This window comes from Culex quinquefasciatus, chromosome 2 (genome assembly GCF_015732765.1).
Source record: "Culex quinquefasciatus strain JHB chromosome 2, VPISU_Cqui_1.0_pri_paternal, whole genome shotgun sequence".
In the NCBI taxonomy this organism is placed as follows: domain Eukaryota; kingdom Metazoa; phylum Arthropoda; class Insecta; order Diptera; family Culicidae; genus Culex; species Culex quinquefasciatus.
Window position 1 is genome coordinate 99,948,679 of NC_051862.1, and position 120,397 is coordinate 100,069,075.

The 120,397-nt window shown below is 39.7% G+C and overlaps 3 protein-coding genes and 1 long non-coding RNA gene across 6 annotated transcripts; 1 reads left to right on the forward strand and 3 right to left on the reverse strand.

Moving 5' to 3' along the window:
• Positions 1–40,105: 40,105 nt before the first annotated feature.
• LOC119767628 lies at positions 40,106–40,810 on the reverse strand. Its single transcript, XR_005277624.1, has 2 exons — positions 40,672–40,810; positions 40,106–40,603 (listed from the first exon to the last, which is right to left on the reverse strand). It is a non-coding gene; the product is annotated as an uncharacterized LOC119767628 (long non-coding RNA).
• Positions 40,811–54,100: 13,290 nt separating this feature from the next.
• Positions 54,101–57,662, reverse strand: LOC6039963. Its single transcript, XM_038257183.1, has 3 exons — positions 57,012–57,662; positions 55,571–55,602; positions 54,101–55,141 (listed from the first exon to the last, which is right to left on the reverse strand). Exons 1-3 carry the CDS (start codon positions 57,135–57,137, stop codon positions 54,514–54,516), a joined length of 786 nt encoding a protein of 261 aa, XP_038113111.1. The 5' UTR covers positions 57,138–57,662; the 3' UTR covers positions 54,101–54,513.
• A 12,581-nt stretch (positions 57,663–70,243) lies between these two features.
• On the forward strand, positions 70,244–85,696 carry LOC6039962 (NACHT and WD repeat domain-containing protein 2). The gene is made up of 17 exons (XM_038255758.1): positions 70,244–70,484; positions 74,571–74,659; positions 75,794–75,984; positions 76,041–76,170; positions 76,233–76,377; positions 76,438–77,105; positions 77,168–77,368; positions 77,438–78,283; positions 78,596–78,988; positions 79,072–79,256; positions 79,332–79,561; positions 80,214–80,401; positions 80,466–80,788; positions 80,850–80,947; positions 84,150–85,354; positions 85,413–85,468; positions 85,527–85,696. The coding sequence occupies exons 1-17, from the start codon at positions 70,382–70,384 to the stop codon at positions 85,603–85,605; spliced, it is 5,130 nt and encodes a 1,709-aa protein (XP_038111686.1). The 5' UTR covers positions 70,244–70,381; the 3' UTR covers positions 85,606–85,696.
• A 1,588-nt stretch (positions 85,697–87,284) lies between these two features.
• LOC6039961 (protein mini spindles) lies at positions 87,285–119,745 on the reverse strand. Of its 3 annotated transcripts, XM_038256436.1 has the most exons (14): positions 119,512–119,745; positions 106,138–107,266; positions 104,653–106,061; positions 103,053–104,583; positions 102,648–102,982; positions 102,384–102,533; positions 97,022–97,357; positions 96,710–96,899; positions 96,388–96,644; positions 96,227–96,320; positions 94,501–94,956; positions 94,316–94,445; positions 94,179–94,252; positions 87,285–89,009 (listed from the first exon to the last, which is right to left on the reverse strand). In XM_038256436.1, exons 2-14 carry the CDS (start codon positions 107,218–107,220, stop codon positions 88,734–88,736), a joined length of 6,321 nt encoding a protein of 2,106 aa, XP_038112364.1. In that variant the 5' UTR covers positions 107,221–107,266; positions 119,512–119,745; the 3' UTR covers positions 87,285–88,733. The 3 variants fall into 3 exon arrangements, with proteins under 3 accessions (XP_038112364.1, XP_038112365.1, XP_038112366.1); XM_038256437.1 differs by lacking the exon at positions 102,384–102,533; XM_038256438.1 differs by lacking the exons at positions 97,022–97,357; positions 102,384–102,533.
• Between the last annotated feature and the right edge of the window lie 652 nt (positions 119,746–120,397).

The window sequence follows — 120,397 nt, forward strand, 5'->3', positions numbered from 1 at the left end:
GGAACTCAAGCTTAAATTAAATCTGCATGGAACTTAAAACCCACAAGAGGTAGGGTATATGGCCCTATTTTGGACCTACTATGCAAAGCGTCAACATATGTCGCATAGTTCTCAGGAACGGTCTAACTAATTTGGCTCGTTTCAGGATTATTTTGTGCCTTAATTTATGCTTAACAAAGTGTACTATTGAAAATTTAAAATAATTTAACCATTCCATTGTAATAAGCATTTCAAGTAAAACATTTTTTGGATGCTTTTGGACTTATTGAATGTATTTTGGAGACATCGCTGAACCTATTTTGGACCCACACTCTGATTGGTTGAAATTTGGACAACTCGAATTGCGGCGTGCGGCGGCAACACACTTACAAAAACTCGGTTTGATAAACCAAAGGGCCTATCCACGATTATAATTTGGAAAATATTTATTTCAGAAATTAAACAATTATGATGAAACAATGGATTTAAATTTGAAAACGTGTTTTAATCATATTGAATGGAAACTCACGCTTCTTTAGCAGGTCTCTGTCCTATTTACAATTTGCATATTCTTACGACCTAATTGTTCAAGCATTAGAACATAAAAGACAACCCGTTATTACTCGCAATAAAAACACCTTATCTTAAAATTAAATGAATGACACAGATACATAATAAGTTACAATGAAAAATGGTTCTAAATTTTACGCAGAGCTTATATGTTCAAATATTATTAAACAATCAAGAAATTTTAAATGGAGATTATAGCTTGTAACTTGGTGTGAAACTTTCTCATCTGTCATGTTAAACTTAACAGTTGCTTTACAGTTGCTTGACAAAAAGTTTAACTACATGTTGCACTTAAAAACAATGCAATATTTGAAAAAAAAATCTTTGTTTGAATACCAGGATGCCTTTGATAGTCATAGTTTGTCTTGTTAAAAGCAGATTTGAGGTTTTCAAACATTATTTTTACTTCGAACTTACCATCACTTAGGTTGCTGATATAATTTTTAAGAAAATCATTAATGTCAATACTTAGTTAATTATGTTTATAAGCTTTTTAACAGTCTGGACCCGAAGCCTGATTTTTCTGTTACATTCTTATTGGAATTCCATATAACTGTAACGGGGATTGCAGGCACCGGGTCCTGACTATTAATATAATACATATAAATTTTGGGTAATATTGTTAAAAATTCAGAACTTTGCCTGAAATTCGTTGAAACTAGTTTTGTTTATTAAATTATGGATTTATATCACATGTATAACTGAATTTAAAGAATGAATCAAAAGTTTTCACATTTTATGTGAAATTTGTTTTACTGGAAATGCCTTTAAATTATGAGATTTTTTTAAATTATGTTTCAAAAAAAATAATAATATTTTATAATATTTATATTACTTATTTTACCTTTTCCTAGTAGAAGATTGTCCGAAGAATCCGAAAATGCATTCCGTTTTAAGATTCAAAATCATGTTCATTGAAAAAATCATGACACGTTGAGAAGATGAAAATAATGCTATTTATCAACATTTTCTTAGTTATAGTTAACCTTTTAAACTTTTCAAAATTTCATAAAAAGTTTTCATGAGGTACTTTGAGCACTTCTTTACCACGGTCAGTATGATTCCATACCATTCCGTACGTATTCAATTTTTACTCTTCATTTTGCGGAAAAATATCAAACCTATCAAAGTCACCCCGGCTATATATCTCAAATCATAATATTCATAATGTTAACATCGCATTAACCTATTATGCTTATTTTTTTCGAAGATTTTTATTTTTCTAGCTGATTTAATTGTGTTTCTAACATGATTGACATGGTAAAATTTAAAAGTGTAATGTATTATAAACCAACGATGCCAATTGTGAAAAAATTGTAACCTATGGTATTTGCATCCCAAGATTAGTGCGATCGTTTGTTCCGCGGCAAGTTACGGAGGGAGCACTTGAGAAGGCTTGCGGGCAGAACGACCTACTAGCGTAGCTGTCCAGCCCCTACGGACGCTACCAACGCTGCACCGCTAGTTGCGCTAGTCACCGCTAGGAGCGCACGAGATCATCGCAAACGCCCGCCTTGGGTAGCGGCGATGACCAGGACGATGGGACGAAGGAGTCCAGAAGGGGGAGGTTGAGGATCGCTGGGAAAACCCCGCCATTGCAACGGTCACTTTGCCTGGTATCTTGAAGAGAACGGTCGATATCCGTGAAAATCACCGTCACGAAAGAGTGAAGTTTAGAAGTGAAGTGGAAGATCCGGTAGACGCCATCCCGGAGAAAAGCCGTCCGACGATCTGGAGATCCGGACGCAAGCAGGAGGAGCCTGCGTTGATTTGTGGACATCCAGGTAAATACCGTTGCTTCCCCGATCTATCGCCGTCCAACCTCCCTCCGCCATCGCTAATTTCCGTCCCATTGTGCCCACAGAACCCCTCGGTGTTCGTACGCTTCGCGTACAGGCCGGCACAGACGCATTCGTCCGCCGTAAGCCACCCGACACCCGCGGTATTCCCCGCGCGGTACATCATACCGCCGAGCACGATCGCTCACGCACGAGGATCGCCCGCGACACCGTTCCGGTGTGGGAACCGCCCTCGCGACGCCGCCATTTTGGTCTGCGGACCAACCGTCGCGAGATAAGACGCCAGCCTCGCCAGCCGTTACACCAACCGACGCCGGAAACCAGGCAGACCGGTGGATTCGTCCGCCGTAGTCCCAGAGTCCGTCAACATACTCGGGAGCGTCGAGGCAGGTGGCGCAGAAGAGGTCGAGTACGAGAGCAGCAGCTGACCGCCCATAGTGGTCGCACAACAAGAGAGGAAGACGTGTCCCCCCGGTAGACCGAGTCCCGGAGGTCGGTGGAGGCGTGTAGCCGTTGTTCGAGGAACGCGAGCTGAAAGTGAGCGGAAGCAGCAGTTCCGGAAAGGGGCCCCGACGAAGAAGAAGGAAGAAGGACGTGTGAGGTAGGATTAGCTAGTAAGGAAGTGGGAGAACTAGGAAGTGAGGTACTTACGCAGCTTGAGTCTACCAATAAACCGCTAGTAACCTGAATAAAGTGGGTTTGTTTTGTCTAATAGTCTAATTAAGTGTTTCCCTACCGATTCCGGATTAACATGCCGACCCTGAGGCAAAGAGGGGGGTCTCATTAATGCTGGAGTAGCCCACCATTAGTTACAAAATCGTTATACCTGTTTTTTTTAAATTATATATAGATAAATATGCAAAAATCAGATAAAACTTACAAAAATATATTTTCCATATGTATATTTCTCTGATTAGTTTGCAATACGTCTTAAAAGCCATCACGATCTCCGACACATATTTGATTTTTTTCTGAACCAAACCAAATTTTGTTTGTTTTCCAGTAAAGAGCATTTAAAAGACGTGCAGATGATAATTCAAAGCATTTTTTTATTTATGATTCGTAAATTGGTCGAGAACTAATCGAAAAATTGATTTGTTTTAAACTAGCGCTTAGGATCTTTTTAAAACTAACTCAAGATTTTTTTAAATTTTATTCATACGACTTTTTCAAAAATCACTCGTAAGCGATGTTGACAACTCCTGTCACGGTGACAGCTGACGATTTACTGACTAGACCCTTTAGGTTTTTCAATCGTTTCCCCTTCAATTCCAACAGGGTAGCCAGTTTGCATTTTTTGAAGCAAAAATTAAAAATATATGCGGCTAAATTGGTGATAATGATGTTAATACAAAAATAAATCAACATCAGTTTAAATTTTGGGATACTTTGCAATCGGTCGTAACAATCATCTGAATCTCTAGCATCAATTTGCATTTTTATCGTTTAAAAAACATATTTTCATTGTTTCTGTTAATCATTTGCTTTTTAAAGCTTAGATTTCATTCAAATATTTACAGTAAAGAAATTCAATTCAAAATATTAAATTAAAAAAATTCAATCAATCAATCAAATTTCATTGAAATATCGAAATAAATTGATAAACAAAACTGACAACACTTTGTTATGCATGTGTTAGTGATATCCTTGAACCGACGGCAAAGTAGCTCCAAAAACTGATCCAACGCGGCTGATTTGAAAAAATATTTTGAAATGAGTTTTTTTCGATAATAGAATAGTTATTTCAATGGTTTAGTGACGGAAAACAAGAAAGAATTAAATAAACAACAGTTACATTGCTCGGAAACCGGACGAAATTGCTTGGTGTCAGTGCAAAACAGAAAAAATCATCAAGGTGTCGCGAGCCAAATCTGATAAGCAACGAGGCCGGAATTTTTGGGCCTAATCGATGTGCTAGGAAAATGAAAGGAAGTTCGAATGGCGTTGGCAAAAGTGGCTGAAAAAGCGGAAATAATCCAAAATGTTAACATTTTTGGAAGAGGTAAGATACAAAACGATCCTGCCTACACTTTCTGTTGGTTGGATTCAGTGAATTCGTATTTTAAAAGCCTGAACTACCTCGATTGATGAAAATAGGTCCAAAATAGGTACTAGGTCCAAAATAGGGTCATATACCCTATCAACAGTTAAGCAATTTTATGATGATTATAAACATTTCATGATTTTTCTCAGCTTTCCTTGCCAAAATTTCGCTTCGGATAAGGCTAGTACCAATTTTATTTAAGATTTTTGTCCCTCGACTCAAATTTCAAGCCGAACCGGTTCACAAAAATTTGCGTTTTTAATTCCATGAAAAAAAAATCCGACCTATTCCGATCTAGTTCGGTTCACACAGGTTCAAAACAGTGTAATGTGTATTGTACAGTGGTATTCTATTCAAAGCTATTAGGTTCTAAAAATGACCTTCGCTATTCAGATTGTGGTCTTGAATGACCCAAATTGAAGTAAAAAATCAAGCAGTTGAACGTTGAAATTCCTTTAATAATATCGAATGGTAAAAGATTTTGCTGTTTCACTACATTTCATGTCATAATTCAATAGTTGTACAAGTTATTACCACCTTTGTTCCACGTAAATAATGCTTCCCGGTTCCATTCGATTCAATACTTTTATTAAACGATAAATAACAGTAATATCATAAAAAAGACGAACAGCCGAATGGTCATCCACCGAGTACGCAAAGAAAAAAACGAACTCCAAAAGTAGCCGAATATTATCATTTTCACAGTTGAAATAAATTGAGGGTAAATTTATAGCTCTCCTTTAGCCGTCCCCTATCAGGTTACGTATGACCGGACTCGCTGTACACTTCCCTTTCGTTTTTTTATCAAGATGTTTGGCCCAAAATGTGCGAAACCATGTGCTCCTTCATCCTTCCTGGACACCCTGGATGGCCATTTGTACGCCCGAGTGTACGTGTGGAAAAACAACGGAGAAATTTCGGCAGATGCATGTGTCTGAGATTAATACCCTAAATTTAATAATGTCCACACTTTGGCTAAATACACTAATGTCTTTCAATCTCTGTCGAAAAATCGTCTGGTCAGCAGCATATAAATTCCATCCCTTGCACGACAAAACACGACCGACCGAGTCGTTTCTGGAGGAGAGTCCGTCCACAAAAAAACTGTTTACACATTTATTTTTATCCACTTTCCCCGGTTACATGCGGGTAGTGCCGGAAGCACCAAGATACCAGAACTCGTGATTTCCCTCTTTCTCCTTTCATCATGGATGCTGGGGTAGTTTAGTGCTTTTGGAGAGGAGAGTCTCCCTCCCATAAAAAGGGCGCCCATAACGAGCCAGTTTGTCTTTTTCACATTCACAATCGGATCCCATATTCGCACTCGGGGGCAGTTTCTTCCCCACACGTTTCACAGGGCTTAGGCAAGACTTAGACTCTATCTAGGGGGCGACGCCACACCTCATCATTTCTGTTTAAATTTTGCGGAGAGTCTTAGAGAACGATATGGTCCGAAACCATAGTTTGAGGAAGGGCTTATGATGTTTTAATCACTATTTATGAAAAACTGGGAGTGTGTGGATTAGTTTTGTGGGTTGTTCAGACATTTCAGTATCCACTACTTCGCAACCAGCAATCCACGCACAGTAACTCTGAAAAATATGATCAATAATTGAAGTTTTGACCAAAAAATATACGAAATTGTTGAAAAATTTTAATTTTTAGTATTTATTTATTTTTTAATTAAAAACGTTACATAATCCACCTTTAGGTGGTTGGTGCCTTCCTCTCATTTATAGAGTGATTCCAACCCGCCTAAAGTGTCCACATGGTTTATGGACCTCCCCTAACGTGATCGCAGCACCTAAGGGAGCGTTCTTTTATTACGTAACGCGAAAAATCGGACTTTTAATACGAAACAGTTTTTTTTACATAACTTTTTAAAAACATGATAAAACTGCATGAATTTAAATAGCAACTTAGGGAACGTTAAGACGGATCGATTAAAATCATTCCGGCCAAAATCGGTTGAGCCTGTGACGAGATATTCCAGTGATATTGATTTCAAACAATGAGTAATGCTACATCCATGATGGAAGCAATCCAGATTGGATTAAAATTTGCGAATGATGTTGTTCTTACCCTGAAGTTTAATCATGGATCTAAGTAATTCCATCAATATTATGAATTTTAATGCTCGCTCTTTAAAAGCGAAAGAAAATGAATTTTTCAACTTTTACGAGTTCATAACGTGCATGTTGCTGTTATAACCGAAACATTTTTAAAAACTGGCACTTATTTGAAAAGTGATCCAGATTATAAAGTTATAACTAATAACCGAATGAATCGAAATGGCGGTGGAGTTGCAATAGTTATCCACCGTAGTATGACTTATAGCACGTTACGTGACTTTAAGTTAAAAGTTATTGAAAGTTTGGGCATTGAACTTGAAACTTCTTTTGGGAAAATTATGATTGCAGCTGCATATTTGCCATTCCAATGCACTGGGGAAAATAAAAATTATTTCAAAGGGGATTTGAATAAACTTACTCGGCATAGATCTCGATTTTTGATCATCGGTGATTTTAATGCCAAACACCAATCTTGGAATAATTCAAAAGTAAATTCCAATGGTAAAATTCTGTTCAGAGATTGCACTTCTGGTCTTTATTCGGTTTTATACCCGAATGGGCCAACTTGCTTTTCTTCTGTTAGAAATCCATCAACAATTGATTTGGTGTTGACAAATCAAAGTCAGTATTGTGGTCCTTTAGTGACTCATGCTGATTTTGATTCTGATCATCTTCCAGTAACTTTTTCACTTTCTCATGAAGCAGTTACCAGACCCAATAGTTCTGTGTTTAATTACCACAAAGCTAATTGGGACAGGTATCAGCATCATATTGAGAATAATTTAAATCATGATTTTGTTTTAGAAACCAAAGCTGATATTGATTCAGCCTTGGAATCTTTAACTAATGCAATTTTGGATGCTAGGAATATTGCTATTCCTAAAGTCCAAGTCAAATTTGATTCTCCCATTATTGATGACGATCTTCAGCTTCTGATTCGTCTGAAAAATGTTCGCCGAAGACAGTATCAACGTTCTCGTGATCCTGCACTGAAGCGAATTCAAAAGATTTGCAAAAGGTTATTGACCACAGATTCACTCTCCTGCGAAATGAAAAGTTCGCAAGAGATGTCGAACAAATTAAACCTTATTCCAAACCTTTTGAAACTTTCAAAGGTTCTTAAGAAACCTCAAAACCCATCCCTTCTTTAAAAGATGGTGATAATATTCTATTAACTAATGGGGAAAAGCTCAAAAACTTGCTCAGCAGTTTGAGAGTGCTCATAATTTCAACTTGAATGTTTTGAGTCCTATTGAAAATCAAATTTCAATAGAATTTCAGAATATTGTTGAACAAGAATTTTCATCAGATGAAGTTTTTAATACGGATCTGAATGAAATAAAATCTATTATCAAAAATTTAAAAATATGAAAGCCCCTGGTGAGGATGGCATTTTTACATTTTAATTAAAAATTACCAGAAGCAACTTTAAGTTGCTTGGTCAAAATTTTCAACAAATGTTTTGATTTGGCATATTTTCCCAGTAGTTGGAAAAATGCCAAAGTAATTCCGATTTTGAAACCGGATAAAATCCTGCTGAAGCCTCAAGCTATCGGCCCATTAGTTTGCTTTCATCTATTAGTAAATTATTCGAAAGAATAATTCTTAATAGAATGATGACGCACATTAATGAAAATTCAATTTTCGCTGATGAGCAGTTTGGATTTCGCCTTGGGCATTCAACTACTCATCAGTTGTTGAGAGTTTCAAATTTAATTCGAAGCAACAAATCTGAGGGCTATTCTACTGGCGCTGCTCTTCTAGACATAGAAAAAGCATTTGACAGTGTTTGGCATAAAGGTTTGATTGCGAAATTGAAAAGGTTTAATTTTCCGATTTATATCGTGAAAATTATTCAAAATTATTTGACGGATCGTACTCTGCAGGTATGTTATCAGAATAGCAAATCTGATCAACTACCTGTACGTGCTGGCGTCCCTCAAGGAAGCATTTTGGGTCCAATTTTATACAATATTTTTACTTCTGACTTGCCTGATTTGCCCCCAGGATGTCAGAAATCACTTTTTGCTGATGACACAAGCATCTCCGCCAAAGGCAGAAGCCTTCGTGTCATCACAAGAAGATTACAAAAAAGCTTGGATATTTTCAATTCTTATTTGAAAGAATGGAAAATTACTCCAAATGCTGCAAAAACTCAACTTATTATTTCCCTCACAAACCAAGGGCTGATTTTCTTAAACCAAAAAGTCATCACATTATAAAGATGAATGAGGTAAATTTAAAGTGGGAGGATCAAGTGAAATATCTTGGACTTGGTTTTGACAAAACCTTACTTACAAGGATCACATTGAAAGTATCCAGGTTAAATGTAACAAATATATTAAATGTTTGTATCCACTTATAAACAGGAATTCTAGACTTTGTCTCAAGAATAAACTGTTAATTTATAAACAAATTTTCAGACCTGCCATGCTTTATGCTGTGCCGATCTGGACAAGCTGTTGCTTAACCAGGAAGAAAAACTTCAGAGGATTCAGAACAAAATTCTGAAAATGATTCTGAAACTTCCTCCCTGGTTCAGCACCAGTGAACTTCATCAATTAGCCGAAGTTGACACTTTGGATGTTATGTCCAATAAGATAATTGATGCATTTCGACAAAAATCATTGCAGTCTTCAGCTGCATTGATCCGCTCTTTATATAGTTTATAAGTTAGTTTTAAGGTATCCCTTTTCCCTTTTGTACATGTAGGACCTCCTACATTTGAAATCACTGAATAGCGAAAGCTACAATATTTCATGAATAAATGAAAGTTGCTAGTATTTAAAATTGAGGTGAAAAGTCATCGTTTGTGATTGGACACTCAATAATATTTTAACTGAATGAATGTACATGGAAAAGAAATTTGAATAAATATAAATTAAAAAAAAAGTGATATTGATTTGGTACACATGTCTACATACAGCCAAACACACAGACATTTTTTCAGCTGGTGATTCTGAGTCGATATGTACAAATGAAGGTAGGTCTAGGAGGTCTAATTAAAAATTTCATTTTCCGAGTGATTTTATAGCCTTTTGTCAGTAAGGTGAGGAAGGCAAAAAGGGAAAAACTGAAAAGTATGAGCAAACATTCTTTCTTATTTTAAAGCCTTTTTGCCTTCCTCACCTTACTGAGGAAAGGTTATAAAATCACTCGAAAACTGAACTTCTCATTTAGACCTCCTAGACCCACCTTCATGTATACCTATCGACTCAGAATCAAATTCTGAGCAAATGTCTGTGTGTGTGGTGGGATGTTGATCAAAAAATTGTCACTCGATTATCTCGACATTGGCTGAACCGATTTCGTCCGTTTTGGCGGCATTCGATCCGTCTTGGGGTCCCATGAGTCGCCATTAAAAATTATGCAGTTTAGTGAAGTATTTCAAAAGTCATGCTAAAAAAACGATTTTAACAAAAGTCCGGAAGATTGTAAAAAGGGTGGTTATTTATGTTATTTATGTTATTTATGTACTTTTTGAAGCCGGATCTCAGATATCATGATGAAACCGTTGTCCGGATCTATCATGCGACCTGTCGTTGAACAGGTAATCAAAAGACCTTTCCAACGCGTTTAAAACATTAAAGATCTCCCAACCCTATCAAAAGTTATAAGCACTTAGGTGTTATCTATACACTTTTTTAGGACAGATCTCAGATATTTTGATGAAAACGATGTCCGGATCTATCATGCGACCTTTCGTTGGATAGGTAATCAAAAGACCTTTCCAACGCGTTTAAAACATTAAAGATCTCCCAACCCTATCAAAAGTTATAAGCACTTAAGTGATATTTATACACTTTTTTAGGACAGATCTCAGATATTTTGATGAAAACGTTGTTCAAATATATCATGCGACCTATCTTTGGATAGGTAATTAAAAAGCCTTTCCAACGAGCACGAATTGAATTGGAGATTTGGCTACCCTATTATAAGTTGTAAGCACATAAGTGCCCTGAAATATGAAGATCTGACTACCCAATCTGATGGTTTGAATAATGAGTCAAATTGATAGAACACTTAAAGGTCCGCCCTATTTTGGATAGCATTACCTTTTAAATGTGAGGAAGGCACCAACCACCTAAGGGTGGATTAAGTAACGTTTTTGGTAACATTTGCGAGGTTCCTTGGCCGTGAGGTTACGGGATTCGCCCTGTAAGCAGAAGGTGATGGGTTCGATTCCTGTCTGGCTCAGCAATGTTTTCGGTCGTAGAAATTACAGATTTGTTCAAATCAAGTTCTGCAAAATTTTAGGATCATCTAGACATTCTTACAAATCACTGGAAACAAGAATCGTCCCGATTGATTGAGTTATGCCCGAGAACGGGCGTGTTGAAGTTACCGTTCCAACTTTTTTGGGAGGCTTGGGCGTCCGTGTAAGTTGGACATGAGTTGGGCGTTCCAGTGTTAAAAGAGTAAATCTGCTCACTGGGAATACTGACCGATAGAGTATGGATTTCGACTAGCGGCGTGCTGGGTTTCCAATCCAGAGGTCGTGACTTCGATTCTCGTACTGGGATGATGAAGTTTTAGACTGTTACACGTTTATAACGTTATACAGTTATCCGTTTAAAAAGATTAGTGCGCTGACCACGGGGACACGCTGTCTTGTTTTTGCATGCTCATTTTCATTGCTTTTGTGTTGCTGTTTGTGTGCGTGGTTAATATTCATATTGCATTATTATATTTAATTGATTATATAATCACACTATTTAACACTAAACACATTACACAAAATACATATGAAACTGTGAACTGGAGCGTTTGGTACGGTATGTCCTCGCATCCTTCCTCCCCTGTAGATTCTGTGAAATGTGATCCGTTCTCAGAATCCTCTCTGCGGTAAACACAACGTAGTAGGGCTGGCCGCTTTAATTTTTGCAATACATTTTCGGTTGTTCTCGGATGCACTGCAATTATTAATAATGACAAGAAAAGTGCTTGTGGCGTAATCTAGTCACAAAACATTCCAGCATGCTTTCATCGGACTGGGTGCGTTTTTAGATTAGATTAGATTATACAGTTATCCGTTAAAAATATGGGACCATCCATAAACCAAGTGGACACCTTAGGGGGAGGAGGGGGGGGGGGGGGTTGGCTTTTATCAACGTTCCATACAAAAATACACAATATTGTATTGAAATTGTCCACGAGGGGTTGAGATTTCCAAAACAGTGTCCACGTGGTTTATGGTAGTCTCGTAATGATGATACATAAATGAGTTGTAATTGCTAGAAATTCAAATATGAAATATGAAATTCTAATATCAAATATGTCCATCTCCATATCGGCGTGATCGTGATATCATAAATAAAGTAATGATAAATGAATAATGATAAATATACCTAACGTTTATAATAAAAACAGCCTAACCCATCCTTGTTTAGTGTTCAGTAAATATTATTAAAACAGTTCCTTAAAAATCGGTCATTTAAGTTGCACGTCGAGACCCAAAAGTTGGAAACTTGAGCGAGGAAATGAGAAAATAATATTTTTCTAAGACGCGCCAGGCGGAAGCAAAAACAAACACCTCCATCCTTCACCAAAGAGGAGGTGGGTAAAGGGGGGTGGGGCTCACAGTGGGTGGCGGGAAAAGTTTCGCGTGCGTATTATTCGAAGAAGCAATTCCGCCGAGAATCCCAAATAAACAATAAACAAAAGTGAAGAGGTTAATGGGGATGAGGAAGAATGCCGTTGAGAGTGCGGCGATAAATTAATTCATGAATCAAAAACAAACCGACACGACGCTCGGGGGCTCACCGCGGACGGATGGACATCCGATTTTTCGTCGTATGTATTTGTGTGTGGACTTCGGTTATGTATTGCGGTGACAGAATTTGAGAGTGGAACCACGTCGAACAGTTGAGCAAGGGTTAAACAGGATAAAGATTTCTGCTAGGAGTGGATGCGGAGAAAGTTGGGAAAAGTTTTCAAAGAAGCGTTTCGGAAATTATGGTGGATGGCAAAATTATGCCAGCTAATGAGTGGGTGTTTCGTTTTTCTATCCAAATTAAGGCAACGCACGTCGTTTCTTATCAATTAAAGCACCTAATAAGTTCTCTGAATAGGTTGTAATTTGTAATGCTCAGCAGGTAAGTTTTTTTTACTTTTCGGGCTGATTATTTAATTCTGGAATAAATTAAGGAGTAAACCATTCTAAGGAAAAAAAAGCATTTCATTAGGAAGCCGAATTAAAACTTACTGAAGGCTTTTCAAGAAATGTTGCTTAGCCTATTATAAAGAGAAGTAGCTTTTGAAGTGTTATCATTTATATTACCTTATAAAAAAATATACAGCTTTTAAATGATTGTGGAGTGGTCCGAAACCACAGCAAAGTGCTGAGTTCAGACCTGAATATAATAAAAACATAAAATCAACAGCTCTTTCTGCTCAACTTTTAACATTACTGATTGAATTCTGATACTGAATAATGATGAAATTAAAATCAATTACAGAAATCATTGAAAAAAATAATTACAAAACTAAATAAATATCTTCAACAGATGTGATCGACTCAAGGTCTAACCATCATTCAAACGTCACAGATTTCCCAACCCGCAGGGCACTGGTAAAAGCCGTTAATCCAATTAGAAACAAACTTTTCGTCATTATCAATAAAAATTGGATTACAGCATCCTTCCACTCATTTCCGCTCAGGCTCCACAAAACCTGCATCAAACACAACAACGAGGGGAAAGGAAATTAGGAAAGGTCTGACATTGCGTTCAACCCTTTCCTGTCCTTCCTCTTATTAGTCTACCCTTTTCTGCCACCTTTAACCACTAACTGGCGGAGTTTAAGATGAAGAAAAGGGGGGTGACATTGAACGAAATTACAAAACCGTACTGTTGTAAAATTTGATTGTGCGGTGATTTTTTTTCCCTCGTTCTGAAGAATCAGCATTTTCGCTCCCAAATTGGTAAAAGTTTTTATTGTGCATTTAATTTCGGCTCGGATTTTGAATGCTCCGTTCAACTCTAGTTAGGAACCGAAATCAATGTGTCGTTTTGATTGAAGCAATTCAAGTTTGAAGGTGCCGTATTATAATAAGCAACCGCACGGATTTTTGGATTTGTTGTACGGTTGTGTAACATTACATCACCAGGGAGTATCCTATCTGCTACTGACCAGCATAACCGCTCATGTGTGTATGGGACCGATTGGCATTAAAAGATAACTCAACGGCAAATTTCAAACCCACAAAGTAGACCCTTCTCAAAGCGATGTGATGACGTTACGGTTCTACCCAACGGATTTTCCAGATCCAGAGTATATAATTTGGCATTAGAGGCGATGATTTTGTTTTATGGTTTCACCTTCCACAAATTCTCCCACTTTTGGCACAATGTTTTTTTATTTCGTTCCATCCCAACCCAATCCAGCACAACATCACACACCTTAGAATTCGAATTCATGGAAATCGTGCAATTTATTGTCCAATGATGACCAGTTGGAACTCTTTCTACCTTCTACTCTGGGGGCTATCACTGGATCTCGTGCTGAAAATCCATTTATCACAGCCGCAAATGAGGGTTCAACCGAACCGGAAAACCCCGGCTAGTCCAGCTAGGCAAAGCAGGGGAAAACCAATACAAGCAATTATAGGCAAAGAGACAGAGAGCACCCTTTCCTGTCATTATCGGCTGGAGCAAATCAGACAAAACCGGAAAACAATTTAAAATCACAGATTTCATCAGACAAGCACTTTTTTCCATGGGACCGGAAGAAAGGAGCAATCGTTTGGCTAAACTTGATACTAGGTGATTATTATCCACTAACTACCCAATGTTTCACTTAGGTAAACTTATTTTTTGGCATATTTTAATCCTTCCTTGTCAAATTTTGGTGTATAAGGTTAAGATTAACCCACTTATACTAGTGGCTAGACTTGATGACAAAAATAACTTTTTTGTACCGTTAGTAACTTTTCAGGTTCATGTACCCGAGCAGGGGTAAATAACACGGGAATACCTAATTTTGGTATTACTTGGGCAAATAACAGGACCAGCCGAGCTCCTGTGGTCTAATGGTTACAGGTTTCGCTTTACGAGCGGAAGATCGTGGTTTCAAACCCACATGGCTCGGCAAATCCTTTCCCCTGTACTCTTCACATGTATAAGGACCAACTGTTCTCTGTATAATTGCCCTACAGAGCTCCACGGCCCGATCGCAAAAAGTGCTTAGAAGGGACGAGTTTTCCAGAAACCAGAACTTAAGGGCTAGCTGGGTATAAGTAAACGTGAAATGTGCACTTCGGTTCTAGCGATACATTTGGACAGTACAGAGTGGAAAAGGCAGAGCCAAAGAGGATTGAAAAAAAACATTCAAACCTCTTCGGCGGTGAAGTTACGGCAGTGGATCGCTCGACACACTCGCTCAACAATAGCGTGTGTGCGTGTCCCATCTGCCTAATAACAGAAGAAGCCTTTGTGATTCTATAAATAGAATTGCAAGTCCGCAATAGATCTAATTCCTGGTCGCAGTGGATAGTGGCATCAAACAAAATGAGAGGGACCAAAATGTGCCCTTGGTTGCCCAGTAATAGATGGTAAAATATCATGAAATCATACCAAAGTCACAACAACACCAAACCATGTTATTCCAAGGGTAAAATAATACCTCAAAATAAAACCATTTCAATACCAAGTTGAGGTCTTCTGGATTTTTGAAAATTGCTTAAATACCAAAACTTGGTATTGCCGTGGTTTATTTTTTAGGTATTCCCGCGCCCTTGGAAAATCAGATTTTGATATTCCTGTCGTCTTCCAAATACATGATTTTGGTATGATTTCATGGTATTTTACCATCTATTACTGGGCAACCAAGAGCACATTTTGGTCGCTGGTATTTGCACAAGAAATACCAAAATTTGGTATTTTCATACCATTTTTAGTGCAACATTTGCAGTTAGTGAAAAAACGGAAATGATCCATATGCAAATCTACTCACCTGATGATTCCATGTTGTTCTTAGTGATATTCTTCACCACATTGAATGCATTTGTCATTGATGAACGGCCTGTGCTTGAAGTTCTTGAAGATTCTGAAAAATAACAAGATTGAAAAATAAGTGTTATTAAAATGAAACTGGATTGAAATTCACCAAAATTCTATAATCTGTCGATTAACTCGTTTTTCAAAGTATTTGGTTATCCCAACTTAGAGAAATTTCAACGTTTAAAAAAAAATCTTAGTGGGTATATAAAAAAAAATTGAATATCAGCTTTAACATTTTTGGGTTTCAAGTCATTTTAGCGCAAAATTAATTATCTCATCAAAATTTATTAAAAAATTCCCATAGTTTCAGAGGAATTTGATGAAACCTTTCAATACCAAAATAAAACCAAAATGTGCCATCCTGACTTAGAAAATTTTCCACAATTTCAAGTCATTTCTTTAGGGGGTATATCAAAAATGTTTAAAATCAAGTTTGAAATTTCCGGTTTTCAATGAAAGCATTCGCTTTGAGACATCATTTAAGCGCAAAATTAATTATTTTATCAAAATTGGTCAAAATTTTCCCATAGTTTCAGAGGAATTTGATAAAACACTGTAATACCAAAAGAATACCAATATGTGGTGTTCGACCATTGACAAATTCTGCAATTTTGCAATATCAAAACAATACCTTTAATTGGTATGATAGCACCTTTTGCTCTTGCACAATCCTTAAGACAAATTTTAAAGGGTCCAGGAATACCAAAATTTGGTATTGATACCAGAGAAAGGTATAAATACGCATTTCCCTTGTTATTTACCCATGCTCGGGTAGTATCGCTCCAGTCCTCCAACATTATAGTCAAATAAGCAATAATTATCCTGTTAAATTGAACTTTTGTAGATTTTAGGGTTTTACCGATGAAATCATTATTTAATTATTTCAAAAGTTACCCTACAAACTTCATTCCCAAGTATCACCAGGTAAACTAATTCAAATCAACATGCATTCAAATTAAAAACCTGAGTTCAAATACCCCGACAACGTATAAAATTTTATCCATTAGTGGGTTTCTTTCCTATAATGGGTATTTCGATGCCTCTGTGCTCTCTTATACTAACTAAATTGGAAAACCAGCCAGCTTAGTACAGTGGACTCTCTCGTTGTCGATATTGCAAATAAAAGGGCGTGATATTGAATGTTTGGCCATTTTGAAATGTTAGTCTTGACTTAAAAAAAAAACTTTAATATTTTAACATTGAAAATCGAACCATTACTTGGTGAGATATCGACATTAGAAAATTGTGTTTTTTAACATCAATTTCCCTGTTTTTAAATCATTGCAATGTGCGCTGGTAATATCTTAGCAATTAAGGGTCATATCAACAAGGTTCAAAAAATCAAAATATAGAGAATTTTTACATTTTTTACATTTTGATTTTCATAATTTTAATTTTTCACTCAATTTAAAAACTAATATCGTAGAAGTATAGTCCTGAATGTCCTCTAAAACTTTCCCGAAGAAAGTATGGCCCTATCTTGCTTCTGGTAAAAGATACAGAGTTTTAAAAAAAAGGCATTTCAGAATAAGTGCTGAAAATTATATTTCCTGCCAGCACTGCCAGTACTTCGGTATATTTTTCGAAATCTTATTTTTTAACGTAATAAGGAAGCTACCTAGCAAAATGGTGTCTTAAGAAAAGTTGTTGTTTATGAATGTGGCTTTTATTTAAAATTATTGACATGCAGGGTGACACACCTACAGGGTGTCAACCAAGCCCTAACTTCTACTGGTGACCTTTTAAAGCGTTGGTGTCTTAGGAAAAGTTGTTAAGCTACTTATTCCAAGAATTTTTGACATGGTTGGAAGACAGGGTGCACATCTACAGGGTGTCAGCCCATTTCTAGCTTCTATTAAGACCTTTTTGATCACTGTAAAAGGGTACAAATCGCAAATTAGGCATGCCACGCAAGTTTTTCACATAAAATTTCCTGGGGAATCGATTGCACATGATTGAAAATATGGTAAAAAAGCTAGGTTGCTTCCTTATTACGTTAAAAAATAAGATTTCGAAATATCTACCGAAGTGCGGCAGTGTTGTCAAGAAATATATTTCAATTTTCAATTTTCAATTCGGTTTTATTTGTGAATAATCAAGATACAATGAGTTACTTTGAAGTGCATTACAGAGTTTTGGAGTTCCTTCCAGCTGTGTCTTGCATCATAATCCATTTTGGAACAATTATTTCTTTAACTAAGGCACTAGCAAGAAAAAGAAAAAAATTAAAAAAAAAACTTACAGAAATTGCAAAGGAAAGGGGATAGAGAAAGAGAAAGCTTATATCTAGATCACAGGTTATTTATCCTTTGTAGATGTGTTTGGTCATCAGTTCCCCAAGGGCCAGGAATTGTTCCGCCTTGTTCCGGCAGCTCCGAAACCGCGTCATCATCTCCCCGCGAGAGCAAACAACTCCGGCAGGGTGAAGAGATCTTCCCCGGTGACTTCTTGCTGGGCCGTACTGCCGCTACCGGCAGCGACCACGCTGGCGAACGAACGCCCCCAACCAGGAGGGAACGCTGAGTTTTCCACTGGAACCGTAAGCTGTCCAGCTGCAGGAACGGCTGCGCTCGTACTTCGCTGAGGAGGGTGGGACGCTGCTGCTTTCTTCTTCCTTTTTTCCTGCTCCTCGAGGTAGGCCTTGCGCGCGACGCATCCGCGGTAATTACCGGTATGGTTGCCGTCACAGTTGGCGCACTTAATGCGCGCCTTGGATTGCTCTACCTTGTCCCCCAAGTCCGCCTTCTCCGAGAGGTGTGATTCACCGCACTTTACGCAGCGGGGCCGGAGTTTGCAGTTCCGCGAGCCGTGGCCAAATTTCTGGCAACGGTGGCATTGCGCTACGTCCGTCGGGTTTTTGGTGTAAAATCGCCAGTTTACCCAAAAGCCGTCCAACGTCTTAGTCCGCCGCAGGTCTTGGATCTGGACGGTGCCGGGGTCGAAGTACAACAGGTACAGTGTGTGAGTACCGGTTACCGTTGTCTAGCCCGAGAGCACTATTATCTCCCGCGGTTTTATTCCAGCGTCCGAAAGGTGCTTCTTCAAGTCGGAAACTGAAAGGTCTTGGTAACCCTGTAAGACGACCTTAACAGGGGGCTTCTCGGGGTTGAATGTGTAGAAGTTGAAGTTGCTACGCTTCAATTCTTCAAACACCAGGTCGAAATTCTTATTATTCAGTGTGATCACTTGCACTGCCGAATTACCGATTTTTAGACAATATCCGTGGCCTTCCAGCAACTCGTCAACATCGTCCGCCAACGTGTCCAAAACAAAAATTGGAGGTGGTCTACGTTCCGCTGGAGAGTTGATCTTTTTTGACGTCGACACTTTTTTGTCGGTGTTGTTGTTGTTTTCTTCGTCATCGCTCAGCATCTGGAACTCGTTCCTGATGGAGATGTTGGCGGATGTTGATGTGGCTTCTTTGGGCATACCGAAGGCACCAAAACAGTTTCAGCCGGATTAAAAAATACAAAAAAAAATCGAATGACCTAAATCTCAGCGAATTGCTCTACTTGTTACACATACTGCAGATTTTACATAAAAGTTGTTATGGACAATTAGTGCGATGCACTACTTGTATATATTGCATGCAACTTTTCAAACATTTCAAAATACATCCCAGCCAATGAGAGAAGATAATCACACCGCAAGCAACACAAATTTGTTTATAATTCTCACGTCTGTTATTTACAACTTATACCCACAGGTAGTGAACCGTACCAATCCCTCCCCGCTCTCCGTCCGCCCCATTGCCAGTAAATCAACCTAATCATATTGTTACACTCGAACGAGAGAGCGAAAACTCAATTACAAGGTTCAAAAGTTAATAGGAGAAAATTAAACCATAAAAAGCAATATAAACGTCGCTATTAGAAAAGCTTTACACCTTCAATTTTCCCAAATTACTTCGACGACGATGACGATAGGGATTTTCTTCAAGACAGGGGAGCATCTTGGCCCTTTCCGACCGTCCCAAACACCCCAAATGTATCCCTACTGTCTCAACCCTGTCTTTCGCTTGTGGTAAGTATCGGTATCGGCAATGGGGAGACACCGGCATCAAGTACCGAGAAAAGAGCGCACAAAAACGAGGACTCTTGTGAGGGAGGGGTTGAGTATGTTTCGGCTCACTTAACTTGTTTTGCTCTCACCCGACATTAACTTTTAAGTAAATAATGAGGCATAAATTTATCTTTCGGCTTCTCAACAAGCTTGTTCCTTTTGCTCTTTTCTTACGGTACGAATCTTCAGAAGGATCAGCGATGCTATTTTATTTGCCGTAAGGATTTCCCGCCAGGACGAATCTATTCGGAAGTCGACGAATTTGCCTCGTTCGGGGGCCTACCTCTACACCACAGCTGGCCTGTCCTGAGAAAGAACAGTTTCCGGAACACGGAAGAAGATCTGCAAGTGAGTGGCGGAAACGACGTCGAAAACACGGGATCGATATATTGAAATCATTGCGGTTTGTCGCTTGTCTGCCCGGGAGGGCAAAGTATTAAAGTTTAGTTTTAAACATCTCTTGACTTTTCGGCTTGGGGCACAACGACGACGACGACGACAGTTAGTCGCCAAGAAAGAAAGGTAAGGCACTGAGGAAGATTGGCGGTAAGAGGTAATGTAAACGATGCGAGCTGAAATTAAAAAGTTCCAGCACGGTCATATTTCAAGTGGCGGAGAACAATCAAGGAGAGAATTTGCATTGTTGGTTATTTGCGAGAGAAAGGCAGTCTGTGGAGTTTTTTACTGTGATAGCCAGTGACGTAGAATTTAAACTTTTATTTAAAAATAGTAGTTTATACAACAAGTTGCAAAAAGAGGATTTTTCAGCACGAGTCGTACATTTATCCAACGAGGTTCACCGAGTTCACAAGTGCTGAAAAGTTCAACTTTTCACGACGGAATTGCAAAAAAAAAAATTGCTGCACTTTATATATTAGCATGAAGGTAGGATTGAGGTAGGCTTTGCCAGAACGACGCTGTCGTGCTTTCTTGTCGCACGTCGCTTTTTGACGTTCCGAGAAAAATGCGTTTCAATGTTTGACCTTGAATGGACAAAAACGAACGAAGTTTGATTGAATTTGGTTGCCAGAGTCCCGAGTTATGATTATAAATGTTTACGGTAGTCGGTCTTGTACATGTGTCAAATGCGTTCTAACCTGAAGTCCCTTTGGCCCATTGTCGCACTTACATCAATACGGTGTAGCAAGATCGCACGACAAGATTGGAACTTATCGAGAAATTAAAAGTGAGAGTGTGTGCAACATGAAGTTTTTTTTTATGTCGGAGATGTTGGCGGCTGGTTCTTGGTCGGCAAGGCCAGGAACCGGGGCACGGGCGCTGTCAGCCGTGGGCTGGTTTCGGCACTCCCGGCCCCAGGGATGATGATCGAAAATTCGGCGGTGAGGTGACCGGGCGGGATTTAATCCCTGATCGTCTGCTTGAAAGGCAGATCGCTTAGCCATGTAGCTAAGTACCCGGACATGGACATGGAGTTAAACTTTCTGTGAATTTACTGTGCAGATTACCATGACTCTTTGAAAAGTTTAACTCCATGTTGCACGCACACACTCTCATTTTTAATTTTTCGATTCTTTCGTATAGAAAAGTGACTAATGCTCGGAGCTTTTTCGGTTTTTATTGAATATCTCAGAATTGAAATCGAATTTTGGGGATCTGTTAAGGTCAAAAGGTGAGGCATTGTGAGCTGCACAAAAGAGCGTTCTTAACTGAATTTGGGCCAAAATTCTGTAACATTATTAATAGTTGACAAATCTAAAATGCTAAAATTAAAATGACCATTGAAAAACCTTGTAAAAACTTTTAATTTTATTCAGAATGCATAGTATAATGCCTATTTAGATGCCTCTGTGCTCTCTTCTGCTAACTTATGCTAAATCCTAGCAAGTTTAGTAGAAGAGAGCACAGAGGCATCGATTTCTGTATTTTAAATTAAATGATACTTTTTATCCTGTTTCCAAAATTTGAATTTTAGGACCACACAGCTCGGTTGAATACGTAATAGTAAGGGATTTTTTGTTTTTCATATAAATTCATTGATATTTGGTTTTTTTTTATAGTAGCAGAACTGCAATAATTATGAGCATTTTGTAATTTCGCCAGGAATCAGCCATAAAATTTGAAAAAAAAATCTTCAAATTTTCACTCCTCCTCGCAAAAAAACAAAATAAGTAAAAAAAAACTTCTGGAGATTTTTTTTCAAAAAGGACCAATAAACCAAAATTCAAGTTTTTGCTTTTTGGGTGTTTTTGAAACCGCCTTGAGTCAGGGATAAAAAATCCCAAAAAGCAAAAACTGGAAATTTGGTTTATTGGACCATTTCAAAAAAAAAACTTCAGACTTTATTTGTTGCTTTACAAATTACAGCCGAGTTTTTATAGCCCTCTAACCAATAAAAATAAAACAACAAGAACATTTTCTTACTCAATGTGATTTGCTTCTTTCATTTCAACACGCCACGCAGTCAAATTCAGCCCCACGAACAAACCCATTGCCTAATGAGGTACGTTTCCGGTGTGCCCTTGTCAGTGGCATGTTTACAAGCAAAAACATATCCTCCAAAAATTCCACACCCCAGCACACAGTATAATTCTCAATTTTATAATTGTTTTAGCGTGCAAACACACTCAGCCGGCAAAAGGAGAGATGGCATGGCACATATTGTGCGGCATCCGTACCGGGAGTGGAATGTAATGAAATGTACGCCTCCCGTTTAATGTTATCTCGCACGATTCAGCGCAAGTGATTCCGGTGGATTAATGAATGCTTTCTCCGGTGGCACCAGTACGGTGCTAGCTGGCATAAAACGTGCCGGAATGGCTCCTCTTCGTTCCCGGCCACGCAATGAGTTTTTAAATATTATTTCTGTTTCTGAAATGATTTCATTTTAAAAATAATTTCCATCCCACCATGTTTACCTTTATGATTTCTGGTGTACGTAAATTGTACTTGTTTACCGCTGAGCGCTCCGCCAAAAGGGGTGAAGAAAGAATGTGTGTATGCTTTTCCAAGCCAAACAATAAAAGCTCTCGGAAACAGTCACAGTGTGTACTTTATTTAAATCAACACAGAAAGTTGCGACTCCTGCTGCCATGTTGCAACAACATTACATACGTTTAACCGTCGAAAGGGATGACGAAAGAAATTTCCGGAGGGCTACCCAAGTCTCTCAAGCAGCAAAGTTAAGGCTACCCCAAGAGCACACCGATCGATAAAAGCTATGTTAAGAAAACGGAACGTGGAAAAGCTCTAACCGCGGAAAGCTTTCGGCGACGTTGCCGCTATTGTTAGGTACAAACAGTGTGTACTTTGAGAAAAGAACTTGTTTAAAATAAATTTTGAAAAAAAATATGTCTTAGCATAAATTTTGTGATAAATTGCCAAAAATCTAAGGATCAATTAGATTTATTTTTAATTTCTGAGTTCAATCTGATATCCATTTTTTTTTTAAGATTGGTGCGCTAGAAGTGGGGACGCGAAGTCGTGATTATTCAGGTTAATTTTTTTTGTGTGTTTTATGCCGCTGTGTGTGCCTTTTGTCGTGAATTGTGTGTGTCGCTTGCGGGCGTTGGGTCTTGACAGGGTCGATCGATTTTTTTTGCTTTTGTAAACTTAATTAATTGTTTTGTGATTTTCAAAGCCTTTCCTATATCATCTTTGATCAGAAGGCACGGCGTCGGGTGGATTGTGTTTAAATTTTTCGAATATGGTTTTTTTTTGCGGTGAAAAAGCCATTTCTACATAATGATCGAAAGACGCACTGACAATTTGGATCGTCGAGTTAATAGTGGAGCAAAATAACTGTGTGTGAGTGATTTTGTGTGTTAACCAGAAAGACCTTCCCATAGCATCGTTGCTCGGAAGGCTCACCGACGGGTCTGTTATGAAAGTCCTCCACATAGCGTCGTAGCTCTGGAGGCATCGAAAAGCCAATACCTTATCCTACTAATCCAAAAAAATAATCACGTGATGCTTGAAGGAGATACTGTGGATTCAACGGTCTCAAGCGGTATCAACAAGTATATAGCGAAAAACTATGTGCTTGATGAGTCTGCAACTTCAACTATCGGACTAACATTCCTCCCTTTCGTTGAACTGCAGGCTTCTTGGGAGGGCGCCGGTATTGACTATAAAGTAGGGATCTTTAGAGGTTAAACAGTGAACGGATGGTTGGCTCCCACTGATCATTTTTGATTTATTGTTTAACTTCAGCTGATCTGTCAATAACGGAGTAGCAGCTTATTGGCAGTCAACCATGCTCATGCTCATGCTCAATCTGATATCCATTTTTTTAATGCTAAGGGTATGGGTGATAAAAGTGTAAACATTATGTGATCTACCTGATTTTTTTCAGATAATTATGATGTGGTGCGAGACAATCCTTTCTTGTCATAACCGTAATAAAATTCTTGGATTTCTTGAAAACTTCAATCACTACAAAAATAAATTTTGAACTTACTCAATAATAATCTTTAACAATTCAACTCCACAAAACCCCGTTACAGTATTGTTAATTGAACTCCCAAAAGATTGAAATTCCACAAATATACGAGATTTTTACATGAAAATGAATTTTATCAAAATTCAACAAGGATAAATATGAAAATGGTACTTATTCTCACACAATACATAAAAAACAAGTCGGCAAAACAGGCCCATAACCACATCATTGTTCAATATTATATTTTGTATTTTTTTTTTAACTCTGTATCATAAAGTTTGGAAAACCCCAGACGGAATCCACATTTTTCCTTTAAACTTCAACATAAAATGTTTATGAAAACGAATATATAAAAAAAACGTTACATAATCCACCTTTAGGTGGTTGGTGCCTTTCTCTCATTTATAGAGTGATTCCAACCCACCTAAAGTGTCCACATGGTTTATGGATCTCCCCTAACGTGATCGCAGCACCTAAGAGGTCCTAATAAAAATAACAGACTACCTACAAACTTTTTGTCAAGATTATGCAGACACCGCCTTTGAGGAAAATGGCATCCCTCTACACGGCTTTTTCGTGGCGATCAGACCCGACCAGTTGAGGTTATGTGAATTCAGACCATTTTTTAAACTGCTGTCTACATACAGCCAAACACACGTACATTTGCTCAGCTGGTGATTCTGAGTCGATATGTACAAATGAAGGTAGTTCAAGGAGGTCTAATTAAAAAGTTCATTTTCCGAGTGATTTTATAGCCTTTCCTCAGTAAGGTGAGGAAGGCAAAAAGTAAATGTTTCCCAGTTCCTGAGGGGAACACCCGTGAAGAGTATCGGGGCCGGCTTTTACAAAGCGGATTCAGTGACAGTTTATTAATCAACTAATGTCAACATGTTAAGGTTAATGTTAACATTTCATAGGTTGTCTTCCTAAGGTGTCAGAAAAAAAAACAAAAAAAGAATATGATGGAACATAAACTCATTTGTATTAAATTGCAAGTAGAAGCGGTATACGCACTTCGGAAGGAACCGGGCAAGAAAAAATCAAATGGGCAGCAGCGGCAGCGCAAGCAAGTCAGAGAGGGTGAAGAAAAGCCCCAAGAAATCGCTCCCTCTCCTTTGTTCTGCTGTTCGTAAAGCTGTTTCTTGACCCCTTTCCTTCCGATCTGCATACTAGCCTAGAATATTTACGAATTTTCGATCAATATACATTAGGGTGCTCCAAATCCGAGATTCACCAGGGTTTCTCGCGAGCTCATTTGGACGACGAGAACCCCTCCCTCTTATCGCTTTAAAAATGGGAAGAATCGTCAAAATGTATAGAAAAAAGAAACGGTTTTACTTTTTTACCTGTGGACGGTGCCATAGTTGTCAGATTATTACCAGATGTAGAACCTTCATTAATTTGGAAAAACTAACCGGAAGACACCATATTTTCAGGATAAGACGTAAGACCGTAGACAATGCAAATCTGGATTAGGATAACTTAAGAGTTGAAAGACTTTGTAAATGTGAGGAAGGTACCAAACACCTTATGGTGGATTAAGAAACGTTTCAATTCATTTTTCACAGTACTCATTTAAAAAAAATCAGTCTAAAACGAGAATTCATTCAAAACAGAAGAGTGCACATAGTTTTTACTTTTAAACAATATTACATTCAAAAATAGAATATATTCTACAGCTTTCGTACAATTTTCATTTCCACCCAACCCTCAACTCTCAAATTTTTCCTTGCCATTTCGCAGTCGTCTAAAGCGTCCAGCCAAAGCACTCGCAAACTACAACACCTTCTGGCTGGACAAACGGCCAAAAATAACAGAATCAAATAATGAAAATGAAAAAAGTGAAACAATGTCCCCATAATTAATGAAGTTATTTGCTGACGGGATTTTTTCGTTCATCTCAATCCCCGTAATCCCTCTCTATTATTTAGTCTCAAGTTTTCCTCGCTTTTTTCCAAAATCACACCTGCTGCAATGTCAAACCATGGCTATACCCTTCGGAGGGGGCGTTTGGTAAGGGTGTGCAAAAATCTGCGAAAAATAAAAGAGGGTTCCTTTCATTGCGTCTTTTTTCCCGACGCCCTCACCTTTCGGACCGTTGTTGGCTTCGTCATCGTCGTCTTGCACTTCTTGGTGCCCTACAAGAGATAAGCTTCATCTCGGCGGCACTGTTTCCACATGACATCACTTATTGTTTTGCATACCAATTTTCCACCCACTTTTGCCAGACACTGAATACAACCACCACCCCCTTTTGTCAAATTGTTCTCTTTTCTTTTCAACGCTCTCCTCTGGCGGCAGTTGTATTTTTCCTGCGACAGATAAATATTTATCCTTACTCTATGTTTTAATCGAAGCTCTTCGATTTTTCCTTGTTTATGTGAAATTGACAGAGGGGGGAACACTTGAAATTGGGGAGAAAAATAACAAAAAAAAAGTTGGGGGGAATGCTGTATTGATCCGGAATTTGCGTAATGATGTATTTATCTCGGGCTAACCAAAGTTTTGCCGGATTTTGCCTTGTTGCAGGTAGTTTAAATGCAAAGGAAAAAAAATATGGTAACATTCATCGGGAAATGGCGATAAATTGTGTGTCAAAAAAAATCAGAAAATGATGAATTTTCATCAGTTTCTGGTGAATACTCATCAGGTCCATATTTTTACTCATTTTGTAGGTAATATTCAACCTACCAAATTTTCAACATTACAAAAATCAACTTTTTTTTTGCTGTGTGGAAGAAATCTGAAAATATGTTATCCAAGATGACGGTCAATATCGCGTTAGTTGCATATTGAAAAAATAGAGGGTCCTGATTGCTCCAAAACGACTCATTCACTCGCAACCACAAATTGAAATCGACAAAAACTGCTCTGACCGTTTCCTACCGTTTGTCGCTTCCACACCAATAGTGGCGTCATCCATAAAGTATGTCACGCTAAAATCGGCAAAATTAACCCCCCTCCCCCTATATCACACTTTGTCACGCTGGTTCTGACCCCCATCGAAAAGTACGTCAAACTTTCGGACCCCCCTCCCCCCATCTTGAATTTTTGTTCAATCTTGATTAAATTTTTAAAAGTTCCTATCGGCATGAAATACCCATGACTCATAGGTTGTTTTGAAAATGGGGCTAAAAATAAAAAAGTTTAAAAAATAAATTTACGAGCCATGGTTTAAACATTTGAATGAAAAAAGTATTTTAAAATTAGTTTCCAAAATATCTAAGTATTGACAAAATTTTATTTTTCGCAAAAAACAGGTTCTGGCGGTTTGTGCATTGGAATTTCATAAAAAAAAATCAAAATATTTTTAATCAATTTTTAATGCTAAATATTATTCTCAATGCAGAAAAATGTATTTTAGATTGTTTTAAGTTTATTTAACTTCTATTTTCGTTGAAATTTTGAAATTTCTTGAAAAAATATTTTTTGTCCCTTGATTTTTCCGACACATTTTGAAGGGAGGGGGTGACATAAACTTTGGAAAATATTTGCAATGCAGAAAAATGCATTTTAGATTGTTTTAAGTTTATTTAACTTCTATTTTCGTTGAAATTTTGAAATTTTTTGAAAAAATATTTTTTTGTCCCTTGATTTTTCCGACACATTTTGAAGGGAAGGGGTGACATAAACTTTGAAAAATATTTGCAACGGCCTTATTAAAAACTCAGTTTTTATTAAAGCCTTGTATCGTGTTTAATTTATTTGTAAAGTTTATCAAACTTTTTTAAAATATATTTTAAGACTGAATTTTCAGTTTTCAACAAATAGTCTATAGCGTGACGTCACACTCTCACGGACCTCCCCCTTATCACACTTTGTCACGCTTGCGACAACCTCCCCTCCCCCCTAGAGCGTGACGTACTTTATGGATGACGCCTACAGAATACTCTCTTTTTGCTTTCCCTCTCACTTCAATCGGGTAGTACAGCGAATGGTTCAGAGAGACCGATTGCGTTTTGTCGCTCAGTAGCTGAGTTGAAATAGTTTGCGATCGGCTTTGTTTTACTCAGTTATTAAACTGCTTAAAATCTATGTTATCAAGAATGTTTTGCAATTTTGTTGATAAGGCTGGTATAAATATTTTTAAAAGTTTTGTCACCACCCCCTTCAAAATTGGCCCGAAAATCAGGGGGCAAAAAAATATTTTACAATAAACTTCAAAATTTCAATGAACATTCAAGTGCAACCAACTGAAATCAAATTAAAATACATTCTCCTGCGTTTAAAATCATTTTTAGCATGTTTGGGTTTATTAAAAATCTTAATATTTTTTGAAAATTTTCGATGCAAAATCTTTTTTGCGATACAATTTTTGTTTTTGTCAGATCATAGATTTTTTGAAACCTAATGATTGCAAAACAACTGAACTAGTGTAAAATGCATTTTAAAACACTTTTTTCATTTAAATGTGAAGACTATGGCTTGTTATTTAAATTTTTATATTTTTTTATTTTTTTGCCCCCTCCCCCTTGACCTCGGCCAGGGCCGAGGGACAAAAACTTTTTTAAATATTTGCATCGGCCTAACAGGACATCAAAGACACATTTACAAGCAATTTCCATCATGCCAAATACAAATTTACGGCAAACTGTGGGAGTGCAGACCAAAAGAGCGCCGAGCTGGATTCTCTCTAGATTCTCTCCTCTCTGATCTCTGAATTTTGGGGATCTGTGAAGGTCAAAAGATGAGGCATTGTGAGCTGCACAAAATGGCGTTCTTAACTCAATTTGACCCAAAATGCACGTACGACAAGTTAGCACGACGGAGACGAAATATCTGTGTCGCTGGGAGAAGCAATAGAGCTTTATGACGTTTCGCGTACGCATACTAGCGCACCATTTGATTTTGCTGGCCGGACAAAATGTATCCTCCCTTTTTCGTGTACGTACACACAATACATGCGCACGTAGATAACTCTATATATAGGAGAAAAGCAATTCGCGACAAAATAGGAATTTTGACAGGAATGATTTTCATAAAGTATTCGCCTCCTTTTCTCTCCCACAGAAAACCTGGGAACGAGGTAGTTGTCAAACTAGGCCAAAATGTTAAAGTCACTCACAAAATGAACTTTGAGTGATTTGAGTTCATTTCTGACGTCACGATTTTTTCCTCTATAAGAGGAGAAAATCGTGACGTCAGAAATGAACTCAGATCACTCAAAGTTCATTTTGCGAGTGACTTTAATAGTTTGGCCTAGTTTGACAGCTACATTGTCCTAAATTTTCTGTGGGAGAGAAAAGGAGGCGAATACTTTATGGAAATCATACCTGTCAAAATTACTAGCCTCAAAATTTTGTTGCGTGTTGCTTTTCCCCTCTATCCAGGTTTTTAAGCGAAGATGGCGTTCGAATGTTGAACGTCCGAAATGTCAAAATCGCGCAGTGACACCAACATTAGAAAAAAATGTGACTGTCATGCCATGGCACACTTTTTTCGTAATGTTGGTACCGCTGCGTGATTTTGACATTTCGTGCGTTCACCATACGAACTCCATTTTTGCTTAAAAAGCTGGATTGAACAAGTCGCTGGCAGCCTGAGTATAGTGTTCGCTGACGACTGGTTGCGAGCTCCAGTCGACAAAGATTGGCTCGGCGATGAGTGAGTGATTTCTGATCTTTGAACCGAAAATCAGGACCCTTGAAAAACATCATTTTGTAATTTAATCTAATCTAATCTAATCTAATCTAATCTAACACAAACGCAGCCAGTCCAATGAAAGCATGCTGGAAAGTCTTGTGATTAGATTACGCCCCAAGCACTTTTCTTGTCATTAATAATAATTGCAGTACATCCGAGAATACTCGAAAATGTAATACAAAAATCAAAGCGGCCAGCCCTACTGCGTTGTGTTTACCGCAGAGAGGATTCTGTGAACGGATCACATTTCACAGAAACTACAGGGGAGGAAGGATGCGTGGACATACCGTACCAAACGCTCCGAATCAGTTAGGTGTGGTGTGTTAGTGTAAATTTGGCAGATATTATATTTTTAGGGTGGAAGTGGAATTGGGCAAATTGGGATTGAGGAACCGGAGAGTGGGGAATGGGTAGGAGGGTTATTTATTTTATTTTATAATAATATAAGAGAAAATAATCATCTAGCAAATAGTGACGGAAAGATCTCACCAAAAATCTGCATATCTTCAAAAGACACAGCCAGATTGTTCCCCAATCGCCAGGAAATCAGGCATGATTTCCTCGGCATCTGCGTGATTGAGGCTCTTACTCAGCTAAGCGAGGTCTTCTCGGACATGAAACAGATCAGCAACAGCTCCTGGTTTTCTTAATCCACAAAAGGAATCGATACCCGGATATCTTTACCATGTTCACCTCTTCACACTCACAAGTTCATTCAAAACTAGCCGATAAGACTTTGACGGAAATCCTCAGAAGACCTGAAAAAAATCATTTTGTAATTTAACAGATAAACAATCATTGACTTGTTTCGGATCGCTGAACTCATATTAGACTAGAAAAATAGAGAAAAAATTATTTTAGTTTTGATTATTTGAAATTTCTTTTAAGACACTTTGGATAATAAAAAAAAACAATCAGGTAATGGAGGCTTTGTCTTGAAAATACATTTAGTTTGAATTATGTTTTTCCATTTTTTAACTAGAAAAATCATGGCAAATTTACGGAATCTTAAACACGAACATATTCGCCACACTTTGTTGTCTTGTCGCTGAAAATTGTTCACGTATTAGGTGAGAAACGGAAGAACGGTGAGAATTTGGAATTTAGCCTTGTGATGGGTCAATCTTTGGTTTTAGAGGGTAGCCCCGAGGAATGTACCCGAATTTGGACCACCCTAATCTCACTTTATTTCGTTTATTACATACACGCAATACATACGCACGTAGATTACTCTATAACTTTTTAAATGCCAAACTTGCCAATAACTTAGTAATTTGTATGAAACAAACCTAGTTTTCCACGCTCTTGATAATTAAACATATTAAATTGAATAAAATCTTGAAAATGCAGAAAAAATTATCAACGATATGACTTTGTTTTGTGTTTTAAAAAACAAGAGTGGAATCCATAAAAATAAAATTTTGAAAACAAGGAAAACAACTCGGAAAAGTTTCCGCAAGTTTCCTAACGTAAACAACTCACAAACAGCACCAATCAGCGGCAAATCTTTTCCAACTTCTTTAACCTCTACTCCACCACCATTGCCACAACTGATTGAGTGCGTATTTCCTTTCGCACCTCTCGATCTTTGACAGAGTACACGGACCGAAGGTTTTTTTTTTCTTTTTCTTTCACTTTCGTTTCGATTTTCCTTATTTTTTGGATGGTAGATGGGAAGAAAAATTAAATACCTCCTACTTTCGGTCGATGGAAAACACTGGAAGTATAAAGATTGCAGGGGGTGGGTACCAAAGCTGAAAAAAAACAGTCGCAGGAAATAAACTGGGACCTTGGGCGGCAAAGTGACAGTTGAAATAAATTGGCGCCTTTTTTACACAATGAAATATGCGTTCACGCTTGACTGATTCAACTTTGCAGCAGAAATTGGAATCCGTTATTGTTGTGCCAGGAAGGCTGATCTCCTCTGTTTGAAACTTTGTGGTCAGCATTAAGAAATCGATAATTTGTTTCTTTTATTTTTGTTATGATTTCATTTTAATTATTTTCTTTATTTTATTAGCACAATTTTTATAACATAATTTAGAAAAATACAGAAATTAACTGAAAATAAATAAGCCTGATGATAATCTTTTGAATTTTTAAAAAGACCCGCACACCATATTCGCAATGGAGCGGGGAAATCAGTAAAAAAAATGCAAAGAAAGACAGAAAAGAAGCGTCAAACCCCAATAATTTGCACTTTGTATTCTTGGGGCTTCTCACGTCGTCTAGAACGCGAGGAGGTGTTTTCATTTTATAGGGGGTGGCTGGCACCGACCATAAGAAGGAAGTGCACCACACGGACGAAAGTCGAGACATTTGATCTCTGTTATTTATTGCAGCAATAATGATGAATTTAAGAGCTGTTGAGAGGGTAAAATGGTAAATAAAGTGCGCAGACAAGTGGCAATCGCTTGCGTTTTTCAAGGATGCTTGCAGAATTGATTTTTTTGTGCTTTCCATAAAAATGCAAAATTCGAGTGGTTTGTCCATTTAGGAAAAGACTAAAAAACGAGGTGGAGGGCTCAAATGAGGATGATGGGTTAAAAAATCCAGCCAGCGTCGCATTTTCTACCACCCTAACAATGTTTAACATAATTGTCTGGAAACCTGAACAAATTTACCCTTTCACAGTCCATCGTATACGATAAATAAAAATAAATGTCGGATTCTGACCACTGGATAATGCACGCCAGCATCATCATCAGCATCATCCCTCCTGGCGAAACTGCTGTCCTGAACACACCAGCTTAAAAGAATTGATATTTACTTAGGATACTTTGCCGGGCACCTACCTGGAAATAATTCACATTATTATGCCACATCGTTCCGTGCTCTCCTCCGAGTCTGACTAAGGTGTGATAAAATGTGCTCTTTCCCTTTTAAAAATAAAATATGTGTGCTTATTCAAATAAGATTTTCGGCATGATGCATGACCGGTATTGAGAGTGGAAATGGTCCAGGTACGTGGCTGAATCCCATCCCTTTGCAGAGACGAGAATTTAATGTTGCTTCAACATTTTTCATGGTTTTTTCTCAGAACTCCAATTAAATTTTGTATTAAATTATATATTTTCTCGGATATTTGAAACTATGGATAATCGAGTGTGGATTGTATGGGCAATTTTTTAACGGATTTTGTTACACGAAGTTATTTTTATTCCACTCAATTTCTAATTCATACTTGGGTAATTCTCTACCAACTCACACGAAATCGGGAAAAGTTGCCACGACCCCTCTTCGATTTGCGTGAAACTTTATCCTAAGGGGTAACTTTTGTCCCTGATCACGAATCCGAGGTCCGATTTTTGATATCTCGTGACGGAGGGGCAGTACGACCCCTTTCATTTTTGAGCATGCGAAAAAAGAAGTGTTTTTCAATAATTTGCAGCCTGAAACGGTGATGAGATAGAAAATTGGTGTCAAAGAGACTTTTATATAAAATTAGACGCCCGATTTGATGGCGTACTCAGATTTTTGAAAAAACGTATTTTTCATCGAAAAAACACTAAAAAAGTTTTAAAAACTCTACCATTTTTCGTTACTTGATTGTAAATTTTTTTGGAACTTGTTATTTTAAGGGAAATTTAATGTACTTTTTGAATCTTTATTGACCCGAAAGGGTCATTTTTTCATTTAGAACAAAATTTATTATTTTAAAATTTCGTGTTTTTCTAGCTTTGCAGGGTTATTTTTTAGAGTAAAATAATGTTCTACAAAGTTGTAGAGCAGACAATTACAAAAAAATTGATATACAAACATAAGTAGTTTGTTTATAAACATCACGGGTTATCGCGATTTTATGAAAAAAAGTTTTGAAAAAGTTACTTTTTGCGTTTCTCTTTGTTTCGTTGTCCGTGTCTGTCGCGGGTGACGATGAACGGCCATGATCAACGACGATCAACTTTTTCAAAACTCTTTTTCGTTAAATCGCGATAACTTGTGATGTTTATAAACAAAATACTTATGTTTATATATCAAAGTTTTTGTAATTGTCTGCTCTACAACTTTGTAGAACATTATTACACTCTAAAAAATAACCCTGCAAAGCTAAAAAAAAATTGTTCTAAATGAAAATATGACCCTTCCGAGTCAATAAAGATTCAAAAAGTACATTAAATTTCCCTTAAAATGACATGTTCCAAAAAATTTTACCATCAAGTAACGGAAAATGGTAGAGTTTTCAAAACTTTTTTAGTGTTTTTTCGATGAAAAATAAAAAAAAAGTTACCCCTTAGGACAAAGTTGCACGCAAATTGAAGAGGGGTCGGGGCAACTGCTGTGTAGTTGGTGGAGAATTAACCACTTTTAAAAAAATTAACGAATTCAGATCAATCACATTCTTACCAGACCTGGCAGCAAACTGATTCCTCGTATATCGAGAATTGGATTCATTTAGTTGTGGATGGATATTTCCAAATTTCCATAACTACACTCAGACTAAGCGAAATCTCTACCCAAAGTAACAAACTAATGCTTCGACCATAAACAGGATTAACAGTTAAGTAACTCTCAGTCGGTAAGTTCCACACATATTGCAAATACTGTTCCCATATATCATTCACATTCCTACGAATGTTCTGTTAGGACGTGCTACACATATCCTCCTCTCCGTTTGGCACTATACAACACAACATATCCTTTGCAAGGCGAAAGGACTAAAATTAATTAAGATAATTAAGCGGAACGAGTTACAATTTGCATAACTGGCTCCCAGTGTCACCGATCGCTGTTCGCAAATCCCACACCCTATACTGCTCAACTTCGCTTAGCTTTGCTAATGAATCCTTCCGCTTCGACCGGAGCGTTTACCGCTGCTAACAACTGTGAAAATGATTCTTCCCATTCATAACTCACTGGTTGACTGGGCCAGTCCCGCTCGTCGGGCCCAGGAAGTGGTCGAGAAAAGCGAAGTGAAAACAAGGAAAACAATTTGAAAGAGTGTTGTTTCTGTTTGTTTTAACATATTTTTAAATTGATTTCTCCGGCTATCTATTGCTGCAGACAAAGCAGGACGGGGCCAATCCTACTGGCGGGTCGGTTCGGTTCAGGGGATCCAGCATTCTGCAAAATTGCCAGCGATGATGGCCAGCAAATATCAACAAACAGCAGCCGAGAGGGGCAAACGGCAATGAAAAGTTTCAAAACTAACCTCTTCCTTTCCGGCTGTTTCCGCTAAAAAAGCGAGCGAAAAATTTATGATCTCCATTAGATTTGTAAACAATGCTGCTGTTTGTGTATCTTGCTCTTCAATAACCCGAATTTTAGCGAATGGCACTGGCAGCGGCGGCAGTGAATGGGAAACGGTTTTTACATTGCAAAATGTTCCAGGACGGAACCCGGATACGTTCAATCGATGCTAACAATCTAACGTTTTGTTTGCGGAAACATCCTGACCCACACCTCTCAGCTACAGAATATGGAATTATTAAATTAAGTGTTAGTTTCAATATTTTTTTAAGCAATAAGTTTAATTCTATAATTTTACATGCAGTCTGTAGTCTATGGTCTATTCGATAATCACTAATAAAGATCTTTCAATATCTAAACGCCAATTTGATCCAATACTTAAAACGAAATATTTACTTGCAAGAATCCATACTACCTACTCTAAATTAACTGTTGTTTCGTTTTGATTCAAACGGGCTGAAATTAAGTCAATTTACTGTTTCAAATTGACAATCAGACATAGAGAATTTGGCCCCAAATTTCAGTCCCAATTTATCACGTGGCAACTCAAATTAGCGCAAAATAAGTGGAGGTGTTGAAAACTTTTGAAATATTCGACAAAGAACGCGGATCTAGCGCCACTCGCAAAATTGGTTCTTCTTCGAGTTCCAGAAAGCAAAAAAAAACACCTTTTTATTGGTCGACATGTGCCCATGGCCTACCGTTCTATCGCTCTAAAAACACTGGCCGTAACGCAGTTTAGTCGCTTACAACCTTCCGTAGTCTAGTTGGCGATGGACGTGGAAGACGGATTCCCTTGCCAATTGGACTGTAACATGTTGTTGTATCACACTTAAACATTTTTGATGAGAATTATTTGTAATTTGAATATAGTAAAACAAATTTTCATTTTCAAAATGTTTAAAAGAACATCCCAAACGATACAATTAGTAGCGAATCGGGTGTCCACATTCACTCCAGACGACGGTACATTTCGATACGCAGAAGTCCAGTACAAAAGTTCGAAAAATGCCTCGGAGAAAAGGTAAGTGAGATGGACAGAACGGCAGCGCAAAATAACAAAGGCAAATAAACAACCGATACGATGGATAAGCAAATATTTTTACTTTTTGCCCAGAACGAACAAGCGCCTGAGAGTTTCGACCGTTCCAGTGTTGGTTCTTCCCGTACTAACCAAGCCGGTCAAAGTTGGCTGTGATGTTTTCTCGGCGGAATTTCGACGGACAGCAACGAACTCCACCGTTAGACGACGACTACGACGGTCATAGATGGCCACGACTGGATGTTTTAAGATTGAAATTGATTTTCCATACGAAATTCCAAAGCCATTTTTTGTGCGCGACCAACTCGCTCTCAATTAAATCAATTTGGGAGATTGGTGGAAGGAGCTAATGGAGAAGGACAAGATGGGAAAATGTGTCGAGGATTCGATACCATGTAACTTTTTATAGGTAGGGGAGAGTGGGGAGACTTGATCCCTTTTTTTTTGTATCGCACATAACTCTGTCAATTTCTCACAAAACTATGATCTTTTTGCATGAATTGAAAGCTTAAACATTCAATTATGTTTGGCTGAGAAGGGTATTTCATCGGATAAACTCTTCGAATCATGCCAAGCGTTTTAAAAAAATATTTTAAACCGGCATTTTCAAAATGTTGGGGGTAGTTTGATCCCCCTTTCAACATTTTGAAGAAATCTTAAGCAAAATGTTTCTTATTCATCCAAACTTTTAATTTTCTACAAGTTACAGCAATTTCACATTAAACCTGTACGTTTGTGTTCAAAATATAACAAGTTTAGCATGCAAAATATTTAAAAACTTAAAATTTTCTTTTCTAGACAAAAATTGAGCATGTTTACAAAAGCTGGTAATTTTTGTTTACAAAACTTTTGAAAAACGGTTCAAACTGCAGTAAGTTATGTACAACTTTACTAAAGGAAACTATGTACGAAAACCCAGACCAATTATTTAATCTTGAGGCTGATTCCAGTGACTGTAAAAATGCAGGGATCAAGTCTCCCTAAACGCACTTTTTTAAACAATTGATTGTAAAAATAGTATGACGATAAATTTAACGTCAAATGCGTAAGGTTTTTGGAGTTGATATGTTTATCAAACAATTCATGTATAAAAAATATTTTTTTGAATAATTTTGAGTGTTTTCTATACATATCAAAACAAAGAAAAAAGATCCCTTGGAAGTTTTTTGCAGCACTTCTCAGAAAAATGTGTGTAACTCAATCTAAACATTTTTTAATTTTTTTCTTTGTTTTCTACAATGAGTTTTAGTGAATTTCGCACAACTTTCTAGAACAAAGCAAATTATTTTACCCACAATCTGACGAGATACAGGCTTGGGATCAAGTGTCCCCGGGGATCAAGTCTCCCCACTCTCCCCTATACGAAAACTGCAACAACCGAAAATTCCGATTGGATATAGTAGGATATTGGAAAATCAAAAAAAAATATTTTTTTTTATTTTTATTTTGATGAAAGGTTTTTTTAAATAAAAAAGTGATATCATATACTGGGGTGAGTAATCATTTCTAGTATAACTTTTCAAGTAGGGGTTACTGCGTTTTATTGCAGATTCTAAAAAGCGATTTCAACTCATATCAAGCAATAAATAGCTTGATGGGAAGTTAGCAAACAAGTTTCTATCCAAATATTTGCAATACAATTAGTTTAAATAGTGAGAATTTGCAATTTGGACGGAGTTAGTACCATGTCTCCAACCTGCCAAACTTACGAGAATTTGGAGTACTTCATCAATCTTTATGATATTAAATATCTATGCATGAGGAAGTTAGTTGATTTTTAAGTTATATTAGTTGTAACTAAATAAGATTTGAAAAACAAAAATTTCCTATATCGATCCATATTCAATTGGCTGCTCAAAACCAAATCAAGTCAGAAAACACGACCGTCTGTCTTGCATTATTAATTCACTTCTTGTAAATTCCGCTGTCTTGAAGCGTCACTTCCTTTAATCATGAAACAATCACTGTCCAACCCTCAGGGGGCTTGTAGTTCTGATGAGTCGCAGATTTTTTTCCCTGCTAAAAACTCTCCACCACCTCGAGCGTTGGGTTCAAAATTGGGATAATCTCTCCCCTCCGCTGCAATCAAAGAGAAAGAGGCTCCTAAATAAGTAAAAACCGCGTCGTTTCGCCGCAATACAACAAAGTGAGGTTGATTTACCTTTTGAGGATGAATTTATAATTATGCATACACAAGCAGAAAAAATTTCCTCGCGGAGAATAAATTATGAATGAGATGTGCTTGATGAAATTATGGCAAGTATAATGTAGCACGTTTGCCACATGGAGGCTGCAAAGGATCCACCCCAAACTCCCACTCTCGAACCGATCTGCTAAAGACGGCGACTCCCACTCCGTTCCGTTTAGCAACGGCTAATGTAATGCAAACGACGACACTGAAACCGTACCGGTAGTGCAGTTTTCCCGTGTTGTTTCCTTTTGTTTTCCAATTTTACCCTACGGAATTGTTGTTAATTAAGTAAATAACTCAAACAGATTGAAAGTATATAATCAAGTTTGCCAAACGTTTTGCCAACGAAAGACGGCTTCTGGTGACACTGAATGCCGTTGGCGGTGTAAATTTGTATGGAAATTTATTTCATACAAGCTGTTTTTAATAAAATGAACACCCGCTACATCAACTCTATCCTTACTTTAATTTAAAAAAAAATGCTTTTTCATATCGGTATGTTTAAAAACTAAACAACAAACATTTGAGGTTACTGTGGACAAACTTAATACCAACATTACCAAAAGTTGAGTTTTTAGATATTTTTGTAATTTTTATATGAAAAAAAAATTTATTTTAATATTACATAGGTACTACACTGAACCTGTTCGCATACATTTACTAACCTTTTTTCTCCGCTTGCTGTTTTTGCAAACGCGACATTCTTGCGAACATGGTCAGTATAAGCATAACTGATTTTTTCCTCACAGAGATGAGAGGGTGGTCGAAACATTTCGAAAAAAATATCTCTGTTCAATAAAAATAAATAAATAATTATTAAAAATAAATAACAATTATTGTTCGCTCTACAGCATTGCCTTGGCATTCTCGATGGCGAGATTCCTACTGGAAAATAGGTGTCCGAAGGCTTGATTGCTGAGGCAATCACAAACCTTTTTTACATCTAAGCTTCCATCCACCCCGGGATTCAAGCTGACGGCCTTTGTATTGTGAGTCCAACTAGGAGACTCGTCTAAGCTGGCTAAATCGCTCTGGCAACGTAAGTTTTGAGCTTGGCAACACTAATAAGTTTTGCGGGGCGTAAAGGCAAATGCTCGTTTGGATACGTCAAACTCGTGTCTGTTTGGGTACGTCAAATTCACTTCGACCAGTCTCCCTATTAAGGATCTCTAAGTCCAACTGCTTACCAGCGACTCCACCGAGAAAGGACCCAGAGAGGCGACTCTTACACGTGAACTGAGCTAACGACCTAACCTCTAGGTTAGACCGAGGCCAACATTTACTTCCCCGTCCAACGGAAGGCGTGATCAGACAAATCTCGTCTTGAAAAATTCAGCCGGGACCGTCTAGGATCAAACAAAGGCCGACTGGATGAGAAGCAACCACGCTTACCCCTACACCACGGTCACGGTCTTTGATCAATGGTTTATCTATAAATCGCATGAAAAAACTGTACATTATAAGATTATGAGAAAGTCTTACCAATTTTACTCATTGCTCAAAATCACTGTTACAGTGAGAAGATTTCAAAATTTAGTCCTATTATAGAAACACCGTTCGATTACGTTCCAGTGAAGAATAGAACTGCGCTACGCAGTTCACCCCGTTCTGACGAATTGAAGGATATTTTTTATGACAAGAAATGTAAACAGATGCACAGAGTACCTACCACCGACAACCAACACCGACCGTGTTCTGAACGACACTCAGGAAAAGGTATGTTAACTCGTTATTGTTGTGCAAACAAACTATCCCTCAAATGTCATGATGTAATTATTTTTTCTAGCTTCCAAACAATTTATTTTATTTAAAAATGTATTAATATCAGACAGTCCATTCTCGATTATCCGATGTCCGAGCCAAGTACGAGCCAAAATTTCACTTCACACCAAAAAAATTTCGTGTAATTTTCTGTCAAATAGGTGCACATAACTGGAGCGTCAAATAAGACGTAGAATTACATTAAATTTGAAAATTACACGACAGCAACGGGGACTCATAAGCATTGAATTTTACATCAAATGAAAATTACATGAATTTAAATGAGAACCTTTGTTATAACCTCAATTAATGTTTGTGCTTTTCGATTTTTTTAAAACTCATAAAAATACAACAAAGGTTTCCAAAACAACTTTATTAGGCTTATTTTTTTTCATATTCAGACTTACGATTACAATTCACAAGATTACAACGACGCACTTCCGCAATGACGCATTTCCTCGATCATAACCTCAATTACTCCACCGAGAAAATTTCACACAAATCTACGATTTCCTTTAAGCAATTTTCTTCTCATCAGGATGCCATGGCACAAAACACATTCTCGACTAGCACCTACGCGTTGCTGTTGTCCTGTCCCGACAATCCGGTACATACCAGCTTCGTGTCTTCCGGGTTTGCCCTCTTCATAGTTCTCTTCTTGCTGGCAGACCCCCGTTTGTGGCGGAAGAGGTGGTTGGTTTCTATGCTGCAATCGTTGTTCCGGGTTCAACGCGGCAGCCATGTAGGTCAGGCGTGCCTGCCGGTCAGAGTAGTGTAATCCTGGAGGTAGTCACCGACGAAGCAGGTTGGAAGCGGGAACCGATTTTGACGGGGCAACTGCATTTCAACGACCTGTAACCAAATCGAAAGAAAATTCGTCAGTCTCGACGGTTTTTAATGAAATAAACTTCCACACTTACTTCTACCTTGGTCCCGTTCAGTAATCCTGGCTAATTCCGACCGTTTTTGCTGGTTTTCGGTGACTTTTTGGCCCAAAACTGCGCGGCAGCAAAAATGTCTTGCACCTTGTTTGCAATTGTTAAGATGGCTGACGTTTCGTTTTTGTTTTTGCACTGTCAAACTGATCAACGTACAGTTGCGTTAACTTACACACAAAATTACATCTTAGAACACGCTCCAGGTATGTGCATCAAAAGAAACGTAATTTTCAGTCGTAATTAATATAATTTTAAATTATACTTGCTGTAAGGGTTTGCTGTACGATTTTTGATGACCTGCGTCATTTTAAACAGAATTCTACATCAAATTTTGGGTTACATGACTGTATTTTAAGTTTGATTCAAAATTACGTTCAATGTAATATTCATATTTTTTTAGTGTGTTCGAATAATTGAACACGGGGCCTCAAATTATTCAGAATAATCTACCAGAATTTAAAAAAAAAAAATCATCAATGTTATATTATTATTTTAATTATTATCATATTCCTTTAGAAGTATTGAAAACATATATTAGGCCGTTGCAAATATCTTTTGAAGTTTATGTCCCTCGCCTCTGACCAAAGTGGATGGGGGGGGAGGGCATGGTTTCAATATTTGAATGAAAAAAGTGTTTTTAAATGCATTATACACCTGTCCTGTTGTTTTTCCATAACTTTTATTTTTTGCGAAAAAAAGTTTTTGCGGTGCTGTGTATTGGAATTTTATAAAAAAATCAAAATATTTTTAATCCAGCCCAAACATGCTAAATATGATGATCAATGCAGAAAAATGCATTTTAAATAGTTTTCAGTTGATTTGACTTCTATTTTCATTAAAATTCATTATGTATTCTGAAAAAATATTTTTTTCCTCTGATTTTTCGGACAAATTTTGAAGGAGGGGAGGGGGCGGCATAAACTTTAAAAAATATTTGCCACGGCCTTATTATGAATTAATAATATACGTGCGTCCCTCACACACCATAAAAGTGCTAAAAAGTGCAAAAAATGCCTCACGGCAAGAAAAAGAGGCGGTCCTCACCAGCAGGATCGGCAGATTTGAAGAAGCTAAAGAATTCCGAAGCGCTACCTGCAAAGTCAGGCAATTTGAGCAAGGACGCTCAAAATTCGTCTGGAAACCAGTTCGCTACCCTCCCTGTGGACGTGAGCGAGAAAGAAGAATTTGAACGACGGGAAAAGTTGCCACCCATTTTTGTGAAAACATCGTCATCGGATTCGGTGCGAAAATTGCTGACCGGGTTTATCAAATCTGGTGCTTTACGAGCTTCCATTCGCTTGTGTGCTGATGGACTCAAAATTCTGCTACCTGGCAGATCGAATACTACAGCCATGACGATCCAGGTAAACGCCCCATGAAACAGGTCCTCCGAGGCCTGTACGACATGGATGTGAATGTGTTGAAAGAAGAGCTCAAATCTCTGAAGTTGAACGTGATCGAAGTCTTCAAGATGACGAGACACAACAAGGAAATCAAGTATCGTGATCAACTGTACCTGGTTCATCTCGAGAAAGGATCGACAACGCCGTCTGAGCTGAAAGCAGTTCGGGCAATTTTCAACATCATCGTGTCTTGGGAACGTTATCGTCCAGTGCACCGTGACGTGACACAGTGTTCGAACTGTTTGCAGTTTGGACATGGTGGAAGGAATTGTTTCATCAAGAGTCGTTGTGCAACCTGCGGAGGTGAGCACAAAACTCAAGCTTGCGAAACAATCAACGAGAACATCGAAGCGAAATGCTTCAATTGCGGTGGAGACCATTCTACCAAGAATCGTAGCTGCCCAAAACGAGCTGAGTTTGTAAAAATTCGGCAGGAAGCGACGACAAGGCACCAACCAAATCGTCGCAAAATACCACCAACTTTCACGGACGTGGATTTTCCTGCTTTGGCGTCACCTGGAGCGGGATCTGTTCGAGTGGTTCCAAATCTGCAGCCATTGCCGTTGAATCAGCGACAAAAAGTTGCAGAGATTACAACACCTCCAGGATTCAGTCAGCAACCGAGGGAAAACCAACCAACATCAACGGATGAAGGCAGTAGTGACCTGTTTTCACCACAAGAACTTCTGAACATTTTCATCGAGATGACAACAACACTGCGTGGGTGCAAAACTCGCCAGGAACAAGTGAGAACGCTTGGAGCATTCATCTTAAAATACAGTTCATAGTTTACTCGTTCTAATGATTTTGAATAATTCAAAGAATTTTCTTTCTTTTCTTTTTTTACCCAAATGTATTCGATTAAATGCAAAAATATAAAACAATTTGAAATAAATGAATGAATGTGAACAGTAATAATAAAACGAAAAATACAACAAAGATGAAGAGCATTTAGCCATACCACTTAGAATGTAAATGAAATGTAATTATTATAAGAAAGCTCAATTAAGACATTTTTAATTTAAAAAAAATGAATTTTTAATGCTAGGAAAATAAAAAAAATACAATTTATTAAAATGTTTAAAATATCAAATCAAATAGCGATTTTCATTTTTTAAATCATGCCAGTAATTTAATGCACCTCAGCACTAGAAGGTCAACCAACAACGAGAGCACCGTTCCGAACGCATCCGTACCGTCATGTGGATGAAACGGGGAAGAACTCAACGAGATTGAACGATTACCAAGTGTTTATAAAGGGTGCAAATCTAGGGTGCTTCCGCGGACGACTGCTATGCGTTTGGTTTTTATGAATGTATTTTGAATCGCTGTCGGATTGAGTGGCCACCAGTCAGTCTAACAAGCATTTAGCAACTTGTGGGTCACTTTTCTAATGCGTGTTAGCCGATAAATCAACAGAATTGACCTACTTCAGCCATCATGTTGATGCATCCGTACAAAGAAAGGTTGAAGTTTTCCTGTAGATTTTAGAAAATTTAATTCAAACAGGCTTTAAAATTTCACTCTCGTACTGAAAATATTCACCTTAACATATTTTTTCTCATACACACCAAAAAAATTTCGTGTAATTTTCTGTCAAATAGGTGCACATAACTGGAGCGTCAAATAAGACGTAGAATTACATTAAATTTGAAAATTACACGACAGCAACGGGGACTCATAAGCATTGAATTTTACATCAAATGAAAATTACATGAATTTAAATGAGAACCTTTGTTATAACCTCAATTAATGTTTGTGCTTTTCGATTTTTTTTAAAACTCATAAAAATACAACAAAGGTTTCCAAAACAACTTTATTAGGCTTATTTTTTTTTTCATATTCAGACTTACGATTACAATTCACAAGATTACAACGACGCACTTCCGCAATGACGCATTTCCTCGATCATAACCTCAATTACTCCACCGAGAAAATTTCACACAAATCTACGATTTCCTTTAAGCAATTTTCTTCTCATCAGGATGCCATGGCACAAAACACATTCTCGACTAGCACCTACGCGTTGCTGTTGTCCTGTCCCGACAATCCGGTACATACCAGCTTCGTGTCTTCCGGGTTTGCCCTCTTCATAGTTCTCTTCTTGCTGGCAGACCCCCGTTTGTGGCGGAAGAGGTGGTTGGTTTCTATGCTGCAATCGTTGTTCCGGGTTCAACGCGGCAGCCATGTAGGTCAGGCGTGCCTGCCGGTCAGAGTAGTGTAATCCTGGAGGTAGTCACCGACGAAGCAGGTTGGAAGCGGGAACCGATTTTGACGGGGCAACTGCATTTCAACGACCTGTAACCAAATCGAAAGAAAATTCGTCAGTCTCGACGGTTTTTAATGAAATAAACTTCCACACTTACTTCTACCTTGGTCCCGTTCAGTAATCCTGGCTAATTCCGACCGTTTTTGCTGGTTTTCGGTGACTTTTTGGCCCAAAACTGCGCGGCAGCAAAAATGTCTTGCACCTTGTTTGCAATTGTTAAGATGGCTGACGTTTCGTTTTGTTTTTGCACTGTCAAACTGATCAACGTACAGTTGCGTTAACTTACACACAAAATTACATCTTAGAACACGCTCCAGGTATGTGCATCAAAAGAAACGTAATTTTCAGTCGTAATTAATATAATTTTAAATTATACTTGCTGTAAGGGTTTGCTGTACGATTTTTGATGACCTGCGTCATTTTAAACAGAATTCTACATCAAATTTTGGGTTACATGACTGTATTTTAAGTTTGATTCAAAATTACGTTCAATGTAATATTCATATTTTTTTAGTGTGTATCTTGCATCTTCTTTATAACCTTCTGGGAGCTTCAATGTTATCGTTGTCACGTACATTCTTTATAGCAGAAATATGATAATATTATTACTTATTGATGAATATTACACATCAAATCTATTTCCGTTGCGAAAATCGATAGCACCTCTTCAGAGTCGGAGAGTGCACATGAAAAATGTGAAAACGTCTGGTAACATACTTGTCTTCCAAGCCCACTACTTCAAACAATTCATCTTCATGACTATCAACTATGCCCAGACCGTTACCATTCGTGTGAAGAGCAATCTGGTGCGGTTATTTGAGCATAATTTCAATTCGGTCTACCAGCACCAGTCTCATCAGCTCGGTTTTAGGGAAAAGAAGAAAAGCAATTTGCAAACTTGCATGATTTTTTTGTGCTACACGATTCTCATAGAAGCAGGTTATTTGGACCCAACGTAAGACTCCTTCCACGGCTGCTTCCATGCTATATCCAGGATTAAAAACAAATTTTACACTCTCCGTGAGATTGCATTGATCAGCTCGTCGTTCGTTCCGGATCGCCAAGGCACGCTGGTAGCAGCGGTTTATCTCAAGCACTTTTGTTTCGTCCAGTCGGAATGTTTTCTTAGGACTTTTTCCTCCCGACATTCTGGGACTAATGGACTTTGTCTTTCTTCTGGCCCTCAATTTCCGTCGGACGGCTGTTGTTACATCCTTCCTCTCGGTGGCCAAACGGACTATCGGATGGCCACTATGCGCCAAGCATTTTCAGTGCTGGCTCGTAATACCGAGCCTTGAGAATAAGAGACCAACTTCCGGAGAACCATTTGTGAAAGTAACACGGCAATGTTTACTTATCCATCAAAACACGGTGTTTGTTTTCACTTTTGTAATGTTGTTTTAAAATGCCCACTCATGATGGGCACATTCGGGCGGGAAAGTTACAGCTTTTAATATTCTGAGTGTTCGTCAAACATGAAGTCGTCATCTGTGTGCTATCTTGTGACAATGACCATTTAGTACTTTTTGAGAAAAACGATTTTTAAAGTTTGATGATAAATATTTTCAAAACTATGAATGGTACATATAGCCAAACTTTTTGAATCAATCGGTTTGTATACTATCACTTAACAAACGCTTCAATTTTCAACTAATTTGATTACACCAGTTAAAAGATACAGTAAATCATGTATTCAAAAATCTGAAAAGCACGTGTCACAAGTGTGTTTCGAAAGTAAAATTCCGGAGTTTTTTTTTTAAAGGTCCAATTAACCAAATTTTCAGTTTTTGCTTTTTGGGTGTTTTTTAATACTTCTGACTCAAGGCGGTTTCAAAAACACCCAAAAAGCAAAAACAGAATTGTACTACGTGTCGCAAGTGTGCACAGAATTTCCATACAAACTAAAATAGACTTAAGAGCGAGTTTTTCACCGATGTGAAACAGGTCGTATCGAGGTGCTCCGATTTGGATGAAACTTTCAGGGTTTGTTTGTCTATACATGAGATGAACTCATGCCAAATATGAGCCCTCTACAACAAAGGGAAGTGGGGTAAAACGGACTTTGAAGTTTGAGGTCCAAAAAACATGAAAAATCTTAAAATTGCTCGCATTTCCGTAAAACTTCATCAATTCCAACTCTCTTAGATGCATTCGAAAGGTCTTTTGAAGCCCTTCAAAACGTGCTATAGACATCCAGGATTGGTTTGACTTTTTCTCATAGCTTTTGCAAATTACTGTTAAAAATGGATTTTTTAAAAACCCTAATAACTTTTCCCAACAGCCTCCAACACCCATACTCCCATAGGTCAAAAGTTAGGGAATTTCATGGACTATAAGCCTACGGTATTAACTTTTTGGCTAATCGCAGTTTTTCTCATAGTTTTACGGTTTTTCTAGAACAAACATTTTACAACGTTAGTTTTTGCCCTGTAGGCCTCCAAAGCGGCACTTTTTGGTCTCAATTTTGACATATTCGGAATCCTCAGAAAATTTTACATTAGGTTAAGGTGTTGTAATTTTGAATTTGATTGTAAAAAATGCCATTTAGAATTAATTAAAATATTATTTAGCATTTTGTCGGATTAAGGGTAAAACAAGTTTTCGCCTACTTGATACAGCATTTGACGTATTGAGCATAGGGTAAATAAGATCTTTTTCTTTTTTCAAAAATGTTTTATTTAATTATTTTTTAAAGCAATACTACAACTCCAATACTTCTAACTTACGTGAAATTGACCGAGGATTCCGAATATGACAAAATTGAGACCAAAAAGTGCCGCTATGGAGGCCTACATGGCAAAAACCAACGTTGTAAAATGTTTGTTCTAGAAAAATCGTAAAACTATGAGAAAAACTGCAATTGGCCAAAAAGTTAATGCCGTAGGCTTATAGTCCATGAAATTCTTTAACTTTTGACCTATGGGAGTATGGGTGTTGGTGGCTGTTGGGAAAAGTTATTAAGGTTTTAAAAAAATCCATTTTTAACAGTATTTTGCAAAAGCTATGAGAAAAAGTCAAACCAATCCTGGATGTCTATAGCACATTTTGAAGGGCTTCAAAAGACCATTCGAATGCATCTAAGAGAGTTGGAATTGATGAAGTTTTACGGAAATGCGAGCAATTTTAAGATTTTTCATGTGTTTTGGACCTCAAACTTTAATGCCCGTTTTACCCCACTTCCCTTTGTCGTAAAAACGAAAACGAAACTATTGGCACTACGCCCCCCGGGGCATGGCCTTCCTCTAACGTGGGATTTCTGCTCCAGCGCCTCTGACGAGACAGGAGAAACCGGGACCGACGTTTTACTTCACCATCCGATAGAAGCTCAGTGGATAAGGCGGGAATCGAACCCGCGTCTCATAGCATCACCTTTGTCGTAGAGGGCTCATATTTGGCATGAGTTCATCTCATGTATAGACAAACAAACCCTGAAAGTTTCATCCAAATCGGAGCACCTCGATACGACCTCTAGAACAAACCGAGCAGAATCTACAAATACTGCCTCTTAAATCAATAGTTTAACCGACTTAATCAGTATATTTTGAAAAAAACAAAAGATTGCATTGTCTTTAGAAAGTGTGTATCAACATAAATTTGTGAAAAACAATTGTGACGTGTCACAAGTGTGCACGATCATTTTGATGATGAATTGGTCTATGTCACAAGTGTGTATTGCGATATCCGGGAAACGGAAAAAAACGAAGTTGACTTTATAGCTGTCGGCCACCATTGCTAGTACCAACCACTAGTGTCTTCCTTTTATCTACAAGGACTTCGCCGCCCTGGGCTTCTAAGTGTATGAAAGTATGGCACGGAGCGACGGCGCCGAATACCCATATTTACACAAAGAATTTTAGAGCGCCCGCCGCGGGATTCGAACCGGGTGTGAGTCCAGTGCGCGGTCCGATTGATCCACACGGGCGGGACACCGGGAAACGGAAGCGAGTTTCCAAAATCGGGTTAAAGCTTCTTGTAGTGTTTGTTAAGTATAGCAAAACGTCATCATGAACTCATTTTCGACCAAAATGGTCTATGTCACAAGATGGCACACAGCTGACGAAGTGTTGTTTTTGGCAAAAAAGATAGATTGGATCGGTATGAAATAATAACTAGTGATTTTCATCACATTGAAGACGTTTTTAAAAGCTTAGTTCAAAGAATAGTTTAAAATCAATTGTGCCTTCAAATAATGATGACCGGCTCCGTGGCTTAATGGTTGCGGCTTCTGCCTCGAAAGCAGAAGGTTCAGGGAACAAATCCCAGTCGGTTACCTTGAAATTTGGAATCAGGAATTGAACTTTGAATATGAACAAAAAACCTTTAAGAATCAGGTGTGATTCGAACTCACACCTTTGGATTGATGGTCTGGGACGCTAACCAGTCGGCCATCATGAAGTTTACTGCTCTGGATCTGAATTTATCCGTAGTGGCGAAATAATGTCACAAGGTATAATATATCAAACCATTATATAACTACTACACCCAAAACTGGGCAGTGCTAGTCCGAGAGAATAATGGCCTCGAGACGAGACAATAGTGGTACCATTTACGGACACAGAGAACACAGCTCGAGATGGGCGAAAGAATTATTCTCTCGAGGTTCATTTGCAAAAAAGTTCATCCGTCAAAACAAAAAACCAAAAGTGACAACTACGGGAATCGAACCATTGACCTTTGACATATTAACCCAATGACTTAACTGCCTCGGCCACCCCAGCTTAGTGTCTAAGGAGTGTTCAGATGTCGGTGTATGACACTTGTAGAAGATTTATTGTATCAATCCACGAATGAACTCATTTTCATGGTGGTGTGAGTTGGTAGAACTATTCTCTCGATTTTTGCGCTGAGCCCTCAATAAATTTTGAGGGAACGATTCTCTCGACTCGGAATTTTGGGTGTAACACCGTCTCAAAACAGCACAGGGCCATCTCATATACTCATGAACTGGACGAGGGAGTCGTGGATTGCCTGGCCTGAGTCATCTGCATTACCGTATTATTACCGTCTGTACAATTTCAGAAGAAATCGTTAGCCAGAGAAAGGTATTTCGCTTCAAAGGTTCTTGAGATATATGGTGGTTACTAACCGAACCGTCTCAGTTGAAATATACTGTGGACATGGCCAAGTCCAGCCAAGACGGGGGTTCGAATACATACATACATACATACAATTGTGCCTTCAAATAATGCTTCTATAGAAACAACGCAAAGATAATCATGGTTTGATTGATACATTATGAATCTACATTTGAATGTTTTTTTCCAAAACAAACATGGCCGCCAAATTGACGGATAGCAAGAAACACTGAGATTGCCTTAAGGATCGTTTTTTTAATACGTAACGCAAAAAAATGGATTTTTGGACCACCTCCCCCTTCGTAAAGAAATGTCTATACAAATTGTTAGCTGCTGGATCAGAGGGACCTTAAAACGCCCCTGCCGGTTGGTCTTAGAGCCACGGACGACAGGGGTGGGACTCGGCCTCTTTTTACGCGCTGGCGGGCAAAGGGACTAGAACAAAAATGATCGCCATCAAAACACTAAACGCCTAAACATAAAAGCAGTTCATTTTAAAACGTTCAATGCACTTACGATTCTGTATGTGTGGGGGGGATTTTGGGCTAGGCGGCAGCTGTTGGTGAAGCAGATCTCACGAATTTGCAATCCTTGCAGCATGTCTCGTTCCAAAGTCTGCTTCGTGTGTTTGCACTTATATGGCTATGGTTTGCGATCTGTGATACACTCAACCCCCGGTGGTTGGTCACTTTTTCGTTTGACACTTTTTTAGTTTGTACCCCGTTGGTTGGTCAAAGTCAAACTAAAAAGTGACGAACTGTCACTTTTTACACGGCGCTCACGAACACTATCAAAACAAACGTTTGGTAGTGTGTGTGAAGTCCGTGTAAAAGGGGTGTCAAACTAAAACGTGACCCCGTTCGTTTGACAACAGTTAGTGTCAAACCATCGGGGTTTGAGTGTATTTAGTTTTAATCTAACTGTGCTCCAATTTATTTATAAGCTTGTGTTTTAATTAAATGTAAATGTTACATATAGACACTTAAAAAGACAAATGCACAAACACCCTCATCCTTAATCCCTAATCATGCTACTGTATTTACTCCCTAAGCTCCTATTTACTCTTAACGGGGCGGGGTAAAGGTAGAACGATTTAGTCACAACGGTAACAAAATTTCAAAAAAATGTAGGGTAGAGTAGTCATCAATGAGACACGGGGAACAATGATAAAATGGCTCTCACAAGTCATAGTTTCTACCAATCAGGCTCATATTTGGGGGAAAGGTGTGTCTACTTGATACACCGTCTGCCATTATAGTGGCTTTGGTTATGGAAGCTCCCTTGAAAAGTATTCATAAATGTTTGATTCTGGGGTGTAAAAGTAAATTATGGACAAAAATTATTTTTTCGCTCGTAGGCTGCCATTAACACCAAAACTAATATTTCTTCAAAATTCTTTCGTTGTTCCATAGGGATTGAGTTGGGCTACAATGTCCTTTCATTAGGTTTGGTCAAAATTTAGAATATACCCAGTATCCAGGACTGTCTCATTGTTCCCTACTCATTTCAGCTCATGGATAACAATGAGACACTTTGATTTTTCTTCATTAAACTTTTCAAAATCTATGAAAATCTTTCAAAACATGAATTAAAAGTAATTTTTGGCATATTTATAGAGTTTTAACTTCATTTAACCAAAAATATAAAGTTATTTGGTATAAATATACGAATTTTACAAAATTTAAATACTTTTTAGTATAACTTTTGTTAATTAATGTTTCATGTTGGCAAAATTGCTCTAAAATGTTCAAGGTAAATTACCTGCAATGGAACAATACAAAAACATGACGTTTTAGTAGAAAAATCTTGATTTTCGTAGTGTGTCTCATTGTTCCCCAGCTGTCTCATTGTTTTTGCCAAGTGCGTCTACAATGAGACAGTTGAATAACTCTGGCTGTAGATGTCGGATCGATCTCATATTTTGGTCAATGTTAGAACACATCAAAAGAAAGAAAATGCAACAAAAAGCTCATTAAAACATGAATGAGAAAAATCTTTGAAAGTTGAAAACCAAAAGTGTCTCATTGATGACTACCCTACCCTATCAGGCGTCAAACGGCCTTCGACCAGCCCCCAACTGCGTTACGTAATAAAATAACGCATTGCATATTGTATTATTTAAAAAGTTGACGTCGATAAAAATATATATGATTCTTAGGTATCCTGAGTGGAACGTTTAAACTGATTTTGATGAACCACTGTAGATTTTCTTAAAATATTTCGTGAGCGTCGGATTTTCATGTTTGTGTTCCCAATGAAACGTTCCGTAAAATAACATTTTCAAATAAATGTCTCTATTACTGAGCCTATCCAAAAATTTCAAGAGTAGAGCCTACCGTCCAGCAATATTGGGTGTGATGACGGATACCCATCATTTTGTCTCTACTAGCAAAATTGATTGGTCAATATTTGCATCAACCCAAGGATCCTAACAAAGAGTGAGAGGTGTTTCGTTGGCAAAATAGTAGAGGAAACACGTTGGATGATGCTGTGATGTGATAATAAAGTCATTCAAAAGCATGACACTACCTACCCGAGTATCCACGTGAAGGATAACAGAAAGCACAACAGCGAAGAAGGATCCCTTATAAACAGTCTGCTCTAGGATGGTCGTAAAATTAGTCTCACGTAAAAAACTTGAGGCTATTCAGAAAACTGTCTTACCTTTTCTCTGTGGTTAACGAGGGCGGCGAAGAAAAGACAAAGACAGTTTCTCTGATAAAAACGTTTTACGGTTGGATAATATTTTTATTTCAAAACTTTTTAATTGAGCTCAATTAAGGTTGTGTATTTCACTACGGAAAACGCGCCATCGCAGACTTTCCCCTCCACCGGCGTTTCGTTGGTGGTGGCGTCTTTTACTTCATTCACTTTGGTGAATGAATTTGGGCCTTATCGAGATGAAAGATGCTAGCGGTAGGCATCCAACAGAACAAAAGAGGCAAACAAGAATTCTGTTCATACATCACATGGTGGTGGATACCACCCTCTGCTAGTTTCAATAATTCTTGTTTTTATGACCACTGGCGACAGCAGAAATCGAACGTTTCGACTTCTCATAAACATCGGCTGGACGGAAGGACATTACTTTTTTTTCTGCTGATAACAGGAAATTTGCTTATTGGTAAAAGTATCTTTCTTTGTGACTGTTTTACCACTTTCCCGAAATGCCAAGAGCTGATGCTGAGATATCGAAAACAAAAAGTAATAACGATAAAAGAACAACGAAAATCAAAACAATACTCCGGTATATTAGAGCACAATAAATTTTATTGATTCAAATCGAACTTTTCCCATTACGGCTCATGCGGCCAAAGATAGTCGAAGCTCGAAAGGGGGAACGATATAGATTCTTATTTGGCGCCACAACGGATTACGACGGCTGCAAGGCGAGATGCAAAATCTAATTTGGAATTTGACTTTCGCTGAAGGGACGATATTTTGGGTTGTAGTTTTAATTACACCGTCCAACAAAACGAGAAAACAAATATTAATTAACGCATATTAAAATTAGGAAAAAGGGAAGACTATCGTCAGCAGTACATTTTTGGATATGTTGATGTCAAAATAATGCCATCTTTTGAGCTACAGCGCAAGTTGGTCGAATTGATTTGGCAATGTTGGCATTTTTTCACAAAAAAAATCCGACGCTGCTAGATTATTAATGTTGACCAAATTGTGCCATTGCTCGAAAGATGACATTATTTTGTCATCTGAAGCAAACCCAAAAATGGTAATTTTACGCAATCATTTTTTTTTTTTGTTTGGAAAAAAACGGGTAGATTTTTATAGAGTGTGACTATCTTTCTGAAAAGCCCATAATAATACATACAACTTTGCCGAACACAACAAATCGATCAAAAATCTGTTCTCAAGACACAGATTTTTGAACCAATGATGTAAAACTACTATTTTGGCCATAAGAAATGTATATAGAATGATCCATCTGAAAAAATGCAAAAAATCGTTGTCCTAAGTCTCAGAGAATTGCTCAGCTTTTAAGTGAGAAGTGTTAATTACTCAAAATGGCCTACAAAAAAATCAAAATATTCAGTCATGTGAATATTATATTAGTATTGTATTAGTAAAATTAGCATCTTTTACCACTGAATAAACAATAATTAATTTAAAAAAAAAGTAATCCTCTAAGAATTTTAAGTGAGCCTTCCTCGCAGAAAAAAGGCTCTACCAGCACTTAAATCATGAACTATTTATGTACCGTCAGTGTCGGTGGGAGTCAGTCAGAGGGAATTTGTTTTAGGAACGAGTTATCTTCGTGAGGACTTGGTTTCATTGAGAACCTGAGAAATGGTAAAATCCGTAAAAATCACTTCGACCCATCGTCACACCCACTAATGGTAGACCTCTTAGAACCATCTTCATTCACACATATTGACTCAGAATCAAATTCTGCGCAAATGTGTGTGCGTGGGCATGTTTTTCAAAACCATGCCCTTGGTTTTCTCGGCTACGGTTGTTTTTTTTTCATATGGAACAATTCGGATTAGTTTCGGAAAATATAGCTTGGTATTGAAATTCTAAATATGTTATTAAGTTGTTTAAGAGTAACAATAGAAAACGGTTTAAAATTATGTGTAGGTAACCCCTTAATGCGATTAACTAAAATTTATAAGGTCAAAAGAAAGAAAAATCAAAACTACACATTTCAGTTTATTATTTCCTTTATTAAAAATCATACTCTATCGCGTTTCAGTACAAGGGCATTAGAGTTAGTACGATGGATAGAATTTCATTCACTACTACTTTCAATCATTTTCATTTCCGTACAGATTATCTAATCAGTCTAGTTATTTATATCTTAACTTCTTCTCAGCATCTCTTTTTTAAGTTTCACAATTCGAATTGTCCATAAACTGATGTGTACACTGTAACATTGCATGTTGGCACTGATTTACATTCTATTACTACGAATGAGTTTCAAATTCATAAATGCATCAAGATGCTTTTTTTATCATATCAGAATGTTTTGTTTTGATTACATGTCATTTTTAATATCCTCTCACAAATTTATTTCGTTATGTCCTAGCTCCTTTCAACCACAAATCTTTCAAATACCTCACTGAAATGGTTTTTTATCCACATTATTGTTATCGTCATGTGCAAATGGTGGCGGTTTCACGTCCACGTGGGGTGAAGTTGTGGTCATCGTAAACGGATTTTCCCCATAAGCATTCCTTCGCACCAACCAGTCCGGATTAGCCGTGCAGCATTCGTCACTCGAAGAGGGTGGTCTCTGTCTTTCGAAGCTCATTTGGGGGTCATCTTCCAAGCCCAAAGTGCTTCGGATGCGCCGATTGATGGCCTCTGCCGTCAGCGTGTAATTGATGGGGTTCAGCGATGCTCGGCCGTAATTTTCGAACGAATCCATCGGCTTCATCATCGATTCGTCCAGAAACGGATTTCGCATCTTCTTCTCCACAGCGGAAAAAGCCTCATCGTAATAGTGCTGCATCGTAAGCTTCTGGCGTTTGCGGTAGTTGTCCAAGTCATCCTGGTGATAGTACGGATTGTTGTCCACTGGATTTACACGAGACCGCTTCCGGCAGGGTTGCTCCACTTTAAACTCGAAGGGTTGATTGTTCATGCTGGCCGATGACTGTTGTCGTAGATCCAAAGTTTCCGGTTCGTCACTTTCTCCACGTGGCGCGTGAATATCCGACAGATCAATGTCATTTTCGTCCGGACTGTAATACGATATCACCGGTTCAAAATATATCAATCGCCAACTTTGCAGTTTTTTCGTGCAACATGCGATACATGCATTAGGTTAAGATTTAAAAAAGTAGTATTATTAAATAAAAAATAACGATAAATTTCGTTTTCGACAATCGGAACTAAATGCCTTTTTTGACTGTTATGCACATACAAAACACTGGTAAATTCATATCGAAACGAAATTTATTCAATCAATTTATTATTAAAACTATTGAAATGTTCCTGGAATGTCACTGAATCAGTTATTGTGTTATTAAATATTTAATTTTATTGTTGCAGTGGTTATATTTCAGAACGCCAAAATTAATTAAAAATGTTACCATTAGTTAAAAAATTACTGTTGATCTTCTTCTCCATCGGTAGACCTTTTGATGTAAATAACATAACTGAATACCTACCAATTTTTGGCGAAAGAAACCTCCAACAGGGTCTGCATGAAAATAAGGAATGAAAATACAATCACCTTAGTTTTTTAAAGTTCCTCGAAACCATTGAACTAAGATACATTTTTTTATTTATGAGTAGATCTCTCAGATTTCGGTCATTCGATTTTTTTTTTGTATTTTTTAATCCGATCGAAACTTTTTTGGTGCCTTCGGTATGCCCAAAGAAGCCATTTTGCATTATTAGTTTGTCTATATAATTTTCCATACAAATTTGACAGCTGTTCATACAAAAATGAAAATTCAAAAATCTGTATCTTTTGAAAGAATTTTTTGATCGATGCGGTGTCTTCGGCAAAGTTTAGGTATAGATACGGACTACACTGGAAAAAAATGTTACACGTTTGGTGATTTTTTTATTTATTTTTTTATCACTAAAACTTGATTTACAAAAAAACACTATTTTTATTTTTTATATTTTTTGATTTGTTTTAGAGGACATAAAATGACAACTTTTCAGAAATTTCCAGGTTGTGCAAAAAATCATTGACCGAGTTATGAATTTTTTAATCAATACTGATTTTTTCAAAAAATCGAAATATTGGTCGCAAAAATTTTTCAACTTCATTTTTCGATGTAAAATCAAATTTGCAATCAAAAAGTACTTTAGTGAAATTTTGATAAAATGCACCGTTTTCAAGTTAAGGCCATTTTTAGGTAACTTTTTTGAAAATAGTCGCAATTTTTCATGTTTTAAAATAAGTGCACATGTTTGCCAACCTTTGAAAAAAATATTTTTGAAAAGCATAGAAAATTCTCTATATTTTGCTTTTCTGAACTTTGTTGATACGACCCTCAGTTGCTGAATGATGCAAAATGGCTTCTTTGGGCATACTGAAGGACCAAAAAAGTTTCAGTCGGATTAAAAAATACAAAAATTAAAATTTTGAAAAAAAAACGATTTCGTATTACAAGTTACTTATCAATCTTTTCTGAACTAGTTCATCATTTTTTCCGTTTATTTATCCAGGTTGGCAGCTACTTTTATCAAATTTCCATTTGCTGTGACTGTGGCAACAATTTAATTGAAACTTGTAAAAAGGGTTTTTATTTATTTACTTTGAATTTTGCAACCATACATTGATCTAAAATGACAAAACAAGTACTAAATAGTGCAATATGACTTTTACAAACACAGTAAAAAAACATAAATAATTATGCTCCGTAAAATCAATTTTATTGATATATTTAAAAACCATTACCTTCAATTTCCCTTCAACAAAATTTGAAATAGAACACTTTAACGCACACACACTCACAAATGATACTTCAAAAATACTTTTCTTCTAAAACTGTATTATTCGGATAGAGGTACCCACAACGCAATTTTTTCACCGAATATTCACATTCTCACCTTTCAACTTTGAAAAGCACAGTGTCATCATAAATAACATACCTGGGATATAAACATACAAAGGCTTGACGCTAATCCCACGGATGAGTTATAGTTTCGTCTGCTCCGTTGAAAAATCCAAACAGGTCCTACCGTATTGCTGGCAAGCTGGCAACTGACAGCACACATCTCGATTTTCACGAATCTCGCTCGGAAACTCGTTTCTCCTCCAGAAGTGCCTTCGTTCGGTTGCGAATGCGCACTGGAATCCTTAGCACGTGGTTTTTCATCCCTCTCTTTATGTACTTTTGTGCAACAAATAATACTCGATGCAACTCCGCCTGATAATCAGTGGGAAGTGAGAGAACACCCTGGGAGAGTAAACTTTAGCTGCACAAACTAACACATTAATGCAGTGCGGATCCACCTTCATACGATACATTGGGAAATGCTGTGTATGGAAACAACAGGAAGTTTTGCAGCAATTTTTGTAAACTTATATACACTGATTTTTGAAACACAACACTATCTACGCAAAATGATTTGTTGTAACTTTTCATATAATTTTCTTTGCTCTTATGTGATTTTTGATCAGTAAGTACAAAATGGGTTGATACATCTTACAACTCGACATTTTTGAAGTTGATGTCAGTAAACGAATGAGGCGCGGGTTCAATTCCCACCTTATCCTCCTGGCCTTCTATCGGATGGGGGAGTAAAACGTCAGTCCATTTGCGTAAAAGTGGTTTTGGGTGACTCGCCACACAAACCTTCGGACGCCTAGAAATGAGCAGAAACTTGCAACAGAGACCACAAAAGACCCGGGGGTCGTAAAAGTGGATTGCTTTGCTTATTTGTCAGTAAACGCTTCAATTACCTGCCAATACATAAAATTATAAATTCTGAGTATAAATGGCATGGAATAATCGACTCCACATTATTTACAGTCGACTCTCAGGTTGTCAATATCCAAGGGACCGTCGAGGAAGAGAAGCATCAGTTTACAGAACGATGCAAAATGAAGACTCGATTGAAATTTGTTTTTTCTTGCTGAACAGCTATAGGAGAGAATCATGGCAACGTCCAGCAAACAAAAACAAACTAATGTCAAACACCCTTCAAAGCTTCGTTTCGCAAAGAAAAATGTCTATGCAAGCCATGAGATAGTGACAATATTGATAACTGGAAGAGATTTTTAAAGCAAACAGAATCCAAGGGACCGTCGAGGAAGAGATCCTTCAAGCAAGAGAAAATATCGAGGAATAAAGCCAATCGAAGTATGCAGTTTGAAGGGACTGAAGAATTCATCGATAGATGGAGCAATATTGATATCAAGAATATCGACAGCCAGAGAGTCGACTGTATAACCAAAATTTTCATGATTCTTTTTGTAAAAAAAAGTAACTGTGCAAATTTTGAGCCAAATCGGTTAAGGTATAAGACGACCCGCTTTTTATCGTTGAACTTTGTATAAGAAAAACCGCAAAAATGTATAGAGAAAGCAAAAATTTAAAAAAATACAGCAAAAGGTGGCGTAAAATGTGTCGGATCATCGTCAAGTGAGAGATTATTGAGCTAAAATTTATTACGACAACACAATCTGAGTTGACCCTGACGAGTTATTAGCGATTTAAAGAAGACGTTTTTGTAAGAAACGATTTTTTTCACCAGCTTTAACGATAAAAAGCGACCCTTAAACCGTAACCGATTTCGCTCAAAATTTGCACAGTAACTTTACTTTACTTAAGGAATCGAATCAGAAGGTATCCCTGAGGTCGATTTTTTTATTGCCACCCTACTGCCAATGAGTGTTAGTTTTAGTCAGACTCTGGGAGCAGATGTAGAGTTTTTTCTGAGTTTTTTTTAATTTTTTTCTGATGTAAGTTGTATTGATACAGCTGAGGGAGTCGAAAAGATGAAATCGAACCACACAGTAGTACTTTTATGTTTTCGATTTGTTTATGTTAAAACAAACATAGCACATTGGGGTCATTCGTCTTTCTAAAAGTTTCATGAATCGTTCTAAACATTTGATTGTCAAATTTGCATGGTAAAATAAGCCGATGGCCAAAATTTGAGCCAAATCCATTGAGGGAAACCCTGGAGAATCCATCGGCCAAGGGTTTTTTAAAATTTTTACTATATATAAAAATCGGTGAACTTTAGTACAAATGACGATACCTATTTTGATCACAGAAAATGAATATTTTAATCATAAAGTGCCATTTTGTTCCAGAAAAATCGCCAAAACTGCAGAAAATTACTATTTCACTGAAACTTTAAATATTTCACTAAGCCTAATTTGTTTGAAAATGGAATATCAGAAGAGAATATACCGGTTATCATACATGGTCAAACCACAGAGTTACTCTGTGGTCAAACATTTTAAACCCCTAGGCCGATGAGTTCCCCTGCATGGAAATGACGCAAATTTCAGTCAAATGTTCAGAACAACCCATGAAACTTTTATCAAAACGGATCCCGGACATCAAAATGAGTTCAACAGTTTTCAAATTTGACCGATTCCTAGCGAAGCTACACCAAAAAGTCTTTTTTTCAATAAGATTTTCAAAATGACAAATTTCATTTTTCCTGTGACTTAAATATTTCAATGTTCTTTAACACCTAAGCTACCATGCAAGCGAAAAAAGGCGAAGTCCAACTTCAAACAGCTGTATCTCGGCTCCCTGTGGACGAATTTTCAAAATTCAAGTCATGAACAGAGGCACTAACCCTAAGTTATTCCCAAAACCAACCAGGCAACTTTTTATCAGCCCTCTATTATCTAGTTGTTTTGCATGTTGGATCGAATGTTGAATGCCAATCTGTTTAAAATTTTATCATAATGCAAGTTACAGTACAATTATAATACCCAATACCATATTGGACTGATCTGGCCACCTTGGGACCGTTTCCAGGTTCTCCGGTGGAACCCGGAATATCCCCAATTACAGAGTATTTTCAAGAAATTTATTGGCGTGGCTCATTGATGGCGCTAAAAACCATTTTCGGGCATATCTGGCCAGACTTTTAAGTAATTTACCTCCTTTTGACAAAATTCAACATACATCTAGTACAGCAGCAAGTTTCACATAATTTATAATTTTGGTTTATGTAATTGATTCCAGATCAACAAATTACTTTAATACTGAGCTGTCCTTTGTCCATTTGCATAAGCACAATCCTTGTTACATGTTACAATCAATATCCAACTGCGCGGCACCTATCTTTTCTGCATGCACAACTTCAAACCTGCAGATGCTGTAACCCCTGCACCGTCATAAAAACAAAAGAAGAAAAAAAAGGTCCGCCTCCATTGACCATGTTCCGTCATCAGGCTATCGTACGCAGTCATTCAAACAAAAAAAAGGCATCGAAAGATGAGAGCCAATTTGCACAATAGACCCATCAGTTCAGTGGACTCGGCAGTCACCACGTGGTGATCGGATTCAATGGGAAATCGAAAAATAACACTATCGAATAAAAAAAAGAGTCAGCTTCATTGTCCTGAACTGCCGTGCCGTTGTGGACCGGGTGTCCTGGTCATGTCGGACTTTGGTTGGTCAGCTGGGCCTCCGTGTTTCCGTTCTGGATAGGACACGGCTCGCGTGCAAGCTGTTCTTTGCCGCGAATCTCGGACAACAATGCGGTACTATCGGGTGCATGCGAGATTTGAGCTGCACTGGTTGACCATTTCCCATAAAAATGACGACCAAGGGGGAATGAGGGGACAAATAAACGGTTACATCATCGTCCGTTTAGTATTATTGAAATTTATGCACTCCTCGTTTTGTGTTATGTTCTGTATTCTTTCTCATGCCAACAATTGGTACAACAACGACTAAAGTGACACACACGCAGATAGTGCATAAAAATCTGTTAACTGACGGACGACGGACGATGATGCATGATGGTGTTAAATGGACACCCCATAAAGTGCAATGGGTGGAAAGTGTTGTGGGGGGAAGTAACGAGGACGAATTCTTCCTTTTGTACGTTGCCCACATGGTGCACGGAGTTTGCATACGGAAAAGGGTGACATGAAGCTTACACGCGCGTAATGCAGTCTGTGGTTAGGCCGTGGTAATTGGCGTATGATACAGTATACAGATTGACTCGCGCTTAATTGACTCTTGCGTGATTGCTATCGCACGTGCTGCACTGAATGGGTGCTAGCGTGACCTATTTAATTCTTTGGTGTTCTGTAAATGAGCAAATATTTTAACTGAAGGTTTAAATTAATAGGTTGATTAATTGATTTTTTATGAATGCCAAAGCTATTTTTGAATGATCTCAAATATGATTCTACAATTAATGTGGGTTAATCGAGACTGCAGTCTGAATTATAGCAATTAAAGCTTCAAATGACCGACTCTTCGGCTCCTTTTAATAAAAATCCCACTTTTTTTTGCTTATTGGCTGTAGTTGCAAAATAAAAGAAGAAACACCGGTCCTTACTCGTACACTATGTGACATTCAACTTATCCCACTAAAAAGAGGTAAATTAAATATCGTTGAAAAAGAGGAAATATTCATTCACAAAACATATCAACCTGTCTAAATTAAACTTTATGTACTGTGTATTTTAATGACCTTTTATCTAACTTTTTTTTTACTTTTGCATCTCATTTCTCTATTCTTATTATATTATTTATTTTTTGATAATGTATTTGATGATATTGTTTGAAAATAAATAACCCTAAGCCAGCGATTCTCAACGGGGATACCGGGCCTACTTGATTTACATGGCAGGGGGTACCGGCCTAGAAGAAGGTTGAGAATCGCATGCCCTTAGCGAATGATTACTAAAACATTTCTAATCCAGTTTTGAACTTTGTATTGTCTTAGATATAAAATGGCAAACAGTTTAAATTCTTCAACTTAGGCCGTTGCAAATATTTTTCAAAGTTTATGTCGACACCCCCCCCCCCCCCCCCTTCCTCCCTCTTCAAAATTGGCCTGAATGATCATTAAAGTTTGATCAACTGAAAACCAGTTAAAATGCATTTTCCCGCGTTTATAATCATATTTAGCATGTTTGAACTCCTTTGAAAACATTTTAAATTTTCATGAAATACCAATGCACTATGGGCCATCTCCATACAAACAGGCGGCCAAATTTTTTTTTTTGCTTTTTAAATGTTTTTTCATACAAATTTGGGTAATTGTATGGTATTGAAATGATATACGTCGATTTTTATGACTTTTCATGTTTTTCAATAGTTGATTGTTTATAATAAATAGTCTTTTCATACATTTGCAAGTGCAACAGAATGCGTATATATATGTATTGCAAGTTTATATTATTAAATTATGGATAAGCTAATACATCCCCACTTTAAGGACACAACCCCTCCCTCCTGTTTCTTTCACCCCCCTCTCCTCCCCACCAACAAAATTTTGTTAAGCGTAATAAATTAATTTTAAGTCAAATATTTATTATTTACTGCTGTGTGTTTCTTTTGTGAGTCCATGCCATATAACTTGAGACCCCCCTACCCTAACAGAAAAATTAATTTTATTCAAAATATTAACTATGAAGTAAAACGATAAAAATAGAGTTTGTGACAGCTTCAGGATATGTTAAAGGTATTTTTTATGATGTTTTATACTAACCAACATAGAACTTAAATGTGAATCAGTTTCATGGATTGATCGCAGAAATTCATCATGCTAAGTCAACATTTGGCTGAATACTTTTTCCGGTATCAAACTGAGATTCTCCAGTTTCGCTTGAAAAACTTAGGTACGAATACCTTATTTTGACTAAGGTACTCAATGTAGGCAACAGAAAATTCCAATAAAGTCATTTCGAACTTCTTGAAACCAGGTATTGATTTTTGAAGCGACGATGCCCACAAAGTAGGTAGTAAAGCAAGTGAAATAAACGGGCGCATATGTAGATTGCAGCAAATTTTGATAAAACGTAAATGTTCAAAATGGCATATCTCCGAAAACGCAAAAAATCGCAGGCTGGAAATTTCAGCAATGTTAGATTATAATCCAATCTTTCAAGTGATCTTAGTTTCATGTTTAGCATCGGTTAGCAAAAAAAGTACTCGATTAACAAACACAAAAAAATATGATTTGTCAAAAAAATGCTCCAGTTATTCGATGAAAACTTCAGTTTTTGGTTTAGAAACTACATTTTATCTATTAATAGTTTCAAAGCTTATCTCATAACCTTTCCAACGATGTATATTTGTCCAAGTAAAACATTTAAAATGGCTGAGCTATGTTAAAATTAAACAATCAGCCTTTTTTACGAAAAACGCTAGTTTTTTACTCCATTTTTTGACTTTCAGCTTGCGTATCTCCGTAACGAATAAACTTAGAGCTTTGAAAATTTGGATTTTTCTTAGTTAGAATGTTTACTTTCGAGAAAAAAATACCAAAAAATATTTGGAGAAGGTCACTTTTTTGAAACTTGGCCACCCAATGTACCATAGTGCAATGTACAGTCCAACGAAAAGTTTGTTTGCGAAAAAAAAAATCCGTCAATACCTCGATATTTTCAAAACTAATGATTGGAAAGCAACTGTACGCCTGTAAAATGCATTTTAAAACACATTTTTCATCCAAATGTTGAAACCTAGGCTTGTTTCAATTTTTACTTTGGTCAGAGCCGAGGGACATTAACTTCAAAAAATATTTGCAACGGCCTTAAAAAAAAGAAAAACTACAAAAATTATCAAATATTAATAACGGCAGCCTTTTACTTATTTACGGTAGATTAGTAAAAAAAGATCGCTACGCGTTTAGTGCATCGTGAGTTCATATGTTCTGTGCAAAGAAAAGCAGAGAATATTCGATGCAGATTGAAAACCTACTTTTCATGACTTTCTGTGCAATTGATGTATGTACTAGTACGATTTAAAAGTTACTAACTCACATTGTCAAGTTGATTGCTAAACTACCCAAAACGACAGGCACAGTAGATCGTTATTCCAAAGTGAGCAAACTTCTGGCTAAACAATGAGCAACTCCAATTACTCAATCTCGCACAGATGATGGCATGCATGCAACCTAATTTCTCAAGATGTTCTTCGGTATAATCAAATTTACTGCCCTGTTGAGTGACATCAGACGAGATGCGGGCCCACCGGAAGAATCAATCAAGAAAAGCCAAGCTAATTGTATTGACATAAAACGAATTTGTTGCAATCACTTTGTGTGAACAATGTAAAGAGGAATTAAATCTTAGATCTGCTTGACGATGGTTAAAAGTTTTTTTTTAGAACTCACTCTTAAAGTCGAAACAAGTTATAAAACATTGGAACTATTTAATCACAAAAACAGAATTTCACGTCACATAAAAACACCATATTATATTTGCGCAACAAAGTGTACCAAAACATCTCAACTCAACCTCAAAACATTGACTTGTAGGCTGTAGCAGGAAAATTTAACTTGTTTTGTTTATAATTTCTGTTAACTTTATCGCTTAATGAATCATTTGCTTTTAAACCTATAATCTACACTTTTATCGCACTATTCGTCACTCATTTCTTAATAGAGTTTTTATTTCGGATACCTCTGAATCGTTTGTATTTGAATTTTTTTGAACATAACTCTTTTCAATCAATTTGATGGATTTTATATTTTCATATAAAATCCGGAAAGGACAAGGATGCAAGGAAGGAATGGGTATCAGGAGTTGAAAAGTGAATTTATTTAACAGCAAACAGATTTCACACTTGCAGTCGTTCTCAGCAGCGATCTGGAAAGAAACACCAAATCATACTTACAAGTTTTCCCTCACTCTAGTTGCAAAATAATGAAGCAGAATGCGTAAAACTTTACGCACTCGAATCCGAGAAGGGGAGCTCCAACAAAAAAGAGGAGAAAATACACCCAGAAAATCGCAGCGAACGATCTCGAAATCAGCTAAACACTAACTGATCGCAAGCTCACTAAGCGAGCCGCTTTTATATTCTACCTTGCTCACCACTCTTTTGCTTACAACAATTTAGATCAACTGTTTACAGTCGAACCTCGCTTTGGTCGGCGAGGTAAATCAAGCTCTCTTTTTTCGTGTACTTTGCATGCAATGTTGCGTGACCACTGTTCAGTAACAAACATTACAAATACAACTCAACACATTCCACCGTAATACGAGTTTAACTCAATTGAATATTTAATCAGGAGGGAACCCTAAGCTGTGCGTTGAAAGCAGTTTTGACTCATTGTGTCCTGTTGATTTGCATTACATAATTATAATTTACATTATAAATTATGCAAAAAAAAACAGCACAAAACCCTATTTGAACCAAACCTAATATTTTTCGCAAATCGGACGTTTTTGTAATCATCACACATAATTCAGCGATACACATAGGGAGCATACGGACCCAGATCATCTCACTGCAAACGAGGGTGCTCTGGCAGATTTAAATTTCGAGTAAAATTAGGGGGGCCTGTATGTTACAGAGAAGTGAGCATGAGATTGTTTCTTGCAATGATTTGCGGAAGTATCAATTACGTATGCAACACCACGTTAGAGATTTGATGTAATTTAGAGCATACTGGACCGGGAGTGGTGGAAACAGTTTTATGATGGGAAGTCTGGATCAACACAAGTAAAGTACGAATTAGCAACCCACCATTTTGTAATGTCGATATCTCAGCAACTAATGTGAAAACATGAAACATTCGTGAAATTTTCCGATCATTTGAAAAAAAATATTTTGAAATTTTTAAAATCAAGACTAACATTTTTAAAGGGCCAAACATTGAATATTTCGCCCAATTAAAATGCTAGTCGTGATTTATTTTTTTCAAAATATTTTTTTTCGGAAAGATCGCAAAATTTCACGAATGTTTCATGTTTTAACATTGAAAATCGGACTATTAGTTGCTGAGATATCGACATTACAAAATGGTGGGTTGTTGGGTGAGACTAAGAAAACTTAAATTTTCGCGTTTCTTTTCCTTAGAGCGGTTGTATCTCAGCAACCCGAGGTCCAATGTTCATTGTCTCTTAGACAATTTTATAGCAAATTTTCTGAAATTTTCAAAAAAAAATTTTTCGAGTCTTATGGTCACTATTTTTTTAAATGGAAAAACTTCAAATATTTCGCTAAAATCAAACTTTCGGTGGCTATATCTTGAAAACAGTGCCCTTTATCAAAAAATCTGTAAAGAACATTTCGATTGGAAATTTAATTTTACATTAAAAATTACGTCAAATTTGTTATTCAAAAATTCATAACTCGGCGGCAGATTTTTTGCCATGTTTCTCTATGGCTTAAAAGTTGCGGGTTTTTGTCCCCTAAAACATATCAAAAAATCTCGAAAATCAAAAAAATATGTATTTTGGGAAATTGGGGGACCGTGGTGTAGGGGTAAGCGCAGGCCTGCAAAATGTTTCCAACCCAGCGTACACATGAAGCAAACCAAAATGTCAGTTCACTGCTAGGGGTTTGTTCAAAAATTACGTCCATGAATAGGGGGAGGGGGGGGTCTGGGGTTTGTGACAGCCCATGTTAAAGGTATAGGCAAAGTGCGTGACAGGGGGAGGGGGGGGGTCCGAAATCCCGAAAATCACTGGACGTAATATTTGAACAAACCCTAGCATCTGACTGTAAGCCTACTGTGTCCGTTCAACCACTGCCGCCTGACTCGTGCCGGTCGGCTGCTGGAGAATGAGAGACGTGAAAAAATGAGCTACACTCACTCAATTCGTGTCGTATGACTGACTCGTAAAATCCTCTCTAAACACTATTTTGACTATTTTTAAACAATTGAATGATTCTAGACTGTGCAAAACACTTAAAACTACCATAACTTATATTCAAAATTACATTTCCAAGCATAGATACCAACTTTTTGTGTAAAAACTTGTTTCTTTATGTGTGTGCGTGCAACGTCGAATGAGCGTTGGTCGACTACTGCCTCGCATTGCAGCTGCTCAGTGAGCTACGGCACTCACGACTGAGTTGGGTTTGTTTATGTCACGGTTTTGCGGTTCAGTGAATGGATCTGAAAAAAACGTGTATGCGTCGCCGATTTTCGCGTCAGGACCCCTGACATTTTCAGCTCTGGGTAAGCGTGGTTGCCTCTCACCCAGTCGGCTTGGGTTCGATCCCAGACGGTCCCGGTGGCACTTTTCGAGACGAGATTTGTTTGATCACGCCTTCCGTCGGACGGGAAGTAAATGTTGGCCCCGGACTAACCTAAAAAAAGGTTAGGTCGTTAGCTCAGTCCAGGTGTAGGAGTCGTCTCCTTGGGTCCTGCCTCGGTGGAGTCGCTGGTAGGCAGTTGGACTAACAATCCAAAGGTCGTCAGTTCGGATCCCGGGGTGGATGGATGCTTAAGAGCGAGTCCACGAACAGGGCATACCCCTTTGTATGGGACGTCGTTTGGACCTCACCAATCTGCCTGAAATTTTCAGGGGTTGTTTGTACATATAAAACTAGCATATGGCCAAAATATGAGCACTCTAGGTCAACGGGAAGTGGGGCAAATCGGGACACAAAGTTTGAAGGTTCAAAAACGTCAAAAATCGTAAAAAGGCTGTAACTTGGGCAAAATTCAATTTATTTTCAAAATTCAAAATGTATCTGAAAGGGCTTAAAAAATGCAACAAAATGCAGGATAGAGCACCCCGATTGGTTAAATCTAAAGGGAGTTATTGACATTTTAGTGAAAAAATAGCACAATTTTCAAACTCAAATAAAAAAGTGTTCCATCCAGATATCAACTCGGTTTGACCTGCAGCTTGTAGGGGACATCTGGGACTACCATCTGAAACTGAGAACGCTTTGGGTAAGGCAGTTAAACATATTAAATAGATACTTTTACTTTTAGTGAATTTTTTGGATGTAAATTTTTGCTCGGGGGACCCCTTAGATCCTATTTTCTGATGATAATTTTATCATATTCGTGTTCCTGAGACAATTTCACAATAGAAACATGCATAAAAATGTTTATTTTCATCCATTTTAACCCTTTAAAAAATGAAAGTTAAAAAAAATTGAGATGCTGCTTTTTTTCTGGTGTCATCTAGTATCCTTGGAAACGAACTTGAATTTCAATAAATGTGAATCGAAGATTTTTTTTAACTTTCATTTTTTAAAGGGTTAAAATGGATGAAAACAAACATTTTTATGCATGTTTCTATTGTGAAATTGTCTCAGGAACACGAATATGATAAAATTATCATCAGAAAATGGGATCTAAGGGGTCCCCGAGCAAAAATTTACAACCAAAAAATTCACTAAAAGTAAAAAGTGTCTGCCTTATAAACTTCAGTCTCAGATGGTAGTCCCAGATGTCTCCTACAAGCTGCAGGTCAAACCGAGTTGATATCTGGATGGAACACTTTTTTATTTGAAGAAAATTATGCTATTTTTTCACTAAAATGTCAATAACTCCCTTTAGACCAATTGGGGTGCTCTATCCTGCATTTTGTTGCATTTTTAAGCCCTTTCAGATGCATTTTGAATTTTTAAATTAAATTGAATTTTGCCCAAGTTATAGCCTACGATTTTTGACGTTTTTGAACCTTCAAACTTTGTGTCCCGATTTGCCCTTCCGTTGACCTGACTCATATTTTGGCCAGATGCTAGTTTTATATGTACAAACAACCCCTGAAAATTTCAGGCAGATTGGTGAGGTCGATGCGAGATGGGTATGCTTTGCTCGTGGACTCGCTCTTAAGTGTAAAAAGAGGTTTGCAATTGCCTCAACAATCAAGCCTTCGGACACCTAGTTTCGAGTAGGAATCTCGCAATCAAGAACGCCAAGGCAATGCTGTAGAGCGAATAATTTTTTTTTGGAAATTGAGTTTTTGTGAAAAAAAAGTTGATTAAAAAATCTGTAATTTTTTTCCATGTGCCTATTTTTTCTCAATAGTTCTCAACAATACCTACAACTTTGCCCAATACACTAAATTGATCAAAAAATTCACTCAAAAGTTACAGCTGTTCGAATATTTACGTACCATTTTTGTATGGACAGCAGCCAAAATTGTATGAAGACTTGTATGGGTGAACAAATGACACAAAACAGCATCTTTGGTCATACGGAAGGCCCCCACAAAGTTTGAGACAGATAAAATCCATTCAGGTTTTGGTAGAGAATCGCTCATAGGGCTTTACGCAGTCACAACGTTTTAGCAGAGTTCTTACAGAGCTGGATATTCTTACAGTATTATAGCAAAAATGTACCACTGTTCTGGCAGGATTCTGGCATTCTGCTAAAATATTTCGTGACTGTGTGTTTTTTGTTTGTTTTAATAAAACATTGTTCTTCCGTTTCTTATGTCCAAAAAAGCAGCAGTTTACATAATTTTAAACACATCAAATTCAAAAAAGAAACAGCCAACAATAAAGAGGAAAATTGAAAGCTAAACATTACGAAGAGCTTCTAAATAGAAATTCCGGAAAATACTTGTTTTGGAAAATACTACGTCATTTGTGGATTGGACATTCAATAAGTTACTTCCGCATGCTCAATTAAACGAAATTATTCGACAGAACGCAAAAAAACTGCCTGACAGAGAAATGGAAAACCACTTCAATTATACAATTTGAAGCACCATATTGAAAGCGGCGGTTCACCTCTCCAGGAAGGGACTACATCGACACGCCAAACTATCAAAACAACAACTGTTGCGCCTAATCGAAAGGTGAAGGTACCCACCCAAATAAACGAACGACCCATTCCAGGACATCATGACGGCCTATTGGCACGGAGGAGTCATTCACTGGGGACAATATCCTCTGGGTGTTCCGGATTGAACAATTGGCCCACATTGCGGCAAAACATGTCGACCCAACCCCCTGCTCTGCAAGGAAAGAATCGGCACATGACTGCTCACCGAGTCATGCGAGCTTTTGGTGCTGCTCCGTTAGAACCAGAGAAGCTTCAGCCAACAACCGGCCACAGGGTAACGAGTCGCCAAACCCAACAACCGGCCGGCATTTTTGCATTTTTCCGTCCTTGGTGAAAAGCCAAACAGGTTCACCACGATCATGCAACAACAATCATCATTGTTTCGGTTTTCGATTCGAAATACACTCCGGCATCATGCAACATCGTCCTGCTCTGGTAGGGCGTCCTGATTTATCAGGATTCAATCTAAAGTCTCTGTTTTCCAGAAATGTAATTGTAAGCGTGCGAAAAATCAAAAGGTTTAATACAATCTCAAGTGTAAATATAGCCTATAGCCAACTGTTGGTTACCCTACTGGCACCTCGTGCATTCCCAAACACGGCATAATAGGCATTTAAAGGAAGTTATTGATCAAACAAACTTCGCTCAGGTCTTCGACTGAGTTAGTTAGCATAACAAGACAAGATTTCGTTCAGTCCTGAGAAAGTGTTTAAACCGTGCACATCGTGATTAGTTATTCCCAAAAACTCCAAGCAGGAAGCCCCAAAGTCTCTGGCAAAAGAGGTTCCTCCCAGGGGAACCGCTCATCTGCCAAGATGGACGATCGTACAATCGACACGATTTTTGCGGGTTCGCTCGAGAATTTACCTCCTGTGAGCTCCAAAATTGTGCGAATTTTCACCAGTTCAACGTTCACGGGTGAGTTACGTAACCGAGACATGGTCACGGCCAAGGTTTTCTCCGGTGAAAAACGCGCAAAAGGAAGAACTTTGAAAGTTTTCAGCGCGTCAAAAACGATTAATGTGTCATAATACGTTCGGATAGAAAACTAATCGATATGTTCAATATAACGTGGAACATAATCAGGGAATACATTGTGCTTCAAGACATGTCATGTGGTATAGGGTCGGCAGAAACACCTCCTTTTTGATTGTTTAACAGTTATATTTTCAAAATCATATGCATAACATATCATTTATTCTACAACCCAAAACATTAATTTGATAACATTTGTTCAAAAACTGGGTTGTTTAAGATAATTTGATATAAAAGGTTTTTAGATCGGGTGCCACGATATCCACGTTTTTTTTTTTTTTTAAGAATGACGATGTGCCCAAAACTTCAGTGAAAATCTGTTCAGACAGATCGTTTATTTGAAACTGCTTTTTATAGTACAATATTCGTTAAGTTCGCTTTTGTTTACTCTTTTTAAAAGACATTTGTGGAGAAAAGTATGAATCTGAAATCATATTCAGGTTGAAGATTGTATCAAATTAATTTAATGACTGTAGAATGTAATGTATAGGTTTTTTGCATTCAATGAGTTAACATGGAAACCTTTTCAAAAATTTGGTAAAAGGTATTATTTTACAACTAAACGTTATCATGTTTGTAAAAAAGAAATGAATGATCGCCAAAATTTCACTTTGAGTATTCAAAAAACGAAACTTTGAAAAATTTGAAAAAAAAGTTATCTTATTGTGCGTTAGGGTGTAAGCCAAAATGGCAACATTGGGATAGATTCTATTTTATTAAGTATCAAGCAAGCAACAGTATTAAATCATGAAATCAGTTGATTTGGGGTAGTTGAACTTAACGATTCTGAGCAGACAAAAACAAAAAAAAAAATGTGTATAAACATAGGGGGTTGCATGCTTTACGAGTTATCTGAATTTAACGAAAAAGGTTTATGGAAAAGGTGAAATTTTGACCACTACACAGAAAAAAAATTGAATGTTTGAAGATTGAAAATTTGGTAGGTTGAATATAACCTCTTTTTTGAGTTATATTACATGAAAAATGTATAAAAATGTGATCCTGATGAAAATTCACCAAAATTTGATGCAAAAATTTACCAGTTACTGATGCAATATTACACTTTTTTTTACACAAAATCTGTCTTCATTTCCTAATGAATATTTCCATCATTTGTTTTCTGTTTATTTTGAAATGTTGTAACCCCTAAAACTCAACCGTGTACCTTTGAATGTTTTTTTAAGGTTAGCAAATTTTGCATAATAATGACCCTTTGGACTTTTGCTGTGGCTTGTGCACTGCTTGAATGTGGAGACTTTTCTAAAATAAAGAAACAAACCGGATAGATACTCATTCTAGCAATACACAGAGAAACAAAGACGTTCAAAGTGTCATTCTTATGCAAAATTTGTTGAACTCTCCGAAAAAAAATACTTTCAAAAGAACACGTTTGGGTTTTGTGGGTTAAAACTTCGAAAAACTGGTCAAAATCAATACTTTTTCAAAAAAAACTTTTTCTTAAGATTCTGATAACTCATGAAAAATGTATGCAAACCCCTTATGTTGTCACATTTTTTTCGTTTTTCTCTGTTCTACAACTTTGTAGAAGAGCAGTTCTCTAGGATTTCGGTCATTCGATTTTTTTTGTATTTTTTAATCCGACTGAAACTTTTTTGGTGCCTTCGGTATGCCCAAAGAAGCCATTTTGCATCATTAGTTTGTCCATATAATTTTCCATACAAATTCGGCAGCTGTCCATACAAAAATGATGTATGAAAATTCAAAAATCTGTATCTTTTGAAGGAATTTTTGATCGATTTGGTGTCTTCGGCAAAGTTGTAGGTATGGATACGGACTACACTGGAAAAAAATAATACGGTAAAAAATTTGGTGATTTTTTATTTAACTTTTATCACTAAAACTTGATTTACAAAAAAACACTATTTTTAATTTTTTTATTTTTGATATGTTTTAGAAGGCATAAAATGCCAACTTTTCAGAAATTTCAGGTTGTGCAAAAATCACTGACCGAGTTATGAATTTTTAATCAATACTGATTTTTCAAAATCGAAATTTTGGTCGTAAAAATTTTCAACTTCATTTTTCGATGTAAATCAAATTTGCAATCAAAAGTACTTTACTGAAATTTTGATAAAGTGCATTTTCAAGTTATAGCCATATTTAAGTGACTTTTTGAAAATAGTCGCAGTTTTCATTTTTAAATTAGTGCACATGTTTGCCCAGTTTTGAAAAAATATTTTTGAAAAGCTGAAAATTTCTATATTTTGCTTATTTGGACTTTGTTGATACGACCTTTAGTTGCTGAGATATTGCAATGCAAAGGTTTAAAAACAGGAAAATTGATGTTTTCTAAGTTTCACCCAAACAACCCACCATTTTCTATCGTCAATATCTCAGCAACTAATGGTCCGATTTTCAATGTTAATATATGAAACATTTGTGAAATTTTCCGATCTCTTCGAAAAAATATTTTTGGAATTTTCAAATCAAGACTAACATTTCACAAAGGCCAAACATTCAATATTACGCCCTTTTAAAATGTTTGTCTTGATTTGAAAATTCCAAAAATATTTTTTCGAAAAGATCGGAAAATTTCACAATTGTTTTATATATTAACATTGAAAATCGGACCATTAGTTGCTGAGATATTGACGATAGAAAATGGTGGGTTGTTTGGTGAAACTTAGAAAACATCAATTTTCCTGTTTTTAAACCTTTGCATTGCAATATCTCAGCAACTAAAGGTCGTATCAACATAGTCCGAATAAGCAAAATAGAATTTTCTCAGCTTTTCAAAAATATTTTTCAAAACTGGGCAAACATGTGCACTAATTTAAAAATGAAAACTGCGACTATTTTCAAAAAGTCACTTAAATATGGCTATAACTTGAAAACGGTGCACTTTATCAAAATTTTAGTAAAGTACTTTTGATTGCAAATTTGATTTTACATCGAAAAATGAAGTTGAAAAATTTACGACCAAAATTTCGATTTTTGAAAAATCAGTATTGATTAAAAATTCATAACTCGGTCAGTGATTTTGCACAACCTGGAAATTTCTGAAAAGTTGGCATTTTATGTCTTCTAAAACATATCAAATAAAAAAATAAAAATAGTGTTTTTGTAAATCAAGTTTTAGTGATAAAAGTTAAATAAAAAATCACCAAATTTTACCGTGTATTATTTTCCAGTGTAGTCCGTATCCATACCTACAACTTTGCCGAAGACACCAAATCGATCAAAATTCCTTCAAGATACAGATTTTGAATTTTCATACATCATTTTGTATGGACAGCTGCCGAATTTGTATGGAAAATTATATGGACAAACTAATGATGCAAAATGGCTTCTTTGGGCATACCGAAGGCACCAAAAAAGTTTCAGCCGGATTAAAAAATACAAAAATTAAAATTGAAGAAAAAAGACCGATTTCGTAGAGAATTGCTCAGAACATATCACTCTACACTCCAAAAAGTAACCCAGCTCTAAAAAGTTTTTTTGATAATTATAAAATTATTGTTTTTGTTCTAAATGAAAAAAAAATAACTCTGTGGGTTATTACATCTAGATGTATGTAATAACCCAGAGAGTAACATTAAATTTCCCATAAAATGACTTGTCTCTTTGTTTTTAACAGTTCAGTGATGCGAAATGTCAGCGATTTTAAAACTATTTTTTTATCTTTTTTATGAATCTTCAAAGTTTTGAGCTACAAATTACTGAAAACTCGTCTTAGTAAGAATCCAGAAAATTAAAGTGTCGTACCACCCATCACCACGAGATATCGAAAAATGGACCATAGATTCGTGATCAGGGACCAAAATTATCCTTCAAAGCAAAGTTTCACGGAAATCGAATAGAGATCGGGGCAACTTTTTAAAATTTCGTGTGTTTTTACATTAAGATTGTTGCAGGATCGGGTCCGTAATTTAGACGCTTCTGGGATAAGAAGACAATAACTTCCTTGATTGCTGTTCCCTAATCAGTTGTTTGATTTTTCAATTCCAGATACCACGATGGAAAGAAACAACTTGATGGCAAAATGTTACCCTCGGATTAAAGATTACTGTCGTGAAAAGCACGGTTTGGAATTTCAGGTGGGACACATGTACTGAAGATATTTTTTGTCATCTAGCATGGATTCAATATACTAAATACTTCTTGGAGCCTCACATGAGCATCAGCTTTTAATATTTCAATATAGAAACAGTCTTCATTTAGAAATAAAACAAGTTATAATTCAAGACTAGGTTGCATGCAGACAACACGCTTTTAAACCGTTTCCGTTTCACCATTGCATATGATACACAACCCTTTTCAACCCCCTCCAATGCACATTTCATCAAAACAAATAAACTTTCGGTATGGCCCACTGAACCCTTTCATATTGATTTTCCGTTTGAACCACCTGCCAAATTTGTCCAAACTGTCGGAAAGATTGACGCCAAAGTTTTTTTTTTTCGATTTTATGTTTATTGTTTCACCTGCACGCACGAACTTCGCTCCTTTCCCTTTCTATATTTACCATGTGAGACATTAAGCGCTGAGGAGATAATAAAATAAAACTCTATTCAGGAGGTGAGACCGCAAAATGCTGCATTTTTTCTAGCTCCCCCTGTTAACATCAGACTGGCATGCAAAACAGGCTGTTTAACTCCGCACCCTTCTCACCCCTCACACGTGACTATCCCGTTCGTTGGGTGGTAAAAATAGCGCCAGACGACTGAGACAATTGTGCGGACCACTTATTTCCGTCCAAGCTACTTTGATATTTGTCGCAACAACAACGACAACGTTGCCAATGGCAACGCAATAAAGATTGCAGTAGAATACTTGTGAATCATAAGTTATGATGCATGATGTAGCTTTGGGTCTTATTATGGATTGTTATGAGATGTTTCTCACAAGTAGACCCTTTTGGGTTCCTCCTCAATGACGCTATGAAATGACGCAAAAAATGAACTTTTTAATTTGATCTTCTATCAACATAACTTTACTACTAATACCTTTAGATACGATTGTCAAATCTTCAAAATTCAGGTCTCATTGGATAAATCTATCGATTTCTTACCCAACAATTGTTCACATGGATGTCTTTTGATAACATTTGCGAACATTTGCACTTTGAATACTAGGGTGGTTCACAATCAGAGTGTTTTTAAAATTAAATTAAAACAATGGATTCCAATGATCAATCATTCAATGCTACAAACTAACCTCTCCCTGTCCAGGTCGTCGACATGCGGTGGGGTGTCCGAGACGAAGCTACGGACGATCACATGACGACGGAACTGTGCATGCGTGAAATCAAAAATTGTCAACGCCTCAGCATGGGCCCCAACTTTGTGGTATTTCTTGGTCAGAAATATGGCTACCGTCCGATTCCGACGTACATCCTCTCCTCAGAACTGCAACTGATTCGGTTGGTATTTGTTTTGAGTAAACTGTGAAGAGTTTCAACCTGATCTGTACTTTCAGTGATGATCTTGCCGCCATGGGTATTGACGTTACTTTGCTGGACATGTGGTACAAAAAGGATAGCAACGCTGTCCCACCGATCTCAATATTGCAGCCGATTTCATCGATTCTTACTAATTTCAACAATAAGGTAATCAAACAAATAGTATTACTTTGTAATACAAATAACGAAATGTAACTTAACATATTTAGCGCGTACCAAAACTTCAAGCAGAAGATCAAGCTGTTTGGTGGGATACCTTGACCAAAATGCAGAAGCTGTTCCGTAAAGGTGCTGCCTCCTGCCATGCCCAGGGGAAACTGGACAAAGATCAAATGCACAACTACTTCATGTCTGGTAAGATTGAAGTGTAACTAACTTTAAACCATACCATAAATTTCCCTTCAAACATTTCAGTAACTGAACGAGAGGTCATAAACGGTGTTCTCAACGTAAAAAATACAAAGAATCACTGTATTGCGTACCTACGCTACATAAATAACATAAATTTGCAAAACCTAAAGAAGGCTTCACTATACGTAGATATTCTGAACCGTAGTTTAGACACGGAAGCTTGTAAACTTCTGGCTGATCTGCGCGACGTGCGCGTGCCGAATCGGATCGAAGTCTCCAATTTACAAAAATATACTATAGAATGGATCGGTCGCGAAGGCCTGGACGTGGAAACACATGAAGAATATCTGAACCACTTTATTACGCACTTTTACAAGAACATTGTGAAGCTGGTCGATCGAGCCATGCGCAAAGAAGATTCCAGTGCCCAGGGGCAGATAGTAACGGAGATATTGCAGCACCTGCACGCTTGTAACAACTCGGTCAAGGTATTTTATGGGCGTGAAGAGCAACTGGAACGCATAGAGAATTACATGCTCGGGCTGAGCGATAAGCCGTTGGTTCTGTACGGCGAGGGCGGATGTGGCAAGACTTCACTGTTGGCCAAGAGTGCCGCCCTAACATCGACAGATTGGTTCGCCAAGGTTCGACCGATCAGCATCATTCGCTTCCTGGGAACCACTCCGGACTCGAGCACACTGACTCCCACGTTGATCTCGATCTGTCAGCAGGCTCGTAAAATAAACTTTCCTAGTTTTGATCAGGGCTACTACACGATTCGCTTTGCTTTCAGATCTCGTACAATTTTATGCTACCATTTGACCAAATTCCGGACGATCTTGTTCCGTTGACGGCACATTTCAAGCAACTGCTCACTTACGCAAGTAAGCAGCAGCCTTTACTACTGTTTCTGGATTCAGTTGATCAGCTGACCGGAGCTCAAGATTCTGGAAAAGTGTCGTGGCTACCAACCAGGCTACCACCGTTCTGCAAGGTTCTAGATTGTTTCGTCTTTATCTTTGCTATTCCAAATGAGAATGAACTGATTTAACCTTCCTTCCAGATCATCGTGTCATGCGCCGCTGAAGAATCCAACCCGGTCGTATCCCAGGAGTATCATCTGCTGCGCCGTATGATTGACGTGGAAGGTAACTTCATCGAGGTTACCGCGTTAGGCGAAGATCTAGCGATGAACGTGATTAAGATGTGGATGGCGACCGCCTGTCGCGATCTTTCCAACTACCAGTGGCGATTGGTAGCGAATGCAATTGGCAAATGTTCTCTGCCGATTTTTGTAAAGTTGGTATTTGCGGAAATTTGCCGTTGGAGAAGCTACACTCGACCGCAGGACACACACCTGGCTTCAACGGTCATGGACAGTATTATGATGTTGTTTGAACGAATCGAGAAGCAGCACGGTCGCATCCTGGTGTTCCACGCGTTGGCCTACATAACTGCGGCCAAGTCGGGTCTGTCGGAGAGCGAGTTGGAAGATTTGATTTCCCTTGATGATCGCGTGCTGGACGACGTCTACCAGTACCATTTGCCTCCGGTGCGGCGAATTCCACCTCTGCTGTGGACCCGTATCCGGAATGATCTTCCGAACTATTTGAGTGAACGAGAAGCCGACGGAGTCAACGTTATGAACTGGTACCACAGACAGTTCCGGGATACGGCCAAGGAGCGCTACTTCAAGAACATGAATATGGCCATTTACTTCCACTCGATGATTGCCGATTACTATCTCGGCATCTGGGGCGGCAAACCGAAGCCGTTCAAGTACACCGAAATTCAGCGGCACCGGTTCGGGTTGACGGATAAGGAAGGTATCGCCGACAGAAAGGTTCCAATTCAGCCGTTAGTATTTATCAATAAAGAAGGAAAAGTTACGCGGTACAATTTGAGAAAGGTTAGTGTGGACATTTCGTTAGGGCTGCCGAGTCGGATACTTCTTGCGAACCCGAAGTCGTAGCCGGTGTCGCAAATTATTAAATGCCGGAGTAGAGTCAACATCTGTGTATGTGATTTGCTGTGGGATTCGAAATTTATTTAACCAGATCTCCAACAGCTGGAATCTAAGTTGAAATCAAAGTCGCTAAATCTTGAAAAGCTTACCCGACTCCGCAGTCCAGATTTTTTTTATTGCTGAGAATAAATGATGATTGAATGATTGATTTGAGGCTGAGCTGAATACGGTCTATAACTAGCTTACCCCTTTCAGTTTGGCGAGCTTCCGTTCCATCTGGTTCGCTCGCGACGCTTCACAGATCTCTTCCGAAACGTGCTCTTCAACTACGACTGGCTTCACGCCAAACTATCCAGCTGTCCACTGCAGGCTGTGCTGGCAGATTTCGAGGACGCTTCGATAAATATCGATGACAAAGACGCCAGACGGGAGCTGATGTTGGTCGCTGACGCCCTTAGACTGGGCGGGGCCATTCTGGGTGTTTACCCAAATATGCTGGCTGCGCAGTTGGTAGGTCGTTTACTGCCGGAAATCGGCGGTAATCCCAACATAAAAATGCTCCTGGAAGCTTGCGACAAATCGGGACCGAAAGATTCAGCCCTAATCCCGCTAAACCACTGTCTGCACACCCCGGGCGGTCCACTCAAGGTAATCCGAGCTGTTATCAAAATGTGCTATCTTCTGGCATTCGGATTTCCCCCTTAAACGTTTTTCCCCTCTCCCACCCACAGTACTCCCTCGAAGGACATCAATTTGCTGTTTTTGGCTTCTGTCTCACCAGCGACTACCGCTATATGGTGTCAATTTCGACCCGATTTATCACTTGGGATTTGTCCACCTCCGATTTGACACGTGATGTGAATCCGGGCGTAGAAGGAATCATGCAACAATTGGTCCTTAGTCCAGACAACAAATGGTGACCCTGAGAAGCAACTCACCACCTTTCCTCCCCCACAAACCAAACATTTGAACTTGTTCAATATCGTTACAGGGCAGCCGCGTACACCAACAACAGCCAAAGTGTGCTACTGAACATGCTGTCCAGTGAATTTGCCATCATTGATAACCCCTTTGAAGAGACGGAACCCATCACAGGACTGTTTCTGCTGAACAAAAATCTCTTTTTGCATAACAAGCTGCGCTATGCGTTTTATGATATGCGAGGAGCGCTCATCGAGAAGCATCAGCTGCCGGACATTACCGACGAGTGGGAGCTGTTGTGTAAGTATAGCTCTTGACGCTTAGAAAAGTTGTTGCTTTTATTTTCCACGAAATTCATCTTGTGATTATGCTTTGCTAGAACGTTTTGGAGTTGTACTGTGAAGTCTTCAATTTGTCTTTGCATAATAATTTGTGCGACAGAAAAAACTTTGTACTACAATATAGGGGAGAGTGGGGAGACATGATCCCCTTTTTTGTACCGCACATAATTCTCTTAATTTCTCACAAAACTATGAACTTTTCCCATGAATTGAAAGCTTAATCATTTAACTATGTTTGGCTGATAAGGGTATTTCATCAGAAGAACTCTTCGATTGATTCCAAGCGCTTGAAAAAAATATTTTAAACCGGCTGTTTCAAAATGTTAGGGGTAGTTTGATCCCCTTTTCAACATTTTGAAGAAATCTTAAGCAAATTGTTTCTTTTTCATCCAAACTTTTGATGTTCTATAAGTTACAGCAATTTCACATAAAACCTGTATGTTTATGTTCAAAATATAACAAGTTAAATATAAAAAAAAACTTAAAATAATAATAATTAGACCAAAACTGAGCACTCTCCCCAAAAAACACCAGACATCAAGCATCTCCATAAAAGAAACGGAGTCGTTTTTTTTAAATAAATTAACTCCCATATTGTATTTTGTTTCTAGTCATGGAATTTACGTCGTTTACCAACTTCTTTGCCGTCCTGTGGTCGGGACAAATCAACGAAACGCGACTCTTACTCTTCACCAGCAGAGAAGGCCTGACGATTCCAACTGTTAACATGCACAGCGTAATAACCATGAAAAAGGATCGTTCGCGAATGTACTGTTGCCACCAGGAAGATCTTTATCAGGTTTGCTAGACAAGTGTGTTGGGAAAATCGAATTTCACCAAATTTCTTCTCCCTTCGCAAACAGGTCAGCGAGTTTGAGTACCACGAAACCGTCGAGAACGACGTGGTGGTCGGGGCGGAGTGGCGCCACGTGCGCGATTTACCACGCTATGAGAATGATGTCAAGGAGACGGCCCTTCAGCTCAAGATGGATCAAAACGATCGCTTCCTGCTGGCCAGCACGGCCAACGGGTTTGTCGTTTGGGACTTTGACCCGGAAGATCCCATCTCTGAGGAGGCCATATATCTTGCATTACCGCATAGTGTGCGCAACATATCGACCAAACTGACCCAATCCAACTCGGTGATGATCAGCTCCAAGGTGGATTATGCTGTGGCTGGGGTTAGGTAACGTCCCACTTTCTTGTTTTGACGTAGGAAAAATTGCATTGAAAGTTTTATGTTTCAGGAAAAATCTCTATGTTTGGAGTGTAAAGACCAAACAACTCATGAAGGTACTCGATGCTCACTTTGGAAGAATAATGCAACTTGAGGCATTAACTATAGGTAGGTACAAGAGTTAAAAACGAAAATCATTGAATTTTCTTCACTCCTAATGTAAACATTCCCCTATGTAAGCAGGATACACATTTTGTTTACAAACTCACATTATTTTCTTAATAGGGGAAGGTGGGGCAAGACGACCATATGGGGCAAGAGGAACAATCGCTCCTACGGCCGTAATTTGTACAATTTTGATTATTTCCAGTATGAGGAATTGTTGCTAGCAATGCAATTAGCTGATTCTACTACCACATAACCGCCAAAATGACGTAAACGCCACGGGGCATAAGATTTAATGAAGTTTTTTTCGAAACACCCAACCGGCGGTCGCATGATTTTGATGCATGGCAGCATGAAAGTATATCAGAATCTGCATGAAAACTGTCCTCATGCATTTTTTGCGAAATAGGGGTATGACATTTTTGCCCGTTACCGACAATTATCGACATTATCGAAGGCAGATTGATTGTATTGCAGAAAAAAAACCTTAACAGAACGAGGATTGAACCATCAACTTCTAGGTTGCTGATCCGACACGCTACCACCGCGACATGGACGCTTGATGAATGGTGAGGGACAGAGCGCGAACATAATGTTCTCTCTCTAGATTGTTGCTCGGGGACGCGCCAGCATTCTAGGGTACGTTATCCATTAGTGGACCCCTTTCCTATAGTGGACCCTCTGAAGTGTTTTTGATGAAAAAATCAATAAAATCACAATTTCAAGCGTGTTTTTGTCTACAAATCTTTTATTTGGCATGTTCTGCATAATTTAAAACAATGTTGGCTGACATTGACGTGTCCTTTCAGCCAAAATAAGTGTTTTGAGTTCGACATCTGAAATCAGCCATGGCCACTAGCATTTTCACAACAAAACTGGATTTATATTTAATGATTGAATTAACTATCCAATCATTTTTTGACTGATTATTCAACTTCAGCAGGTCGAAATAATGTAAGTTTAAGAAACTTTTCTAAAATAAAGCGAAGAACTGCTCATTTTCGAGCAAAAATTAGGGGGGTCCAATATAGGACAACGAAAATCTAAACTTTTCCAAAAGTGGACCCCTGTTAATTTAACTTACAAAAATAAAGAAAACTGTGTATTTAAGCAAAAGTTTGTCTTAAATATACAATAAATGCTTGTTGTAAGCAACCTAAACGCATATTTTTTTCAATTATGAGTATAAATATAGATGTTTTTATGTTAAAAGTACCAAATATGCTGAAGCCGAAAGAATTTATAATTAATCAAAACTTTAGTTAATGGTACTTAACTGAAGCATCATAGTTGCAGTTTGAAATGATATTTTATAATAATAAATCAATTACAAAACATTTTTTTAAATAAACATGCGTGGTTTTATCAGCAACTGTAAAAAAATCTATTGTTTAGTTCTGGTCAACCATTTATGTATTTTATATGAAAAAATGTGCATCAAAATTACTTTTTTTAAATTGTTTTATGTTTACAGTGGTTTTTGAAACGTTTTCTCTGATCTTTTTCGGAAATAAATGTGTTTAAATGTCTGTTTGGTTTTTTTGTTGTTTAATGCCAAATTTGTTATCAAAACATATTTGTTCATGATGAAAAGTGAGCAAAATCCATCTTTTATTCATTATGTCTATCATTAGACCTACACAATGTATCAAAACATCAAATATCGATTAAATTAGGTATAAAAATAACAGTTTTCCTATAGTGGACCCGGGTCCATAATCGGATTATGGACCCGGGTCCACTATAGGAAAAGGTCCATAACAGGCAAAAAAACTTTTTTTTCAAATGGCTATTTTTCTGCTCAAAAACAAAAAACTGATGAAACAAATACTCAAAATTGTTCAAAACACTCCAGATTCCATTATTTTGTTCAAAGGGTTATGAAAAAGTGCTTAAAATATTGAAAATTTGTGAAAAATATGCTTCGGCTCTACTAGGGGGTCCACTAATGGTTAAAATACCCTATGTGTTGGTGAGAACTGCAGATCGCTGACGTGTTTACACGCGGGCAAAAATGATCTATGGGCTTGCTGCAAAAAATGTAATAAAATATAACATTTTCTGCAGCAAATTCACTGTTGCAGATTTTGAGATATATTTTTCGTTTGGGTGAACCTTTGTTTCCTTATAATATTTGGAAAGTACAAAATAAGGCTTCGGGTTCGTTTTAAGGCTCATTTTATCAAAATGCTATTTTTCCTAGATCAGTAGTGTCCCTACAAATGACATGCACCTATTACAAAGTATGATTTAACTTTTGGTTATTTTTGTTGAGAGCTTTTAAAAAATCTTGTTCAGGTGGGGCAAGTGTACCATATGGTATTTAGTATGGAAAAAATTACGAATTGCTGCAACAACATATGTTATTGGGAAATAAATACATGAAAGTACTTAAAAACTGATAAACAATCGTTTAAAAAAATTGTACATACAAAGTATAGTGATATTATGAAAATTTACTATTTATCATCGAAGTAGTAATTTTTTTCGTAAAAACGATAAAATTTTTAGTAAAATATTATTATTTAATCTAAAAATGGAAGAAACCATTCAAATACATTCTGATCTGATGTATCTAAGTGATAACAGTTCAATTGTTAGCAAATTACCATATTTTTTCATGCATTGTTCCTCTTGCCCCAACGGGTTGCTCGTCTTGCCCCACTAGTTGAGTAGAACGTACGGAAAATCAAAAATTTTAAAATCAATTTTTACATTAAAAAACAGGATTTTTAAAAAACTTGTTTAAACAAAGTCTTAGTCAAGACCTAGAATAAGATGATTATAATAAAATCCGACAGATTTTTTTAACTTTTTAATGGGTTATAACGAGCATTTCCTTAGCTTGTTACACTTGCCCCACTTTCCCCTATAATAAATCAATAAATTACCTACAACCTGAGGAACCATGCGTCTCTTCCAAACTTACACCAAAAATACACCAATGCTTAGGAAGAGGGGAGGATTTCAACAGTTTGTGACAGTGCCTGCCCATGTTAAAGGTGGAGGGGGTGGGGAGCTCATCTTCATAATCACTTGGAAGAAAATTGCATTGATTTTCATAAATCACCCAGATCCCAGATATAAGTACCAAGCGTTCGCATGATTTCTCAAGAGCAATATGTTTTGAAGGAAACGCATGGTTGTTCACAAAAGTTCAACGATATGATGATCAACCAACCTTATTATTTTCCTTCTCCGTTAGGTACATGGAACAGCGTGATCACGTCGAGCATTGATCGCTCCGTGAAAATTTGGAACATAAACAACATTTTTGAACAGGTTCACGTAATTGATCGGCACGAACTTCAAATTGATAGTATCAGTCTCTCGGAGAACGGCGAGCTGGCGGTAACCGTCACCAGAGGATGCGTAGGCGTCTGGGAGATACGAACGGGTCGGCTGCTCTCGAAGCTAGCCGACAGTCCCCTCGGGGCCATTGTAACCCATGCCATTGTAACTCCCGACGGAAGATACATAGTTTCGTCGGAGACGGGCAAAATTCTAATCTGGAACCGGGTAACCGAGCAGGTGCTTTCGCGTGATTCGCAACCGGGCTGCATGCAGATCAACTTTTTGGAAAACGGAGAGAAATTTCTGGCCGTTTCCTGTCCCAATGCTTCGGCTTCTATGGCGGCCCCCGGTGACGAGCAGAAGCTGCTGGCACACGCCATAGTACGAGGCATTCCGGATGGACAGACGGTTTTTAATTTCGACTACCCCGTACGGTTGGTGCCGGGACTTCCGTTCCGGTGCGCTGTGGTCACGGTCGACGGTCAGCATATTGTATGTGCTTCGATTGACAAAAATAACAAAGATTCGATTTGGGTTTACAACGCGAACAATGGAATGCACGAGCACAAGATTTCCCTCAAAGGGTGCAATATAAAGGAAATGGTTTCCTTGCTTCCACTGCAGAACAAGCCATCCCAAGTAGCGGTCATCACCAACGAGAAGGGAAGCATTATGGACATTAAGATCAGGAAGCACGTCCGATCCATCCCAAAGTGGGGCGGAACCAGCACCAAGGACGGCAAGTTTGGACTTTACGCTCCCTCTCGGGGTGGCTTGGAACTTCTCGAGCTCAAGAAGGGATCTACGGTCAAAACCTTCATTCCGAAGGTGGCCGAAGGGGTCTTCACGGTGATCTGCATGTTCACCGAAAACGACGAGTACGTGCTGTACTATCACAGCGGCAGGAAGACTCTGAGGGTTTTTCGAACCAGTGACACTGAAATGATTGCCAACTACAGAATGCAGGCGGAGCTAACTTCAATAAAGAGCACGACCGACGGAAAGAGTCTGGTTCTCGGCACGGTTGACGGTTGCATCTCTGTGTTGGCTATCGCTGATCCGCAAAAATCCGAGATGCAGGAATTCCTCAAGCAACTACCGTCGCGGGACGCAAACGTAAAATCAAGCCAACTTTTAGTAACATACACATTAAATAATTCTCCCTCATTTTCAGTGGAAGAAAAAACTCGCGAAACAGAAGGCATCTGCCAGATTCAAAGCTGCGATGAGGTTATTTATACTATTTTAATGTGTTGATAGTATGTTAACCTATCTGTCTGCTCCCTAGGTTGGCATCGATCTCAACGCGATTTGGAACTCCGGTAGATGAAGATGATGACGACGATGACAAAGATAATGAAGCATAAATGCTCCTAGTCGTTACTTCTGCACCAATACTGTGTATGTTGAATGTTGTTTTGCATTAAACTATTTAAATAAATCTGTAACTCCAATGTAGCGATTGTGCTAAGGTTTTTATTCCGAAATATTACGAATTAGCAAAAAGATTATTCAAAACCACTCTACAACTCACAGGTCTCGGCGGTCTCTATCGAGAAATTAAAAGTGCAACATGGAGTTAAACTCTCTATGAAGCTTCTGTAAAGTTTACCATGACAGCTGCGAAAGTTGCACTCCATTGTTACCGGCTCACATCTCTCTTTTTAATTTCACGATACATGGTAAAATTTATACTCGAAGCACTCAAACCTCTTTTTAAACCTAGTTCATTCAGGAACTGGTTAGTCACGTTAATATAATAAACAACACCATTCAGGAACTTATTTCGGTGAACTTACTGAGCCCAAATCCCAACTAATGTTACCTACCCCCAAAGATATTCATATTGATAATAATTAGATAAGTGGCCATATGCCTCAAAAGTCGTATTAATTTAAATTAAAATGTCTTTTTACAAGTTCAATCCCAATTAAAGCGGAGAGCCAGCTCCTGTTACGTCCAACCAAGCTCATAGAGTTATCTACGTGCGCATGTATTGCGTGTACGTGTACACGAAAAAAAGTGTGGTTAAATTTTGTCCGACCAGTCATTTTTGTCATTTTTTTTCCATCGTAGTTTTTTTTTTTTTTTTTTTTGAGAGGGTGATCCAGCCGCACATCGTTGATGTCGAAACCTCTAAACTGGGCCCTCGTCCTGTCACGTCCGTCAATAGTATTGTCGTACATTACAACTAGAATCAGATCTGCCAATGAATTAGTATCCCGACCCGCAGGAAGCAGCCAAGGTGGCCCCCGAGACGGTGGAACAACGGAGAAGGTACCGGGGAGGTACTCTACAGTTCGGCTGAGCTGTGGGGGATTTTCTCCGAGTACATCGGCAGGTTCAAGACCTGCAAGACCCGCTTGGACCAAGTAACCCTCGTCAGTTACATGATCTCCAAGTATGGAATTTAAGTTTTTTTTTTTTTTGTTATTATATATTGTTTTACTGATCCTCGGTCCCAACCTGGTCACAGCACCTAAAAGGACCTATTATTACAAACTTCGTTTACCTTCTCCTAGTGAAAAATTGTCAGAAGAATCGGAAAATGCATTCCGTTTTCCGATTTGAAATAATTTTCAATGGAAAAATCTTGAAAATTTGAGAATAGGAAAATAATGCTATTCATCAAGGTTTTCTTAATTATAGTTAACTAACTTTTTAAACCTTTCAAAATTTTATGAAAACTTCTTCTAGAAGTACATTGAACCTTTCTCTACCCCGGTCCCGGCTTCTCGACTAAAGCACCTCTCAAAACCCGATTTTTTTTAAACTTTTCTTAAAGACATATGGAAGAGAGGGAAAAAGAAAACATTTCTTACTCCCGAGGGAATTTCACAGACCAAAGCAAAACTTCAACTTTGTGATATTAGTATAGCTTTTATTACATTTTCGTTACTAAATCAGTTTACATATTCAACATGAATGTTTTGCAATAATAAATATATATGTTCATATATTTGATTCTGAGTCTGTTTTAATTTGTTGTTCAAGGGGGGATTTCACAAACCATTAACAAGTCAGAAACAGTAAATTAAAGACGGTGTTTTTTTTTTTCTACAAAAAGAAAGGTTCTCAAGCAAACAAAGATAAAACAAGAAAAAGGCAATTTGAATGATGACCTCCCCCTCGAACTATGACGCCTATGAGAAGATGGAGGAAAAAGTCAAACGCGATTGAGTATAAATTCTTTTCGATCACACACACCTAACTGGGCATGGACGCCGCCACTAGTGTACACATACTTTTGAGTCATTTTCCTTTTCCCAACTTTGACTATTGTAGTATTTGCAGAGTGTGTGAGTTTGCTTCTTGTTTTTTTTTTTGTTTGTCAGTGTTATTATTTAAATATTTAGCAGTTACTATTTTTGAAGCATGTGCCTTTGTGTGATTCGCTTTTTTCAACTACAAACGGAAAACTCAACGTACTCAAAGAGAAATAGTAAGGTATAAATTCGTGATATGATTGATTAACGAAAGCTTGGAACGATTAGCAAAACAAAGTAAAACGTGTCAACAGTAAAGTTGTAAAAACTTGCGCCTTATTATCGGTTGTTTACGAACGGACGAAAACGATAGGTTCTGTGTTTTTTAAGAGATTCGAATAATACTAAATGGATGTGTTTTGTGTGTTTTCTCTCTGCCGTAATCAATAAACGTAACTATTCGAAATGGTATGCTTTTGCATCAGTCTAAATGTGATCAAATTTGAACAGTAACTGCTGCAGCTCAGCGCGTGCGCGCTCATTATTTCAGCCAGGAACGTAACTTAACATCAGTGCTTATCGATTAAAAATTTACCTCTTTTTCTCCGATTTCAAAACAGTCAAATTGGTAAGAGAAACAATCACAAAACTTGGCATGCCAGCTTCTGGGTAGCGTGTTGTAGTTGTTGTCGTGTAACGTGTCTTTAGAATTAGGATTTATTACGGTGATTCATTGCTATATGTGGTATAGTTACTGATTAGCTGTATGTGTTCTGGTGTTTATTAATTGGTTACTAAAAAGAAACATAAATAAGTTCAAGTGCAAGCAAGTAACAGATTGGAATATCGGTTCGTGTTTTCTTTTTTGTTTTGTTGCTTCTAAGGCCATCTCTTGTAGATCATCATCATCTTAATCAGCCTATTTTTAATAGTCTTGGTACAATAAAACAATACTGTCAAAGCATAAAACAGACAGTCTCTACACTAAAACAAGCGCGTGGGAACAATAGTAACAATCGTCCCAAACTGCAAACTGTTGGTTGGTTGGTTGATTAAGTGCGTTTTGCGTGTCGTGACCTACTTACAAAATCTAGAACAGAAAAAAAAAGTTCAAGTTCAACCGCGACTTACACTGGATGTTGTTCTTTTTTTTAGGACCAGCAAGAAATTGATTTAAAGCAAGTTGATCATCTTGTTCAACCTGGTTCACTCTCCGCTTCCTGTAGTTTCTTTTTCTAGTACCTCGCACAATTTCACTCACACACAAACCGTCCAGCAGTGAAGCCCGCTCACTTTTGCTGCTTAATCTGTTCGAGTTTTTGTGCCAACAGCTCTCTTCGGTGCATCGAGATGCTGCCGGAGTTACCACCGCCGACGCCGCCGACCCCTCCCCCGCCCATGGGAACCGTCAGGCCCGAGCCGAGACCACCGCCGACCTCCTTCCGCAGCAGGTTCACCTTCGGCTGCTGCAGCTGGTTCACGTTAAGGTTTTCGTCCGTGATTTTGTTGTCCGAGTACTGACCGTTGACCGTGGCGCTGTTCGGCTGACCTGGGTTGGTTTTAGTCTGGAAGGAATCGGTTATTATTGGTTACGCATCTTTTATGGTTGGAAATGGAAACTTCGATTGTTTTAAAACTGATGATTGCAAGACAAATTAACTGGTATATATGTAATTAACAACAAATTTTGCCTTCCGCACTGAGGAAAGGCAATTAAAATCACTCCAAGAATGAATTAGACCAAATAGACCCATCTTCATTTATACATCGCCTGTTATGTGCTATCTTGTGACAACGACCATTTAGTACTTTTCGAGAAAATCGATTATTGAAGTTTGATGGTAAATATTTACTAATAAATATGAACGATATTTATCAATAATTCCGTACGATAGAGTCAAACTTTTTCAAGCAATGGTTTCGTATACTATCGCTAAACAAACGCTCCAAGTTTCAACTAATTTGGTCACACCAGTCGAGAATAAGTAAATAATGTAAACAAAAATCAGAAAAAACACATTTACTCAGAATTTGCTTCTAAATGAAGCATTAGACTATGATACAAACTAGCACTTTTTCATGTTTGACAGTTCGCCAAACTAGCTAACAAAGCGAAATTCATGCAGGCTCCTGCAAAGAAATGCCGGCATACTGTCAAATTGTCAAAAAGTGCGAGTTTGTTTGTCATAGTCTAATACCTCCTTGAGTCGATTTGTATACGTATACTGCCCATGTTCACATAAATATCCCATTAGAAAAACAGCAAGCTGAGAAAAACGCATTTGAAGTTTGTCCCACACATAAGGCTACGTGTAAAGTTTTCGCAAAAAAAAACAGGATTTCCTCCTGATTTCTAGAACCAAGTACTGGATGTTGTAGGCTCTTTTGAAAGATCACACGATTTTGAACCAAACTACATCAATAACTCTAAAATGATGAAGATGCATATGGCACAATTATGCGATCAGGGGCAGTATAGATGGGTCTAGAAAGTAGCTTCCACCCAGTTAACTCAATCCGAATTCTGAAACGGAATCTAATTGCGTTTGAAACGGAATTTGTATACGATTCTAATTAGATTCCGTTTCAGAATTCGGATTGATTTGACTGGGCACTTGCCAGATTGCCAGATAAATCGCGGAACGTTTTTGAACTGTCATAGCGGAACCATTTTCCGGTTCGTCAGAAGTAGCGAGTATTGTATTGAGCATGAGCATGAGCATGAGCATGAGAGATCACCCATGGTTGTCCTTCTCCGTTGCTGAACAGGACCGTAATATCCTATTGATACAACTGACCATACGCTTAAACGATCTAATGGTGTTTCCCTTATCAACAGCATGTATGAATGCGTTGAAAAGATTAAACATCAAGATCATTAAAACTAGATCTGAAGCTAATAGGTAACAGTCATTAGCCACCAACGGCGCCCGCCATGTCAGTTTGTAGATCTCGAGGGAACGGGACGGGAATGTTAGTTAGCACAGGCTGCTACAAAGGGTGGGTTCTATACGATATCCACACCCCCACGTGTGCCGGAAAACTACTGCTACTTGGGATTTTGTTAGTGGGAAAGGGTAATGGCCAGGATTCATCATAAAGGATGATGATGCGACCCAATAATCAATAAATTTTGTTTAATGATGTGATGTATTATGCATTCTCAAGGCAAACAGTCGAAGGATGCGGATGAGATTATTCCCGATTATTTGGTGTTGAGTTTAGCATAAATGAATCAATCTTAGACAGCCGGCTGTGGAAAGATAAAACCAAATAAAATGCGAAAACGCGAAACCGCTCGGACCGAAAAACACACACAATCGGGGGGAAAAAAGACGGAAACGGCAACGAAAATCCGGCTTGTTTACCGCGACGCGAACCGTTCAAATTCTCCAAAGCAACTGTCAAACATCCCGAAATCACCCGGGTCGAAATACACACACAATCGGGGGGAAACAAAGACGGAAACTGCAACGAAAATCCGGCTTGTTTACCGCGACGCGAACCGTTCAAATTCTTCAATGCAACTGTCAAACATCCCGAAATCACCCGGGTCGAAATACACACACAATCGGGGGGGGGAACAAAGACGGAAACGGCAACGAAAATCCGGCTTGTTTACCGCGACGCGAACCGTTCGAATTCTTCAATGCAACTCGTCAGAAGTAGCGAGTATTGTATTCGATAAATAATGTAATTATTGTACACTAGTTGTTCGGTAACTGGGCGTTTTATAACTAAGCTGCTTTTTAACTGGGCGCTCGATAAGGCAGCGTTCTTTTATTACGTTACGCAGTTAGGGGGAAGGGGAGGGGCGTCAAAACACCAAAACAAACCGAAATAACCAAGGGGTAAATTGGGGATTGCCTCAAAAGGCCGAAACTCAAAAGGCTGAATTTTGTCTTTTGCTCAGAAGGCAAAACGTCTTAAAAGGCCAAATGTTTCGAAATGCAGAATGATTGTGGAATTCAGAATTTTGTTCATATTTTCACGATTTTCATTGATTATGATGTTCAAAGATATAGTAAACTAACATACTTTGTTCTTTTTTTTTTGTAATTTTAAGCGAAATAAGTACATAATGAGTACAACCTGTTTATTTTTACCGATCATATTGTTACCAAGCATACAAGTGAGTAGAGTAGAATGAATTAAAGCATTTCAAAAGTGTTTAAATCTTGTTGTTTATTGAATTATGGTGACGATAATCGAAATTTGATCATTCGCCATAAAATACTAAAATGAATTCAAATTATTGAAATTGATTTTTTTGCGGCAAGTAAATAGAAAATTTAAAATAAAAATTGCCAGCAGCAATGCAAGAAAGATATGCCTTCTTTATTTCGAAACCAATTTTTGTTACATAACTATGCTGCCGTTCTAAGCATAATTGTCCCATGTCATTTTTTGACGATATTGACCTGCCTTTTGACATTTTTAAGTTTAGTTTGTCGTATACTTTTCGAAAAACCTATAAAATCTATTAGTTTGTTCGGAAGCTCATCAAAAACAACACCAAGTCTGTTTGTCCCGTCGTTACACTTCTACGCATAATTGTCCCACCAAGTATTTTCTTTCACGGAATCATCAGTTATACGAAGCATTAAGTCTTGTTTACATACTGTATAGCAATAGCATCATAATTAAGAGTGATAAACTACTAACTGGGGCGATTGGGGACACATAGGACGAATAAGAACTCACGGGGCAATTATGCGTAGAACATACAGAAATCGATCAAAAAATTTCAATCGCGTTTTTCTCAGTTGCACTTTTTTGAACATGGGACAATTATGCGTAGAACGGCAGTATGGTTTATAAAAATAATAATAGCAAAACAATAGAAAAATAGCAAAAGATTTGCCTTATGAGAATTCTACCTTTCGAGCAATTCGGAATTGAATTTCGGCCTTCCGGGATTCGGCCTTCTAAATCTTGTTGTAAAAATCATGTTCAAAAAATAAAACTTTTTTCAAACGTTTACAAAAATATGAAAAGTAAGCATTGTAAAGAATTTTGAGTAAATTTTATTTTCATATTTCATCAGGAAAATAATATGCATCGGTGGTCCTCTCGTTATTTTTCGTTCAGCCCAGTTAGTGAGCAGCATTCGGTGATTGGGCTACGTTCTCAGTCCAGTAACCGAACAAGTACTGTATAAAGAAAATGTGATTTGTTAATTTTCTTTTTCTTTTAATATTTTCATAAAACTTTGTAACTGACGAACCTTTTGTAATTATTCACCGAATACAGTAAGATTTTAGCTTCTTGCTGTAGCTCGATAATAGGGGGATGGCGTCGCTATTTTTAGACCACGTTTTCCACTTTTTCTCCATCGAAACCGACTACTTTATCGACTTCATTTTGCTGGGCGATATAGGGCGCCGTCTATTTTTAGACGATGACTCAGCACTTTTCCACTCTTGCACTTAGAAAAACCAGATGGCAGCACGATGTAACGCCACGTCTCTATTACGCAAGGCTCCCTTTATTTAGTTTTCCAGACGATGTACTTTGTCATGAAAATTTGTACTGCACTTCCGGGAGGTGGGTCTCGTGGCGCAGGGGTAGCGGCTTCGGCTGCCGATCCCGATGATGCTATGAGACGCGGGTTCGATTCCCGCCTTATCCACTGAGCTTCTATCGGATGGTGAAGTAAAACGTCGGTCCCGGTTTCTCCTGTCTCGTCAGAGGCGCTGGAGCAGAAATCCCACGTTAGAGGAAGGCCATGCCCCGGGGGGCGTAGTGCCAATAGTTTCGTTTCGTTTCCGGGAGCTGTCGCCTACATTTTGTTGCAAACCGACTTTGCAAAACATCTCCCACTTCCGACGCAATTCTTTGTCTCCCGAAACTTGAAAATAATACGCACAACATATTTAATTCAAACAAATTATTCAAGTCAACCTTCTAATTTATAGATGTTACCAAAGTGGGATGTGGGATGGTTCGAAAATCACGTAACGCATTCTCTTTTTATATCCCACCAGATTTTGACAGAATTTCCATTTTCTGCCAATTTCGAACATCTTTTTGCTTAAAATGAACGAGTTTAGTTGAAATTCGATAAATTTACTGATTTTTTTTTCTAATGAAAATGTAAATTCAATCTATTCAATCTTCAATCTAAGGAAGTTTATTTTTCGGGTGATTTTATAGCCTTTCCTGAGTGAAAAAGGTAAAGGTATAATTTCATCAGAGCAGGCCCTTGGTTGCAGAACTCGAATCAGATATTAAAATGAGAAAATAGAAAAATACAATTAAAAATTGTTTCCTCAATTAGCTATTAGATTATGGCAAACAAACTCGCAAACAAACAAACTTTGTGACAGCCTGCTTTGTTTGTTTGCAGAAAAGTCACCCTGCATTTATTTGGCTTTGCTTGCGAGTTTGGCAAACTGTCAAACACAAACAAGTGCGAATTTGTTTGATTGCCATAGTCTTACAGCTCCTTGAGAAATTTTGGACAATTGTAACATCTGATAACCAAGTCTGGAATTTTAATACTGCTGTCGGTAATGCTGTCAATATTTTATCCACGACCAGAATGCGCAACCTTTGTTGACCGCATTTCTTGAGAACTCCGCAGTCTACTTTATTGAACAAAATTTGGTTAAACTCAAAAACAACAAATAAAAATGAAACTTCGCAATCTTCAATTCTTCAAATCTTCCCGTCTTCTTTCTTCACATGCCAAGCCTCTCCAAGAACTTGCCTGGCAGCGAGGCAACACTTACCATGAGTGAGTTTAGCCGCTCCATCCAGTAGTCCGGATTGATGGTGGAAGCAGCAACGCGATTTCCCGCCATGGCTGTCGAAGAGCAATAAGCATGATAAGAACAACATATATCAACTTCCAGGTGAGCCAAATTACCTTTGTTATTTCCATCGCCGAGTCCTTGATTCTTGGCGTCCAGCTCCGCCAGCCCATCGATGATGTACTTTTGGAAGCTTACGCTCGCTCCCTTCAGGAAGGGCAGAATGTCCACGTCGGCGTTCCTTGACTGAATGAGGACAACATTAAAAATAACGCTTCAACTACCTCCCAAAAGGACAAACCTTAAACTCGTGCAGCTTGGCCAGCCCCTCCTGGCTGGTGTCCGTGTTGGAAATCAGCTTGAAAATGTTCGACACCTCCTCGTGGGTTTCGTGCACCGGCCGGCTGCCGTGGCGATGCTGGGTGTTGTTGTTTTCACTGTTGGAGTTGGCCACGGCCGCGGCATGCTGGTTGTTCGCGGTTGCCACCGTCGCCGCCGACGACGATTCTTTGTTGAGATTTTTCAGTATTCGCAGGATGTACGTGTTCAGCTCGGAGTGGCTCGGGATCTTGTTCAGGTGCTGCAGAATCGTGTTGCCCTTGATCTTTGTCATGTTGTGGATGATGGTTTTCACGGTGCGGAGGGGGGTGTCCGACGGCCGCTGCTGCCACCATATGCTCGGCAGGGCCAGCATAAACTCGTGCACCTCGAGCAGGACCGCGTCGTAGTCCAAGTCCGGCAGGCGGTCGGGGATAACCTGGAAGGACGAAACAAAACATCGAATTTAGTCCACACCACAGCTGCGAGATCACACAAACAACAAAAAAACAACCATAAATGAGATCTTGTCCCAATTGCTATTACAGATGACGCGAGGAATTGATAAACCGAGCATAGCGTGCAATTCATGATTCCTACTCCACAGTAGATCGTTTGTAGCAACTTCTACCTCTTGCCACATCGCACCGGTCACGGTAATATAGAAAACAGCCGGTCTAATCAATGATTACGATCATCCATGATCAAGGCAAGGATCTAGGTATGATAGCATCAATCGGAAGTGAGGTTTTTTCATTACCCAAAGTAAGTACGATGTTTAAGCTTGAATACGGTTGCGGATCTCTCTACTGATGTTGGCGGCAGTTACCAGCGATCCAAGTACACGTACTCGTTCACCTTCTCTAGCTTATAGCCATAGCCTTAGAGGACCTACGTCCGACGTATGTGCTTCGCGTTCAATACGCCTTTCTTCAAGTCGGTGTAGATTCTTCAGCTATCAGGATCGGCCGATACCTTATTGTAACGCCCCATACGGTTGATCAGCTGGGTCAGTTTTTTTTCCGGAAGTCCATTTTCGTGTATAATCTGTCATAGCTGATCGCTGTCGGTCTGTCGGTCGCTTGGTCGGACGAACCTCCGTGCGTAAGGTGTAAGGTGTAGAGGGCAGAGGATTTTATAGACTGCATTCATAAGTGTAAGCAATCTACCTTATCGACCTTTTTGCAAATGGGGCACACGACACCAACCATCCTCATCCAGTGGGTTTAGCTCCTCCCAGATATTAGAAATTACCAAGTGGATCATCTTCGCCAACTGCTCTCCTACAGATTTGAAGAGCTCACCAGGTAACCGATCTTTGCCGGCAGCCCTGTTGTTGTCTGATCTATCATTTTAACTGACTCCAGATCAGGTGCCGTGAACTTGGTGGTCCAAGTTGGGCTTCAAAGCCTTCTCCATGCGCACATAGTCGTTGAGATGCTTGTTGAAGAACTGCTGCCACGTGTTCAACACCCCAGTCCATGAGAAGGTATCTTACGGCGTCCCGACACATGTTGGCTTGCTGCGCTAACCCTTTGCGAACCTTCTCGTAGGACTTCCGCGTATTATTCTACCGGAAAGAAATAGTTGCGATCACGATCCTTTAAAATGAAGGCCGTTTCAGCGCTTGTTTGTATCGTCCTACGTCCTTATCGATTGGTGGCATTTAGCTACACCGCATACATTCTAAAACAGAACAACAAACTTACCTTAACGTTTCGCCAAATGCACTTCATGAGCAGATCCGTAAACTTGGGCAAACAACTCGTCTGGCAAGATTCCTTCAGCAGCCGGATCAACGCACTGAAAGACAAAAAAGGGTTAGACGTGATCACATTCATAAACCTCCAAGTGGCTATTCTCCTCTCACCAGTTCAGGTTGGTAAAGTTGGTGCGGTCCAGTATCTTCAGACAGATCCCGTTCACCACCTTGGTAAACTGGGCGTCGTCCGTGCTGCCGCCGAGCTTGTTGTCCGCCATCAGGCCCAGCAGTACGGCGATCAGACTCTTGATGGTGTTCACCGAGAGGTTCTTGCCGAGCGTTTTGGACGCAAAGAACGAGTAGATGCTGTGTAGCAGCGGCTGATACATGGCGAGCGACTCCGCAAGCGGCTTCTGTTGCAAGTACTGAAAAAGAACTCGACGTTAGTCGGTTCCGTCCAGGCCGTCACTGACCTCCCTGTTACCCGTACCTTAAACTGCTGCAGTATACTCTGTATGTAAATCTCTTCGTAGTCCCGCAGGACGGCCTGCTTCTCCTGGGACTCGAGTATGTCCGACAGCTCGTTGATGGCGGCGTGAGCGGTGTACACGTCGGCGCTTCCGATGCCGCGGATGATGCGTAGCAGGTTCGGGTCCAGTTTGGGTAATGCGTCAGCCAAGCTGAAAAAGAAAAGAGCAATAAGGAAAAAACACAAACGTCATCTACGGTTGCTAGCTGCCACAGAGCGGAGAAGGTCGCGCGCGTTACGGACAATCTAGCTACAAAATGGACACACACGTACTTTGCAGTTGGTTTTGGCTTGTTCGATCCGCCGCCGCCGTAAGCTGGCGAGCGCAGATGCGACGGTGGACTCATCGCGTAGTCCCGCGAGTGGGCACTGATTGGCCGGTGCAACGTGCGCGCTAGCAGTTGCTGGAACTTGTCCTCCGGATAGGCCACGCCCCGCACCGGAATCACCGTGATCGAGTCGTAGATGAACGAAACGTCAATCTTTGGCAAGTCCAGCTTGCGGTGCTGCTCGGCCTTAACCCAGTTACACTCGATCTCGGCGATCACGTTTTCGTCCAGCTTAAAGGGACCGCTCGGTCTGCTGGGCGGATTGACAACCTCCGGCGGTCTATATTCAGGGTGGACGGACACCACGAATCGGAACGAGAAGGGACCAAGAGGGACAGCGCCAGCAGGAAAAGAGAGAAGAAACGCATTACTAATCATCGTCATCGTCGATCGTGTTCGTGTTGTTGGCGTGAGTGTGTTAGCGGAGCAGGTTAGCGGCAGTTGTTGCTCTAGCGATGTAAATGACGCGGGACAAGTGTAGGGTGGAATTGGAGGGAGGTTAGAAATTAATTGGTTTAGTCTGACCCGCTCAACTTATTAAAAAACGGAAATAAACATATTAAAGGTAGTAACAAAATAAGGGGGGCAGCGGAATCCAAACAAACACAAGCCTCAACCAACTGCAAATACCAAACAAAAATGTGAACAAACGTAAAAAAAAAAAACAAATGAAAGCATATGGGAATTATCGTATGATCGCTTGAAATGTTGTGATTATCTGTAAGGGGTAATGATTAGTACGTGAAGTTTCACTGATAAAAGAAATATGCGTTCTTTAAACTTTTTTTAATTATCGATAAGGTGTGAAGTATCACGATGTTCAGGAAAATTTCATCAAGTGTAACGGCATACTCGACTTAACGTAATGTTAGATTTCGTAATTGAAGAGTATTTGTAAACGTAAAAAGTGTAAAAGTAAATAATGTTTTTCCATGACCCATGAAGAGTATCGGGGATTTATTCATAAAGCAGATTCAGTGGCTTTTTCTTAACTTGCTACATGTTATGTTTATTGTTAACATTTCATAGGTTGCCATCCCTAAGGTGATAAGGTCCAGCGTATGACGATACACTACCTTCTCTAAGCTAAGTAATCGAATCCAGGAAGTCGGCCTGGGTTCGATCCCAGAAGGTCCCGGTGGCAAATTTTGAGACGAGATTTGTCTGATCACGCCTTCCGTCGGATGGGGAAGTAAATGTTGGCCCCGGTCTAACCTAGAGGTTAGGTCGATAGCTCAATACAGGTGTAGGAGTCGTCTCCCTGGGTCCTGTCCCGGTGGAGTCGCTGGTAGCCAGTTGGACTCTCAATCCAAAGGTCGTCAGTTCGAATCCCGGGATGGATGGAAGCTTAGGTGTAAAAAGAGGTTTGCAATTGCCTCAACAATCAAGCCTTCGGACACCTAGTTTCGAGTAGGAATCCCGTAATCGGGAACGCCAAGGCAATGCTGTAGAGCGAATAATTTGATTTTGATTTTGATTTGAAGGATAAGATCACCATCGACAAATTCGAGTTTGACATGCTTGCCACGTGCTTCGTGATTTCAACCAATCAGAAGGTAGGTCGAAAATAGGCACATTGAAGGTCGGGTCCTAGAAGCAATAAACCAAAATAGGGACAAAAAATGATATTTGGCATGAGATTCCCTATGGGTATCCTCCGCAAGGGAAACCTCGGTTTGCCATTATCTGAGAGCTTTTTGTCTTCCTCACCCACTGTGGAAAGGCTATAAAATAACTAGGGAAAATAACTTCTTAAATAGTCCTCGTAGACCCACCTTCACGTATACATATCGACTCAGAATCAAATTCTTAGCAAATGTCTGTGTCTGTGGGATGTCGATAAAAAATGCAGTGAATTATCTCGGCACTGGCTCAACCGATTTTGTCTGTTTTGGTATCATTTGATTCTTCTTGGGGACCCATAAGTCGCTATTAAAAATTATAAAGCTTAGTTAAGTACTTCAAAAGTTACAATAAAAAGACAATTTGGACCAAAGTCCGGAAGATTGTTTTTGTAAGTAAACCTGTCATGTTATACATTTTTAGAAGCGTATTTAAAAGACATTTCTACTGAGTCCAAAACATTGAAGATCTGATAACCCTATCAAAAGTTATAAGCACTTAAGTGTTATTTATGCACTTTTTGAAAGCCGGATCTCAGATATTATGATGAAAACGTTGTCGGGATTTATCATGCGACCTTTCGTTGGATATGTAATCAAAACACCTTTCTTACAAGGTTAATAGATTGGACCTCTGACTTTCTATAAACTTAACTCATTTTTTTCATAAAATTATTTTTATTAGGTCCTTTTCGGTACAGGGCAGCAGGTAGCAAGAAAACTACCATGTACATATGGAAGTGTGGAACATCTCCGTTCATTTGCGGGGTAAACGAAAATCTTTGGTCGGGACGGGACGAAATTTCGCCTATTTTAACTTTGTTTTGTTTTAAGTCCACGTGGATAGGATATAGGAAATGATGCAGGGAACATTTTTCCTGAAGCACCTAAGTGATTCGAAATAAAGGAAAAAAGTTATTGGAATTTGGGAAATTTTGTATGAAAATGATGCACCCTCTTTCCCAAAAACCGCAATGTTTTTGTTATTGAAATCATTGTTTTGATGAATTCTCTTTTGAGAAACGTTTCTGAGCCCATTGAGTATAAAAATTTCTACAAAAATGTGTAATTGGTTGGTTTTATGCTCAACTGTAAGTCAGTTTTATTAATTTTGGATTTTAACCAAATCAACATATTGTGGTGTGTTTTGGTTATAGAATGAACATTTTCATATTTGTCTATTTGATTGAGATCTGCAGTTTAAATACAATCACAGGGTTTCTATTTCAATGCCTCTCGGTAATTTTTAAGTCCATTTGGAGAATATTATTTGTATTGAAAATATAAAGTTAAAGTTACAGCTTTTAGTAATAACATATATTTTGTGTAAAAATCAGTAAAAAGCTCAAATTTCTGCAAATTTATTAAGGAAAGCACAATTATTTCAATGTTAAAAAAAAGTCTGGGAGCCAAATTTTAAATAAGGAAAAATACAATAAATTAATTGTTTTAATAAACAAAAACAACAAATAATTAATCTTTTTGGGAAAGAGGGTGCACAATTTTTACACAATATTTCCCAAATTCCAATAAAACCTTTTAAAAAAAAACTTTACTTAATCCACCTTTAGGTGGTTGGTGCCTTCCTCTCATTTATAGAGTGATTCCAACCCCCCTAAGGTGTCCACATGGTTTATGGATCTCTCCTACACTGGTAAACAGCATTACACTTTTATCAGTTCACTTTTACACACTTGTATGGGATTTTTCAGTTCAAGTATGATTACACACTTTCGTGTAATCATACTTGAACTGAAAAATCCCATACAAGTGTGTAAAAGTGAACTGAACAGTGTGTAATGTTGATTATCAGTGTAACGTGATCGCAGCACCTCACCTAAGAGGTCCTTATAAAAATAAGTGATGAGTAAAAAACAGACTACCTACAGACTTTTTGTCAAGATTATACAGACACCGCCTTTGAAGAAAATGGCATCCCTCTTCACGGCTTTTTCATCGCGAACAGACCCGACCATTTGAGGTTATATAAATTCAGACCATTTTTTAAACTGCTTGTAATTTTATATAGGTAAGTCAGATCTTGAAAATTCTTAATCCACAAGAATGGTCATTTCATAACCTTTCCAAAAATATATAATATGGCAGGTTCCCATGCAAAAACCACCCATTTTTGCAAATTGTGAAATTTATATGCAGCAGTTTTTTAAGCATAACTTTTGATGTGCTTTACTAAATTTTATAAATTTCAATAGGAACTTATGACGAATCGAATGAGACCTATACGGTCAAAATAGGTTCAGCTAGTGACGAGATATTCCAGTGACATTGATTTGGTACACATGTCTACATACAGCCAAACACACTGGTGATTCTGAGTCGATATGTACAAATCGACGTCGCCGTGCTATGTATCTTGTCGCACCCGCCATTTTGACGTTCCGAGAAAAACGCGTTTTAATGTTTGACCTTGAATATTCAAAAACGAGAGCACGCAATGTAAACAATAACAAACACGTTTTGTTTGGCTCACCATTCTGTGCATTGTCCCAAAGTTTGGTTGAAGTTGGTTGCTGGAGTCCCGAGTTATAATTACAAATGTTTACGGTAGTCTAGCTTGTACGTGCGACAAACGAATCCTGACTTTCCTGGCCTGAAATCCCTTTGGCCTTTTGTCGCACTTACATCAATTTTCATGGAGTGACAAGATAGCACGACAAGATTGAAGCTACTTTCATATGTAAAGTGACAAAAATGCACGGAGTTTTTTCGGTTTTTGTTGAATATCTCAGGATTGAAATCGAATTTTGGGAATCTGTGAAGGTCAAAAGGTGAGGCATTGTGAGCTGCACAAAATGGCGTTCTTAACTCAATTTGGCCCAAAATGCACGTACGACAAGTTATGGCGACGAAATGACGGTAGGTATAGGAGGTCTCATTAAAAAGTTCATTATTCGAGTGATTCGAGTGCAGTTTGTGTGTATTTTTTTAAAAAGGGTATTAGGGAGTCTAGGTGGAATAATTTTTTTTAAATTAAATTTTGAAATCTTGTTGAACATCTGTTGTAATTATGAAAATTGTATAAGGTAATCGTAAACTGGTAAATAAATGATTATTAAAAAAACTCTTCCTTTAATTCAATTTTAATATCAATATATAATATTAATACAGTACTTGTTTGGTAACTGGGCTGAGAACGTAGCCCAGTCACCGAATGTTGCTCGCTAACTGGGCTAAACGAAAAATAACGAGGGGAACAGGCTTTTGGCATCCATTAACCCCTCGGTCATTTATGTTTGTATTGGTTTTTTGACGTTGGTCTGCTTATTAACTGGGCTACGGCACAGTTATCGAGCGCCCAGTTAAAAAACAGCTCAGTTAAACAACGCCCAGTTATCGAACAACTACTGTATCAAATTTTGATATTGGAAAATATGTGAAAAAAAAACAATTTCGAAAAGGATTTTTTTCCAAAAAAAAGTGTCCACGTGGTTTAAGGATGATCCCATATTATAAATGTGAGAAAGATGATTTCGGCAGCAAAGTCAAGTTTTGTCTTAATTGTGTACAAAAATAAAACAATTTCAAAACACACAAATATAACAAACCAATAGCAAAACACAAACACAAGAAAGAAACAAAAAACACAATTGGCCCTGTCCCGCCCTGAAACAGTTTTAAACCTGAAAGCTCCAGGGATGGCTTCCTCGGAGCAACAGTACTAACTTCTTGGTTGGAACCGGACTGTTGAGGATCGGCTCTTCGCGCAGTCTTTTGTGTGCGTTTTGACCCGTTTCATCTACCTCGTCGTTAAACCGCCCCGAAGTGCTATCATTGAATCTGATGGTATCGTTAAACACAACCGATCTACGTTTACTTTTGTGTTGGTCAATGAAAAAATGGCAAATGGTGAAAAGTTAATAAAAAGCCTCGCGGTGCACTTCAAACTTTTAAAACACTCTCGCAAAAAGAAAAAAAAGAAAAACTCACCGTACGACGGGGATGGCCTCTTCCGGCTGCTCCATGGGAGGGACGACAATATCTTCCTCCTCCACGACGACGGGATCGCTGTCGGGCGCGTGCACTTCCACCGAGGACGGTACCTTGACGATTTCGATGGTGGCAGGTTTCTTCACGGCAGCCGTCTTCTTGGACCGCTTGATGCGCTCGTCCAGCATGGACAGATCCTTTTCGGACAGTTGACCAATCAGCTTGTAGACCTTTTCGCCGGCGAGGAAGTAAGCTTGCACGACCGTGTTCAACGCGGCGTTGCGAACCGAGTTGTCTCGATCGGAGATGTGTTTTGCAATTTCCTTGAGCGCCGCCTGAAACGAGATGAACGCGCTATAATTAGAATCGGTGGCGTGTGAGGAGTAGCCGAATAGTATTGATCACCTGTTGCGTGGGTTGACACACCGTTAGGCCGTACGTTTCGATCAGATAGCCCAGTTCGTCCAAGCATTCGGCCCGTTGGCGAGCGTTCTTCGACTTGAGCGCATCCATGATGAAGACAAACACCTTCGCGAAGGGATAAACCAGGCAGATTTGACGCAGCAGCGAACGAACTCCGTTGCGGACGACGTCTTTCGGGTCACCGATCTTGGTGAGGAGATGCGGCACGAAAGAACTGCCCTCGTTCTCCGCCAGCACGTACTGACTCTCGATGAGCATCTGGAAGACCAGGTTGAGGTAGTCCAGTCCCTTGAGCAGTACCGACGGATTGGTGTCGTAGAAACGTAGCGAGAGCCACTTCATGATCAGGTCCAGATTGCAGATCAAACCTTTGTCGTTTTTGGGCAAATCCTCGATTAGGGCATCGATCACCTTGAGATGATAGCGAAAGTCGTCGTGGAACATGTTCGCAATGAGGCCTTTGTTGACGTTCGCCGATGTCATTTGCTCCTTCAGCAGGTCGGTGAACTCTTCCCGCGGAGTTGTGAAAGTCCACTTGAGAACCTTTAGCTTTTGCTCGTCCAGCAAGCGTTGGCTCTTCATGTTGTTGATTGCCAGCAACGGTGAAGTGTCGACCTCTTCCTCTTTCTTGCGGGAAGTGGGAGCTGGATTTGCCTTGGCTGCTCCTCCCGCGGCTGCCTTCTGCACCTTGGCCGTTCCTGGGCGGACCACCTTTGTCGGCTCCTCGACGATCGGCGCTTGCTGTTTATTCTTCGGAAGTGGCTTGACCGGTAAGTTTGGCCGTGCCTTGTCCAGCGCCGCCTGAATGTCCTTCTTCGAGGTGGGCTTCTGTTTGTCGAGCGCTTTAACCATGCCTTCGTAGCCCAAGTGGATCATGATTCCCAGCACGGCTTCATTGGCATTCTTGCGCACGTCCGCATTCCGATCGCAGATGTTGGCGTACAAATGAGGCAGCAACGAGTGCAACTCGTCCTTCTGGATGCTCTTGGTCGGCAGTCCGGGCAATTTTTCCGCCAACCAGCCCCACACTTCGGTTTTGAGTGCCGGACTGCCCGTCTTCAGCGCATCGGCAATCATTTCACTCTCGAAAAACTCCTTATAGCCAGCCTGGTCGCCCATGATGTTGATACAAGTAATGCACGCACTCCGGATGAACGCCTTGCTATCGCCAAGACCCTTCACAATGCCCGGAAACCAAACACGCACGTACTGCTTGCTCGGAGGTCCCATCGCGACCGCAATCTGCTGGCAAAGCTCCACCGAAGTCTGGGCAATCTTGGCATTGCTGTCGACCAACCGCTGGGCTAATACCTGTGGCAAATCTCCCAGGTTGGACTTGATCAGTTTCGCCTCGGCGATGATCGCCCTCAACTTTTCAAGCCCCTCGTTGCGGGTCTTCCAGTTTTTGTCGGAAATTTCCGCCAACAGTGCCTCCGTAATCTGCGACGAAATGTCCACGCGTGGGAACAGATCGTTCATGTTGATCGCCGGCTGTTCTTCGACCTCGCCATCACTGGAAGAACAATAAAAGAAACCAATTAGTCTAAGCTTACAGTGAAACATACAAAAATCTCTAACTCACTCGTCGAGGTCGTCCACCGAGGCCTTGCTCGCGCACTTGGACAGTCCCCGGGTCGGGGCCGGAGGTCGCTGGCCGGCGCACTTGTCAAACTCGGTCTGAATTTGCTGCTTCAGCGCCGGCTTCTCGTTCTCGAAGAACATCGCCAGCGTGTTGCCCATGAAGAGGTACATCGTTCCGAGCAAGGTAATGCCGGCGGCTCGCACGGCCGGATTTATGCTCTGCACCGCCTTCTTGGAGTCTTCGAGCAGTAGCTTTGGGTTGACCTGGAAGCCAAACTCTTTGATGGCATTGTTGACCCAGGTTAGCGCTTCCTGTTGCACTTTTGGCGACTTTTGCTCGAACGCAAATTCCATCACCTTCGCCACGGCATATTCCAGCTTGATGGCTTCGGCAATCGCCGTCAGGGCCAGTCCGGCCGGCCCGCTATTCTTGGCGTCACCCAGCTTCTCCGTGATGTCGTTCATGATGTAATCGGCCGTCGTTGCGGTGATGCCAAGCCTTTCGACCGCCGCTCGGACGTTCTCGAGCTTCCCCTTGAGCACTTGGAAGTTGGTGTCCTTAAGGCCGGGCTTCTTGGCGAGTGTCCGCAGAACCACCTGGGAGTGGCCACCTTTCGGGTCCAAATCAGCAATAACTCCGGTGAGAGATTCGACCGCTGCCAGTCGCGTCTTCCAGTTGGAATCTCCGAGGCCTTGAGTTACGTCCGCGGGCAGAATCTCCGCGGCCCGGTCGTCGATCTCTTCCTGCGACATGTCTCGTTCTGTTGGGAGGACTTTAGAAGCGCTTGCGGACTTGGCAACGCCCGATCCTCCACCACCGGCTGCTGCTTTCTTCGTGGCTGCTGGTTTCTTCACTCCAGCCGTGGCCGGTCTCGCCACCGGTTTGGGCTCCGTCGATCCACCCTTCTTGACCGCACCGGTAGCCGGTCCGGCGTTCGTCTTGGGAGGAGCCGTAGCAGGTCGCTCCTTTTTCGGGCCGGGAATCTTCACCGTTATTACGGCCTTATCGCAGCACTCCTTGATCTTGGCCTGCTTGAGGGCGTCCACCTCCGCAATGTACGGACCGATGGCCTTCTCGCCGACCAGCTTCATCAGCGTTCCGAGCGCCTCGGCGGACGCATCTCGAACGGCCGGATCGGACTCGTTCAGCGTTTTGATCAGTGCCGTCACGAACGCCTTCAGCAGCTTCTTGTTGAGTATGGTCGGCACCGTCTTGGAGAAGGCTCGCGCCAGGAATGATGCAGTTTCCATCTTTACGCTGGGATTCTTGTTGGCCAACGCCTCCAGGATGTCCTCCTGGATGGATTCGAGCGTCGTGGCCGGATACATGGCGTCGATCGCATCGCGCAGCGCCGTCACGACGTTCGTCTTCTTTTCCTTGAACTTTTCAAGCACGGCCGGAACGCAGGCCTATTCGGGGGGAGAAGAGAGAGAGAGAGAAAAAATTAAGAATTGAAGTACATTGAATATGCAGTTGATGACTCACCCCGGCGTACGTGTTAAACTTCTTTCCCAGCCCCTTGGCCAGCATGGCCAAACACTTGCCACCGAGCGCGACCAGCACCACGTTTGAGTCCTTGGTGATGACCTTCTTGAGAGCGCGAACCACATCACCGTAGTCGCCCGGCTGCAGCTTTGGATTCTGCAGCAACGTTTCCAACGCCTCGAGCGATTCCTTCCGCTCCTGCCACTTTTTTGCCTCCAACTTTTCATAAAAGTCCTTCGGCAGCTTGGACAAGATGTCGACCGGATCGATCAGGTCCATCGGGTCGATCTCTTCGGCCTCATCGACCTCATCGGCATCGGCGCCATCGTCCACCTCACCACTGCTAATGGCAACCGCGGCCAGCATCTGTTTCTCCTGCTGTGACCGGAGATACCGCGTCGGAACGGCCTTCTCTCCGCTGACCTTTTCAAACTCCGCTTCCAGCTCGGCCAGCAAAACGGCCGGCAGCGAGGCAATCTGCGACTTGAACGCCGCCCCAATCCAGCGGTAGATCTCGATGGTGAGCGTTTTGGCTTCATCACGAACCGCTTTGTCACGATCGCTCAGCAGGGCGGGAAGCTTTTTGACGATCGGCTTGATGCTCATCACTTTACTGCCAAACTCACGCAGCGCCTGTGTCACCGCGGCCACACAAGCCGCCACAATTTTCGGGTTCTTCTGGTCCGTGCCCTTGAGCAGCTCTTCCAGCACAACTTCATGCCGTTCAATCTCAACGTACATCAACGTAATCTGCACCGCCAGGTCCTTGGTTTTGGCCTTCGGAGCGCCGATACACTTGGTGATGATTCCGCCCATGACTTCGCCCACGGTCTTGCCCGCATTGCCACTGTTTTCCACAAACACCAGCGCCGCCTCCAGGCCCTTCTCCTGCGCCACCGCATTGCTGTCGGTCACAAACTTCTTGATCAAGCCGAGATATTTGTTCCATTCCGGAGACTTTTCATCGTCAATCGTCCGGAACAGCTTGGCCGCTTCCTCGTAGCCATCCACGCGGGCCTTCCACACCTTGTGCACGCACCGCTCGTCGATGGGCAACTTTTTGTACTCCGTGTCCTCCTCCATCCTGACGACGATCCGCGCTCACAGAACAACAACAAACAGAATCAAGCTGCAATGAGAGAAAGAACAGAACAAACTTAGTCAGCTTTTGCTGTTTTGCGTGACGCATTCACAATGAGGCAAATCGGGAAGCAGCGTGGCCAAGGTCCTCTCACTTGCATGTACCTATGTATGAAACGAACTCAACTCAACTCAGTGTCAAGGAAGGCTCTCCAAATTTGGCAAATTCCGCAAAAGGTTTGCAGCTTGGAGCCGGGCCTACGTCGTCGCGAAAAGCAACAACAACAGAGGAGAAAGTGAATGTGAGGAGGAAATATGGTGATGAAAACATGAAACTCACACCTCTGCGCTTAATCTTCGTGTGGACCTTCAAACATAACGCGACCCAGCAGCTATTTTCAGATTCCATCTTGAGGAGGTTCTTCTTTCTCCCCAGTAATTAATCAATAAATCATACGAGCGAAACGACATACTCAAAGCTCAAAGCTGATTCAGAAATAATATCCCTTAAAAATGTGTCCGATAGTAGGAGCTGTTGAACACCCCCTCACCCACACAGTAGGCGGCGGATGACCTTGGCCCTGTTTTTCCTTCCTTTTTATTTGCTTTTATTTTTTATTCTAGACTAAAAATCATTTGAATAAATTAAACCATTTCCACGTCTTTTCTACGACAGTTGGCCATGATAAGGTGATTAAGTTCGAGTTTAGTACTTTTACCACGTTACTTTAGGGAAGAAAGGTTGTTCGGTCTTTTTCCGTATTTGGACTGTGTAACGACAAAAACTGAAGACCTCTCCGAGTAAAAAAACTACATCATCACGGTACGAGGATCGAACTCACGACCTCCATACTTGTACAACTAAAAATAAATCCAGTTTAATGAAAATTTATGAATTTACGAAGGTCCCAGAATATGGGACATTTTTAAAAACCTTGCGTTACAAGCTGAAGGGAAAGTAAAGAAAAAAAAGAATTTTGAAAGGTTGAAATTTTTTTGGTTGAAAATTGCCTCTTTTTGAATAATTTTACCTAAAATAATGTGTTAAAAATGTGAAATTCAGCAGAAACTGATGAAAATGTCTCCACTTCTTGATATAAAATTACAAATTTTTCGACACAAAGTCTGTCACCATTCACAAATGTAATATTACATTCATTTTAATTACTGTGTGGGGTACTTCAAGCTTCTGACCCAAATATGAGCAAATTTGGTGAATTCGGTAAATGATACCAGAGTGTAACAGTTTACACTTTACAGAGCATGCAAGGAAAATATACAAAATAAAATAAATGGCGAAACTAATTTGTATACGATTATGTCTGCCGATAGCGCTGGTTACATTCAAATGTACCCAAAAGAAAAATTATTATATGAAATTTTATGCTTTACAACATTGTCAAAGAGTCAAAAGTAAAACTTGATACCGTAAACTGGGGTGACTTTGATAGCCCGGGGTGACTTTGATAGGTTTTTCAAATGCCCGTCAAATTAATATCTAAACATTTTTGATAATTTTGAGTATGTAAGTATTAAAGGATAGCTTATTATCGAACATATATGCATAAATGTGACTGCTACATTGGATCTAACAAAATTAATGGCCAAATCAAATTTCTATCAATGTCACCCGGGCTATCAAAGTCACCACAGTTTACGGTACTGCAAAGTAATTAGCGATCTGTGAATGTCTTAACTCAGCATTAGGCTTCAATATAAAAGCAATAGATTTATCATTATCAAACTTACTCAACATTGGCACAGATGCTCAACATAACCCAACAACAGTTACTCATTTAAAAGAATTGGAATTTATTTTATAGTTATGTTGTTTAAATGTTTAAGGGGGGGGGGGGGGCTATTTGCATTTAAAATGTTTCGCATAGTCCTCTAATTTCCCAATAGATTAAAATCGTAAAATTGTGAAGGTTCCTTTAAATTTGTGCTCAAGACGAATCGAGTGCAATTGTTCCTTTTTCTCAGAAACGTCCTATAAGCTGTCTATGGGATTTCCTATGTTTAGTGCCATCCCGTTTTTTGGCAACAATTTCATCAACAATTCCAGATTTTGGCAACACCCAAATCAATCGATATTTTTGGTCTCGCAATACATACTTGTTTTAAAACATAAATTTATTTGTTATTACTCTAGATATACCTACTTAACTATTTCAAAACAAATAATATTTTTTTATCATCTACAACACAACCCCGCCTCTGGGCGGGCTTAAATCCAAAAATTCGCCAAAAGTCAATTTGTCAATCAATTTTTGATCTTTTAAAAACATTGGAAAGAAGAACTCTTAAAGTTTAAAATGTGATCCCGAAACATCGGCTGCTGTGGGGAACGCGCTTGGCCACATCCGAGCGACAACACCTCCCGTGCCTCCGGCCGCCCTTGTTAAGCCGAAAGAGGTCAAGGCGATCATCCGTACGCTCAAAAACCGGAAGTCTCCTGGGCAAGACGGAATCCGGAATACGTGCCTCAAGCAGCTGCCAAGAAAAGGGTTGGTCGTCCTGACCAAAATCTTCAACGCTTGCCTGGCCTTGGGCTACTTTCCGGCCGGCTGGAAGCACGCCGGATTGGACATAACCAATCCAGGTAATTACCACCGATCAGCTTTTTGAGCAGCCTGAGCAAACTCCTGGAACGGGTGATCCTCGCCCGGATAAACCGTCACCTGGAGACGGAGCAAACTATACCACACGAGCAGTTCGGCTTCAAGCCGGGGCACTCAACAGTCAAGTGCATCATCCGTCCAATGCTGACCTACGCTGCTGCGGTCTGGGGCAACTGCGCCAAATCGCACCGTAAGCGACTCCAGGTGAAGCAGAATAAGCTGCTCAAGATGGTGCACAACCTTGACCCGTGGTACCCGACCGAAGATCTACACAAGCTGGCCGGCTTCGACACCGTCGACGCAAGCATCGAAAGGGCAACGAGAACCTTCAGGACTTTGTGTGAAGCACTCCTCCGCCAACAACTGTGCATTCCCGCCAAACCTGTCGACGCGTGCGGTTGCAAGTGGTGTTTGCTCGCCTAAATAAAAGTTCTTTCGTATCTTCTGGCAACACTGCTACGGAAAGGTCGGCTTTGTTTACGCTCCCGCGATTTCGGTTAATTTATTAATCAATTTCAATTTTTCATTACTTTTTCCGGTAAATACGACCTTGAGGCCGTTGGATCGTCGCTGGGATTGTGGAGTCTGGTCGGAGCTGCTGAATTTGCAGAGGAAATTGACTCTTCCCCCTCTCCGGGAGGCGAGCTGAGTTGAGGTTAGGATGTCGAACCGGCGCTCGAACACTGCCAAGGCAGGGAAGGAGTCGAAATCGAACGGTGACGTTGCCCAGCAACTTGAAGAGATCTCAGCTAAGCTATCCAAGCTCGACGAACTGGAGAAGCTGAACCGGGATCTGCTGGGGCAGTTGCTCAAACTGTCGCACAGAGTGACCGAGGTCACCGTGGAAAATCGACTCCTGAGGCAAGAGATCGAGGACTTGAAGCAAGAGCGGTTGCAGGAGGAGGTGCTGATCAAGGGCTTCAAGCTGCAAGGTCCGGAACACCACCAGGAAGTCTTTCACAAGGTCTGCGAGGTGATCGGGGCTGACGTGGCGGAGAACGTCAAAGAGGTTCGTCCGCTGATCTTCAAGCAGAACCGGAAGACAGACGCAGTGCTGGTGAAGTTCTGGAGGGTTGGTGACAAGCACCAGTTCATCCAGCGAGTGCGGGCTCTCAAGAGGCCCATCACACCCGGCGACTTGAACATCAAATCGATAAACAAGTTCGTCTTGATTCAGGACCATCTGACGCCGGAGAAGCAGCGTGTGCATCGGCTGACTTGGGAGCTCTGCAAGCTTGGACTCCAGAAGCCTTGGTTCTACAAGGGTTCTACCTGGGTCACCCACCCCGAAACCCAGAAACGACTCCGCGTTGCTGATTCCAAGGACGTCGACGAGCTCCAGTTTCTTCTGGTCACGCAAGGGAAAGTCAACACAAACTCCAACCTCGACAATCAGGTAACGGTATCAGACGACTAAATGGAAGATATTGAGCAATATTTAGACTTTCAACATAATAACAAGTATTTTGACAAAATTGACGATTACGACAGGGAATTTCAGAACTTTAACGGTATCTCAATTTTACAAGTCAACACGAGAAGCATTAACAAGATTGATCGATTTGACAATCTTAAAACTCAAATCTCAAAATTAATTTTTAAGCCTCAAATTATTGTTGTCAGTGAAACGTGGATTCCTATTAATCTAATTCAACTTTACAATATTGATGGGTATGAGTCGTTTTTCTCGTGTAGTCGCGATGGACGGGGAAGGGGATTAGCTGTTTTTGTCTCAAAAAAACTTAATTTTTCTATTACTGTAAATCAAGAGGTCTTTTCTAATTCTAACTCTTTTCATTTTTTGCAATTAATAGTTACTGGTTCTTCTAACAAATCACTCATTATTTCTGCGTACTATAGACCCCCAGATGATACAATTTTAACTGATTTCTTGCAACATTTAGACAATACTTTAGATTCCGGTGATTCTGCACATGTAGTTGTGGGAGATATAAACATTGACTCTAATTCCTCTTCAAGGAAACTCGATAAATATTTGAATATAATTTCATCCTTTGGTTTTGCAATAACAAATACTAACTTAACGCGTCCATCTAGCGAATCAATCATTGATCACGTTTTGTTTAACTATCATGATAATTTTTCAATAATCAACGACACCATCTATAATCCAGACAGCGATCATAATTTTATAATTTCATCTATCGATTTCACTCTTAATAACAATCCACCTGATATTAGATACAAACTTCATACTAACTATACTGCCGCTCTAATCGTGTCCGTCCCATATGTAAAAAGAGAGTGCTGAGATAACGCTGTGAGAAGCCCAAAAAAAGTTTCACCATTTTTCTCATTCTAAACAAACATTTTCTATATAATTTTTTATAAAGTTATTTCGATATCAGTCTAAAAAACACCACTATCATAAATTTGAATTAAAAAATTAACAATTTGATTGTAAATTTGTGAAATTTTCAACAAGAGACGTAGAAATATGTATCCTCCCTGCAAAGCCTGTAAAGGCTTATGAATTGATCTCAGTTGAAAGGTTCTCCAAATCTCTGCAAATGTAACATCCTGGAGCAGAACAGTTAAATTCTAATAAACACCAATTGAATTGAATGTGTTGATGTAGCATCCACATAAAGGTGACTGTTTGTATTGAACTGACTATTTTGCAGTAGAACTCAAAAAATATTGTTATTTTGAAATATCTGAAACTTTTATTTAAAATTGAAATTACAATTTTAAAATAAATTTTGAAGACAGATATTTTTTCAAATGCTTTAAATGAATTTAAACACAATTCGATAGGCATTTATCTGTTAAAAGATTCTCAAAAAAAACTTTATGAAAATATCTTAAGTACTAAATATTTCCGACATTTTAAAATTATACAAAAGTACTCAAATTCAATTCAATAGTGTTTTTATTAGAATTTAACTGTTCTGCTCCAGGATGTTACATTTGCAATTCAGAGATTTGGAGAACCTTTCAACTGAGATCAATTCATAAGCCTTTGCAGGGAGGATACATATTTCTACGTTTAGATTTTGCTAACTGGGTGTTCTTTTAGGGAAAATAATTTTGAGAAAAAACCCTAGATCTATGTTTGGCTTAAAAACTAATATCACAGTTGTTGGCGGAGGAGTGCTTCGATGAGCGGATTCGTTGACATCCCACACGAAGTCCTGAAGGTTCTCGTTGCCCTTTCGATGCTTGCGTCAACGGTGTCGACGCCGGCCAGCTTGTGTAGATCGTCGGTCGGGTACCACGGGTCCAGGTTGTGCACCATCTTGAGCAGCTTATTCTGCTTCACCTGGAGTCGCTTTCGGTGCGATTTGGCGCAGTTGCCCCAGACCGCAGCAGCGTAGGTCAGCATTGGACGGATGATGCACTTGACCACCAGCGACTTGTTCTTGATGCTCAGCTTCGACCGCCGATTCAGCAGGGAGTAGAGCGCTTTGGTGGACCGATCCACCTTCCCGATGATGTAGTTCACGTGCTTGTCGTACTTTAGCTTCTTGTCATGCACCACTCCCAGGTACGTGACTTCGTCGTCCCACGTTGCAGGCTGGCCGTTGACGCTGATCGATCTGCGGGGAAGGTGCCGAGCAGCACGCCTCCTGGTGAAGAAGATGGACTGGGTTTTCCCAGCGTTCAGCTTGATGCGCCACTTCCGCTGAAACTCCTCGAGGTTGTTCTGTGCCGCTTGTAGGTGGGTGACGACGATCTTCGGGTCCTTGTCCGATTCCAAGTATGCAGTGTCATCCGCAAAGAATGCGTACGACACTCCATCGATCATCGGCACGTCGGAGGTGAGGATGTTGTAGAGAGTCGGGCTCAGCACTGATCCTTGGGGCACGCCGAAGGGGATGTTGTGGACGGAAGAACGCTCGCCATTCACCGTCACCGTAAACGAACGATTTGTCAGGAACGACTCGACGATCTTGACCAGGAATGGCTGGAGGTTCGAGCGGAAGAGCTTGTAGACCACGGCGTCCTGCCACACGGAGTCGTAGGCTTTTTCGACGTCGAGAAGGATCATGCCGGTTGACTTCCCCGCCAGGAAACCGCGCTTCACCATCTCCGAGATACGGGCGAGTTGGTGCACCGTTGAGTGCCCCGGCTTGAAGCCGAACTGCTCGTGTGGAATGAGTTGCTCCGTCTCCAGGTGACGGTTTATCCGGACGAGGATCACCCGTTCCAGGAGTTTGCTCAGGCTGCTCAAAAGGCTGATCGGGCGGTAGTTACCTGGATTGGTTATGTCCTTGTTCGCCTTTGGGATGGCGATCACGTTCGCGTGTTTCCAGCCGGCCGGAAAGTAGCCCAAGGCCAGGCAAGCGTTGAAGATTTTGGTCAGGACGACCAACCCTTTTCTTGGCAGCTGCTTGAGGCACGTATTCCGGATTCCGTCTTGCCCAGGAGACTTCCGGTTTTGAGCGTGCGGATGATCGCCTTGACCTCTTTCGGCTTGACAAGGGCGGCCGGAGGCACGGGAGGAGTTGTCGCTCGGATGTGGCCAAGCGCGTTCTCCACAGCAGCCGATGTTTCGGGATCACCTGGTTGCTCGTTGTTGTGGGCAGCGGCGAATGCACTAGCGAGCGCTTCGGCTTTCGCTGAAGGGCTCGCTACGAGGTCTCCGTTGACGTTCAGCGGGGGACTGTACTTGACCGTGTTCCGGAGGTTGCGGGTAAGCTTCCAGAACTTGTTGCTGCCGTTGTCCAGCGTCCTTAGTAAGGAGCCGAAGTTTTTGTAGCGGTGTTCGGCGCTTTTGGTGCTGATGACGTTGTTCAGGTGGGTCACCACCGCTCCGATGAGCGGGTCACGTCTTCGGATGAACTGCCTACGCCGTACGTTCCTCAGCCGGATTAGCAGCTTCAGCTCGTCGGGAATGTCTTTCTTCTGAGGTAGGATCCTACGCGAAGGGACAGCGGATTCCTCAGCAGCTTTCAGGATGGCGGTAAACTTGTCGATGGCGTCGTCGATTTTCTCCGAGCGATCCAAATCGTTGATCCAGCTTGCGTTAAGGTCGACCTCCCGCTCGATCGAGCGAGCAAATGTACTCCAGTTCGCTCTGTCGAAGCATCGGACGAGTCTTCCAGCCGGGGCGACTGGAACGTCAGCGTCGATCTTAAAAGTGACCGGCAGATGGTCCGACGACAGTTCGACGTGCGTTATCGGCTTCGACATCTGCACCAGGTTGTTTGAGATGACCAGGTCCAGCGTGGAAGGCCTCCCTCGTCCAGCGGGGCAGCGGGTGGGAGTATCCGGAGCGTGTATGTAGATGTCCTTGGACTCGTACTCTTGGTGCAAGATTTGTCCTGCTTTGTTGGCCCTGGCACAGTTCCACATCCTATGTCGCGCGTTCAGGTCACCCACCAGGAAGACTGACCCATCGATGCTGCTGAGCTGCCGTATTTCGCGTCGGAATTGACAAAGCGTTGCCCTGCGGGTCGAGCCAGGGTAGTAAACAGCAACGATGTTCACTGGTGCGGGATCCACATTGATCGTGACCCCAACGGACTCGATTGCCCGGGTCGAAGTTTCGAGCTTGGAGTACTTTATTCCGTTACGCACCAGAAGTGCAACTCCTCCCCCTCGAGCAGCATCCGGTGAGTTACGGTCCGCGCGAACAATGGTGTAGCTTTCGTGGTACACCGAGTTGTTGAGCTGCAGCCAGGTCTCCGTGATTGCAGCGATGTCGATTTCGTGAGCTTCGAGGAAGTGGAAAAATTCCACAACCTTGTTGCGGATGGAACGGCAGTTCCAATTCATCACCTTCAGCGAGCTAAGGTTGGCCATTATAAACAAACTTGATAATGAGCTCGCTGAGGGCGAGGAATTGCATGGCCTTCGACTGGCACTTCGAAAGCCTAGTGAAGAGTTCACTGGCTAGGCACATGAACTCCTCGACGGTGAACAGGGTTGACGACTCGGGCTGGCCCTGCACTGCTTGCGAGTACGAGACCCCAGGATTCGCGATGCTGCCGAGCAGCTGGCTCAAGTCGCCACCTTGTGGCCTGGGGGCAGGCGCAGGAACTGCAGACACCTTCGGAAGGTTGCTTCTGCTGGCGGGACTCGTTTTCTTCTTTGCCTTCAAGTCCTGCAGGTACTTGAGGCGGGTGGGGCAACCCTTGTAGTTCGCTGTGTGATTTTGGCTGCAGTTAGCACAACGGATTTGTGAGCGGTCGTCGTTGACCACGACGTCGGCTCGCGCGGGAGTGCGCATGCGGTCGTCTGGTGGCGCTCACCACACTTCACGCACTTGGCCTCCAGATGGCAGTTTCTCATCCCGTGGCCGTACTGCTGGCACCGGAAACACTGGACGACGTCCGACTTCTTCTTGGAGTAGTGCCTCCAACGGACGATCACGTTGAACAGCGCCTTGATTTGTTGCAGCTCCTGAAGTTTCACGGTTCCCTTCTCAAACTGCAGCAGGTATAGCGCGTAATCACCGTGCTTCGATTTCCCATCTGACGCACACTTGTGGGACGCAGAAACACATCTTCGAGTTCCCGCCTAACTTCTTCTACCGGAAACACTGGCAATCCGGAAAGGACGATTTTCACCGGGGTTTCATCACTGGTCCCGTGGGTGTAGAACTGGACATTTGCCTGCTTCAAAGTACTCACCACAGAAGTAAAGTGGGATTTAGTCGACACCCTGATCTGGATGTACCCTTTGTTTACCCGCAGGTGATAATCGTCGGCGCCCAGCTGGGTTGTTGACATCAGTCGATTAAGCGCTGGGACACTGGAACCGTGGACGAAAATCGGCGGACAGCGTATTTTTGCGGGAGCAGGAGGCGGATTTTTCACATTACTACCAGCAGCATCACCACCAGCAGCACCATCACCAACGGCAAAAGTTCCACCACCGCCGCCATTGTTTACGTTTTCTGCCTCATCGCCGGAGATGTCGAAGTCGAGCATCTCGAACTGATTCGCCGTCGGGAATCCTCCGGAAGACCTCCGGGTTGGGTCAGTGGCCGATGTTCGTTGAGCTGGTCCGAAATCGATGAGATACCGCCGGTGGAATTTCTTCGGCGGCGTCTCGAAGACGGCGGCGTCACCACCTTTCTTTCTGCTGTTTGCGGGCCTTCTTGTAGTCCACCCGCTGCACGATCTGCGATGCACTATCCCGGCCGGAATCGCCTTCGCCGGGCAGCGGCGGCGGCTTGGGCTGCTTTCGTTTCCCCAGGGTGCTGGGTAACACACCGGGAGCACTAATAAATTAACTTTCGCGAGAGCTACAATTCGACGACGATGTTTACGCGCCGACGGTGACAGCTCGAATGAGAGTCCAGTATAAATGCGATCCTAACTATAAATTAGCAAACAACAAATGAAACTATAGTAAGCGCTCGCTAGTTATACTAAGCCCTCCCCCCTAAATAGTTGACGCGGTCGAATAAAAAGGACAGCAAGAAAGAAGAGTTGTTGTAATGTTGGCTGAAAAAAGTACTCAAATCTGATTTAAAAACACAAACACAAAGTTTCATAGCAATTTGTCCTTAATAATTAGTTTGAATGAGAAAGCCAAACATCATTTTATAAAATACTACTAAAACAGATTTTTGAAGTTCCACCAAATGTGTTACAGTAAAAATTGTATACAGTCCAGACTCGATTATCCAAAGTTTCGATTATCCGAAATATGATCGAGTCTGGACTATATTATCTTTTTTAACGGCGCACATCAAGCAGAGCTTTTTGCACCACAATTCTTGGCACGCAAATTTTGGTATCTTCAAAATTGGGAACTATCGGTGTAATGTTTTATTCGTCCCCTAAAGTACTGTCTACAAAATTAAAATTAAGCAGATTTTGACTATATTTACAATCATATTGTTGAAGGGTTAAATCCGTAAGTTTGACAATTTTAGAAAGAGAAGACAACAACTTCCTTGGCTGCTGGGCACCCTTAAGTTGATATTGAAATACATAATAAAATGAAACAGATGAATTTAGTCGATTGTTTATTGTGCTTATGAAATTCAAAACTTATTGGCTCAGGCTTAACCAACTCACTGTCAAAGGTCGTTAGTTAAAATCCCGTGGAGGATGGGAGCTTAGGTTGGAAAAAGAGGTTTGGAGATTCAGACACCTTGTATTGAGTAGGAATCTTGCCATAGCGCCAAGCCTACAGCATGGCCTTGAACAATAGAGATATCTACGTGCGCATGTATTGCGCCAACGTACACGAAAAAGATTGAGGTTAAATTTTGTACCAGCCAGCAAAACAAATGGTGTGCTAGTGTGCGTGATATCGGCCTTAGATAACTCTATTTATTTTATTTAAAAAAGCAAGTTCGTCAAAGAAAAATATCATGGAATACTCAACAGAAAAAAAAACATCCAAAGCCTAGAAGCCAAATTCTTCATTTAGAATAACCAGAATAATATTCTAATAGAGAAAAGTATACATTGAATTCATTTAAGAGGAATTTGTCGAATTTTAACTAAACTTAAAATATTTTCCCGGTTTGTCAGTCGAATTCCCGAGTTTTTCCAAATACAAATTTGCTTTTTAATTAATTTCAATAGTTAAGGATAATAAAAGGTTATCGATAGTCGTCTAAGTCTTACGCAGTCTACCAACATCGATCTGGTTCGACGGAATGGAGAGAGGGTAGCGAGAAAAAAAAACCTACAATTTCTGCTTGGCTAACCACAAACATTTTTTTTTTTCCTGATGCATAGGGAAATGTTTTCAATCGATACTCCTCGTATCAGTTCCTGCTGACACCAATTGAACAAACTAGATTGGATTACCTCCTAGAACGAATATTTTTAACCATTTTCATATTATAAACGACTCCGTAGATTGGACTCATCCATGATTAATAGGACAAAACCACAAGTCGTCACAGGGAAAAAGGCACCACACCACACAACACTGCACGATGATGAGAAAAATCGATATTTTAAATAAACATCACCATTAGTCGCGGAAACCTTTTCTTTTTCTCGTCCACGAACACAATCTTTCACTTTAATTGTGCTGTCGAGAGTTGAGACAAGTTTCGAGGGCGAAAAGTTTTGCATTTTAAACTGCACACATTGGACGATTCACTTCTCACCGAAGTGGCAAGAGAAAAGCAGAGTTTTTTTCGTTTATTTTTCCCCAACCTTTTACAGTTCACAAGAGGTGCTGCTCCTCCGGCGAGGTCTGCGGACCGAAGAGGTGGGTAAAGTGCCACGAAAAAAAAAGTCGAGACTAACGGGAGTTGATGCGCTTTCACCTGGGGAGGGTGCAGGAAATCCATCCGGAAGGAGGAAGAGCAGGGCATGTGTTAATCTATTCCGAAGGTGCCACACGACAACGACGAATTGGGGGCACGGCCCATCAAGATTAAGCCGCCACTGCATCTCGTGTGCAATCGTCGAGAGGGCCAAAAATAACCCCGGAATTGGCTAATTTTAACCGACTCTGCCAACGACTCCAAAATGCATCATCTCTCTGCCCAAAATTCCGATACGCTCAACGGATGCTGATACACCGGAGCTAATCCATCGAACCTTCATAATCCAGCTCCAGCGCCATTGCCACGACAAAAGAGCAAACCGTTTCTTCCCACCGCCGCCAGACATCTTTGCTTTCCTCTTCCAATTTGGCCATTTTTTCTTGGCCCTCTTCCTCGCGGCGGCGGCGGCGGCGGCTGTGAGAAAAATCCATTTTCTCCCCCCGGAGCGCCGCTACTTACGTGCAATTCCACTCGACGCCGCGGCGGACCACATTAAGCAACACTTTCAGCACAGATTCACGCAACGGAAGTCACTTTTTATGCCGCAAAATTTCAACGACCGATTTTTTCGATTCCTAGTTCTTCGCGTCGTCCATCAAACAAAACAATCGTACGCGAGGTGAGGAGCTGATTTTTCTTTCCTCGACTTGCTGCTCACTCGCTCACACACCCAGAACAACTGACTTGCTTGGAGCGGCCTTTTCGTTTATGGAGCAAATCATGTCACGCGGTAACCTCAAACTTCAAACCGACCAACCGTCGTCGCAGACGCCTGCAGGGATGCCAGTCTGGGCGAACGTGTGTGAAAAAGTCTGTGCGTATCGACAACTCTGTGCATTCACGTGCAATGTAAAAAAACGCGGAACTCTGAAGTTGTAACAATTAGCCTGGAGCTTATTAGAGAACGGACATCTCAGCTCCAGGCTCTCTAGTAACAATATCTAGCGTTTGTTTTAATGGTCCTGACCTACAAAAAATAGAAAAAAAGACTGCGCAGGCTCAACTCGAGGGGAAGCATGAAGTTTAAAATCCCCAGAAACACGTGCACTTTGAGTTACCAAAAATAGTTAGACAGGGCCGAATGTTTTTATTCCAAAGTTTATATGAATTATTAGGGCGGTTCGTCCGTAGACTAATAGACTAATTAGTCTATGGTTCGTTGCTGTAGCATAAAATCCAAAAATTGCATGCAATATGTTCAGCGAGGGCCTCGTGGCGCGGTGGTTAGCGGCTTCGGCTGCCGATCCCTAAGATGCTATGGAGCGCGGGTTCGATTCCCGCCTTATCCTCCTGGCCTTCTATCGGATGGGGAAGTAAAACGTCGGTCCATTTGCGTAAAAGAGGT

What these genes read in the sequence shown, in the direction of transcription:
- LOC6039963 (XM_038257183.1), bottom strand. Translation starts at nt 57,137, where the DNA reads ATGTGTGCTGTCAGTTGCCAGCTTGCCAGCAATACGGTAGGACCTGTT. An exon ending in TTTGTATGTTTATATCCCAG is followed by an intron (nt 55,603 to 57,011) that starts GTATGTTATTTA and finishes ATTTTCATGCAG; the next exon opens with ACCCTGTTGGAGGTTTCTTT. An exon ending in GTTTCTTTCGCCAAAAATTG is followed by an intron (nt 55,142 to 55,570) that starts GTAGGTATTCAG and finishes ATCGTATTACAG; the next exon opens with TCCGGACGAAAATGACATTG.
- LOC6039962 (XM_038255758.1), top strand. Translation starts at nt 70,382, where the DNA reads ATGGACGATCGTACAATCGACACGATTTTTGCGGGTTCGCTCGAGAAT. An exon ending in GCACAACTACTTCATGTCTG is followed by an intron (nt 76,378 to 76,437) that starts GTAAGATTGAAG and finishes CAAACATTTCAG; the next exon opens with TAACTGAACGAGAGGTCATA. An exon ending in TGATCTCGATCTGTCAGCAG is followed by an intron (nt 77,106 to 77,167) that starts GCTCGTAAAATA and finishes CTTTGCTTTCAG; the next exon opens with ATCTCGTACAATTTTATGCT.
- LOC6039961 (XM_038256436.1), bottom strand. Translation starts at nt 107,220, where the DNA reads ATGGAGGAGGACACGGAGTACAAAAAGTTGCCCATCGACGAGCGGTGC. An exon ending in AGTCCGGTTCCAACCAAGAA is followed by an intron (nt 97,358 to 102,383) that starts GTTAGTACTGTT and finishes CCCTGAATATAG; the next exon opens with ACCGCCGGAGGTTGTCAATC. An exon ending in GTATACTGCAGCAGTTTAAG is followed by an intron (nt 96,645 to 96,709) that starts GTACGGGTAACA and finishes GTTCTTTTTCAG; the next exon opens with TACTTGCAACAGAAGCCGCT.